This window comes from Zingiber officinale, chromosome 8A (assembly GCF_018446385.1).
Source record: "Zingiber officinale cultivar Zhangliang chromosome 8A, Zo_v1.1, whole genome shotgun sequence".
NCBI classification, from domain to species: domain Eukaryota; kingdom Viridiplantae; phylum Streptophyta; class Magnoliopsida; order Zingiberales; family Zingiberaceae; genus Zingiber; species Zingiber officinale.
The window spans coordinates 25,102,182-25,245,570 of record NC_056000.1 but is presented as its reverse complement, the minus strand read 5'-3'; the positions used below and the strand labels follow the sequence as shown (position 1 = coordinate 25,245,570).

At 41.0% G+C, this 143,389-nt stretch overlaps 9 protein-coding genes and 2 long non-coding RNA genes across 13 annotated transcripts in view; 4 read left to right on the top strand and 7 right to left on the bottom strand.

Moving 5' to 3' along the window:
• The first annotated feature begins 38,839 nt into the window (after positions 1-38,839).
• On the top strand, positions 38,840-45,795 carry LOC122011799 (exosome complex component RRP41 homolog). Its single transcript, XM_042568183.1, has 12 exons — positions 38,840-38,896; positions 38,978-39,024; positions 42,181-42,241; positions 42,394-42,432; positions 42,524-42,590; positions 42,943-43,010; positions 43,084-43,120; positions 43,250-43,366; positions 43,458-43,543; positions 44,668-44,757; positions 45,092-45,143; positions 45,660-45,795. Exons 1-11 carry the CDS (start codon positions 38,840-38,842, stop codon positions 45,137-45,139), a joined length of 717 nt encoding a protein of 238 aa, XP_042424117.1. The 3' UTR covers positions 45,140-45,143; positions 45,660-45,795.
• A 407-nt stretch (positions 45,796-46,202) lies between these two features.
• LOC122008071 (ribosomal RNA-processing protein 8-like) lies at positions 46,203-50,543 on the bottom strand. 2 transcript variants are annotated; one of them, XM_042563652.1, is made up of 8 exons: positions 50,228-50,543; positions 49,301-49,414; positions 48,826-48,940; positions 48,632-48,726; positions 47,063-47,169; positions 46,860-46,974; positions 46,667-46,711; positions 46,203-46,604 (listed from the first exon to the last, which is right to left on the bottom strand). In XM_042563652.1, exons 1-8 carry the CDS (start codon positions 50,417-50,419, stop codon positions 46,530-46,532), a joined length of 858 nt encoding a protein of 285 aa, XP_042419586.1. In that variant the 5' UTR covers positions 50,420-50,543; the 3' UTR covers positions 46,203-46,529. The 2 variants fall into 2 exon arrangements, with proteins under 2 accessions (XP_042419586.1, XP_042419587.1); XM_042563653.1 differs by having other exon boundaries at positions 46,203-46,572; positions 50,228-50,542.
• A 4,438-nt stretch (positions 50,544-54,981) lies between these two features.
• Positions 54,982-56,230, top strand: LOC122008070. Its single transcript, XR_006119181.1, has 3 exons — positions 54,982-55,593; positions 55,677-55,771; positions 56,000-56,230. It is a non-coding gene; the product is annotated as an uncharacterized LOC122008070 (long non-coding RNA).
• Positions 56,231-68,765: 12,535 nt separating this feature from the next.
• On the bottom strand, positions 68,766-69,917 carry LOC122010617 (putative ABC1 protein At2g40090). The gene is made up of 3 exons (XM_042567133.1): positions 69,914-69,917; positions 69,148-69,239; positions 68,766-69,067 (listed from the first exon to the last, which is right to left on the bottom strand). The coding sequence occupies exons 1-3, from the start codon at positions 69,915-69,917 to the stop codon at positions 68,828-68,830; spliced, it is 336 nt and encodes a 111-aa protein (XP_042423067.1). The 3' UTR covers positions 68,766-68,827.
• A 4,582-nt stretch (positions 69,918-74,499) lies between these two features.
• Positions 74,500-91,997, bottom strand: LOC122008744. The gene is made up of 3 exons (XR_006119360.1): positions 91,818-91,997; positions 75,893-75,956; positions 74,500-74,814 (listed from the first exon to the last, which is right to left on the bottom strand). It is a non-coding gene; the product is annotated as an uncharacterized LOC122008744 (long non-coding RNA).
• A 538-nt stretch (positions 91,998-92,535) lies between these two features.
• LOC122010616 lies at positions 92,536-96,783 on the bottom strand. Its single transcript, XM_042567132.1, has 4 exons — positions 96,726-96,783; positions 95,133-95,528; positions 93,963-94,003; positions 92,536-93,873 (listed from the first exon to the last, which is right to left on the bottom strand). Exons 1-4 carry the CDS (start codon positions 96,781-96,783, stop codon positions 92,959-92,961), a joined length of 1,410 nt encoding a protein of 469 aa, XP_042423066.1. The 3' UTR covers positions 92,536-92,958.
• Positions 96,784-96,919: 136 nt separating this feature from the next.
• On the bottom strand, positions 96,920-101,376 carry LOC122008065 (rhamnogalacturonan I rhamnosyltransferase 1-like). The gene is made up of 8 exons (XM_042563648.1): positions 100,940-101,376; positions 100,111-100,178; positions 99,947-100,035; positions 99,527-99,689; positions 99,035-99,321; positions 97,807-98,011; positions 97,502-97,659; positions 96,920-97,426 (listed from the first exon to the last, which is right to left on the bottom strand). Exons 1-8 carry the CDS (start codon positions 101,208-101,210, stop codon positions 97,159-97,161), a joined length of 1,509 nt encoding a protein of 502 aa, XP_042419582.1. The 5' UTR covers positions 101,211-101,376; the 3' UTR covers positions 96,920-97,158.
• A 1,283-nt stretch (positions 101,377-102,659) lies between these two features.
• Positions 102,660-106,356, top strand: LOC122008066 (translation initiation factor eIF-2B subunit alpha-like). Its single transcript, XM_042563649.1, has 5 exons — positions 102,660-103,134; positions 105,186-105,338; positions 105,415-105,556; positions 105,631-105,872; positions 105,972-106,356. The coding sequence occupies exons 1-5, from the start codon at positions 102,721-102,723 to the stop codon at positions 106,176-106,178; spliced, it is 1,158 nt and encodes a 385-aa protein (XP_042419583.1). The 5' UTR covers positions 102,660-102,720; the 3' UTR covers positions 106,179-106,356.
• Positions 106,357-106,735: 379 nt separating this feature from the next.
• LOC122008067 (20 kDa chaperonin, chloroplastic-like) lies at positions 106,736-121,140 on the bottom strand. Its single transcript, XM_042563650.1, has 6 exons — positions 121,016-121,140; positions 120,701-120,906; positions 119,603-119,782; positions 118,644-118,799; positions 107,186-107,263; positions 106,736-107,092 (listed from the first exon to the last, which is right to left on the bottom strand). The coding sequence occupies exons 2-6, from the start codon at positions 120,881-120,883 to the stop codon at positions 106,916-106,918; spliced, it is 774 nt and encodes a 257-aa protein (XP_042419584.1). The 5' UTR covers positions 120,884-120,906; positions 121,016-121,140; the 3' UTR covers positions 106,736-106,915.
• Positions 121,141-126,043: 4,903 nt separating this feature from the next.
• Positions 126,044-128,061, bottom strand: LOC122011650 (protein TIFY 10a-like). Of its 2 annotated transcripts, none has more exons than XM_042568026.1 (5): positions 127,852-128,061; positions 127,267-127,444; positions 126,886-127,109; positions 126,737-126,794; positions 126,044-126,638 (listed from the first exon to the last, which is right to left on the bottom strand). In XM_042568026.1, the coding sequence occupies exons 1-5, from the start codon at positions 127,976-127,978 to the stop codon at positions 126,494-126,496; spliced, it is 732 nt and encodes a 243-aa protein (XP_042423960.1). In that variant the 5' UTR covers positions 127,979-128,061; the 3' UTR covers positions 126,044-126,493. The 2 variants fall into 2 exon arrangements, with proteins under 2 accessions (XP_042423960.1, XP_042423961.1); XM_042568027.1 differs by having other exon boundaries at positions 126,513-126,638; positions 126,725-126,794.
• A 15,280-nt stretch (positions 128,062-143,341) lies between these two features.
• The window catches only part of LOC122008064 (proteasome subunit alpha type-6), a 5,070-nt gene continuing 5,022 nt past the window's right edge, over positions 143,342-143,389 (top strand). The window contains exon 1 of the mRNA XM_042563647.1: positions 143,342-143,389. This exon is cut by the window's right edge and continues 142 nt beyond it. The gene's annotated coding sequence lies outside the window, so the exon portion shown is untranslated.

Genomic DNA, 143,389 nt, shown 5'->3' with positions numbered 1-143,389 from the left:
AAGCTACAGATGTGCTTCACCAAAGAAGATGCAGTTATTCTTCGAGACTACGGAATATAAAAGGAGAATTGTTTAAGATGCAGGTGTTTTTGATGCAAGGAATGAACTTTGTTAGGTTGTGGATTGCCTTGCTAATGTCTACTTATGATTAATTAGTAAAACTCTGATATGTCCATTCTTATTGTTATATAAAGGAGCATAAGATTGTTTAATTCAACCAAGGAAAACAAAGGGAAAAAACAAGTTACATGGAAAATAATAAAGGTATGCATGTCTACTTATGATTAAATTATAAACAATTAAACATGTATATTAGACATTTACAATTTGTTTTTAACATGATATTAGACATTTACATATCATCTTTTGATTGTTTTTTACTAATCTAATCTATGTCTTTGTTCACAGTTCATCAAAACGCAGTACTCTAGAAAAGAAATTGATGAAGTGCGTTCCGAGTGGGCAGAATGCATACAAGACTATATTTATGACTAGGTATGTAAAGTTATATAATGACTAATACACATTTCAGTATTTATGACTAGGTATGTAAAGTTATAATGCTTACAAGGCAAACTCATTCTCATTTTAGTATTTCTTCTCTCTCTCTCTTTATATAGTTCTTCTTTTCAAACCGAAAAAAAATCACAATGTTTTTAGAGTCCATGAAATCCCAAACAATCTTCAAATCACAATATAAATCACAGTTTGTTCAATTTATGTCAAGCTTCTGTTCTCTGAATAGTGTGTCTAAGCTTAGCTTGATCCAACCCGAACTGTTTGATTCTCCTTATTGGTGTTCATTGTTAATATTATCAAAGATATAGATTTGCATCGAGTTTGATGGAGGAATAAGATCCATTCTGTCTGGAATTAACATGATGATGAGATCTAACTCAAGATATGCCACTTATTGCATTGGTGAAGCTATGTACCATTACCAATCTTCAAATCTGATTTCATCTCTTCCCTTCTCCAACTGCAGATATAGTCAAGTTGATTTCTTAAAGAAGAAATTCTACTTGTATAATTGCACCCTCATTTCAAGTCTTGTCTCAGTGAAGAGTTTCAGTAAAGAGTTTCAGTTTAGGTGGTAGTGATTATCAGTTTAGAAAATCATATTCTGGATTGCATAAAGTGATTAACAGTTTAGATGGTTTAATGGATTAGTTTGTTCTGGCTTTTTTATAGAAATAATGTTGAAACTAGTTTCGTATACTGCTTTGAGATTTTTTGTGGTTTTTATGCAAACTGTACATCCTCAAGCTTTGAGATCTTACTAGAGTATTGTTGCTGTAATGTTGAGACATAAGGTACATGACTTCGATCCTCTATGATTTCATCTTTCTGTTGCTGCTGTTAGCTATTCTAGCTGCTTTCACATAATACATGGTTCAAGATATAATGTCAAGTTTATATAATATTCATCAACTTTTTTCATTCTCACTTGCTTGACTACTCATGAAAATGTGAAGCGGCAACGTTTCTCGTGCTTATTTGACCATTCTTTTACTTTAACATTTCAGAAGGTCAAGATTTATGTACTTCACAATTTGGTTTCCACTGTGCAAAAGATGCAAAGTTGCAAGAAGTTTATAATTGTTTATACCTGTTGATAAGTTTTCTACTTTTGGGGTTTGTTTGTTTCAATTATCACTTTAGTTTGTAGTGGCTTATTAGATTATCCGTTTTAATTATCAGTTAACGTTTGCAATGATTATCAGTTTATACATGCATGTTTCTACTCTTTTTCTATGGCTTTAACTATATTTTATTTTCATAACAGGGAGAAATTGCTGGGTTTGCAAGCTGGTTATGCAGAAAAAGAACCAGTATATGAAGATTGTTGCACATCCGATCCTGACTTGATTTATTCAGAAAAAGGACAATTTAATTTACATGGTTGTGGTCTTATAAACTTAATTTTGTGGTTTCATCTTTTGTGGTTGTCATGATTGGATACTACTTGTGGTCATGTTTGGATAGCTTGTAGTAATTGTATAGAATTGTTTATAAACTTAAGTGAATGTACACATGTACCGATTTTTGGTTGAGACAAGATGTATATATAAATTAAAGACAACTGATCGAATGTATATATGTTGAAAACTATTTTTGTGAATGTATAAATGTTGTACCAGTTTGTGTGCAATAGCCATGGTTTTAACCGTTGTGAAAAGTACATATATATAGACATGCAACTGAATGTACAAAGACAACGATTTTTTAACCGTTGTGAAAAGTATTCTAAGACAATGGTTTTAAACTAAATTTTGAAGAAAGACAACAGTGTATATGTTGTTAAAAGTATATCTGCGATTAAATTTTTGCAAAACTGGCAATTACAACGGTTATATACTGTTGCAGAATTGTTGTCTTTGGTATTAAAAGGCAACACTTTAAATCCGTTGCATGACTGTTATCTAATGTGGTCAAAGACAACGGTTTTAAACCGTTGTCTTTTACCGCACATTTAACAACAGTGTCAGTTACAACGGGTTTGAAGGGCCTATGACAACGGTTTTTAACCGTTGTCTTTTAATGTTTTTGTTGTAGTGACCCTATTACATTCATCTTTAATATATTTTATTTGGCTAAGATCTCTTGTTTTTCTTTCTCTTACTTTAGCTATTCTATAAATGTCTCTTTCCCCTTCTTTTGTATCCAATTTTTGATATAACCGTTCAAAAGTTTCATTTTTTGCTTCACTCACTACTTTCTTAGCTATTGTATATTTTTTCAATTTTTCCTCATTTTTACAAATATATAATTCCTTATAAGTTATTCGTTCTTCCTTCACTTTTTCTTGTACTTTCTCATTCCACCACCAAGATTCTTTACTTAGTGGTGCATGTCCCTTTGACTCACCGAGTACACTCTTAGCTACTATTTTCAACTTTGATATCATTTTATCCCATGTTGTATTAGAGTCATCGTATATTTCACCTAATGCTTGTACTTCTACCTTCTCCTTAAATATATGTTGTTTCCTATCCTTTAACTTCCACCACTTAATTATAGGAATTGTATATATTTTCTTTGTATTGATACTATGTTTGAGACGTATATCCAACACTACTACCCTATGTTGGGTAGTTAAGCTTTCTCCAGGGATGACTTTGCAATCTTTACAAATCTTTCTATCCTTTTTCCTAACCATAAGAAAGTCAATTTGAGATTTATTATTTCCACTTTTGAATGTGACTAAGTGTTCTTCTCTTTTCTTAAAAAACGTATTAGCTAATATAAGGTCATATGATATCGCAAAATCTAATATAGTTTTCCCTTCCTCGTTCCAAATCTATAACTCCCATGTACTCTCTCATATTCCTCATTTTTCACTCCGACATGCTCATTTAGATCACCTCCTATTAAAATCATTTCATTTGGTGGAATATTTTATAATATTTCATCTAAGTCCTCCCAAAATCTTGATTTGGTAGCTTCATCTAATCCTACTTGTGGTGCATATACGCTAATTATGTTCATAGTTTCTTTTGCCACTATTATTTTAAGGGTTATAATTCTATCTCCTTTCTAACTACTCCTACAACTTCATCCTTTAACAAACTATCTACAATAATACTCACTTCATTTCTTGCTTTACTCTTTCCAGTGTATCATAACTTAAAACCCGAGTTCTCTATCATTTTTGTCTTCTCACCTGTCCATTTTGTCTCTTGTACACACAAAATACTAATTTTTCTCCTAATCATCATATATACAACCTCCATTGATTTACCAGTGAGAGTTCCTATGTTCCATGTTCCAAATCTTAGATTATTAGTTTTCCTATCATATTTGTTCTTATCTAACCTATGGTGTGAGAACTCTTGCCTATTTAACACTACATCCAAGTTCTCATGGAGATGTAGCGGTCCTTGCTGAGACGTTACAGTCAGATCCTGTAACACGAACTCTTGCATGTTTATCACTACACCCGAGTTCTGGAGATGTAGCTGTCCTTGCCGAGACGTTACAGTCGGACCCTGCAACGCGTTCCTTCCGGGGAGCAACCTAGCATTAGCACAATAATTTAATGGATTCATTCATTGAATATTTGTCATAGTTTGACGCTAGCTGACAACCTAATGTAACCCTCCTCCTTTATCCGAGTTTGAGATCGATCATGATCGATCATCATGGACGGAGTTCATTGAGGTCTTAAAATACTAAAATAAAATAAGTCAATGTAATTGTCAACTCAGGAACATTCCCAACCAAAGTACATAGTGAAGCTCCTGGTCATGCACCATATCTTACAATTCTAGAGTTACCTCTAACTAAAATATGCTCACAGATGAAGTTTAAAATGCTTGTGAAAGGGTAAATTAATTTCCCTGATGACAACACATAACAGAAAGGCCAAAATGCATCTTTAATCATTAACTGAGAGTACATGGTGAAGCTCGTGGTCATGTAGCCATACCTTGTAATTCTAGGGTTACATCTAACCAAAAGACGTGCACAAATGGAGTTTCAAATGTGAAATCTCTAGTAAAAGGTCAAAACAATTTAAATTTCCTTGATGACAGAACATATAATAAGAGAAAGGCCAAATCCGACACTTAATCCTTTTAGAAAATGTCAAACGATGGCCGCTTTGAAATTGAAAATAAAAGAGAACCAGGAAACTGACACCATTCCATCAAATCCATGTTAGTCCCAATAATCGGGATCAACTACATGGATCTTATGCCTCCATTGAATTATGTGCAATTAAAAATATAAAAATGCATGTTTTGATATCAGTATATAGATTATCCTAAGTGGGTAGACAAACTAGAATAGCTAAACGATAACATCTTCCATTGAGTTTCCTATAAAATGCCAATATGCTGTCTAATCAAGTGCATGTGATAGATAAGAACCAAATTTTTACAAGTAGACACCCATCAAATCCAAGCTTGACTATTTGTTCTTTTCAACTTTTAGCCAAGAATTTATCTTTAAAATGGGAATGATTGAACTCTCTGCATAATTCATAATGTCCCAAAGAATACAATATTGTTCCATTTGCACAAATATTGTTAATCAACATGCAAACCAAGTATATAAGCTGCAAATTTGAACTCTATGAAAATAACCATACAGACTTCCACACAGTCAGAGTTGACCTTTGTGAAGTCTAAAGAAATTTATTCATAAAATCATCGATTTCCAATATAAATGAAAGAGGAATCCAAGTTTCAGCTTACCTCTGATGTATTCCTCAATGCTGGCTCCTTGTGTAACTGGGGGTCTCAAATGATAGTTTTGGAAGCTATCAGAAGGGCTACTGGTGCATGAAAGAGCACCGTCAGAGACAGAGAACTGATGATTAGCAAATGATTCATTCCTTTCCCAACTCCTGTACCTTTTGTCATTCAACGAAATGGAAGATCCACAGTGCACAACTCCATACAAATCTCGGATTATTTTAGAAATAAGATTTATTACGATTCACGTAAATCTGGATTCTTTTAAAAAAAAACATAGTGATGTGAATAAGTCTTGGATTATTTAAATAATTAAATAATGATAATATGAAGATCAAAATATAAGGAAAAAGTATGTTGTCTTCTTATAAAAAATAGTCACTTCTAGCATCCAAGGTACATGCATATACATACATCTAAACTCTAATATTGTTCTTCTTCTTCATTTTCTAACTTGAGAGTCAGAGTAGTTGCGCCGAGAAACCCCGGGCTATCATTCAAACATTTTTCTTATTGTCTACCTTCACCCAGGCTTACAGAATCACATTATCATCTTCCTTTATATTTAGTGATTAACGATCAAGTTGGCATCAAAGTCAACTCACCGATGATTCACTCGTCAATATTTGCGGATAGAGTTGAGAGTTTAAGTATTTAGGATTTTTTTTTATAAAATGATAAAATGATTGAGAGAAATATCTCACATAGAATACAAGCAAAATGAAACAATTGGAGGAGGACATTAGATGTTATTTGTGATTGTAAAATATCTTTAAGACTTGAAAGAAAGTTTTATAAAACAATGATTGTACCTGTTGCGTTATATAGAGCCGAATATTGAATTATGACTTGATCACATAAGTAGAAGATGAGAGTTGCTAGAGATGAGTATATTAAAGTGGATGTGCGAATATACAAGCATGTGCATGATAAGGAATGAAAAACATTAGAGAGAAAGTCGGATTGCATCTATTGATGAAAAACTCCGAGAGATGTGTTTAAAATGATATCCTGTCCAAGAGTCGAGGCGATGGATGTTGGGGGACGTGGCGCTCCTGTTGACCGTTGGTGGACTCTGAGCTGGAGGATCCTGCAATCACAGCAGCGTCAGTGCCGAGCTAAGGAGGGGTTCCCCGGCGATGGCCCTCCGATGCTCAAGTCAGTCACCGGTGTGGAAGCAATAAAGCGGAGAAGGAAAGTAATAGTGTAGCTACAGTAAAGATACGCATACCTTCGTTGAAACTTGGGGCCCTTTATATAGGGCTCCAGGGGCGCGTGTGCACATTCCTCGAGGTGTGAACACTTCTCAAAGTTTTTCCTGAAAAGACATATCAGAAAAGTGTCCCTGACACCATACCTTAACGACCCAAGCATATCTCTGACGTGGCAGTGGAAGCTTCTGTCATACGATCCACTGCCTGATCATGTCGTCGACCATGCCGTTTGTCGGTAGCACGGGCTCCCAGGGGGATATTGCAGATCCTCCTTTTGTCCGTTACTGGGCCGAGAGGGTGAGTCGCTCGCCCGAGCGTCGGTCGCCCGGACGCTAGCATTCTCGGGTCGAGCGGGATGGACACTTGGCCAACCATCCACTGCCCGAGCTCCGCTTTGAATGTAATCTGCTCGATCGTAGCTCCGCTTGGCTGGTTCCGAGGTTTGATGTTAGTCCGAGTGGGGCAGGCCGCTAAGCGTGTGCTTCACCGGCACTTCTCTAAGCGTCAGAAGCTCGGTATGTGGCCTGTGGTGATGTTGGATCGAACCTTCCCCATCCCGGTCGGGCGAATAGGCCGCCCGACCGGCCGATGATACCGAGGAGTTGACCGCCCCGACTTTGACCTCTGACCTCCACCGTGGCAATGACCCTCCACTGGGTGGGCCCCTCATCAGGCATCACATGCCTCCCCCTCAAGTCTAGTCGAAGGAGGCTGCAAGCCCGACTGACTGGACAAGAAGTCTGGGGATCAGTTGGCCGATCAGTCTGGCCACTGATGGATCCTAGTCGGTCCGCCAAAGGGTATCGATCGGCCATGGGACCGATCCTCGAAGTCGATCGGTGCTTCGTGTAGGCGGTCAACATTGTCGTCACACGAATCTCTTGGGAATTCATGTAAATCACCGCCATTAAGGTCGAGCACGCGCGCATGCTTGTTAGTGGTGCTCATTAAAGGCGGACCAACGGGGAACTGCCATGTGTCGTCGTCGCAGTTGTCGCCTGTCTGAAGCGATAGGCACTGATGCGACGTTTAACGGTTTGAATTCTATGATCGGATCTACGCTCCGATTCCCGTGACCTAGATCGGACGGCTCCGGTCGACCGAGCCCATAGTTTATAAAGCCGCAGCGTCAGCTTCTCCTCTCACCTTGCGTCTTCTGCGAGAGCTTTAATGGCTATCTTTGTGCGTGTTTTGTGCTCCGGCGATCCCCTGTGTTTCATCGACGGCGATGTTTTCTTTCTGTAAGCTTTTTCCTAAACCCTCCCTTCAATTTTTTTGCTTCTTTTCGCTTCCTGGTACTGTCCGTGCTTGCTCTGTGTTTGTTGCTTGTCTTTCTTTCCCTGGGACTCTTTTCCCTTCGTGTTTTGGCCATGGTAAGCTCTTCACAGCCGTCGGACCCCACTTCCGGGCTTTGGTACACTACCATGGAGACTCGGTTCGACGCGGGCGACGCTAAGAGCCTCAAAAATGCCTTCGAGCTCCCCTCTAACCACGAAATCATTCTGGCTTCTCCATCCGATCGGCCCAACAACCCGCTGAATGGCACCATATGCCTATTCCGAGATCAGTTTGTGGTCGGTCTTCGATTCCCTATCCACCCCCTTTATCATCGAAGTCTGCAATTACCTCCACGTTCCCCTTCCATTGCTCATACCAAATTCTTTTTGCTTGTCATGCTGTTTCGACTACACGACATTTCCTTGACCCCTCAAGTCTTCCATTACTTTTACTATCTCAAACAGTCCGAACTAGGAACCTTCCTCTTTTAGTCTCGAGTCAGCCTAATGTTTTTTGACAAAATGTCAACCTCCAACAAACACTAGAAGGAGTACTTTTTCTTCATGCGACTCCCCGAACGACCTAGCTTCCGAACACGCTGGCAGGTCGGCCTACCACTACAACTTGATTTGAAGAAGTACAGGAGCCGCTCGAACTACCTGCATGCTACCTCCGTACTGGCTGGTCAAAAATATGATATCCACATGCTGCTGCTGGAAGGTGTTATGTAGATCTTCGATCTGAGCCCAATCCGCACCAAGCTCTCAAGCGGCTTAGATATGCCATTATTTGATCGTTTCTTTTGAGTCTAACTGATTTCCTTCTTGTCTCTTGCAGTCGAAGTCATGATGCAAGCATAGGTGGCCAGCCTCACAAAGCTTAAGGATGTCGAGGTTGAGGCGGCCGCTGCAAAGGAATTGGCGAGTCGAGGTTTGCCGCCGGTCGGCTCCCATGAAGGCACGCTTGCCGAGAACGAGGAGACCCACTGTGGGCGAGGGCACTACCGATCGGGCGCCTAATATCGAAGCTGCAGGAGAATTGCTCCCTACTCCTGATTTGCAGCCTGCTGCCCGAACGGAGGGCTTTGGGTCTTCTGGTGATGGCGAACCCCTTATTAGGCGCAAGAGGTGCCGAGTGGACCAGCCCTCCCGATCCGCCACCTCGACCGTGAGGATGGCTGATCGAGAAGGCACTGTCTCTCTCGCGGCAATCCCGGCAATGGTGGAGGCCACTTCCTCCGATCGGACGTCGTCCCTGGCAAAGCTACCGCCAGAGACCCTTGCTGCACAATCGGTCGCCTTTTTGCCCCCGACCCGACGGAGGGTTTTGCGCTCTAGTGTCCACCCGGTGTCCACGGCCCCGTCATCTGGTCTTGTGGCTTCTTCCTAGTCTGCCCCGAGTGGCCGGCGGTTCGTGACGGCGATCCTCCACCTGCCAATGGAGGATTATCTCGAGTCGAGCACCCAACCTCGCACTCCCGAGCACAAAATCCTTATCCGTGGGCCGCTCGCCGATATTTTGGAAGTAGCCAGGGCACGAGCTGCTATGATGCCTCCTGGGGCCCTCGGCAACAGTCACCTACAAATGTCCACCGGGGTATATATTTTACCATCCACTTAGGATTTACCTCTGATCAGCGTTAACATTTTTCCATTCGCCTGCAGTACTGGGTAGACAGTGTAGTCATGTGCCAACGGCTCGCTTTCATGGAGGATGAGCTGAAGAAACTTAAGATTTCGAGCGGTGCGTCCTCCTCCCAAGGGTCGCCTATTACTGAGGTCGCCAAACTGAAGGATGACCTAGAGAAAGCCAACAAGCTCCTCGAGGTCGAGCGGCAGAAGACGACCGACCAGGAAGTTATATTGGGTTGGCTCAACACACAGGTTAGCACTTTCAACAAGAAAATCGAGTCGACCACGGCAAAGAAGAACTGGGCTATCGCCGATCTGGAACTGAAAAACTAGGAGGCTCGGAATCTCGCCCAGAAGCTCAAGGAAGCAGAAGACTTTCTGGTTGCCGAGCGGATCTGCCGGTCGGCTGAAGAGGCTTCTCTTCAAGGGAAGCTCAAAGCTGCTGAGGATGCTTTAGAGGCCTCCCGCTCGGCCCTGGGGATATATCAAGAAGGTGAATCGGGCAGGTTCGAAGCACTGAAGCAGGCTTACCTTCGTTCATACCAATTCACGGATAAGGTTGTCCAGCTGATCGTCCGGATCTTCGAATTGGCTATTGACGGGATGCTTCAGCAGCTTAAGGCGGACAACCATCTTCCCACAGTGCTGACGGACAGCGTCATCAATCGTAGCAAATTGAACGACTCGCTGTCTGATGACGTTTTTGATTACCTAGAGTGAGGTTGAGCATCCGACTGTAAAAGATTTTTCCTTTTAAATGTAAGCTTGCCTGTTCGGCAGTGTACTATCTTTTTTACAATGAATGTTCGCCTGTTCGGCGGAAATTTTTTTTTTAAAATTCTCCTTGTATGACTCCTTTTAATCTTTTGCACATGTCATCCCAAACGAGCATCATCTTCAAGGACGCTTGCCTGAACAACGTTTCTGTAGCTGGCCATTCGGCCCTACGAGTGCCATTGGAGGAATTGAAGGTTTATACCTTCTCCCTGGTATGTCCTCACCGCTCTCCCAACAATGAAGACCCGTGTTTAGCGTCGCCGCTCGACGATTTGATGAAGTAGTATGTTTAAGGTCGCCGCTCGACCGTTGATGGAGACATAGGTTTAACATCGCCGCTCGACGATTTGACAAAGTCATGAGTTTAAGGTCGTCGCTTGACCGTTGATGGAGACATGGGTTTAACATTGCCGCTCGACGATTTGACGAAGTCATGGGTTTAAGGTCGCCGCTCGACCATCGATGGAGACATGAGTTTAACGTCGCCACTCGACGATTTGACGAAATCATGGGTTTAATGTCGCCACTCGACCGTCAATGGAGACATGGGTTTAACGTTGTCGCTCGACAATTTGACGAAGTCATGGGTTTAAGGTTGCCACTCAACCGTTGATGGAGACATGGGTTTAACATCGTTGCTCGACGATTTGACGAAGTCATGGGTTTAAGGTCGTTGCTCGACCGTCGATGGAGACATGGGTTTAACGTCGCCATTTGACGATTTGATGTGTCGTTCGGCACAGAGCTATGAAACCTTCCTCTATTTTTTACTTCTGCCCTGTATACAAAAAGTATAGGGATGCAAAGACATCAACTATTACAAGACGCACCTCTCACTCGGCTTGATAAGGTTGGAGATGGTTTGCGCTCCACAACCGCTCTAGTCGTTGTCCGTCGTCATCCTTCAAGTAGCAGGAGCCCGACCGGAGTTTCTCCACGACCTTGAAGGGTCCAGCCCACGGGGACTCCATCTTGGTGACGTCGCCAACCGGTTTCACTTTCTTCCATACCAAGTCGTCAACCTGGAACGACCTTGGGATCACTCTCCGATTGTAGCTCTGCTTTATCCTCTATCGGTATGTCATCAACCGGACAACGACTTTGGCGCACGATTCATCTACCAAGTCTAGCTCTAGAAGCCTCCGCTCGGTGTTGTCCTCGCTATAGTGTTGTATCCTATCGGATTCAACTCCTACTTCGACGGGGACGACCGCTTCACCGCCATACACCAGGTGGAAAGGAATTACCCCGGTCCCTTTCTTAGGAGTCATGCAGAGCACCCACGGCACGCTAGGGAGCTCATCGACCCAGCTGCCTCCCATGTGGTCGAGCCGAGTGCGCAAGACTCGGGGGATTTCCCGATTGGTGACCTCTGCTTGCCCATTGCTCTATGGATAGGCTACGGAGGTGAACGCTTGATGGATGTCATACCCTCTACACCATTCTTTGAGCTTCTGACCGGCGAATTGCCTTCCGTTATCTGAGACGAGCCGACGGGGGATGCCGAATCGGTAGATGATGTGCTGCTAGATGAACTTCATGACCATATGCTTGGTTATTCTTGTCAGAACCTCAGCTTCAACCCACTTGGAGAAATAATCCACTGCGACGAGCAGGAACTTCCGCTGACCTATTGGCATGGGGAATGACCCAACAATGTCCATGTCCCATTGGTCGAACGGGCAAGAGACCGTGGACGTCTTCATCTCCTCGGTCGATCAGTGTGAGAGGCTATGATATTTTTGGCAAGACAGACAGGTAGCCATCGTCCAGGTGGCATCCTCTCGGAGGGTCGGCCAGAAGTATCCGGCCAGCAGGATCTTCCTTGCTAGTGAGCGGCCGCCCGGGTGTCCTCTGCAGAATCCTTGATATACCTCCCGTGGTATGTAGTCGGTGTCTTCCGACCCGACACATTTAAGTAGAGGCCTAGAGAAGACCTTCTTGTAGAGCTGATCCCCAATTAGGGTGAACCGACCAACCCTTCTCCTTAACAAGCGAGCCTCCTCCTGATCGGATGGTGTAGCTCCCGACCGTAAAAACTCCGTCAATGTCGACCTCCAATCATTTGGAAAGGTAAGCCCCTTCATCCGGTCAATATGAGCCACGAAGGATACCTGCCCAATCGGCTGTGCTATGACGATTGGCGATAACGAGCTGGCTAATTTGGTCAGCTCGTCAGTTGCCTGGTTGTCCGACCGGGGAATCTTTTGTATTACGACTTCCCGAAAGTTAACCTTTAATTTTCGAAGGCTTCGGAGTAGAGCTTGAGTCATGTGTTACTTATCTTGAATGTCCTGGTCAGCTGCTGAGCGGCCAATTGAGAGTCCGAGTGGATGAGGACCTTGATGGCTCTAACTGTTGGTGCAGTTAGCACTAACGGTCGAACTCAAGTTTTGATGAATGACAAAATAGGTTAAGTTAGTTTTGTTGTTATCTAACACTCTGACCGAGTGTGCAGGAAAAGCCCAGACAGGTCGACGGGCTGACCTGATATCTGGCACGAAGCCCAACTAGGTCAACGGGCCGACGGGATAGGTGGCACGAAGTCTAAACGGGTCGATGGGCTGACGGAACGTTTGGCACGAAGTCCAGCTAGGTCGACGGGCTGACCAGATAGTTGGCACGAAGTCCAGATGGGTCGAAGGACTAACCGGACGGCTGGCAGGTAAGTGAAGGTAAGTTACTGGAGGGGAGTGACTGTGAGGACGCGTTCTCGGGAAAGGAACATTAGGCGTCGATCTGACTTAGACCCATTTTGGATATCTAAGTCGAGATCGTGACTAGATTCTGGTCTCAAGGAGATGGAATCTAATTACTATTTCTGCTTATCTATAAAATTGTGTAAACACTCTGTTTTGCAGGATATATCGTATGTTTGCCTCCGGACTAACATTTTCTTGCAGGAAGGAAGTTGTTGGAAAACCAGGGTCCAAGTGCCACTTCGCCACATGGAGATCACTGGTTGGCTCAGCTACGTCATATTCAGGGCGCCCGAAGGGATCCAGGCGCCCCGAACCTCCTATATAAGGAGGGTAAAGGCTGGAGTCAAAACACAACAACTCACGATCTGCTCTCCTGTGCTCCTGCGACGTTGTGAAGGCTCTCCGACAAAGTGCTAATTTGTTTGTTCTTTTTCTTATTGTCGGTTGTTTTTCTTAGTAAGTCCTGTACTTCTTTTGTAATCAATATTTCGAATTATTAGTGATTGTTCAACGAAAACACTCAACGAGTGAGGACCTTGGAGTAGGAGTCGACACAGTTTCCGAACCAAGTAAAAACTACTTTTGTCATTCTTTCTGCTTTCCATTTTTCCACTACGTACTTCTGTTAAAATTTTAATCGATATTCACCCCCCATCTATCGAATTCACGATCCAACAAGTAGTATCAGAGCAAGTACCGCTCTGATTTGGTGCAACCACCAATCAAGCAAAGGGGGATCTTTTTAAAGAAAAATTAGATATCATTTGTTCTTAAAATATATTCTTACGCCTTTCATTTTTTCCATCCAAAAATATCTTTGAAAAGTTCATTTTCATTTTTTCACCGTTGGTTAATATTAATAAAATATCGCATTTATCAAAATTTGAAATAATATTTTTTATTAATATTTTATTATTTTTTAAAAAAAAAATCTTTTTGGTGAAATATTATATTTTTTTCTCCAGCACTGCTAATCCAAGACTAAGTCTTGGGATCTTTCTTTTGTTTTCTTGTGTGCAAGACCAATGTCTCTTCTAGAAGGACGGAGCATCAACGAACCACCTCCATATGAGATGTACGAGAGACATGAATGCAATTTGTGGAGGATGCAGATAGAAAGCTTCATTTTCATGAACGACTTTGATAGTGGCTTGGCACTGAGAAAATCAACACAAAACTCAGAAGTAAATCAAAAGGTAATAAAGTTAGTTTTAGATTTATTACCTAACAAAGTTAATTGCATGATAGGAAAAGTCAAGGATGCCCACGAGTTTTGGACTTGTCTGACCAAGCTTCATGAGGAGCCGTTGGAGTTAGACGATCAAGTCAAAATTGAATCCAGACCCGAGTAAGATCCAACAAAAAAACCTACTGAATTAGGGGTTGCACTCAAGGTTAGTAATATTTATCAAAATACCATTGCTAATAGTAGTTTAAATAATATGCATGTTAATTTGGATATTTTTTAAAATTTATGTGAAAATAGTATAGCTGACAATTCTTACAAAAATAACCCTAGGATATTTTTGATAAAACAAATCTAATTAATTTAGAAAATATAGAAAATCTGAAAATAATTAATAAACCTAAACAAATCTGAAAATTCAAATGATAAAGATATTGACCTTATATTGATCTAGATAAAATTAATAAATTTCTTAATAAATTATTTAATAATAGACAATATCAATCTAGAAAATCCTATCCAAATCCAAGATATTTAATTAACAAAAAATTAAATTTTAATGATAAGGTTAAGCTAATAAATTCCACTAATCATATAAACTTAAAAGGCAAAGAAAATATAAGGATAAAATCAAAACTAAATTTAGCAAACTTAAAATTAAATGTTAAAAATAACATATTAAACAAAGATAATCTAGAAAATTTAAAATTAACAATTAATAAAAGGATAAAAGATAAATCTTTAAAGAAATATAATTCAAACAATTTAATTAATTCAAATTTAAAACTCAGAAGCCCACTGAATTAGGATGGAAACTTTTATTTTCATGAACGACTTCGATGGTGGCATATAAATCTCGGAAGCAAACCAAAAGGTAATAAAGTTAGTTTTAGATTTATTACCTAACAAAGTTACTTACATGATAGGAAAGGTCAAGGATGCCCACGAGTTTTGGACCTGCCTGACCATGCTTCACGAGGAGCCATTGGAGTTAAACGATCAAGTCAAAATCGAATCCGAGCTCGAGCCAGATCTAACGGAGAAGCCCACTGAATTAGGGATTACTTACCAAAATACCCCTACTAGTAGTAGTTTAAAAAATATGCATGTTAATTTGGATATTTCTGAAAATATATGTGAAAATATTTTACTTGACAATACATGCAAAAATAACCCTAGGATATTATCTGATAACACAAATCTAATTAATTTAAAAAATTCAAAAAATCTGAAAATAATTAATAACCCTATTATTTAATAATCTATACAATATCAATCTAGAAAATTTTATCCAAATAATTTAATTAACAAAAAATTAAATGTTAAAGATAACATATTAAACAAAGATAATCTAGAAAATTCAAAATAAACAATTAATAAAAGGTTAAAAGATAAACCTTTAAAGAAATATAATTCAAACAATTTAATCAATTCGAATCTAAAAACTAATAAAAACTTGAACAATAATCTATTGAAAAAAAAGACAATTCAATTAACTTAATAAAGTCAAAATTGAAAGAAAATTTAAATATTAAATAAATTCTTTTAAAGAAGGACAATTTGACCAATCGAATCAAATTAAAATTAAATTAAATTAAAGTAAATTAAATTCAATTCAATTCAATTCAATTAAATTTAAAATTAAATTAAATTAAATTTAATTTAACTTAAAATTAAATTAAATTAAATTAAACTAAATCAAATTTAATTTAATTTCAAACTAAATTAAAAATTCAATTTCAAATTATTTTTTAAGAAAATATTTTAACTTAAAAAATTATTTTAAAAATATTTTAAATTTAAAAATTATTTTAACTTAAAATTTTAATTTATAAAAAAATATTTTAAAAATTATTTTAACTTTAAAAAAATTATTTTAAAGATTAATTTAACTTAAAAACTACTTTAAAAAATATTTTAACTTTTAAAAAATAATTTAACTTAAAATTATTTTACCTTAAATAATTATTTTACAAAAAAAGATTTTATTTTTAAAAACTATTTTGACTTAAAAATTATTTTAACTTAAAAATTTTCTTAGAAATTATTTTAACTTAAAAATTTTCATAAAAATTATTTTAAAATAAAAATTATTTTAGCTTTTAAAAATTATTTTAAATTTAAAAAATTATTCAATAAAAATTATTTTAAACTAAAAAAGTATTTTAAAAATTATTTTAACCTAAAAAATTATTTAAACTTAAAAATTATTTTAAAATTAACTTAAAAATCAATTTTAAAAATTATTTTAAAATTAACTTAAAAATCTATTTTAATATTTATTTTAAAAATTAACTTTAAAATCTATTTTAAAAATTATTTTAAAAATTAGTTTAACTTAAAAACTATCTTAAAAATTATTTTAAACTAACTTAATCAAAACTAAAACTAAAATTTAAAATCAAATTTAAAATTAATTTAACTAAAAATTAAATTAAATTTAATTTAAATTTAATTAAATTAATTAAATTAAATTAAACTAATTAAATTATGTTAAATTTAAAACTTAAAAATAAAACTTAAAACTTAAATTAAGTTAAAAATTAAACTTTATACTTAAAATTTAAACTTAAAATAAAACTTAAATTTAAAATTAAATTAGGTTAAACCTAAAAACTTAAAATTAAAATTAAAATTAATTCTAATCTATGATACTTACTTAAATTTCAACTTAATTTAACAACTTAAAATTAACAACTTATTTAATCTAAATCTACTTAATTCTTAACCTTAATTAAAATAAAATTAATCTAACCTACTTATCTCCTGACTTAGTTAGCAGATTAATTAATCGATTAATACTCTCAATCAATTTTTTAAAAAATTTTGTTTCTTTTAAATATTTTAAAATCCTTAAAGGTTATTTTAAAACTCTATTAAAAATTATTTTAAAATCATTTTAAAAGTTAGACACTTAACTTTAAACTTAAATCTTCATTAAATTAATTCAATTAGACTTTACACTTAATAATTAATAAAAACTAATTGTTCAGTCTAACTTTATTTAAGAACTAAGATTGACTTAATTAGTATCTTGATTTAACCTAATTAACTTTACTCTAAATCATTTTAAATTAAACTTGATTTTACATTAAAACATTATTAAAATTTGAACTACTTTATCTTAATTAAAACACCTCAAAATTACTTAACTTGGTTTAATAACTTTAACTCTAAATAAATACTTAAATTAAATCTAAAAAAAAGTGAAATAAATAAAAAAATATATTATAACTAAGACTTTCATTAATTAACTCAATCAATTAATATAAAATTTAAATTTGTGTTAATCAAATAATTATTAAATTGAGTTACTTATTATTGAGTTAGTAACAAATCAATTCTTAACTTAATTCTAGAATAATTGATTATTGATTAAATTAGATAACCTTATTTAAACTTATATAAAGAAGTATATAGAAATTCTTATGTAAATAATACACTTGATGAACATAAGTGTTACTAATATTAAAATCCCCTAAAAACATTTAGGTATAAAAATGTGCCAAATGCCTCAAGGGGAGTATTGACCTCAGGGGCAGTGTTAACTTCAAGGGGAGTAATTAATTCAGGGGGAGAATTACTATTCAACATATTTTGCAAAATTATGTTTAAATTTTTAACCTTTTCAAAAGTTCTTTTAAAATTAAAACAATAAGTTTTAAAAATAGCTTTAAAACATCAATTTTTTTTAGATTTCAAAATCTTACTTGAAGTTTTACCATTCAATTTTTGAAAACTTTCCTTTATATCTTTTTCAAAATTCATCTTCGAAAAGGTTTCTAAAATTCTTTGAAAATTTATACTTCAAAATATTATCATCTTATTTTTGAAAACTTAAATTTTTGAAAAGACATTTTTAAAACATCTCCTATATCTTTTTCAATGTTTTTCAAAATATTTTTGAAAGTTAGATTCAATTTTCAAAATGTTTTCCAAACTTTTTATTTTGAAAATGTTGTTTCTTTAATCTTCTAACTCTGCTCTAGCATTTTCAAAATTTTGGAAATCTAATGAAAAATAGTAAATTATGTGAAATTAGTAGACTTTGAAAATTATTTCTAACGTCTTTATGGAAAATCTTTACTTCTGGACAAGTTATTAACTTTTTTTTTTAAATTTCCCCCGTTACCAAATGTTATTGTTGGTGCAAAGTTTAATTAATAAAGAGTAACCTTTAAGCTCATATCATTTTGATGTGTTCCAAAGGAGGAGAGTAATCTTAAGTTAGAAAAACTTTGAGATTTAATCCTTAAAGACCCAAGCCTAACTTAAGAAAATTGTCAAACATCAAAAAGGGGGAGATTGTTGGTGCAATCGACTTCTAGGGTTTCGATGTTTGACAATATACCTACGTCTGGTCAGTTTGACCAAGGGTTGATGTGTTGGAGTGTATACTGAAAGTCTAAGCTTTGTAAACATTCATTATGAATAAAGAATCACATTTGGTCTAATTATCTACATTTGTTTGTAGTTGTTCATTTAATTTATATTGTAGATTACATAGTATGTGGTGTCACATACAGAAGATGATGTTATCAGTACCTTATAAATTATAAACAGTAGCTCACGACCAGAATGGAAAGGAACAAACCATTAGAAGGTCGTAGTGTAATTAGGTATTAGTTTATCTTGACTATATAATTACACTAGTACACTCAGAGTGTATTGAGTAGGACCATTTGAGGTCGTTCCTTTTATACTGACTTTATAAAGGAACAAAGACCTCAGTTATTATGGAAGTGTGTGCTCTTAATCCTAATATAATAACAAGCGCATATGTTTGATATTTATTTCTTTAATTTATCAATGGGTGAGATTTAGTTCGATGAATCAATAAACCCGATAAATTGGGAAATGGTATCACTCATAGTGTGTGTTGTTGATTATAGAAGGAAACTGTGTCCTAGTGATACTAGGTTGATAATGTCTTCAAGAGGAGCTCATAAAAATTGTCATGTTAAACCCTGCAGGTGGACTTAGTCCGACATGATAATAAGGTTGAGTGGTACTACTCTTGGACTTAGATATTAATTAAATGAGTTATCAGTAACTCACTTAATTAGTGGACATTCGATATCTTAAACACAGGGAGACTAACACACTCATAATAAGAAGGAGCCCAAAAATGTAATTTGGGATTGGTGCGGTAGTTCAATGATAGTTCTCTAGTGGAATGAATTATCATTGATAAAATTAAGTTGTGTGTTCGGGGCGAACATGGGATGCTTAATTTTATCGGGAGACCAAAACCAATTCCTCCTCTCGGTCCCTATCGTAGCCTCTTATTTATAGAGTACTATATCCACATATACCCACCTTCTATACCCACCTAAAGGGGGCCGGCCAAGCTAGCTTGGGAACCAAGCTAGGGCCGGCCTAGGTTTTGTGGCGGCCCTAGCTTGAACCCAAGCTAGTAGGGCCGGCCATAATTAATTAAAAAGAAAATTTAATTTTAATGTTTATTATTATGTGGAAGATTTAATTTAAAGAGAATTAAAAATATCTCTCTTGTAAAAGATTTACAAAAGATTAAAGAAAGAGATTAGATCTCTTTCCTTATTTGTAGATTGGAGAGATGTTTTATTTTCTCTTTTAAAATTATTCACATGTTAATAAAATTAAAATTATAGATATTTCCTTTTATTAACCATGAAGAGATTTTAAAGAGAAATTTTATTTTTTAAATTTCCGGAAACAAATAAGGAAAGTTTTAATTGTTGATTGAAACTTGTCCAATTTGCTTCCTATTGATTTGGCCGGCCATCATTGTTTAATTGGGAAATATTATTTTATTTTTCTCAATTAAATCATGTCAAGGAAATTAAGGAAAATTTATTGTAATTAAATTTCCTAATTTACCTAGGCCAAGGAATATAAAAGAAGGGGTGAGGTGCCTTCAAGAGACACAACATCTATTATTCTCTCCTCTTTTGTTCCTTGGTGTGGCCGGCCATCATCTCCTTCTCTTCCTCTTGTGGTGGCCGAACCTCCCTCTCCCTTGGAGTTCTTGTGGTGGCGGATACTACTCGGAGAAGAAGAAGAAGAAGGAGAGAAAGCTAGCATCTCTTGGAGCTTGGTTAGTATTTTGGTTTTCTCCTTGGTAAAGCTTTTCTTTGTGGCCGAACCTTGCTTGGAGGAGAAGAAGGTGGTTGGTGGTTTCTCAGCTTGGAAGATCGTTGCCCACACAACGTCCGAGGTTAGAAGAGGAATACGGTAGAAGATCAAGAGGTTTTTCTACAAGGTATAACTAGTAATTTCTATTTCCGCATCATGCTAGTTATTTATGGAAATAATACCAAATACAAGAGGCTTACGTTCTAGTATTTCAAATATGTTTTTCAAGTTGTGTTCTTTTGTTTCTTTCTTTTCCTTGTGATTTGATTGTTCTCTTTGGTTAACCTAAAGTTATTTTAGGAAATTAAATATTAGCTTTCTATTAAAGGTTTTGTCTAGTCGGTGGTGGTTGCTCCCATATCCAAGAAGGTCATGTGCCTCGCCACGTCAGTACTGGGAACCTTTTATGGAAATTAATATTTAATGGAATTAATAACTTAAGGAGACTTGGGTCGAACGTGTTAAGTTCCGCAGGAGATCCAAGTCAAAACCTAAAAGAACAAATAGATTAAGTTTTGGATCAAACGTGTTAAGTTCCGCAGGCGATCCAAAATTTAATTTAAAAGAACACATGGTAGCTAGGAAAAGGTTCAGACCTTTGTACAAAATTTTTGTACAGTGGAACCTATAGGTTTTCCGAGTAGCAACCAACATGATGATCCAAACAAGACTTGATGTTTGGAAGAGAGAAGTCTAGTTAGGACTAGATGACTAGCAAATGTAAGTACTAACCAAAGGATAGGCAGATGAGAAGTCTACTAAGTGACTAGTCCTAACTATAGGTTAGGCAAGGTGGAAGTCCTGGTGAGTGCAGTCATGCCCTAGTGAGTGAAGCTAGGTGGTGGAAGTCCTGGTCAGTGAAGTCGGACCCTAGTGAGTGAAGTCATGTCCTAGTGAGTGAAGCTAGGTGGTGGAAGTCCTGGTGAGTGAAGTCGGACCCTAGTGAGTGAAGCTAGGTGGAGGAAGTCCTGATGAGTGAAGCAAGACAATGGAAGTCCTAGTGAGTGAAGTCAAACAAACCTAGGGGGAGATAACCCTAGGTTATACTTGAATTCTATTAACATTATTTTGTCTTATCTATTGTGCTAGCTTAGTGTTGTAGGAGAGTTCATCTAGGTCGACGGACTGACTTGATAGCTGGCACGAAGTCCAGAAAGGTCGACGGGCTGACTGGATGTCTGACACATAGTCTAGCTAGGTTGACGGGCTGACCTGATAGCTGCCCAAAGTCCAAACAGGTCGACGGGCTGACTGGATGTTTGGCAGGTAAGTTAAGGTAAGTCAATGGAGGGGAGTGACTTGTGAGGATGCATTCCCAATTAGGGAACTTAAGCGTCGATCCAACTTAAAATCATTTCGGGAATCTAAGTTGAGATCGTGACTAGATACTAGTCTCGGTGAAATAGGATCTAATTATTACTCTGTTGTACTATGTTTGTGCTAAATTTTATTTTGCAGGGTAATATAACCTTTATTTTGCATTGGACTAACATTTTCTTATAGGAAAAGGAATTTCTAGAAAATGGTGGTCCGGGCACCCGGAAGGCAAAACTCATCTTGTCGTAGATATGGAGCGCGCTGATTGGCTGGACCTACGTCACGGTCCGGGTGCCCGGAGCATGCCTATAAAAGAAAGCCTCCACGGAGCATCAATATAACAACTTCTTCTACAACTGCTCTGTTACGCCATGCTCCTGCGACGCTGCGACGCTGCGAAGCTACTCCGACAACTTGCGGTTCAAGTTTTTTTATTATTGTTGTCAGTATTTCATTTTAATAGTTCTTGTGTAAAATACCGAAAAGGATGAATTATCATAAGGGAATTTTTAGAAATTTTTAGAAATTTTTAGGAATTTTTCGGAGCTCACGAATTTAAGGGGATAAAATTTTAGGTTAAATGGAAGTCTATTTGAAATACCCAAAAATAAGAATTGATTGAGAAACCAACTTAAAATTTAATTAAATTAAACCTAAGTTTATTAACCTTTCTCTTTTAATCCCCTATCCCATCTCCTCCCCTTGATCCCTCTCCTCCTCCCCTCTCGCGACGCCGATTCTTCTTCTCTTCCCCAACAGATGCGTCGTCGCCGCCGCAAACCGTCGCCGCCACGCGACACCTCCTCTCCCGCGCGTACAAAACCGCTGGCCAAGCCCTTCTCCTCCTCTTCGCGTCACACAACACCCGACGCCATTGCGGCTCTCCCTTCTTCCCTCTACGCCGCTGCCGACCACCATGGACCCACGACCGGTCGTCGCAGCATGAAGCCGACCACCATTCAGTGCCGAGCCTTCCTCTCCCGAAGCTCTCAGTTTCTTTTCGCCTCACATTGCTGATCTGTGCCCTAGCTCGCCGAGGCACCATCTCTGCACAGGTTTAGTCTTCGGCCAGGAGCAAGGATTCAAGCCCTAATTTCTTCCCCGTGCCCTAGATCTGATCCCTGTGCTCCACCGCCCTTGTCGACGCCATGTTGTCGTTGAGCCTTAGCCTCGTATCTCTTCCGATCTAGTCTTCTCCTCTCCACTGTTGCCAGCAGCTAGCCGCCACTGACATCCAGTCCTGATCAGTGCTACTCCGGATACAGTAAACCACCAGAGAGGAAGGAGGTCAGCGTTTGATTTGGGTAACGAATTTCATTCGTTAGACTTGATTTAGTGATGCCATATTTTTGTTCATATCTTCTTAGAATCATAACCTTGAAGACGTTTGGAGTATTGCCTGGGAGGGTTTCATTCCACCATAAGTTGTGGTTGGAGAAGGAGAACAAGCAGCGTTTGGGTAAGTTTGGAGTTGATTCATAATGATTATTTACTGAGGGATTGGTTTATTTAGTTGTACGACTTCTACGATCCAACATGATTTACCATGGAAGGTATATAAAGAGTCCTGTTCTTTGTAAGATTCTTGTAAATTGTAGAACCAAAAGAATATAAGTTATAAAGGAAAAAGATGCTCAAATCTAAATTTAACAAATTCTAAAACAAATAGACATAAAAGTGAACTAAAATGAGACATGTGGAACAAAAATAAGTAAATAAAGAGTTTATAATTTGTTCATACATCTAACTATAAATATTGTTTAGTTTCTAGTTCGAGTCCATTGTATGCTTTAGCTAATCAAACTAAAATACTATTTAAACACAAGTTTAATTGAAGGATATTAATTTATTAAGAGAAAGTCGAGCTTTCGTCTTAGTATGTTTGACTTTGATACAAGATATGTGAATTGCTACACTGTGTTACCACCTTTGTACCTGTAAAAGAGAGAGACCATATATTTCTTCACCCAATAATCCGCTTATATGTAGATATTTATATACATAAGGGAAAGTGTTAGGGTTGATTTTGTTGAGGTTGCAAGGTTGCAAACATAGTCCCACATTGAAAACACATGGAAAATATCATGGATTTATAAGAGAAAGATATCTCTATTGGCATGAGGCCTTTTGGGAAGAGCCCAAGAGCAAAACCATGAGGGCTTAGGCCCAAAGTGGACAATATCATGTAATTGTGGAGATATCTAAATTCTTTTCGATCCTACAATTGGTATCAAAGTCCAGACTGTCAGAAGGTTTAACCGCCGGCTGTGCACAAGAGCTATGGTCTGATTGAGCCATGTGGGTACAATATTGACCTCGAACAAAGAAAATGGAGGCTCCTATGTTCAGATTAAGAAGACCAGACATCAGGCAGGAAGTCCTAGTTGCGGCTAGGTAAGAAAGACCTAGTAGGTCGGGTTGACCGAGGGGCAGGAAGTCCTGGTGGGTCGAGGATCGGACGTGGGAAGCTTGTGGTCCTTTGTTTGAGGGGGGCATTGTTGGGGTTGCAAGGTTGCAAACATAGTCCCACATTGAAAACACATGGAAAAGATCATGGATTTATAAGAGAAAGATATCTCCATTGGCATGAGGCCTTTTGGGAAGAGCCCAAGAGTAAAACCATGAGGGCTTAGGCCCAAAGTGGACAATATCATGTAATTGTGGAGATATATAAATTATTTTCGATCCTACAATTGGTATCAGAGCAAAACTAACCTTAATTAAGTTTAACTTAAATAATTAACTAAATTACTCCAAAACGTTGGCTTTCCTAGAATTTTTCAAAATTCATATTTTCAAAACTTATTTGTTAAATATTTCTTTTAGACTTATGGATTTTAAAATATATTTCAAAATTCTCTTTCTAAAATATTTCAAAAATTATACACTTATTTTCCTAAAAAGTATAAATGTTCTTAATTATAAAATTTTGCTAGCCTTTCAAAACTTAACTTTTGCATCAAACTTTCTTCTTCAAAATTTTGACTTAGGATTTTTTTTAAAAAAAAAACTCTAAAAACTAATTTCAAAACTTAGTTCACTATTTTCTCTTAGAAAATTTTCTAACTTCAATAATTTTCCTTAGAAAATTTTTCTAATAAATCGTAAAATTTACGCTTTCTTAACGCACACTTATTCATGGGAATTTTTAAGTTGTTCTAAATATATTTTTTAAAAAAAATTAACTGAATTATATTAAAATGCTTAGATATTTTATGTTTTTTTTCAATCACATAACCTCTAACTTATACTCAAATAACCTTGATTTTAAAAAAAAAAATCAAATGATTTTTCTAACTCAAACTCTTAATTTTTCTCTTGAACTGCTTTAAATATGTTGGTTGGTATTACCCCTATTTTTGATGTGTGTTAAAGGGGGAGAGATAGTAAATTTAAGAGGAGTTATTGAACTCGGGGGGAGAGTTAAAAATTTTTTTACTTAACTCTGCATATTTTAAACTTAACTATGAACCTTAGTTGCCAAACATCAAAAAGGAGGATGATCCGGCGGTAAGAATGGGGGACCCACAGATGGGGTCCCGTCCGAGCGGAACCAGAGATTACCCAGCCAAAGGTTTGGGTTTCCGACGCCAAAGCAGAAGAACCGGAGCATGGCCAAGCGGAGGTGTCCGCTCGGCCGGAATCGTGGCGAGGGAACAGTGGTTAGCCGAGCGGCCTATTCGATCGGCTTGGGATATGATATGTCAGCAAAGGCATGATGATTAGACTGTACGCAAGATAGCACTATTAAAGGCCCCACCATCACGTCACAGACAGGTTGATACAGTAGCAGTATGGTCTTATGGATGCCCTTCTGATAGGCCCACACCTAGGCATGGTCGAAAGCAGGTGATCGCTTCGATTGGTGTGCCCAGGCTCCTTCGAGAGGTCTATATAAGGCCTCCATTTCTTCAACCGGAGGTACACACAAGTCTACATTTTCTAAACCACTTTCTTATTCCTTCGCCTAACTTGAGCGTCGGAGGGCCGTCGCCGGGACACCCCCCCCCCCCGGCTCGGTTTTGTTGCAGGTTCGCCGGAGCACTCGAGGATACAGCAGGGAGCGCCACATCCCCAGCGTCCATTAATCCTGGTTCGGACAGGATCAGAGGAGACTGTTGGTGCAAGGTGCACCAGAATCAAACCTGAGTTTTGATGTTGTCAAAGGTTCAAGTTAAGTCTTGTTATGATCTGATGATTTGGCTAAGTGTGCAGGCTATTTACTCAATCGAGAAAGTCCTAGCCATGACCAGACAGTAAAGTCCAAACATGTCTGGAAGAGCCAACGTTTGGCAGGTATGTTGAGGTAAATAATTGGAGGAGCGACAGTGAGGTCGGGTTCCTAAAGGGAACAACCTAAGGTCGCTGATCCAACTGAAGAAACCAGGAAGGTTTCCAAGTTGAGATCATGACAGTCCTAACTGTTATACTCATGCATATTTCTACTCATGTATTATAAGTGTGCTAACTTTGTTTTGCAGGAATATTATTGTTATATCGAACTAACTTTGTGTTGCAGAATCATATGACCCCTTGAACTTCAAATGGTCATAACTTTTGACTCAGAACTCAGAATCAGGCTCTGTCAGCGGCCATGCGACCAGCACTCAGAAAGATTCATTTGACTAAGGGTTTGGTCAACTGAACAGGAGGTTCAGTCAACCGAAAAAGGCATTTTATCAGTCGACCGAACAAAGGTTTGATCGACCGAACAGGCAAAAATGGCAAAACAAATCAGGCTCGCAAATATGGTATCACAGCATGATCGGTCGACCGAAAATGAGGTTCGGTCGACCGAACAGTAAAAACATTAATGGAGCATTAAGTGCGAATCTCGGCGAGAAGAGAAATTCACCGTTCGGTCGACCGAACAAGGTTATCGGTCGACCGAACCATTAAAGATCAGTTAATGCTCGAAGATCAGATCTCAGCGAATCTCAACACAGAAGGAATGGAGCGGGTTCGGTCGACCGAACCCAGGGATCGGTCGACTGAACGTCGAAGGTTCTTATAAATGAGAGCTCAAGGTCCAGGGCTGAACAAGACTATTCGGGTTCGAAGTCAATCTCTGTGCTAGCTGCTATAGTTCGTGCTACTGCTCTACAACTCTTCTACACACAAGCAAGTGCCGACCGAGCTTCAACTTTCACATACTGTCGGTATACTTTACTTTGTATTGCACTTAAACTCATATAAGATAGTAGGCTTGTTACTATCTTATATTATTGTATTTTGTACGCATTACTTCTTTCCGAGGTTTTTGGGAAGAAGAATCTTAGTGGATTGCTCATCGGTGCAGTCAAGGACTGCGAGCCTTCGAGTAGGAGTCGAGCTAGGCTCCGAACGAAGTAAACGAACTTGTCTCTTTATATTTTCCGCTGTTTACTCGAATTGTTTTGAAATACGAAAAGAAAAGTTTTTAAAAGAGCGCGATATTCACCCCCCCCCCTCTATCGTACTTTATCGATCTATCAATTTGTATCAGAGCCTGGTAGCTCTGAAATTACAACCATTTTTCGAGCAACTTTAAAAACTTTTTATTTTGCTTTAAAAGTGTTTTATTTAATTCTTAAGTTTTTTTCTTTCTTTATCTCGCATTGCTAATCCCAAGACAAAAGTCTTGGAAATTCTTTTTGTTTCTCAATTTTTGGTGCAAGAACAAATGGCGCAATCCGAGGGATATTCGACCGTGCATCCTCCGCTATTCGATAGAAGTGATTTCTCATACTGGAAAAAGAGGATGGAAGTTTTTCTCAAAACAGACATTGATCAATGGCTTATTATCCGATGCGGCTACACATCACCAGTCAACAATCCAGAGGAATGGATAGAAGAAATAAAGAAAGTACAAATTGATTCAAGGGCACTCAACACTCTACAATGTGGATTATCAAAAGAAGAATTCAAACGAGTCGGCCCCTTCGACAATGCAAAAGATTTGTGGGATAAGTTAAGTAAACTACATGAAGGGACAAATGATACAAAGGTAATAAAGCGTGATCTTTTATTAAATTCATTACTAAATATTAAAATGCAAGATGGTGAGTCGGCAAGCCAACTACACATGAGGATTAAAGACATCCTAAATGGACTGCATATCATCGGCCATCAACTTGAGAATCGTGATATCATCAGGTATACACCTAACTCATTCCCTCGAAACACCTTATGGGCATCTATTATATATGCCTATAAAGTTGCGAAGGATCTTTCCATTATTAAATTAGACGAACTATTTTGTGAATTAACATTACATGAGCAGACTAACTTGAGTCAAGCCAAGAAAGGGTTAGCTTTGTATGCAGGAACAAACAAGGAAGCTAAGCCCCGAACAAAACCAGAACCAAAGCACTTGATGTTGGTGCAACCTTAGGTCAAGGTTGACCTAGTTGACTAGACTTGAGTTGACTGGACTCGAGTTGTGTTTTGATGTTTGACGAGTTATGTTTGACAATGGTTGTATCTTGATGTTTGACAAGGATACAAGCTTGGGAGATTGTGGGTGCAACCTGTGGTCAAGGTTGACCTGGTTGACCCGAGGTGAGTTGACCTGACTCGGAAAAGTCCAAGCAGGGAGCTTGGCACGGGAAAAGTCCAAGCAGGGAGCTTGGCATGGGAAAAGTCCAAGCAAGGAGCTTGGCACGGGAAAAGTCCAAGTATGGAAGCTTGGCACATGGGAAGTCGGAGAGGGCTCGGTAGCTCGTTCTCTGGACCGGATGTGGAAAAGTCCTGGTGAGTGAAGCCAGGCAGACGGGAAAGTCCTGGTGAGTGAAGCCAGGCAGTTAGAAAGTCCTGGTGAGTGAAGCCAGGCAGTTGGAAAAGTCCTGGTGAGTGAAGCCAGGCAGTTGGGAAATCCTGGTGAGTGAAGCCAGGCAGATTGGAAATCCTGGTGAGTGAAGCCAGGTGAAAACCCTAGTGAGTGAAGCTAGGTGAAAGTCCTGGTGAGTGAAGCCGGGCAAGGGAAAATCCAGATGGATCAAGGGTGATCGGACATCTGGTGATGGGAAGTCCAAGTAGGTCAAAGGATTGACCGGATACTTGTACGGAGAGAAAAGTCTAAGTGGGTCAAAGGATTGACCGACACTTGGCGGAGTCCTAGCAGTCAAGGGAGTGACCGGATGCTAGGCGCATGTACCAACAGTCAAGATTGACCGGATGTTGGTTTGGACTTGGTTTGGGCGAAATCACCTGGATCGATCGGTGATCGATCCGGATATCATGAATATTCGATCGGTCGGTGACCGATCGAATACATCGATAGCATATTGTGTGATAACCGATCGGTCCGGTGACCGATCGGGCGTGCTAAAAGGCAGAGCGACAGTTGTCGGAAATGGACCGATCAAAGCCTGATCGGTCCCGGACCGATCAGAGGTCGATCGGTCTGTGGACCGATCAGGGCACTAGCTGTTGCGACGCAACGGCTATATTTCTTCTGTGCTTCTTTCTCCGCAGGTATAAAAGGAGGCTGAGAGCTTCTACATTTTATTCTTCTTCTTCTTCTTCTTCCTTGGATTGAAGCTTCTGCTCCTGTGCTCTGAGGTTCTGAGCTTTGTTGAGCTCGCTTCCGAAGCTTCGCGTGAGCTTCCAGTCGTCGATCAGCTGCTGCAGTTGGGTTGTGAAGTTGCTGCTTCATCGCCTCCGGTCGACAGAGAAGGCAAGCGAGTGTTGCATTCATATTGTTGTTTGTATTTGCTTCTTGCTTTCCTTGTACTCCTTTCTTGTTGTTACAAGTATTGTGGCGAGGTTTCTCCACCCACAAGGAGCATCTATTAGCCGGTTCTCCGGGGACTCATCCACCGACGGATTGATAGGCTTCGTCCACCTTACGGACACGTCGAGGAGTAGGAGTTTATCTTCGAACCTCGTTACATCGGTTTGTTTGAGGTTTGTCTTCTTTCCCTTTCGTTTCTGTGTTTATTTTCAGCTGCGCTAACACGTTTTGTAGAAAGAAACGACGATTTGGGGTCGGCTATTCACACCCTCCTCTCTAGCCTCCGTACGAAGGATCCTAACAAGTGGTATCAGAGCGAGGTTGCTCTTCGTCGGATTAACACCCGGGGGAGCACAAGCTAGAGAATGGATCGACTCGGAGAAGACATCACGTTTCCACCATTCTACGAGTGCTGCGACTTCGCGTATTGGAAGGTAAGAATGAGGTATTTTCTTATGACTAACCTTGAAAATTGGAGTTGTGTTCAATTAGGTTTCAAGTCTCCGATGGACAAGAAAGAAGAAACCCTAGAGAAGAAGGAGTAGACCAAGGAGCAAATCCACCAATCAACCATCAATGATGAGGTAACGAAAATCATTGAATTTTCTTTACCTAATGACATTTTGTGTAGAATAGGTGGTTACAACAACGTCAAGGAGTTGTGGAATAACTTGGCCAAGTTTCATGAGGAGAGCTCCATTTCAAGCCATGAAGAGGAGTCAAGTGAGCCAAGTAGCTCACATCATGGAGGGAGCGAATTAGAAGTTGAGAGTCACTCAACGTCTAAGGAAGAAGAGGAGGAGGTCTCTTCTTCAAGATCGGAGCAAGAAGAAGCATCTACCTCCGGAAGGGATGAGGAAGAGAGCCTTCATCCATCCTCAACCCTAGGTAACTCAAGCATCGTAATTTCAAATAAGTTACATATAATATACTTTGAGTGTAGGGAATTTGGGCACTACAAGAGTAAGTGTCCAAGGAGAGTTAGGAAGACTCCACCGGCACCAAAGGTCAAGGGAGCCGGAGTCCCGACACGCAAAGGCAAGGGGCACGTGGTATGCTTCCAATGCAAGCGAAGGGGACATTATCGGAGTCAATGTCCAAGGGGGAGGCAACCTCACAAGGACAAGGGATGCACATCGATAGGGGGAGCTAAGGCATACCCTAAGGTACCTTTTAAGGCACATTATTGCAATTCAAATAAGAAACATGCTAGTAGTTTTATTGCTATTGCAAATAATGATGAGCATGTTAACAATAGAAAACCATATGTGTGCTTAGGTGCTAAACATGTTAGCTTAGATAAGGATAATACTAGAAATGTCAACCCTAGGATTAACTCATCTAAGGCTAAGGAGAACCTAGGTAGAAACCCCAAGACAACTAGACATATGCCTAGGAACACCTCAAGAAAGAATGATAAATTAAAATTTGAGGTTTTAGAGAAAGAAAATCAAGTCTTGAGGTCAAGACTTGACACTCTAGAAAAGGCCCTAAAGAATTTAGAGAAGTCAACTCTAGGGTCTAAGGGTCAAATTTCAAAGCCCAAGGACAAGAAAGGTTTGGGTCACAAACCTAAGTCCCAAGTGGTCAAGCCCACTTATCACAATGTTCCATTCGATTATGGAACAAGACCTAGGGCTAGAAAGACCATCACCAAGGTCACAAGGGGAGTCACCCCTAGAGTGGATCTTGATGAGTCCCAAATGACCAAGGCTTCAAAGCCTAGGAGGGTCATTAGAAGGGTTGCTAGGGAAGTCATCCCTAGTGAATACTTAGTGAACCCAATGAGCTCCAATAGGTATTGGGTTCCTAGGAGCGTGATTTCATCACGCTAGATGAGTTAGGGTGTGCCAACCTTACTTGAATAGGTAGTTAACCTAATCATGGCAAAAGGTGGCACTTTAGGAATTTTCAAGGTGCAATCAAGCCTTGAAAATGAAATTGAAAATTATTCCTAAGGTGATTAGGATGTGCCAATCACATTTGAGGAGTTCTCTTAGGTCAATTTAATTGGCACATAGTGATCTAAACATCCTTGGTATGTGATTTTAGGTCTATTACACTTAGGAATATAGAACCTATGGCGAAATGATCAAAACTATCAAAAATGGCAACTAAGGCTAGAATTAGGTATTTTCTATACCTTTATGTGCTATTTGCCATATATTGTTTGCCATATGTCATGTCATGACATCATATTTATTTTATGATCATTTGAAATGTCATGATAATGCTTAGGTTAGTTATATGTCATGCTTTATTTAAGTTTCATACTTTATGCCATGACATCATGACATTGGCACATGTTTTCATTTATGATATCATTTTATGTCATGTCATCATTTCTTGCATTTATAATCAATGAAATTGATCTAAGGATAAACAACACAATATGATATGGAGATCAAGTTGTTGTTTTAGAAAATGCATGAAAACTTAGCCTAAGATAACCTAAACTCATATCTCACATCAAAATTGACTTGGATGTGTTTGATACACCTTAGATGTGTGTGAGATATTAGGATGATGAGTTAGGATCAAGGTGCATAGCTCTTGTACCTAGATGAACCTAATTCAAAATTGGGGATCATAGGGAAAGCTTATGTACAAGTCATGTACATATAGCCCAAAGATTGTGGTCCCAAATTAAAGGGTTTAAAATCATTTCAAAATTGATTTGAAAAACCTTGATGAAGCTTTTCTAGTGATAGTATTCATCATTGAGCAAATTGATACAAAGTTGAGGTAAACTTGAACTATTTCAAAGTTTTTGAACTTTGTATCAAGATTTGAAAATGGAAGTTATTTTCATATAAAACTATTTTTCATTGATAGTATATGTTATGAGGAATGTATCCTCAAAATTTCACAATTTTTGGAATTTTCTGTAATTTTCTAGAGGTTTTTGAATTTCGGAAGAAGAAATCAGAAATCAGAATTGTGGACCGATCAGAGGGGATTCTGATCGGTCCAGAGTTGCCTGGATCGGTCACCGTGACCGATCCAGGGAATCCCTGATCGGTCTGGTGACCGATCAGGGCGTGTCAATCTGCTGAATTTCGACTGTTTGTCTGAAATTGCAGCTCGGGAAGTGGTGTTTTAGGTTTCTAAAGGTTTGAAACTCTCCAAGACATTGTTGGTGCAATGGTCAAGGGGGAGTTGACCTTTAGGGAGAGTTTTACCTATTAGTCAAGGAGGAGTTGATTTTTAGGGGGAGTTTTTACTCGTCGAAATTTTTGAGGATGAGTGATATGGGATTATCACTAAGTTAATTGTTGACTCTAGTGTCAAGGGGGAAATTAAGAGTTTCAATGAAAGGTATGGGACTTTCATTAGGAAGAAACCCTTGACCTTGATTCACTCTTTTTGATGTGTGTCAAAAAGGGGGAGAGTAGAAAGGAGAATGGAGAATGTCTAGAGAATGTTCAGGGAAGAACATTGGAAAACCTAAGTTAGGTTATCAAGTTAACCTAACTTGACTATGGGTTTGATTATGGATTTTGTCAATGGGTTTTGTCAAACATCAAAAAGGGGGAGATTGTTGGTGCAACCTTCGGTCAAGGTTGACCTGGTTGACTAGACTTGAGTTGACTGGACTCGAGTTGTGTTTTGATGTTTGACGAGTTATGTTTGACAATGGTTGTATCTTGATGTTTGACAAGGATACAAGCTTGGGAGATTGTGGGTGCAACCTGTGGTCAAGGTTGACCCGAGGTGAGTTGACCTGACTCGGAAAAGTCCAAGTAGGGAGCTTGGCACGGGAAAAGTCCAAGCAGGGAGCTTGGCATGGGAAAAGTCCAAGCAAGGAGCTTGGCACGGGAAAAGTCCAAGTATGGAAGCTTGGCACATGGGAAGTCGGAGAGGGCTCGGTAGCTCGTTCTCTGGACCGGATGTGGAAAAGTCCTGGTGAGTGAAGCCAGGCAGACGGGAAAGTCCTGGTGAGTGAAGCCAGGCAGTTAGAAAGTCCTGGTGAGTGAAGCCAGGCAGTTGGAAAAGTCCTGGTAAGTGAAGCCAGGCAGTTGGGAAATCCTGGTGAGTGAAGCCAGGCAGATTGGAAATCCTGGTGAGTGAAGCCAGGTGAAAACCCTAGTGAGTGAAGCTAGGTGAAAGTCCTGGTGAGTGAAGCCGGGCAAGGGAAAATCCAGATGGATCAAGGGTGATCGGACATCTGGTGATGGGAAGTCCAAGTAGGTCATAGGATTGACCGGATACTTGGTACGGAGAGAAAAGTCTAAGTGGGTCAAAGGGATTGACCTGACACTTAGCGGGGAGTCCTAGCAGGTCAAGGGAGTGACTGGATGCTAGGCGCAATGTACCAACAGGTCAAGATTGACCGGATGTTGGTTTGGACTTGGTTTGGGCGAAAACCATGAGCTGGATCGATCTGGTGATCGATCCAGTGATACCGCGAATATTCTGATCGGTGTCCTGATCGGTCGTGGAGACCGATCAGGGAGCCTCCTGATCGGTCCCCGGACCGATCAGAGTTGGATCAACGTGCCAAGCCTCCTGATCGGTCGTGGAGACTGATCAGGGAAGCTCCTGATCGGTCCCCGGACCGATCAGAAGTCGACCAGTAACTGATAATACGTGCCAAACCACTGATCGGTCTGCAGACCTCCGCAGGTATAAAAGGAGGCTGAGAGCTTCTACATTGGTTTCTTCTTCTTCTTCCTTGGATTGAAGCTTCTGCTTCCGTGCTCTGAGGTTCTGAGCTTTGTTGAGCTCGCTTCCGAAGCTTCGCGTGAGCTTCAAGTCGTCGATCAGCTGCTGCAGTTGGGTTGTGAAGTTGCTGCTTCATCGCCTCCGGTCGACAGAGAAGGCAAGCGAGTGTTGCATTCATATTGTTGTTTGTATTTGCTTCTTGCTTTCCTTGTACTCCTTTCTTGTTGTTACAAGTATTGTGGCGAGATTTCTCCACCCACAAGGAGCATCTATTAGCCGGTTCTCCGGGGACTCATCCACCGACGGATTGATAGGCTTCGTCCACCTTACGGACATGCCGAGGAGTAGGAGTTTATCTCCGAACCTCGTTACATCGGTTTGTTTGAGGTTTGTCTTCTTTCCCTTTCGTTTCTGTGTTTATTTTCAGCTGCGCTAACACGTTTTGTAGAAAGAAACGACGATTTGGGGTCGGCTATTCACACCCCCCCTCTCTAGCCTCCGTACGAAGGATCCTAACACTTGAGTCATATAGCATTTATGGCAAAGACTGAAGAGTCTGAATCCGAGTCTGAAGATGAGTATGAGTCAGAGTCTGACGACGAGTCTGAGATAAGCCATGGATTTGCATCAGTTTCAAAAGGACACGATAAGGTAACTTTTTATTCGAAGTCTGAAATGTTGAAAGTAATTAAATGCTTGTTTAAAAAATTAACAAAATCCGAAAAACAAAATAACTTGCTGCTTAAGGAAATAGACCACCTTAAGGAAAAAGTTAACTTGAGTAACTCGACTAATCAAGTTCAAGTTGGAACTTCGACTCAAGTTACAAAACTTGAGGAAGAAAATTCCAACTTGAAAAGACAAGTCGAGCAACTCAAGGAAATGTTGGAAAAGTTCGAACTGGGATCCAAATGTCTAAATATGGTACTTGGGTCGCAACGAGCCGTGTACAACAAATCAGGACTTGGCTACAACCCTAAACAAACAAACAAATCATATTTGTCTTTAATTAGTCAAAAGTTATGACCATTTGAAGTTCAAGGGGTCATATGATTCTGCAACACAAAGTTAGTTCGATATAACAATAATATTCCTGCAAAACAAAGTTAGCACACTTATAATACATGAGTAGTAATATGCATGAGTATAACAGTTAGGACTGTCATGATCTCAACTTGGAAACCTTCCCGGTTTCTTCAGTTGGATCAGCGACCTTAGGTTGTTCCCTTTAGGAACCCGACCTCTCTGTCGCTCCTCCAATTATTTACCTCAACCTAGCTGCCAAACGTTGGCTCTTCCAGACCTGTTTGGACTTTACTATTTGGTCATGACTAGGACTTTCTCGATTGAGTAAATAGCCTGCACACTTAGCCAAATCATCAGATCATAACAAGACTTAACTTGAACCTTTAACAACATCAAAACTCATGTTTGATTCTGGTGCACCTTGCACCAACAGATTTGTGCTAGAGGAGGGGGGGTGAATAGCTCGTTGTCTTGCTTCGTGATGATGTTGTTGCAATGGAATCAACTCGAAGCAAATTTACAACGCTAACATAAAGGATTTACTTAGTATACACCTCAAGAAGAGGTGACTAATACAAGGATCCGAACGTGACACACTCCACTATGAAAAACACTCCTTTTCGGTAATTACCGAAGGCGGAGAAGCCTTGCACAAACTCTTAGTACAAGAAGAAAGAAAAGGGAAGCAAATACAAGTAAAATCTTACAAGATTTACAACATGAAACCCTAACCCTAGCTTCTTCTTCTTGTGGAACGCCTCTTGACCTTGGAAAATGCAACAACACTTGACTCCAAGACGCTTCAAGAACTGGTGGCGAAAACTTGTGAGAGTCGTGAGAAAACAGTGGAGAAGAGTTGTTGGAATCGCTATGAGGAAGATGACTTTAAACTCGATGTTCCCTTCGCAGCTTGAATCGATCAGTTGATCGATTCAGAGTGCCTCTATGCTCGCTGGAAAAGGCTTGAATCGATCATTCGATCGATTCAGCCTCTATCACGACTTGACGCAATTTCCAGCTCCCTAATCGATCGGCCGATCAATTGGCGGTGCTCAATCGATCGGTTGATCGATTAGGTAAGCTTCTGTGTGCGTGATTTTACTTTCCAATCGATCGATCGATCGATTGGGCCAACCTTCGATCACGCACACAACCAATCGATCGACTGATCGATTGGAGTACAACCCAATCGATTGGTTGATCGATTGACCTCCCTTGGACTTGCTTAATTCAAGTCCAAGGTTCCAAATTCCAACATCCAGTCAACCGTGACCTGTTGGAACTCCTCATGCCTAGCATCCGGTCAACCTTGACCTGCTGGGACTTCTTCACCAAGTATCCGGTCAATCCTTAGACCCACTTGACTTTTCTCCTCGTGCCAAGTGTCCGATCCTCCATGACTCACTTGGACTTCCTTCAACCAGATGTCTGGTCATCTTTGACCCATCTAGATTTCCTTGTGCCAAGTATCCGGCAACCCTTTGACCTACTTGGACTTCCCAACACCGGGTATCCGATCAACCTTGACCCATCTGGATTTCCATGTGCCAAGTATCTGGTCAACCCTTTGACCTACTTGGACTTTTCAACACTAGGTGTCCGGTCAACCTTGACCCACTTGGATTTTCATGTGCCTAGCTTCACTTACCAGGTCTTTCCACTGGTCAGCTTCACTCACAGGGACTTCCACCTGCCTGGCTTCACTCACCAGGACTTTCACCTGGCTTCATTCACCATGATTTTTCAACTGCCTAGCTTCACTCACTAGGTCTTTTACAACTATCTAGCTTCACTGATTAGGTCTTTCAATCTGCCTGACTTCACTCACCAGGACTTTCGATCTGCCTGGCTTCACTCACCAGGGCTTTCTAGTCAAGTATCCAGTTAACCTTGACTTACTTGACTCTTCTTCACATCAACTTGGTCAAATCTTGACCAAAGGGGAATTGCTCCAACAATCTCCCCAATCAGACGATTGTACCTGCAATCTCCATGTATTGTCAAACATCAAAACTCAAACATTAGGACTCAAGCTTAATTAACTCAAGCTTAGTCAAACTGGTCAACTTTGACCCAGGGGATATTGCACCAACAAAAAGATGATCCTATAATTATGGTATGTCTATCAATCATTAATTACAATCAATCACAATCTCTATAATCAAGCTAATCTAAATCAATCATAATCCCTACAAGTAAAGGAGTCTTCGAAAGTATTCAACACTTCCGCTCAAGTTGGAGCATATATGTCAATCATATCCAGCTTGTCACAAAGTTTCGAGAATTGTTTTTTCTGTCCTAGCTTCGCTGTGGACCTTTGAGGAGAGTCTAGCGAGCGGCGTTATGAAGAGAAAAGGAAATTATGCGAGGCCATGTAAACCTTGACAACAGGGCAGTCATGCACAGACGCATTTTTCAAGTCCCGTAGCATATCACCTTTATGTGTGTGTGTGTACACACACACACACATCGACCCTCACTGCGATGCCACTTCACAGCAATCCCTCACCACACCCTGCCCTCTCTCGCCACACCCTTCTGCGAATCTAGATTTTCTAGCCCTTTCCATGCCCTGCCCTCTCTCACCGTGATTTCGATCATGGGCGCCGAGCCTCCCTCCCTTGCCACGACGAAGCTAGGTTTTCCCTATACTGCAACGAAGCTAATTTTTCCCATGCGTCCCTCACTTTCCGCGACAAAGCTAGGTTTTCCCTCGCTGGATGATCCATCTCCTACTGATAAGCTAGTTAGGAGAGTAATTAAGCTTCAAATATCTATCTTGACAGTCTCCCTCGTCACCGCATTAAGTTTTGTGAGTTATACACTCTATCAAGTTCTTTCTCATTTGATGTATACATCTCAAAATCATCAAGTATATTATATACATTTACCATGAATGTATTTTTTTTTCCTTCCGAATTTGCTATAATGTAGATTGAGAAATAGAGATCAATGCTTGCTAACTTGTATTTACTATATTGTTGCATGTAAATCTACTAGTATGTGGTTGGATATTCTAATAACATCGAAATCTTTTTTTCATGAACTTTGTTGATATCTTTAGGCATATTATCCATGCTATTTAAAAAATTTAGAATCTCGGATATGTTCTCTTTGAGAATCATCATATGAATAATTTATTGTCTATACCTATTATATGTTGAGACTTATTGTACATTGAGATTTACTGTGCTAGTAATATATATATATATATATGAAAATTTTAGATTTTATACCTGACATGTTAATTTTAATAGATTTTTATTAATTGAAATATTTACTCTAACGTGATTTATAACAATTTTATCCATTAAAAAAACTTATTATCAATATAAAAATTTAATTAGTAAAATAAATAAATTTTTTATAAAAATCTATTTTAAAATTAATATTATTTTTAAATTTTTAAAAATTTATAAATCGACCTAGCTGGAAAAGAGTAAGGATGAATATTTATTTTTTAAAAAAATATTGAAAATATAAAATTATTTTTTCTTGGGCCTGAGACATAATTAACCCTTAGGTATTCAGCAACATCTTTTCCTTCTTGTCACTTCTCCCGCGAAACTAAGCCTCTGTTTGGATGGAGTGAGGTAAGGTTCATTAATGGAAGGGGATGGAAGGGGAAGGGAGGGAAAGGAAGGGAAAGTAATATATTTATCTTGTCCTTGTTTGGAAGGGAGGGAAAGTTTATGTGAGAGGAAAGAGATGGAATGAAGGTTAAATATACAAATTTACAAAAATATCCTCTTATTTTTTTAATAAATCTGCATGTAAAAAAATAAATAAATATATAATTGTAATAATTTCTCCTTAGCCTTCCTTACACCCCAATTTGGGGTGTAAGGAATTTCGCTTATTCCCGAGCATGCAAGGGGAAGTTTTACCCTTCTCTCCCCTTCCCCTTCATAGCTCACTCTCTCCCAAACAAGGGTAAAAATTCATTTTACCATGTTTACCTTTCCTTCCCCTTTACTCACCTCCTCCCAAACAGAGGGTAAAGTGTCGTTGGAAATGGAGTACGTGGATTCGCTCACCGGATTCCGTTTAGACGGTCGTCGTCCGAATGATGTGCATCTTTCTTCACTTATTCTACTCTTTCAATTTATTTATCTATTTTCTTGAAACTTCCATTGGTTTCTCCCTTTGCAGATAAGGCAAATACGTGCAGAAATTGGGGTTGTCGCAAAAGCTGATGGGTATACAATCTTATTTTCTTCTTAATTTCTTTGTCGCCAGTTTTCTAAACAAAGAAAGGAACTCGTTTCCTTCTTCAATATGCTCACTAGCTTATTTGTTCCACTTAATATCTTTAGGAATAGGTTAGCAGTGAAGTAAATGAAAGGGAAGAAATCATAGTTATAATTCACTTATAAAATCAATTCTATTCAATACCATATAGATCTTATTTTATATAATCCTAAAAATTAGAAATAAAATAAATTAAAAGTCAAATATAACCAACTAAAAGTAAATATAACCCATTAAGAAATTGATTAAACCTAATATACTAGAAATTAAATCTAAATCATTGTAAAAAAAGAAGAATTTTATATTATGCAATAGAGACATAAAGGAGGAAGAAAGCCAAATATCAAATCCGATGATGGAATAAATAGAATTTTTAATCTCCCTTAACAATGAATGAGGAGAACAAGTCTTACTTAAAATATCAATGAGGAGGGAAGCGATGGTGGCTTATAAATATTGTAATAGCAAAGTCATCTTCCATTTCTAGATGAAATTTCTTTCAAAAGCATTTGGCAACAATTTTCTATTGACGTTTCATTTCTATGCAGTGAAATAAATAACAATTTGTACAGTATCATGAATTTAAGATGAGAATCTGCATATTTTGTTATGATCAAATTCAGCTTCTGCCTGTATTATTATGCTATTTAAGGGAATATTCCATTATTTTACATATTTTTGGATGTCACAACTATTCCAAACATATATTATTTTTTAAAACATATTTTTAGTTTTTTATCTAGACTTTATGATTCATAACTCATAAGTTGATGCACATCATGATTTGCAAGTTTGCCAAAATAATTCATGATATAAAGCTCATTTCGACAACCATGGAATTCCTTGACTAAAAAGATCCAGAAAGTTCAAACAATATCTTATTTTGATGCTTTCTAACAAAATAGATAATTCTTGCTTTATGCTTAGTATAGTATTTACCTGCAAAATTGTTGGGATTTTCGGGCCGTAAAAATCGCTTTTTGTGTTGCGGAAACCCCGAATCCCATGCCACCGGATCCGTGCGAAGTTATAAAATTTCGTAAAAACTTCGTGTACATGTTTTCTAGCCTAGATCTACACTAGATCTACAAGGAAGAGACTTATACCTTTGTAGCGAAGCCCTTCGCGTATCCCGCTCGTCCAAGGTTCGCCGGATCTCAAGGTTGTCAAGTGTACAACCCTCTATGTGTATCCACACGAACAAATCGATGGAGAGAACCTCTAAAGATGTGCTAGCAACCTTAGAGGATCAGCAATGGTGGAGGAGAGGGAGAGAAGAAAGGTAGAGAGGAAGAAGAAGGAGGTTACACACACAAAATGAAACTCCCACAATGACATAAAGTGGTCGACCACATTGAAATGAGGTTATATACCTCCATGGGATATCAAGAGTCACAACTCTTGATCTCCCTCATGATGTGGCACACACATAAGCCAACCTTGATGATGTGAAACATCATCATTGGCCCACTTAATGCCAACTCACAAATGAGGTGGCAATGGTCAAGTCAAACTTGACCTTTCATCTTCCTCTCAAGTCAAGTCAAACTTGACCACTTCTCTCTCATGGCTGATCAAATCTAACCATTGGTTCAAGTCAATTTTAATTTAATGAATCTCTATTCATTGAATTAAATTGGCTCAATGAGTCTAAGTCCAAATTAAACTCATTTAACACATGAACCAAATTGAGTCCAACTCAATTAGTTTACTTTGGATTACTCTTAATCTAATTTGGTTCATCGCATGAACCTAATCCTCTTGGTTCATCAAATGAACCTAATCTCCATCTAATTTCCCTTTGTTTATGACCCTATAGGTTCTTGTAACGTTGGCAATGCTCCTAAACCCTTTTAGAAGTATAAGTAATGAGCGGTATCTAGCAACACATCATTACTACCCAAGTTACAAGAATGTTGAGATCCAACATCACCTTGTGACTACTAATTGTGACTCTTCACAATATATGACAAGTGTCCTTCTATCCTTGACATCTAGATTGATCAATATGAGGTATAGACCGTGTCATCCTCTAATCAATCTAAATCTTGAATCCCAAGTAAACTCACTCAATCAAATGAGCTCAACATCTCATATTGACTCATTTGGGCATGGTCATGCACTTAGTGGTCTCACTCTATCAAGAATAATGATGTCACTCCCATCATACAGGAGGGATAGATCCAATCTACATCACTCACATCCCTCCGCATAATTTGTTGCATATCCAGTAATCGCCTTTATAGTCCACCCAGTTACGGGTGACGTTTGACGAAGCCAAAGTATGTAACTCCTTATGTAGGGAACCATGATGACTTCAGGTCCAAGGACTAATAGTCATACTAATAGCCACATGAGAAAGTATATGACACTCATATAACGATCCATGATACTTTCTCATGGCGGGTCATTCAGTATACATTCTCCAATGTATACCCATGTGTCAACTTGATATCTCCATATCCATGACTTGTGAGATCAAGTCATCGAGTTGACCTACATGCTAGTCTCGTCGTATTGACATTGTCCCTGAATGTTAATACTTGACTAGGAATGATTAAGAGTAGTGTTCCCTATATCATCTCACTATCGATTCAACCAATCGATTGATATAGGTAAGAACCTTCTACTCAAGGACGCTATTATACTTAGTTATTTGGCACCAATACAAGTAAGCATAATAACCATAAACAAATGCCTTTATATACATAAGAAATATGATATAATGAGTCCATACAACAATCATCAAATGATTGGCTCTAGGACTCTAACTAACAAAAATTTCATGTGCTGCTCAGCCATGCCGTCCATGAAGCTAGAGATTCATTTATTCCGTGTGCCTTATAGTAAACATTAGTGAAAAGGTTAGTGCTTATGAAGTGAGAATGAAGAGAATGGTGATTATGAGGAACCTAATGATGTTTATGATTATGGGTGATATTAATCAGTTAACCACTACATATTGTGCCTAATATCTAGTGAAGAAATTTAGCTCTGATTTTAATTATGACCTGTTAGGCACTTGCATACCACAAATATACCTTGTGGCATATCACTTGAATACCGAATACGTTTTCTACTATTTTTTATTTGATTTGTCTCAGATCTGCCCTTTTTGAGATGGGAAACACCAAAGTCATTGCTGCTGTTTATCGGCCAACAGAGGTTAGATATTTATATTTACTTGTTCAGGTTGTTACTATATTCTCTTTGTTAAAATAGTTTTTTGGGCTCCAGTGACATTTTAGCTTCTTTGCTGATATTATTTCCAATGTCAAGACTCAAGACTTAATTTTGTATTCTGTAACATGATTTAGGTCCAAAATAAGGGCCAACAGATTAATAACCAAGCATTAGTGAGTTTACTGTCTCTTTCTGTTCTGTTGTTGCAACAATGTTTTACTAGTATATTTTCTTACATCTTATGTTTCCTCGGGATATTTTTAGGTGCGCTGTGAGTATAGCATGGCTAATTTCAGCACAAGGGATCTACAAGAAGACCAAAGGGGGACAGGTAATTTTACCAACTCACTCGAGTGTTCCTTGCCTTTTACATTGAAAAATTGCTTTTATTTGCATGGTTACAAGAAAGATATTTTGTGCCTTGACTGCCTTCCAAGGCTATGGAATAATGACCTTTGACAGTGTTCATGTTCAAAGTCTTGCTTGTTTAAGAATTTTAATTTGAGTTTCAGCATAACCAATTATGGACTTATCTCTTTTTTCGCTTATTAAATTGGATGAGATGGCAATAATATCTTGCTTATTTTTAATTCTCATATTGAAACTTGTTGGAACTACTACAATTTTTTTGCTTTGTGCTAAATAAAAACATTTCAAATCTTTTAAGGACAGACGCTGTACAGAAATATCTTTAGTAATTTGCCAGACAATGGAAGCATGTATTCTAGTACATTTGATGCCATGCTCCCAGGTTAACATTTGGAGTTCCATTTGCATATTCTTGGTTTCTTTAATTAATGTTTCCTTCAATTTTCTTATTGCAGATTGATATTTTTGTACAAGTTCTTCAAGCAGATGGAGGTAGCATCTCTTTCAATCATGTACTTAAATGCATTTATGAGTATTTTAAATTGTACCTTTCTTTCTAATATGTATTCACCTTTTCATCTTTAACTTGCCCATTATTTTCAATGTTCCATGATACTTTAGAAACTCGATCAGCTTGTATCAATGCTGCAACTTTAACACTTGCTGATGCTTGCTTTCCTATGCGTGATATTGTCACCTCCTGCAGTGCTGGATATCTTTCTTCCACACCCTTGCTGCGTGCCACAATTTTCTTTGCTTCTGAACAACTTCCTTTTCCTCTTTGAAGTTTTATATTCTAGTCTCACTATCAATTTATTATTGTTGGCAGATCTAAACTATGTAGAGGATAGTGCAAGAGGTCCAGATGTCACTGTAGGGATTCTAGCAAAGATGGATAAAGTAACTCTTCTTCAAGTATCGTCACAAATAGAGCATTTCTAGATACAAGTTGCTGAACATGCCATATTATCTCTGTTGTTTCTCAGTTATATTAATCTTAGGAAATATTTATCTCATCTATTGAACAATTTGTATTAGCATTTCATGTTGAAAAGTAAATAAAACCATAGGTAACACATATAAGGTCCCATGTGAACATTAGATTTGTGAACAATAGGAAAAAAAATCAGATTCTGTAAGAAATGTTTAGGCCTCACTCAACACAATCGATTCGACATGTCAAAGAACTCGAAGAGTTTGAGCTTTTGTCCAGCTCTACGACTGAGCTCTAACATAATAACATCAACAGCAACAAGCCATGTTAGTTTCCGGATACTGTTTTATCCCAACATTTGACTTATGCAATGATTATCACTAATAATGTTTAGATCATTTAAGGTACTTTTGTTTATATGATAACTTGAGTTTTATTTTTCATCTCCTTGATTCCCTTGAACCCCCACATCCTTTAAAACTAGATGTTTTAATTTGTGTGACTATAGCATCTATTATCATCTTTGAATATGCCTATATCTATAGCTATGCTCAGTCTTGATACTGACCACAAAACTCTTGCTAATCTTAACTATAGCTATGCTCATACCCGTAAATAGCTCAAAACGCGCCCAATAAAATTAGGTTCTTGTGCAAGTTTACTGAACAAATACCAATGATTTTAGGGGTAAAAAAAGATTTAAGAGCTGGTTATGAGTTTGCTTAGTATTTACTTATACTATAATGCTCATAAAAATCCTTAAAGTGTATATTGAAGAAGCATAATTTTCTTTTTAATCTAACAAAGTCGAAACAAGCATATGCATTATTTACAAGGGAGTTATGTTCAAAGTTCTAACTACTTATGAAGCAGTGTTCAAGTTAATTATGAATAATGTTTGCATTTTTCTTTTGATGAGGTTCCTAGAAGGGTAGAACCTTAATGAGAATTTACCTATGTTTGTATTTGGCTTATTTGAGTTTAGTCATTCCCAGTTGTTTGATTGGTACGCCTATCCAAAATGAAGAGTAATGCTTTACATTTGTTCTATACTTTTTTTTTCAGTTTTTATATTTGGCTAATTCTCATTTTGGGAAAATTTCAGATGGGTTCAAAACTACCTATCGACATTTTTGAAAATGTTATGCAACTTGCAATAGAAGGATGCAAAGCGATAGCTCAGTACATACGGGAAGTAAGAAATGATTCGATCAATTAGATGATTTCATGCATTCAAGATTTAGCTTCTAGTAATTACTCACTGTTCATGCAATTTTATGTTGGTTTTTTTTTAATGTTTTAGAAGATTCCTCGTAGAGTTTATTCATCTGGGTATTATTAATGCTTTAGGTAATACATGTAGCTTGGTGAGTTTTAAATTCCCAAAGCATGAGAATTGTTGGCTATGTTGTAAAATTTATGTTCCCCGCCCCTTAACTTCTAGTTAATGTTGTATGTCAATCATTCCTTATGTTTTATTCAATTTATGTTTAATGTGTGCACCTTTTTTATGGGTTGCTTGGTTGCAGGTTTTATTAGAGAATACAAAGCTATTGGAGAGTCGCAAAGGTCTATGAGGAGGTACCGTCAGTCAAAAGATTAATTTCCCCCTCTTTTCTTTCTCAGTTACAATTAATTATGGGGATTTCCCACGAGGCACCTCTTTCAATTATTCTCATAGGACACCCACACTTTGTTTCTGACCAAAGGGCACTCCTTTTCTTATATCTTTTTGTTTCTCCCCTAAATGATTTAATTTTTTGATGGACAAAATAAACTCCCAATGAGAAATTTTCTTTCTTGAAAGGATGAGGAATTCAAATTTAAATCTCAATTTGCCTTTGTGTTCATCTGGTCCAAATCTGAGTTCCTTCAGGCGTCCATGCCAATTTCCCTTGTTCTTGTAAAAGAGAATGAAGTAGTTTAATCTGCCTCAAACAGCTCTTTGAGCACTAGTGTAGGATGACCTTTTTACTCTTTTTTCCACCCAGTTGTTTGTACGTAATTCGTTGTACATTGCAACAGCCTCCATTCATCATTCTAAACTTTTATGCTGAGTAAGTACTGAAGTTGTTTGTTGGCAATTTCTATTACCAGATTATCGTTGGCGAGCTCTCCCTTCTACGACGTATGGTCAAGCTGCAATTTGATTTACTAGACGCGCAATGTGCTTCCAACTGTAAAAGGGTTTTACATTTCAAACACTGTAATTTTGAGCGAAAAACTGAATTTGTAGCAAGTCCCTCCCATTGTGAATTAGTTATCCACATGATTTGAATGGGGTGGGAAAAACTACAAAACTATGTTTTTCCATACTTGAAACCTTTGAAGTAACAATTGATTCTTCCTCGATGCACAAACGATCATCTTTTTAGTTGGTATTACATTTGGTTATACCCATAGAAAAGTGAATAAGCATCTTTAAGTTGATTTCTTGCTATCGCTCCCCTCTCCCGAATTTATGTGCTAAGTGTTACCTGGTATATGCTGCGCCATACTTCGTAGTTCATATGCTACTGAAAGCGATGCAGACCCTGGTATATGTTGTGTCATACTTCATAGTTCATATGTCATCGTTTAACCATAAAAGAAAAAACAAGTCGCTATAGGCAAAAGAAACTAGAAGACAAGCCATCATAATGAATCCGATAACAAGAAAATAAACGATCATCTTTCATAAATACCATTAACTTGCCTATAAGCATATAGCTTCAAATGCAGTGAGAAAACAAGAACAAAGGAAAAACTTTCTCATAATTGCTGATAAATGAGCTACATGGCCAGCGTAGAGATACCTACTATTGACTATTCTATTTTTCATTTCAGGACCCACTACTATCCTTAGAGATTGTAGATTATCAACAATCCCATACATGGCCATCATCTCACTACGATAAAGCTTGTATCCATCCAATGTTTGTGGCCCTTGCCGTCACCAAATTCATCGCTTCTTATATATGCAAGGTTTCAATTCAGGCCATTCAATGCTTTTGACTTTGGTACTTTTTTCCTGTAAAACAATATTGGCAACTCCAGCCAAACCTATTATGAAATATGTAAATTCTTGGATACCTGACTAAAGCAACTGTGAGATGAAATCTTACCGTTTTCTTGAAGTAGAACATAACAAACATCTTATTAGAAAAATCCTGAAAACCAATTAATTTAGCATTAGCAACATAGCAAAAAGCAGGTTTCTCTCACTCATGAGAGCATTGGCAAGGATAACCATTCAGTTTGTCTAGTTAGATTGTGCTCGCTGCAAATAGAGAGTTTTAGATGGCTGAATGAACTAACCTTTGAAAGCAAAGACAAACCAAGTTGTTCAATGGCTTCGCAAAACTCATCAGGATTAGCTCCACCATTGTTAGGATCAAACCTACTCCGCACTTCAGCTATTAGAAGCCAGCCACTGCACCATGGCATGAGTAGCTAATCTATTAAAATACATTTAGAAAAGAACATGAACGTTGAATTAAGAACAAAATTGAATGGCTAACCTGGGCTTTAGAACTCGTTTAGCTTCCAGCAAATAGTTATGATAGTTGGTTCCCATCAAAGACAAACAGAAAACTGCTACATCTATGGAGGTTGACTCCAGTGGTGTCTACCCATAAAAATGCCCACAGTTACATGTTAGCCATGTTAATATCAGGTATGAATATTTACTATGGGTCATAATTGTGTTAAAAGTAATGCATGTGATCAAGAGCATCTAGAAGTCCGGGTGTCAACATTGATATTGGGAGCATGGACCAAAGGGTGCAACTGCATATCTAGCTTGTACTCACAGAAGTTTGATGATGATTTTATACATTAAATGAAAAAAATATAGTAGAATGCATTGCAACTCATCTGTCTGACATTAAGAGGGGTGGCAATTACAGTCAGTATTTTACATGTCAACTTCAAAGGAAATAATTAAACGATCAACTGTACAACTATCAATGCAGAATAAACAAAGCAACAGAAATGATCTTGTGTATCCTTTGTAAATTTCCTCTGTTATTTGAAAAAGGCATAAAATGCATATGTTGACTGTGTGATATCTACTTAGGTCATGTTATTCATTAGTATGATGCTTGTGGATATTTTCTAACGCATTGTCACCATGTAGGGCACCGCCTGGTACATGGAAGATCACCCTCGTGACATTTGTCCACGAACATATGAACATATTGAGTCATTGACCCCCACTGCAGACTGCCACCATCTTAAGAGTTTGGAATAAATAGAAAGTTGGAGACAATAGTATAGATTGAAAATTTCATTACCTCTTCCCTATTCCTCACCCAAATAATCAAGGTTTTATCCCTTATTGCTCCTCCTCTCCCTCCTTTTCACCCTCTCCTTTCTCTTCAATCTCCCTCTCTCCAAGACTCCAAGTAAACATAGCCTAAGTCACAATAACAGAAGCATAAATCTCAAATCACCGTAACAGAACCATGAATCTCTAGTCTGAATTCAGCCAACATTTTCAATCCCTTATTAGTCAGTGCTTACTTCACCAAGGAAGAGGTTCACACCATTAACTGATACAAATGAAAATATAAACAAAAATAATTAGAAAATAGCAATCTGGGTGGGAGCTGGCAAGTGGCAACTGATCCTCATGTATAGGCGAGCAGGTTTAAATAGTTCATGATAGAATTTTTCTTTACCAAAATTCCTTTTCTTTTGTTTTTTTTTTAAATAAAGGCTGAACTAGATCTGACCAGGGACTCATTTTGGGTAGAAACAAAAGAAACTAGTGATTTGATTTTGAAACACTGATTGTCGCTACTTTCATTTGAATTTGGAGTACTAGGAAGTAATTAAACATCAAGACAAGTCATTTTAACATTATGCAACAGAAGCCAGTAATATATGAATATAGTTAATTAGAACTTATCAAGAACAATGGATCTGGTGTTTAAAGGACATATCAGAAGAAGAATAGCTAGAAAGAAATCAAAGTTTAGATCTTTATAAACATAGACAAAAACAAAGAAAAATAAGTAAAATGCAATATCATGTTAAGGAAAATAATCAATAATGAAATCATTACAAAGAAAAGAGGTAGTGCATACGTGAGCCATATCACAGGCAATTACTGATGGGTCATTGGAAACAAGGTCAATGGAGAAGACCTTATTCTTCACATTTCTTGCTAGTGTTGCATTCCCTAGAGTATGATTTAAATGATTAATGCAAATAAGGTTAATGTTGTCACTTGAATATAGAAATAATATTCAACCCAAAGTGAATTTCAAAGTATCCTCACCACAACCAAAATCAGCAACTGTCAAAGAAGAACTATGACTCTTTAGCCATTTAATGATCGTGTTAACTGGTTGTTGTGGCCAATGCAACATTTGCTCTTGGTATCCTGCATGATACTAACGAGTGAAGCATAAGTCACAACAGAATATGTGATACTTCATGTCATAATCTAGTCCTGAAACGAATTTTTTGCTTGCTGATGTAATATAAAAGGGTAAATTGGATATGGAAGGAAAATAAAGATAAAGGAGGTAAAGCATGCTCTCAAATCAACTAGGTTTATACTAAGGCTTCTTCCATACTCTGCTCATTAGTTAACTTTCTATTTCAAAACATCAGACAAATTTCCTCAACATTACTGGTTATGATAATGGGCATCGAAAATGCAGCAGTTTATAAGCAGCCTCAGCAAGTCTAATCAGACAGTCTTGGAGAGAAAAAAAAAACAAGACATACAAATGAAAAAGTAGAATTACCACATTAAATAGTTGTGGATCATCCTTGAATAAGTTGAATGCCTCGGTACCATTGCAAGTGTATAATTTCTCATTTAGCATTCTGAAATGGCCTCCTGATAACCTCATTCTCATCTACAGATCAGTTAGAACATTGTGGCTGTGAGGAAAAACAAATATGTAACGACTTGAAATATAGAAACGAGAAGGCAAAGAGTCCGAAGGTTAAGAAAAAAAGACCCTATTCCCAATCCCCGCCCCGCCTCTGATAAGAAAGTTGCCAGATCTCCGACACCGGAGCCAGGCTTAGATTCAGAACTGGTTCTTGGCAGCTTAGTAAGTGCAGGCCAGGCAGGAGAACTCTTACAACTCAACAGAGGCGCGAATCCATTAAATTAAGATAAGATCTGTTTAGCTGAGAAAGCCTTATCTGTTCAAGACCAAACGTGAGGTTCTGAGAAGAACGAATGCTCTTCCACCACCTTCAATATCGAGGAGCTAATCCGTGAGGCCTTGAGGGAGTGTCTTCCCCGTCCTACCTCTGCTACGCTATCGCTTGCTCCCACTCCTCGCCACTAACTCCTTCTTGCTCTATCCTTATATATAATCTATCCTTAAAATTCTTTCTCTTATAATAAAATAAAGAAGGCTCTGAAAGAGTGAAGAGAAGGAGCGAACGTGTGCGACAACTATATGTAGCAGTCGCAGTGCCCCAGAGAGAATGTTGATCAGGGACGGGGGACGATGCCTCAAGCGTCTGATCAGATCGCCTATCGCACTCATTTGCCTCGCGACATGGACTCTCCCCTCTCACAAGGCCAAAAAAAGAATCTTGTGAAAAGAAAACACAGACCACGAAATGAAGAAAAGGGATCAAGGAACAAAGGTGCGATTTTTTGAAATCCTACACAAAATTCCTCGGTGCCAGAGAGTGATGCGCCTAATTACCTTCTCAAGGAAACCAGGTTGCGACTTGGAGTTGGATGAAGGTTCAACCTTTCTCCTCTTAGGATGGGGCGACGGCGAGGAAGACTCCGCCTTGCCACGCTGCGCCTTTAGGGTTGGCAACTCCGAGCTCTTGCGGGTTTGGGGCCTTCGCCCCTTCCGCTTCTTCCGGGATGCATGGGGTCTAGCATCCATCGTCTTCGAGGTGCAAATTACCACCAATAAAGACGATGGAAAATAGCCGCAGGACGAATCAGGAAGCTAGACGGCATCTCACCATAAACCCTACCCTAATGGATGAACTTTGTGCAATTTAGCCAAGAAATTCCTTATTTTTCTTTTAAAGTCCCTTGGACAAAAATACTCTAACCACAGCACCCAGCACCCATGAAGACAACGATTCCTAAATCCTTAACTTTAATTTTAAAACCATCAGTTCATTCATGGTTCCTGATTCGAAAATATTATATTTAAAAAAATAAAATTATAAATTCATATAATTATTTATGATTATTAAAAATAATCATATAGCAAAAAATTTATTTATTATTTATTAAATAATCAATTAAAAATTATACATATGATAATTTTAATATTTAATTATATTCTCACTAAAATATAATAAAATGGTAAGACGAAAATAATAATGTGAATTATTTATCCAATGATGGTCACAAATGGAACAATGCATATCAAGTGCGTAGAGATTTAGCGGAAAGTGCACGTAGAGCTCATGACTCTGAAATAATTGAGTTGAGATGTAATTAACTTAAACATTAAATTGATTTGATGGAAGCAGGTTTCTAATAATAATAGTAAAAGGTAAAATTTATCAAACATAGTGATTCTACATAGTCAATTTCACAATCATCTATGAAGAGATAAATTAGAAAACTATAATTGACTAGCACAAAAGAGGATTTTTTTTCTCAACTTTACAAAGATAGAACGAAAGTTTCTAACAAGGTGGATCAAAAGGTGGTCGGTTAATAATGTTACTAAAGATCCAAGAATTTAGAAATTCTTAGCCTAGTATACTTTAGCGTTGTTGCAAACTTGAAAATAAAAATCTTTTAGTAAAATTTTCAAAAGTTTAGTTGATGTTAGGTCATTATTTTTTTCGATAAATTTTATTCAATTAAATCTAGAAAAAAATTATGTACATTAATACAACTTAACTATTAGATTTTAGAGAGATGGGCTAATGATAATCTCTTGCAGAACAAAATGCAACAAATATATAAATATTAGCTAGATAAAAAGAGTAATTACTAAGATATATAAAAAAATTAAATTTTCAATAGAGAAACAGAACTATTGGGTTGGATTTAATAAGAAGTTCAGATAAATTAATTATGATCAAACTTGTCTTCAACTATTATGAGTATTTTTATCAATCTCACACAACAATTAAAGCATGGCCAAAATACTTTGAAACAACTTCACAACTTGAATGTAAAGATTAAGGCCAAAAACATCAAAGGCAAGAAGTGCCACCAAGCCACCTCTCAATAGCCACCAGTGCCTCATGGGGCATGTACTCAGTCACAATGTGGTTGCCACCCTGTTCATGACAAGGATTAAAACATTATTCATATTTCTTATTTATTTTAATTTGCATGTTCATGGAAAAATCTCAAAGAGATCAAGATTTCTCACCCTGAATGTAGCGAAGCAAAGGTTGTTTTCAAATTCTACAACATACCTATTCCAAGAACAAAATGAGAACAAGATGAACAAGTTATTGAAATTGATTTTGGTTTATTAAAGAAAACTGACTGGCTTACCCAGCAATGCTGCCATCAACCATCCAAGGATGTCATTTGTTGATAACAGAGTAGTTGAATGATTTCTGCCATTGGAGTTGTCCAGTATATGGAAGCACCAGGTCATGATCTCCACTGAAAAGGATAAAAACAAAGAACAACCTCTTTAAATCACCAAAATTATTCATCTCAAGTGATTCAAGTTTATGATGTGATTATTTGTAAATGAACCCTTTGTATCCTTTCTTTATTAGGTTCAAATGATACTCCATGGTACTCGAGAATTTTCATTGATTAAGAATTTGACTTTTAAATTAAACGAACAAGAGAGTGAGAAGATTACTTTTTCTGTGGTTTGAGATGCTATTTGTTTGAAATATGCCTAGAGTTTAGAATTACATGAGATTTACATGTAGCCCATCCATTATTCAAATTGGACTACTTTACTATTGAAGAGTTTGTTGAGCTTAGCAACATTCAACATCAAACTCAACTTTCGAATTGTTTGGCCTCTCCCTATCCATCTTCCTCAGTTGCCTCTACCCACCCATCACTTCCATCCCCTTTATTGGTCAGCTCCAACCTTCACAAATCCATTGAATCTACCAGCTTACCGCATAGAGGAGAGCTAAATCGAACAAGCAAATTCTAGATCCTATCCTCTTTTCTCACTATTGGCTTTGTTCATCCCTTAGCGGAGACACAACCCACTTACCACCTTCACACTCCCATTCAAACCATATCATCTTCCATTGTTGTCCCAAAGCAAAGCTGATTTCTTGTAACATTTTGCAAGAAATCTAATAACAGAGGCAAAATCAAATATAAGGAAACTGAGCTACAAATTCAAAATGAAAAACAAGGAAATGTTAATATAAATTACTCACAAGATAGTTGAGTAATATTGTCACAAGACATAAATGATACATCCATCATTCCCCAAACATGATAACTGAAAGGGTGATGAAATTCTTTCATCCCCAAACAACAAAAATAAGAGACATATACTGAAAATGAAAAGAGCTGTACCACTCCAAATGAGTTTGTTTCTTTCTTACAGAAAAAGTTACTTTTATTGTTGTTGAAAACAACGTCAATACATTCATTGATGTAATTAATCAATTAATATTTAATTCCAATTGAAACATTGCATGCAATTTTTAATATAAATATTTTATTGATAAATCAACACAAAATTTTTGAAAGAAAAAAAAAGATGCTGGACAGGAACAAATAAGTTGCTCTCTGGCCAAAATGTGATCAGTGACTATCAATAGCTTTTTCAAGCTGTAGAAGATGCATTGCAATTTTCAGGCATAGAAATCGGACTTCAACCAAAATCATTTCCAGCCAAAAGCTTAGCATCCCAAAAGCTGATCCTTCGCATGTTATTCTCTTGGAATCTGTGAATGCTTCCGATGCAACTTTGCTGATGATGAAATATGTTTCTAGGGAGGATCCTTGAAGCTGGCCAAAAAAAATATCCATGTAAAAGGATTGTTAATGAATCATGTGGGAAACAGAGAACAAAGAGGCATGCATGGAAGCTATTGATGAAAACTATCAAGGGAAGTTGTCCATCAGATCTACTGACAACACTCTCAGCTATCATCAGAGCATCCTGACTGATACTCAGTGATATGCTTACAACATTTTCGGGGACCAATGTGAGAACAAGGAAAGAAGTAACAACTACGAGATATTCAAGGTGATAATAGAAAAAATAAATTTAGCAGGTGAAAAATAAAGAGTACAAAAAAAAACATCAAGTGACATGCCTGATTGCTGAATATAATCTTAATACAACTTTTCTTTGAATGTGACTAAGCTTGAAACAAATGCATGATATACGATGAGGTCGATATATAACTTATCAGGGTACGATTGACAGATCTTAAACAGTCATTAGTCTTCAATATTAGTAAAATTACACGTGGTAGTCTCCTAAGCAGCTCTGATATTTGAGGAAAATACTGAGCAACATACATCTGGATAAGAAATAAAGAAAATAAGTTAGGGCACATATTTTGTAAAGCTTCTTACATCGTGTAACCAACAAAAATCCCATTTTTTGACTGTCACCAAAAAAATAACACACAACCTTAATTCTACAAGATACTTAAGCTTAGACAGAGTAGAAACATTCTGAGACAAGAGAAACGGACTACACAACAATGATCAGAGATAACGTGTCTGAATATGGAACACAAGTTTAAATAACAACACACTAATTTCGAACACCACCACTAATCAATCTCTCACCACCACCTATCATGCTGCTAACACTAAACTACATGATTCAATTTCACCTAGGAAGTTGACACTACTACAACACCACTGGTCAAAAAAGTTGCTAGCAGTACTTGAAAAAGAGTTGATAATACTGTGCAATTGAATTAATTCACAAGTTCAAGAACTTCCATAAATAAATTTAAAAACAGACTTCTTCATATTAGACACCTCACTACCTCAGGTCACTAGCTCATGTTAAAACCACATCAGACTCGGGCAAGTAGAAAAGAAAAATAAATGTTTGTCTTATTTCTCCTCCAGTTCTAGTTACTTTCTCATTTTAAATTCCATTCCCTTTATTTGATTTTGTCGTTTTCCCTTCTCTCTTGTATGCTCATTTTACTAATTTTAGATGAAATTATAATCAAAGGTCTAAAGTCTAATTCTGAGTTGGGGTATCAGTATCCAGTTTGGAACTAGCCACATTGATGTCATGTTGGTCATGTCAATCCCAGTTTTGATCCCTATACGGTAAAATACGATACCTAAATAATAATAATTAAATAATAAGGTTATTTGAGAAAATAATCTTACTGGAATTTTTAAAAAATTTTTGAAAATTTTTCGAAACTCGTATGACATATATTAATAGGATTAATTATTGGATTAAGGGAAAGCTTGTTTAAGTTATCATATTTGAACAAGGAAATATTTAATTTCTTTAAATATTTCTTTTCTTTTTCTTTTTCTTTCCCCGTGCCCTAACCCATTCCCACACCGATTTCTTTCCCTTCCTCCCCTCGCCGTTTCTCTTCCTCTGCAGGTTCTTCTTCCCCGAGCCACTTCGTCTTCCCCAAACCAACGGCGCCAACCCGACGCGACTCTTCTTCTCCTCGCTAATAAAGCCATCGGCCAAGGGAAGCCCCGAAGCCCTAGCGTCATCTCCCTTCTCACCCGATCCCCGCTGACCTCCTCTCCGACTCCACAGCTTGACGCCACAAGGGGATCATGTCGGCCCCGTTCAACCCACCGCCAACCAGGTCATCCTTTGCCACGATCGCCTGATTCTTCTCGGTGGTTGCCTTTATTCCCCCACTTCTCCTCCTTTCCTGTCCGAGTCATCTCTCGCACAGGGGAGTCAACAGCCGAGGGCAAGGGGGGCCTCGATTAGCCACCGTTGCTACTATCGCCACGGACCAACCCTTCATCGCCACCCTATCGCTATCACCGGTCGTTGCCCTTTTCTATCTTCGATCCACTGCTGCTTATCGTCGGAGGCGCTGCCACCGGCTGTTGTGGGAGACGCCATCACACACTCACCCTCTCCACCGGTCACAAGGTGTGCTCTGCTGCCTTGCTGCCATATTAGAGGTAATCACTAACCTTCGCAACTGATTTTAAGTGTTTAAGTTGTTAGATATCTGATTTGGGGCATCTGTTTGGGTGGTCATCAGCGTCATCCAGCTCCGATCACCAGTTTCTAGCAAGTATAGTTGTGTTCTATGGAGTTGGAGTTGTTAACAGTGTTAGCAAGAACTGTTATATTGAGGTAAATACATTGAATTAAGTATGGATTCGATTACATGGTTAAAGGATAGATTCATATTTGGGTGAGTTTAGGTTGATTTATGTATAGACTTAAATCTAATTGAATAGTGGAATAATTAGAGTTAATGGAGCTAACCCTAGTTGATCAATGGATTAGATTTAGTTGGGAATTTGATTTAGCTAATTAATTTATATGTAATTAGCTAAATCTGTATATCATGTATTACAGGATTTTTATTCGAGATGACATCTCGATGTGAGATCTATTTCGGATACGTTCTCCATTTTTGAGACGGGTACCTTTGACTTATCTTTTTGATATTGTCATTCTGATATGCTTAGTGAGTTATAACTAGTAGTAATAGTTATGCTTATATCTGCTTGGTATGTCACTACTTGATACCGTAGTTTATCATATTGTTGTCTGTGATACATTTATGCTTATGCCCTTTTAATTCTTGCATTGTGTACTTATGTAGTGACATACAATGCATATCAGATACAAGTTTAGCTACTAGATATATTTGACATGTGTACCTAATTTATTACCTGGCATGTGTACATATGTTTATTACTTGGCATGTGTACCTAGATCATTGATATGGACTTGATTTTCCTTTTGGTACACATTATGAGGAGGTTTATATTTTCAGGAGTTACATGCTTAGTGTCCTGCATCATTTTGCATGATTGCATGCTGAGCGATTGTCGACTCCATTATTGTTGAGCACATCGCCAGTTAGTCAGTTACATGATCTGCACACACAACCACTCATGGGTTAATAGTATATCAGGCAGGGTGTGTGTAGTTTGCTCTGTCAAGGCTCCGCTGGTCCGCTCATGGGTAGTGTGACTACAACGTGGTAGCGGGTAGGGATCCCTCCTCTTGACTATGCCACAGGGAGATGAGAGCTTTGGCTCCTCCACTCTGTTTGGGGTAGGAGGATAGGTGTACTCCGACAGCATTCTGTCCACTCAGGAGTAGTGATGGCAGAGTACACAGTTGTCATAGTCCTACCCAATCGGTCTCACCATCGCGAGTGAGATAGTTGACTAGCATCAGGGGTGACCATGTCATTTGCATCATATGCATGGATTTCATTTATTGCTTGTGATTGTTGCATATTGGATGCTCCATTTTTTTTTGTAGTTGCATATGATTGACATGCATATAGGAGACATGCGATATTTTGTCTGACAACCCTATATCCGGATAGGAAGTCCTGGTGAGTACAGCTTCTTTGTTTGTTCAGTTCTTCATATTTCCTGTTATTGATCAGGAGACTGTACTCCATGATTATTACTGATAACTATATCTTGTTATGCATGTCAACTTAATACCCGCTGAGTTCATTGAACTCACCCCGTTGTTTTATTTTCCTATTTTAGGTTGAAACTGTCAGGAGGTTTCAGTCGTGATCCGGTAGTAAGAGTGGCCCCCCCCCCTTTTTCTTGCAAAGTCAACGCCAAGTGGAAGTCACCGGAACAGCCGCCCACCCAGAGGAGAGTGTGGTCCGACCGGACGGACGGCCGTAGACGGCCGGTCCGATTGGACTGCCGGCCGGCCGATGGAATCGAGTACCCGGAAGGGTCCGGTCGACTCGCACTTATAGTTGGGAGGCACCCTGTCAAATCGGGGTTCCGACGCTCAGTTAAAAAGGTCATGGACCGAGCTGACCTTTTGACCGACCGCAGTCATAAAGCACCCCTGTTTGTTAGTCTCCACAAAGCATCAGTAAACCACTGCGGATGTCCGGTCGGATGTTTAGGTATCTGTCCGCTCGGACTACAAGTTTGGAGCAAAGGAAAAGGCCAGAGGATTTCTTTCTTTGACAACCTGTAGGTTTCACGTGTGTGCCATGCTCCAAATCTTGTGACAGGGGATTCTGCTGTCCCATCGAGGGCATGCTTTGACTGTAGCGATATGGGTGTAAACTTTCCGACCCACGTACCTAGGAAAGGACAGGTAAGCTTTCGAGCGATACCTAGGATAGGACGGAGGACACTTATACACCTTGATGCGCGTGCCCAAACCTTTCATGACTCTATATAAAGAACCTCGGGTTTCACCGAGCGGAGGATTACAGTGCGTACTCGAGACTTTGGGAGCCACCTTGTTCATCGTAATTTACGACTTGGCGTCGGAGGGTCGTCGCCGGGAACTCCCTTCCCGACTTCTGTGTAGGTTAGCCGGAGCATCGCGCCAGATCGGAGATATACATCGGCGAGCAGGGCGCCATGTGCCCCGTCTGATTTACGGTTCGAGCAGGATCAAATGGCGCCGTGGGAACGCACTGCATTCGAACAAGAGCAATGGGCGGTGGGACGACAACACACGGTGGCGCTTTCAAGAGAAGAACTCAAGCTCGGTCGAGATGAGGGTTGCCAAACTAGTGGAGCAAAGACAAAAAACATCAGCCGAGCGGCCGGAGCAACAAGCAACATCTGGGTCTGGCGGCCGAGCACCTCCACCACCGCCGCATTCCATCGGGCCTTATTTCGCACCCCCACTAGCTCGAAGAGATAGAGGCTCTTCTTGACGAAATTCAAGGCGGGATGACGAAAAGGAACCTCGAACGGACTCATCTCCCGGGCGGATCAATCGCCAATTCTGGAGGCTATTCTACGAGACCCTCTACCAAGCACTACGTGCCTCGACGATCGGCGAGTACAATGGAGCAACGGACCCGGATGATCATCAGGTAAGTTTGATAACACAGCCACGTTCTATCAATACACCGATGGGTGAAGTGCCGAGTCTTTCTTACCACTCTCTCGGGATCCGCTCAACGGTGGTTCCGGAGTTGCCGGACGGATCCATCACTAGCTTCAAGGAAACGGCCTTTCTCCACCACTCGCCAAAGGTGGTCGGCGTTATCAAAGACAAGTGTCACTTATTCGCCATCAAGCAAGGCCGAGAGAATCGCCGAGGTTATATTGATTCAACCAAGTGGCGATGGATATCCCCAGCCACATCGGAGGCGATGATGAATGCCTTCACGCAAGGCCTTGTGGATGGGGACTTCTTCCGGTCATCCGAAAGCCGCCCGAGATTATGATCACATGCTACATCGGGCCAACGAATATATAAACGTGGAAGAAGCGCAAGCCGCTCAAAAGGAAACTCCGGTAGCGCGACTGTTCATGCCGGAAGACGCCGCCGACCACCTAGAGGACCGAGGGCAAGCAATTCGATCCCGCATGCGGATCGCACGTCAAGAAGTGGTCGCCGCTACCAAAGCCAAAGAAGAGGTGGACCCTATGTTGCACCTTCCACCGACGGATCGCGCACAACACGAGGATTGCGAAGTCTTCCCTTGTGTCCAATCTGTTCCCGGGAAAGTCGAGCGACTGCGCCTCCCATCGGCGAGGCGTGGGACTCATGGTGGACGGACCCGCACCGAGGCGACATCACAGACACTGATCGGCACCGATCTCCGAGGCGTGAGAATCGCCGGGCCCGAGAACGGTCACGACCGTCCGCTCGGGAGGAGGAAAATAGGAGCAATACTTCCCGGGGCGAGATCAACGTTATTGCTGGTGGGCCGACCGGAGGAGATTCCAACCGAGCCAGAAAGGCGGGCGTCCGGCAGCTGCAGATCCACGCGGTCGGCTGTAGCCAAGAGCGGGCAAGTGGACCGGAAATCACTTTCGGACCCGGGGACTTAGAGGGAGTAGAAGTGCCCCACGACGACGCGCTGCTCATTAAAGCGGTAATAGCAAATTACACCATTCACCGTATATTTGTTGACACAGGGAGCTCGGTCAACATCATATTCAAGAAGGCGTTTGATCAGCTGCAAATTGATCGAGCCGAGCTGCTGCCCATGACGACCCCGCTCTACGGGTTTACGGGCAACGAAGTTCAGCCGGTCGGACAGATCCGGCTGGCTACCTCGCTGGGAGAGGAGCCGCTCAGGAGGACCAGGACAATAAACTTCGTGGTGGTCGACTCTCCCTCGTCCTACAACGTCATTTTGGGACGACCGGCGCTCGGCGAATTCCGAGCGGTTGTCTCAACCTTCCACCAGAAGATAAAATTCCCCGTGGAGGATAAAGTAGGAGAAGTACGTGGAGATCAGCTAGCAGCTCGGCGGTGCTATATAGAGATGATCCGAGCAGAAGCTTGTTCCGCTCGGAAGGCGCCCCGAATCGAGGTACACGCCATAACCGAGAAACCTCCTGCTTTAATTTATGATGAAAAGGAGGAAGTTCAGATCCATCCGACCCGATCGGAGGCCACGACTTTTATCGCCTCTGATCTGGAGGAAGAACAGAAGGAGAAGCTGATCCAATGCCTCCAACGAAATCATGATGTCTTCGTCTGGACGACACATGAGTTGCCCGGAATTTCGCCGAGCCTAACGCAGCATGAGTTGCATGTCCGACCAGACGCTCGGCCAGTGAAGCAGAGGAAAAGAGATTTCAGTGCCGAGCAGAATGCTATCATCCGGGCGGAAGTAGAGAAACTTCTGGAGGCCGGCCACATACGCGAGGTGCAGTTCCCATGCCCCGGATAGATCAGCTGGTGGACTCTACGACCGGCTGCGAATTAATTTGTATGCTCAACGCCTACCAAGGCTATCATCAAGTGCTGCTCGCCCGTGAAGATCAAGAAAAAGTTAGCTTCGTGACTGCCGACGAGACATATTGCTACAATGTGATGCCGTTCGGATTGAAGAATGTCGGGGCCACCTATCAACGCTTGATGAACAAAGTGTTCAGGGAGCATAGGCGGAATCTGGAAGTTTATGTGACGACATTCTTATCAAATCCTTCCGGCGGCCGATCTCTTCAAGGACATGGAAGAAACCTTTCAAACGCTACGGATATGGAGTCAAGCTTAATCCCGAAATGCTTGTCTAGAAAAGGCGGTTCTTGGGATATATAGTGACCGAGCAATTGAAGCCAATCCTAGCAAGGTGAAAGCTCTGCAAGACATCGCCTCCCGAAATACAAGGAAGTGCAGCAGTTAAGGCTTCGGATAATGCTTTGTCGATTCATCTCCAAAACCGCCGACCGAGCCTACCATTCTTCAAGATCTTGCGGCTACAGTTCAGTGGGATGAGGAATGTGGCAAGCGTTCGGAGAATTGAAAACATATCTTTTCTGCCTATACTTGCCAAGCCGATCGGGGTGAGTCACTTTATCTTTATCTATCGTCACTGAGCATCTGTAGGCTCGACACTTGTGAGTGCGAGCGCAGCAGGTGTATTTTCTAAGCCACATTTAAAATATGCTGCGTTACACCAGACTCGAGAAGTTGGCCTTTGCTTTGATTCTAGCCGCTGCCGACCATATTTCTTGGCTCACACCATCATCGTCCGCACAAACAGTCCACTAGGAAGAGTGTTAAATCCAGAGCGTCCGGACGGCTCATCAAGTGGACCGAACTAAGTGAATTTGACATCCAATACCAGCCCCGCTCGGCAATCAAAGCGCAATCCTTGGCTGATTTTGTGACCGAAGCCATAGCCGGAAGCTCTGTGGAGGATATATGTGGATGGGTCTTCCACTCGACTCGGAAGTGGGATTGGAATATTGCTGATCTCACCTCAAGAAGAAAAGATGCACCTATCCGTCCGGCTGGACTACAAAGCCACCAACAATGAAGCAGAGTATGAGGCCCTCATAGCCGGATTCGGGTGACTCTCTATTCGGATTCACAGTTGGCCGCTCAGCAACTTTCTGGTACCTTTGAAATCAACAGCGTTCGGCTTAAGCTCTACGCTGAAGCCTTTGAAAAACTCAAAGCTACTTTCCGAGAGGTCCTTATTCAAAAGATTCCCCGAACGGAGAACCAGGCAGTCGATGAGTTAGCCAAACTAGCAAGTTCTATAACGCCGAGCGTCATTCAGCAACCAATTGAAAAAGTACTACTGGTGGCGCACGTCGACCGGATGGAAGGCCTCACATTTCCAAGCGACTGGAGGACACCCATCATAGAGTTCCTCCGCTCGGGAGCCACACCGGTCGGTCGGGATGAAGCCCAGCTGCTCAGGAGCGGTTCACCCTCATCGGCGATCAGCTCTACAAGAAGGCTTTCTCTCACCCGCTGTTGAAGTGTGTGAGCTCGGAAGACTCGGCTTACATGCTCCAAGAGGTACATCAAGGATCGTGCGGAGGACATCCGGGCGGAAGATCACTAGCCAAGAAGATTTTGCTAGCTGGATACTTTTGGCCGACCTTACAAATAGACGCCGCCCGGACAGTATCTACTTGCCTTTCATGCCAGAAGTATCACAACGTCTCCCACCGACCGGCAGAGGAGATGAAGACATCAACCGTCTCATGTCCGTTCGATCAATGGGGAATGGATATTGTGGGTCCATTTCTTATGGCGACCGGGCAGAGGAAATTTTTGCTAGTGGCGGTCGATTATTTCTCCAAGTGGGTGGAGGCCGAGCCACTAGCCAGGATCACCGAGCAGATGGTCAAGAAATTCATCTGGCAACATATCATCTGTAGGTTCGGTATCCCTCGCCAATTGGTTTCAGACAAGGCGGCAATCAGGGAAGGTGTTGGAAGATTGGTGCAAAAGCTACGATCGAGCAACACTTCACGTCGTGGCTTACCCCAAAGCAGCGGTCGAGCCAAGTAGCCAAGGAAATTCTCCAGCGCTCGGCTCGACCACGTGGGAGGAAGTTGGCGGATGAAGTGGGCGTTTATGGGTCATCCGACGACGCCAAAAGAAGGGAGAGTCACGGTTCCATTTGGTATCTGGTGGTAGGTCATTCGGTCAAGTCGGCGTCGAGTCATGAATCCGATGTTATGATGAAGGCAACGCCGAGCAAATGGAGCTGGATTTGGTCGACGAAGAGCGTGCCAAGGCATCCGTTCGGCTGAAGGCCTATCGTCAACGAATGAAGTAAAACTACAACCGACGCGTCATTCCCAGATCATTCCAGGTAGGCGACCTGGTCTGGAAGAAAGTCAAGCCGGTCGGCGACGTCGGCAAGCTTGAAGCTCCGTGGGCAGGTCCCTTCAAAATCATCGAAAAGCTCCGCTCGGGCGCGTATTATTTGGAGGATGAGGACGGTAGGGAGCTAGATAGGCCGTGGAGCGCGAACCACCTCCAGCCTTACCGGGCGGGGTGAAAGGTGTGCCTATGTAAATCATCCTGTGTACATTTTTCGATTGATTACTGGAAATGCAGAAATGAAAAGTCAAAAGAGCGAATATAAGGCATTATCATCGAAGAACGAAGGCCCCGCGCCGCTCGGCCGGAGGTAAATGGGTCGAGCCAAGCGCTCGAGGAACGAAGGCCCCGTGCCGTTCGGACGGAGGCAACTTATTCGAGCCAAAATGCCCGACGAAGTAGACCCTGAGCCGTTCGGCCATGAATACGTTCTCCAAGTTGGGTGAAAGGTGCGCTAAATATAAACTTATATACTTTTGGGTCGCCTATGTACTTGCGATGCAGGAAGTAGAAAGATGAAAGCACAGGGTATCCTCTGCTGAAAGGAAGGCCAAGGTCGCTCGACCTGGTAAGGAGTTAGCCTTGAAGGTCGTCTAGCCCAGACGTTAAACCGTAGAGCCGCGCCGTCCGGCTATAAATATCCGCGCCGACGAGCTCCGTCGTTAAAAATCGAGAGACGAGCCGGCGTCTATAAATAATCCGAGCGGACGAACCGACGAGCTCCGTCGTTAAAAATCGAGCGCCGTCCGGCTATAAATATCCGTACCGACGCTCCGCCGTTAAAATCGAGAGGCGAGCCGGCGTCTATAAATAATCCGAGCCGAAGACCAGTCGTTAAAGATCGAGAGCCGTCCCAATCGAGCGGAAGACCCACGAGCTCCGTCGTTAAAAATTGAGAGGCGAGCCGACGCCTATAAATAATCCGAGCGGAGCCGACGAGCTCGTCGTTAAAGATCGAGAGCCACCGGCTATAAATATCCGCGACGAGCTCAGTCGTTAAAGATCGAGCGCCGTCCGGCTATAAATATCCGTGACGAGCTCAGTCGTTAAAATCGAGACGAGGCGTCATAAATAATCCGGCGGACGAAGACGAGCCCGTCGTTAAAGATCAAGAGCCGCGTCGGCTATAAATATCCGCTAGCGAGCTCGTCGTTAAAAATCGAGAGACGAGCCGCGTCTATAAATAATCCGAGCGACGAACCGACGAGCTCGTCGTTAAAGATCGAGAGCGCGCCGTCGGCTATAAATATCCGCGCCGACGAGCTCCGTCGTTAAAGATCGAGAGCCGCGCTGTCCGACTATAAATGCCCAAGGTATGATGTGATAGAAGACGAGCGGACAGTACAAGTGTTAGCAAGGGAACAGTGCAAAAAGATAGAGTACACGAAAGGAAAGCATTTCATTAAAATTAAAACCTTAGGCCGAGTGGCCATGTTCAGCCGAGCGGCGAAATTACAAGAATTACTCGATGTAGTCGTAGAGGTCCCTCGGAATGTTGCTCAGGAGCTCCACCTGATCGCCGACTGGAATATTGGTGGACTCCGGAAGAAGGCCCTTCGACTTCAGATAGGTCATAGTGGCCGTAATGGCCAAGTCGAAAGCCGAGTACATCCGCTCGCAAATTTTCTCCGAGAACTTGGGCGATCGGATGTGGCTTTATCGGAGAGCGGCGACTCGGCTCGGCTCGGCATCCTGGTATTCTTTGAAGGTTGCCTGGGAGCTTGTGAGGGCGTCATTCAGACGTTCAATCTTCTCCGCATCGGCCGAGCGGCCTGCCTTCTCTCGGTCGAGCTGCTCCGTCAGCTCCTTTATCTTCAGCTCCAGGCCCCGGGCCTCCACGTTTTTCTTCTCCAGATCGGAGATGGCTGTGTTCTTCCGAGTGGTGGCCAGAGTTATCTTTGTGTCAAGCGACTTGACCTGTCGCTCGGACTCGGCTAGGGCGTGGGCCTGGTCAGCTGTTTTCTTCTGCTCAGCAGCTAGTAGAGTTTGAGCCCTCTTCAGCTCTTTTTGCAGCTCGGAGTAGGATGGGCCTTGGGAGCCGCTCGGACCGCCTGCCGCCCGCAGTTGTCTTATCTCCTCGTCAGGCGGCTGGAAACTGCTATCTCTTCCACCCATCTCTGAAGCAAGAAGGCCCGGTTGTTAAAAGCCGAGCTGAAATATTTAGGCAAAACTTGAAAAAACAACAAACTTACCCCCGTAGCCGCTTGCATGTGGTTGTTGGCTAAGTTTCGGAGGGGGATCACTGCCACGCGCGCCGTCGGCCTCCGTTGGCAAGGGAGGCCCTTCGTAATAGAGTGTCGGCCTCTCGGAGCCGTGTGAGGAGGCCACTGTGCCAGAAGCCGGTAAGATCCCGGGCCGTTGGACTGCTACGGGCTTCGATGGTGGCAATATGAAGGTCACGGGCGATGCAACCACGACAGTTGAGGGCAGCTCGGCCATGGGAGGCGTCCGGTCGGACGAAGAAGCCTCCACAGTTTCAACAAGCGTGGTCAGAGTCAAGGTTTCGACCCTCTCGGATGGTTACGCCCCTGAGGTAGCAGAACGCGGAGATGGCTTTGCTCGGCGCCTCTTGTGCCTGGTCAAAGGCTCCTCGAAGGAGGCCTTCCCCGGAGGTTGTTCAACAGGGATTACAGGTCGTCGCTCCGTCTGGAGCTGTGAGCTCGGAGCATCCCCTTTGCTCGGCGCGTGGCTGGCTGCACCTTCGCCTACTTGCGCCGCTGCCTTCCTCTTCAGAACGCCGGCCATCACCGAGTCCATGACGATGTCAGCTGCATGAAGAGAAGAAGAAATCAGTTAGCAATTAAAGCAAGTGCCCAAGCAAAATTCTTACCGAAGCCGGTCGGAAGTGGGGTCCGTATAGGACTCAGCCCAAAAATGTACATCACTCCCTCGTGAAGAAGTTTGTTGATGTCGAGCCGCAGACCGGCTAGTACATTTGCGGCGTGAAGATAATCCGGTCGGGTCTTGAATTTCTTCAACTCAGGAGTAGGAGGTAGACTGACTTGCCACTGGGTCGGAAAGTTTGGCTGACTGGGCATGCGGATATAGAAATAATAGTCCTTCCAATGTTTATTGGAAGTGGGTAGTTTATTGAAGAAGACCAAACCGGGCCAAGCTTGGAACATAAAGGTGCCCGGCTCGGCTTGCTTAGGATAATAGAAATAAAAGAAGACCTCCGGTCGAGGGAATGTTGTGAATCTTAAACAAAGCGACAACGCCAGAGGAGACGAAAGGTGTTTGGTACTAAACTTCCGAGCGGCACGCAAAATAATTGCAGGCGTGCGCTATAAAAGGATGGACGAGGAACCGCAGACCGTGATAAATTGGTCGCGAAGACACGAAACCACCGCTGTGGCCGGCGGCGAGACCGACCAGCGAACCCGATATCCTCGGGATTTCAAATTGTCGACCAATATATCAAAATCCGTTGTTGAAGCGGATCGCGTAATAGTATACCATGGGCCTAGGGATTGTTCTTGAGAGGAGAGGCGGCCATGATCCGGACAGGATAAATCAAAAGGAAGTTCGAGGCGAAGGAATGGAATTTCAAAGACTCGAGCTAGGGAAGAAATGCGGATTAGATCTAGGAAAGGAAGGAGGAGATCTAAAACCTTCGAGGGGAGATGAATCGGCGAAAGGCGTCGGAGGCGTCGAAGCGACAACAAGATCGGAGCTCCACAGTAGAGCAATAGTAGAGGTAGCAGGCGTGTGAAGGCGAGAAGGAAACGAAGAATTTATAGGGTGAGGGCCGGTCGGCCTCCACCGTCGGATCCAGGTCACGGGAATCAATGCATACATCTAGCCGTTTATTTCGAATTGCTTCGGTCACATCCAAATATCATGCAACCGCCTCCGTACTCTGATGGCATTGCTCCACGTGGCAGTCAATCATTCGGAGCATTTAATGAAGGTATGATCGACATTGATGTCGAAGATTGGCGTAGAACGCGAGGAGATCCGGCGAAAGCCATCATTGATTCATTCAAGGATATCTCTGTCGCTGGCCGGGCGGAGAGTATTAGCATGGAAGAGCCGTTCGGCTAGACTCACAGTCCAGTCAGTCGGACTATGCGCCTCCTTCGACTAGACTTGAAGGGAAGGCAAGTGATCCGGTAGTAAGAGTGGGCCCCCCCTTTTTCTTGCAAAGTCAACGCCAAGTGGAAGTCACCGGAACAGCCGCCCACCCAGAGGAGAGTGTGGTCCGACCGGACGGACGGCCGTAGACGGCCGGTCCGATTGGACTGCCGGCCGGTCGATTACCCGGAAGGGTCCGGCCGGCTCGCACTTATAGTTGGGAGGCACCCTGTCAAATCGGGGTTCCGACGCTCAGTTAAAAAGGTCATGGACCGAGCTAATCTTTTGACCGACCGCAGTCATAAAGCACCCCTGTTTGTTAGTCTCCACAAAGCATCAGTAAACCACTGCGGATGTCCGGTCGGATGTTTAGGTATCTGTCCGCTCGGACTACAAGTTTGGAGCAAAGGAAAAGGCCAGAGGATTTCTTTCTTTGACAACCTGTAGGTTTCACGTGTGTGTCATGCTCCAGGGGATTCTGCTGTCCCATCGAGGGCATGCTTTGACTGTAGCGATATGGGTCAGGTAAACTTTCTGACAGCCGCGTACCTAGGAAAGGACAGGTAAGCTTTCTGACAGACGCATACCTAGGATAGGACAGAGGACACTTATGCACCTTGGTACGCGTGCCCAAACCTTTCATAGCTCTATATAAAGAACCTCAGGTTTCACCGACGGAGGATTCTGGGTACGTACTCTGAGACTTTGGGAGCCACCTTGTTCATCGTAATTTACCTGACTTGAGCGTCGGAGGGTCGTCGCCGGGAACTCCCTTCCCGGCCCGACTTCTGTGCAGGTTAGCCGGAGCATCGTGCCACCAGTCGGAGATCTACATCAGCGAGCCAGGGAGCGCCACGTGCCCAGCGTCTGTTGATTTCTGGTTCGAACAGGATCAAGTTGCTAGTCCCCACTCCGTGTTATGACGGTTTTATGTTTTCAATTTTTGTTTTCTTGTTATGTATATACATACTAGTGATGCATGTGTCTTGCACTTGTGGATTTTATATCGTGATTCAGGTATGATGCCCATGTTTTCCGCTGCGATAGTTTTTACATTGTGGGTTGTGTTTTCCTCGTTGTAGTGGAGTAGGTTTTTATTAAACTGTGTGGTTGTGATTGTCAGCCGAAGGCTGTACTATATAAATTGCGTGGATTGTTTATTTAATTATGGCATATGTTCCGACCGTGTTGACCAAGGATTGAGAGGCCCTGAGGGTTGTGTAGTTAGGCTCCAGATTGTCACCCGTACAGAGAAGATGTTGTCAAAATTTCACCGACAAGGACTCCCCCAGGACGTTGCAGAGACTTAAAAACAGCAAGGGAGGTAAAAAAAAAAAAGAATGGACCAAAGGTCTTGTTCCAAGCCCTAACAGAAGAGGAGGAAATATCAGAGGAAAAGAAGACTTGTTTCATCAATGGAGGAACTTGCAAGTGTCATGTTCATCAGAACTGGAGTAAGTCCCCCCTTGTGTCGTTTCATCAAAGAAGGTCAACTCCTCGGGTTGCGAGGAGACGAGGTTCCATCAGCGCTAGAGAAGAAACACTTATGTCGCTTCTTATGGATGGTGAAGAAGGTCATTTCAAGTTGGAGAAAGAAGGTGCTTTTGTCACAATCTGGTGGATAATTGGACTCAAAGAAGATGCATTGAGTAGAGAACAATTACAAGAAGATGCCAACCTGTGCTCTCTCGTGCCACCAGCATGCAATGATTTTTGAAACATGATTACAGTGGTAGGTAGGACCCAAGAAGCAATTTACTTGTACATGGCATGTCACTCATGTGTAAACAAAAATACTGCAAAAAAAGACTAATTATCACACATCTATCATCTCTTTGCTTGCTTTTGACAACCTGCCTAGACACAGCAGCAACAAGAGCAATTTTGGGAATGCAATCCAAGGGGCTGCGGTTAAACAGTTCTACCAATAGAAAGCATTTATAGCTTGATTTCGTCCAATCACTTTCTAGATAGTTCAGTGAAATTTTCACTTGGTCAACCAATTCAACACTTGTTAATTACATAGAGAATCCAAGAGTAAAACCCACCCAATAAATCCTATTTTCATGATTTTTTTTTTAAAGTTTCAGAGGCAGTATTGACTAATACAAATAGGCTCAATACCTGTAGTTCTGCACGGTCATCCTGATTTCCCTTGATAACTAAGTGGTCTGCTGATGGATCCACAACCTTTTGCCAAGGCCTCATAGTGAGTACTCCGGCAAATAGAACATAAAGATCTTCACCAGCACCAAGTTTTATACTATTGTCCTTGATGGCCTTAACATCAGCAAAAACTAGACCCTGGATGCACAAGATGAACCCAATGGAAATAAATCATAAGTGTAGATATCAAAGAGTACGTAAACAAAGATTAGATGTACCTTCCAAAGTGCAGCATAGTTTATTCTAGTAGAAAAATTGAGCTCTCTGTAAAGACCATGATCAAGCAGTATCAATTGTGGTTTCTTTTTCCCTGTGTCAAAAAAGAAGTTGTTAGAGAAACATGTCTACATTTTTTTCTCCCAAATTTACTTTCTTCAGTGTCAAATAAAATGCTCTTTATTACAATAATAAAAAAAAGGAATGATATCAGTCATTTAAAGCAATATAGGAAGGTCATCAAATAATAAGCAATAAAATTTATAATAGTAATAATAATAATAAAAAAAAAAAGGCAGTGCATGAAGCTCCCGTTATGCGGGGTCCTAAGGAAGGATCCATTGTATACAGTCTTATCCTGTTTTTTACAAGAAGCTGTTTCCAGGATTCGAACCCGTGACCTTTATTAAAAATATTTAGTTTACTTATTATTGTTATTGTTATAGAAGCAACATGAGATTATTTTGTCCTACTTGCAGATATGCTACATTTAGGCTGTTGGTTAAGTTGTAGTTTGAGCTATTATATGAGAGCATGTATTTAAATTCGGCATAGTTTAGTCTTTGGACTTGATCATCTCCTCTATAATATTAGTTGAAACATAGAGACATAAGATAGTCCCAATGTGACTGATATGGTAGAATCCCTCCACGTGTTCCGTGTGGTCAAAAGTCGTGTTCAGTCAAAGTTAAGATGGGTCAGACGTAACTCAAAGGGTATCAGACAGCCTAGAAGGGGCTCGAGTCTAATCAAACATATTCAATACACCCATCCCGCATAATAGGGTTTACACAGGGATAAGTCAGCTATTGCGACTCGGCCTTAGTTATCGGCATCGCCCTGGCTCGACCTCAGCCATCAACATCATCCCTGTCTCAGCCTTAATCGGCAATATCATCCCTGGTTCGACTTTAGTCGCCGACATCATCCCACCTTGGCCTTAGTCACCAGTATCATCTCTGCCTCAGCCTCAGTCGCCGACATCTTTCATGATTTAGCCTCAGTCGCCGATTTCATCTACGCCTTGGCCTCAGTCGCTGACCATCTTCCATAACTCGATCTCAGTCACCAACTTTGTCTATCCTCAAGTCCACTCAACATCAACCTCAGATCGGGCTCACACCTTATGTGGCCCTCTAAAAACATTGGGAGGTGTGTGGATAGGGGGCGACATAACTGCCTCATTAATAAGACCGTTTCTCCCGGAAGATGTGGACAACAACAACGAGCATTTCGGAAGATGTGGACAACGACAGTGAGCATCCTAGAAGACATGGACAACGATAGCGAATATTCTGGAGAACGTGCACATTTACAGCTCTTTAAAAGATCGCCTACTCCTACAGGCGCAGGTATGCACATACAGAATCCAACTTGTCCTTACGCCTTCTCCCTTAAGCAAACCTTAACTTGAGCATCGAAGTGACTTGTCGAGACTCCTCCCTAATGTCATTCTAACCCTCTTTTGGAGTGTATTTTTGGTTCTTTCATCTCCTTCACCGATGATCTCTGAGGAGCATGCACATTATCCGTTCGTTGACCGGTGGCTTGACCGTCCACTATATTTGGTCGGAACAGTGACGAAGACAATTTTAAAAATTCAATGCACTAGCTTAGCAAAGTTATAAATTCAGACTTCAAGATGAGCATATAATATTAAACAAAATGAACAAAGTAAATTTCAAGAGTGCAAGTAGATTTTTTTTTTGCCTTTGTAAGAACAGTTGGTAGCTCATTAGAATAAAGTGTTAAAATCTCTCACGTAACTTGATAAGGACTAAGAAAGAATGGTGTAGTGGCATCATAGAGAGGAGCAGGAGATGAACTGGGTGAGATACAAAACCCATTATTGTTTCAAATGCCGATCAGTATCCAATCGATGATAACGATCAGCATGACAGAAACCTATTAATATTGTGCCATCATTGATAGATAAGTCAGTGTGCAGCCCGTGCTGACACATTTTCAGCAACTGAGGTAGGAAGCTGATTCTTTGCTCGTAACTCATTCTTTGATTCTTTCAATTAATCATAGGGAGTAAATAGACACTATAAAATGAGAGGACAAGAAAGGAAGCACCTATCCAGTAACAAAGAGGAATGATGTAGGAGTTTGAGAAACAAACTGAGATCCATTTATATATATCCTAATTGAGAAGGTGCAAAACTAACACCAGGTGTTATCTTAGGTATTTTGAACGACATTTAGAGAATCGATTCAATATCAAATGTCTTATGAACATTATATAGTTTATGAATCGGCAAATTAGGGTTAAGATTCTACAAGAATCAATGCTTGCTTGCATCTGATGCACAATACACATTTTTGTATCAGTATAGTTAGTATATAAGGCAACTGTTTCAAGTTCTCTAAATTATAAGGCCTAAGTGACAAGATATTCACTCAAATGTTGATAAGAGCATTCATAAGCACAAATCAAGCTAACATAAGTGTAATTCATAAGCACAAATCAGAAATCATATGTGTAATAGCTAATTAATTAGAAATAGACATGATTAACAAAGTGAAAAAGGAATCTTCGACACGGATTTTCCTGTATTGACCCAGCTTTAAACTGATCTAACTAACAAAGCACATATTGTTAGAACCTATAATAATAAAGACAGTTATTAATTTTAATATCTCAATCAATCAACCACTAACTTTAAATTAAACTTTGATAGTACTTGCCTGCTATAGATGTCAATTCTTCTTCATATGTGTCATCATCGTTGTTATTATGATTATCCAAAGTTGATCTGACAATCAACACATCGTTGTATTTACACAATTTATTTAAATACAAATGGAGAATTAAAGTTGATTTGTAAATAAAATTATCATACAAATGGAGAATTAATCAACACATAACCTTACTGTAAAATTGGACAATTGCGCTTGTCATGTGACACGCCTCGATGCTCACGTCCACGACATAACCGAGACTTTAAGGTTGACTTCTCCTTTGATGATTTCAATTTCTTTCCGCATCCCTTTATTCTTACTAAAGAAGGATCCATAATATTAAGGGACTCATCCATAGATTTCTTCCTTTGACCTTATTGGTGCGGTTAGCACTGACGGTCTAACTTAGATTTTAATGAATGACAAAATACGTTAAGTTAGTTTCATAGTGATCTAACACTTTGAGGAAGTGTGCAGGAGAAGCTTGGCTAGATCGACGGGCCGACCGGATAGCTGACACGAAGCCCAGCAAGGTCGACGGGTCGATCGAATAGCTGGCACGAAGCTCAGCTAGGTCGATGGGCTGACCTGATAGTTGGCACGAAGTCCAGATTGGTCGACGGGTTGACCGGATATCTGGCACGAAGTCCAGCTAGGTCGACGGGCTGACCTGATAGCTGGCACGAAGTCCAGACTGGTCAACGGGCTGACCGGATGTCTGGCATGAAGTCCAGCTAGGTCGACGGGCTGACCTGATAGCTGACACGAAGTCCAAACGGGTCGACGGGCTGACCGGACATCTGGCAGGTAAGTTAAGGTAAGTCACTCGAGGTGAGTGACTTGGTGAGCACGCGTTCCTCATTCGAGGGAACAGTAGGCGTCGATCCAACTTAAAACCATTTCGGGAATCTAAGTTGAGATCGCGACTAGACTTCGGTCTCGGTGAGACGGAATCTAATTACTACTCTTTTACTATAATTGTGATAACTTCTGTTTTGCAGGGTAGTTTAGCTTTTATTTTGCTTCAGACTAACACTTTCTTGCAGGAAAAGGACTTTCTGGAGAAAGGTGGTCCGGGCGCCGAAATCGGTCCGAGCGCCTGGAAGGCAAAAATTATCCTGACAACTTAGCGAGCGCTGATTGGACGGCCGACGTCACGGTCTAGGCGCCTGGAAGGGATCCGGACACCTGGAGCATGCCTATAAAAGAAGGTCTCCACGGAGCCTCAGAACAACGTCTTCCAACGACTGTTCTACTATGTTGTGCTTCTGCGACACTACGACTCTACGAAGCTTCTCCGACAACCAGCGACTCAAGTTTTTTTTATATTGTTGTCGGTATTTTATCTCTAAAGTTCTTGTACTTACATTTGTAATCTGATTTTGTGAACTATTAGTAATTGTCCAACGAAAGCACTCGACGAGTGCGGACCTTGAAGTAGGAGTCGACGAAGGCTCCGAACCAAGTAAAATCGGTTCGTGTTATCATTGTTTTGCTCTTATTTTTCCACTGTTTACTCTAACTCGATGACGAATTTTAAATCGCTATTCACTCCCTTCTAGCGAGCTCTATGATCTAACAAGTGGTATCAGAGCAGGTACTGCTCTGAATTGGTACAACCGCCTTTCATTTTTTTCCCTCCAAAAATATTTTAAAAAATTTATTTTCATTTTTTCACTGTTGGCTAGTATTGACAAAATATCACGTTTAATAAAATTTGTAATAATATTTTTTTATTAATATTTTTATTTTATTAATATTTATGATTTTTTTAAAAAAAATCATGCATATTTCTTTATCTCCCACATTGCTTATCCCAAGACAAAGTCTTGGAAATTGTTTCTTATCTATTTTTTTTACAAATATATCAATGTCTATTCAAGAATGACGGAGCATCCACGAACCACCACCATACGATCAAGAAGATTTCAACTACTGGAGGCAAGAAATGGAATGGTTCTTAGGAAGTCTAAATTTTGATAATTTGCTAATATTGAGAAAACCTTCTCGGGACTCAGAACTGAATAAAAATGTAAGTAAACTTATTTGTAATATTTTACCTAACAATATTTTATGCAGACTAAAAAAGTACAAGAATAAACATGAGCTTTGGACCCAGTTGATCAAGCTACACGAGGAGTCGTTAGAGCTAGAGGATCAAGTCAAAATCAAAACTGGACTTAAGTCAAATCCAATAAAAAAGTCCACTGAATTATGGGATGCGGTTAATGTTAGTATAATTTACCAAAATACACCTATCAGTAGTAGTTTAAATAATATGCATGATAATTTAGATAAGTATGAAATTATCCCAAATATGGTACATGATAATCTAAATTTACATGATTCAAGTTCAAAACCACAAAATAATCTAGATTCTGATCAAGTCAATCAAGACTTTAATTAAATCAACGTCAACTGTGACTTAGTCAAACAAAACATTGACCAAATCAATTCAGACACATTAATTAATTCAGAAATAATTAATTCAAACATTAAAATAATGTCACGCCCCCGAGGAGTCTCTATCGAAAAATTTCAACAACATCTCCCCTGTATATGTGACAATCTGAGACATACATACATACAAAATACATCAGCTACATACGACTGGAATATATACACCACCACACAGTTATATAATCAGCCCACTCGGCTAGAACAAAAATAAACACAACCACGCAGTTATATATATATTAAACAGCACACACGGCTGAAAATAAAACATAGCGGAAATCACAAATAACGATCACAAAATCACAATACAACCAACTACGAGCCGGCTCGGCTTGACACGACAACCACCACATCAAACCAAATACTAGATACTACAAAGCCAAACTCCATATAAAAGATATAAGTACACGAATAATTACAAAACCAAAATAAAACATATAGAAGCACTAATGGTACGGGAAGCTCGGTGTGACATGAGACTGTCGGATAGGATCTCCAGGCGACTCCATAAATCCTTTACCTACTACCTGGTGAAATAACCAGTTTACGGAGTGATGAGTATAAAGACTCAACGGGTAATAGACAGATAGTGCATGAGTATAGTAAAGAACTAGAGATACAAAGGTATACAGTCTCGTAGTGAATATAGTAGATACTGTGATATCATAATAAGTGTCCATACCTGTAACCATATCCTAAGCTAGGAAGGTCGGGAATAGTTCAGACCTGCTACAATACTGCTTATAGCTACAAGGGTATCATGTGAGGTATACTACCAATAAGTAAACTAACGTCTAAACACATATCTCAGGTATATATCTCAACCTATGTGAGGATATCAACATAAGAAAGCAACAGCAACATAAGTAAACAATAGCAGCATGAGTAAGCAATCAGCAGATATAATAATAACAGCGTATGCACGGATGGTCACTCCCGCTCATCCCTCTGCACCATGACCCCTGTATGGTCGAGAGACCGGGTCAGTGACAGACTGTACACCACTCCAGCTACCACTACTCTCGAGTAGCCGAGGGGACAGTTGCATAGTAGTTGAATAGCTACGTCTGGGATGGGGGTCCATGCTGCTCGCGACTCCAGCTATCACTACCCATGAGTGTGTGAGTGGGGGGGGGGGGCACAATAGGATAAGCGGCATGCTCCAGCTACCACTACCCATGAGTGGTTGAGCGTGCGACCCTGGCTAACGACCCTCTCAACCACAAGGGAGGCATGGTCGTCGGCATGCATGCAATGACATGATGCGTAGAATGCAACAGTCATCATATATATATAAACAAAAACAGGTATGCTACATGAAGCCAGCATGCTCAGTAAGAAACATGAATAAATAGCAGTCAAAGCAAGAAAACATGGTATCTGGTATCTATATATCCAGTATCTAGTATCTGGTGTCTGGTATCTGCTAAATATCATAGATAGCAATGAGAGACTGTATAAATACAGAAACGAGTAGCTCAATGATTGAGTGGAAGTATCAAACGTAGGAAAAATACAAATGGAGTCAAGATAAATACAAGAACTATCCGAAGGTATAGCTCATGCACTAAGAACAATGTCCTAAATAGATAAAGCAAGAAGTACCCGCTTTTATACGTAGATCGTGTCAAGTACTCCCACGTCGAGACGCTCGTCCCGAACCCGAGTCCTGCAATCACAATATGTATAATATAACTAGTCAAGTAGGAACCAGTTAGCTAAATCCATCATAAACCAATTAGCTAACTTAACCCGAATCTGATTAGGAATCTATACATTGTTTCGCTTTACTAATCGAACACTTCTTTCACACTAATCCCCTTATGATTTAATCCAACTCATTTAGTTAACCTTTCTTGTTAATATGTTTCAATTATCCATCATGATATAAATTAACAATCCAACTACTATAATCAATCATGTATCAATTAATCCTCAATTAACACATCATTTAATCCATGTCTTAAATCAACTAGACATCATGAATCAATCATATTAATCACTAATTATCCAAGCAACAACAGATTACAAAATGTCCAACACAATAGAATACATATCCATATCCACCCAAGCAACAGATCACATCTAAATATAATTAGAACTCCTAACCATTCCACAACTATAATTAAATTTATACATGCATATCTCCAAAACTCACCCAATTTCATACTCATTCAAATGATCACTCATATCTAATCATTTAATCCCTTGATCTAACTACTAGCCATCATAAATCAAACCAAACTCACCCAAATCCGGAAGATCAGTCGGTGATCCACATCCGAAGATGTGCTTGCTGCTGGAACTAAAATTGGATCTACAATAGTTGATCCAGCACTGCACACATTCCAAACCAATTAACATAATCTTAATCACTTCATAACCATCACAACTTACTCTAATTTTACTCCACGGTCACTTGGTTAAAGGCTTCCGTTGCAGCAGCGTGGATAAAGGAGTTCCCCACTCGGAACTAGTAGCGATCGAGGCAGCCCTCGAGTGCAAGAAGAAGTAACGACGAGGTAGAACTGTTTCGGCGGCACTGAAACAACATTTCTTGCACTCATGTAGCCGGAGATGGGAGAGGATCGCCCTGCCAGTTGTGGCTCGACTCTACTCCGATCATCTAGTACCCTAGTAGAGAAGGCAATGGACCTCCCTGGTACAAGATCCAGTGAAGAAGAGGTGGTGTACCTTTCTGATGCAAGAACTGCAGCACCTTTCCGATTCCACATGATTTGAATGGTGGGAAAAACTACAAAACTATGTTTTTCCATACTTGAAAGCTTTGAAGTAACAGTCGATTATTCCTCGATGCACAAATTATCATCTTTTTAGTTGGTATTACATTTTGTTATACCAATAGAAAAGTAAATAAGCATCTTGAAGTTGATTTCTTGCTATCACTCTCCTCTCCCGAATATATATGTTGTGTTACCTGATATATACTTGTGCCATACTTCATAGTTCATATGACCCTGCCAAACTCAACTAACATGAATCCCCTCGATTTCGATATGGATCCATTTGACTATTATAGAGCCATCGTTTAATCATAAAAGAAAAAACAAGAACGAGCCATCATAATGAATTCAATAACTTGCATATAAGCATATAGCTCCAAATGCAATAAAAAAAACAAGAACAAAGGAAAAAATTCCTCAGAATTGCTGACAAATGAGCTACATAGTCAGCGTAGAGATACCTACTATTGACTATTCTATTTTTCATTTCAGGATCCACTACTATCCTTAGACATTGTAGATGATCAGCAATTCCATACATGGCCATCATCTCACTACGATAAAGTTTATATCCATACATGGCAAGCAATTAATTAAATTTTTGATTAGGTCATGACCCTATTACGATCTTCTCAAGCCAATGAGAAGATCGGACAGTCAATCTAGGGTCAACAACTTTTTCAAGCTCCTCCCTTTGATCGTCATGTGTTGCTCGCACCCTCCTCGTAACTCCGTCTCGAGTGGACCTTCCACCGCTTCATTTTTGTACATTACAAATTTGAAACTCGAGTTACATTCAAGTCTAAAATCTATTTACAACAAGAATTAAATTAGAAAGGCACGACGTGCAGGTCGCGTATCAAATACAACACGCACAATCACACAAAAAATGGCACACAGACTATATTATGAATTACAACACATATTTCCAATCAAATTGAGTTCTTTGGGTCATGACCATCACAAAATTATACATAATTCTAAATTATGTAATTTCCATAAATTTCTATAATTTTATTATTATTTTTATAATTTTATGAGTTGCAACTTCCCGGCGTTCCCGTTTAGCTGTTTTCGGACGCGATTGCGAGGCAATGCCCCTTACGGGGTTAGGGGCAGCACCCTTCTCGTGAAATGAGTCTCACGAGTGTCCCATGACGATCTAACAGCGCCTTAAGCCGCTGTCCCAAAACATTTTGGACGAGACCTTGCCGTTTCGAAAGGTGTTTCTCGGTAGTCGAAGCCTACAAGTGTCCAAACACTCGTTGCTTCGCCTTTACGAGAAAAATACCCATAAAATCCATAAAAATAATAGGTGTCAAACGAGAGTGTCAAACGTACACTCCTCTATGTGTATCCACACGAACAATAGGTGGAGAAAAACACAACTAAGAGTGTGCTAGCACCCTTAGAAGGTCACGACAATGGAGGAAGAGAGGGAGAGAGGAGAGGAAGAGATGAGGAAGAAGAAGGAGTGAATGAGCACACAATTGCATTCACTTGCAATCAAGTGGCCGGCCACTTCATGGAGAGGTTATAAACCTCAATGGGATACCAAGAGTCATGGCTCTTGGTCTCCCTCATGAAGTGGCACACACATAAGCCAACCTTGATGATGTGGAACTTCATCATTGGCCCACCTTATGCCAACACACAAATGATGTGGCATTGGTCAAGTCAAACTTGACCTTTCATCTTCCATCTCAAGTCAAGTCAAACTTGACCTCTTATCTCCCATGGTTGATCAAATCTAACCATTGGTTCAAGTCAATTTGATTTAATGAATCTCTATTCATTGAATTAAATTGACTCAATGAGTCCAAGTCTAAATTAGACTCATTTAACATATGAATCAAATTGAGTCTAACTCAATTAGTTTAATTTGGATTACTCTTAATCCAACTTGGTTCATCACATGAACCTAATCCTCTTGGTTCATCAAATGAACCTAATCTCCATATAATTGCCCTTTGTGTGTGACCCTATAGGTTCTTGTAACGTTGGCAATGCTCCTAAACCCATTTAGAAGCATAAGTAATGAGCGGTATCTAACAACACATCATTACTACCCAAGTTACAAGAATGTTGAGATCCAACATCACCTTTGTGACTACTAATTGTGACTCTCACAATATGTGACAATGTCCTTCTATCCTTGACATCTAAATTGATCAATGTGAGGCATAGTCCATGTCATCCTCTAATCAATCTAAATCTTGAACTCCAAGTAGACTCGCTCTAATCAAATGAGCTCAATATCTCATATTGACTCATTTGGGTATGGTCATACACTTAGTGGTCTCACTCTATCAAGAATAATGATGTCACTCCCGTCATATAAGAGGGATAGATCTCATCTACATCACTCACTATAGGTGCAGCGGAGGCCGGCAAGAGGGGGGTGAATTGCTGAAAACAAAAAATAAACTATACCTTCCTCGTACTTTCAACTCAATTAGTGTAATAGTAAACAGAAAAGAAATAGTAAAGTAATAAAGCAGTAAACAGAAAAGAAACAGGAATTTAACCTGGTTACAACCAAGAAGGTTGTTAATCCAGGGCAATGAGAAGCGCACTAAAAAGAATCTCTTTTACTGAAGGCGGAGAAGTCTTTACACTTTGGAAGCTTAGAACTGTTGGTGCAATATCCCTCAGGTCAAGGCTGACCTGGTTGACCAAGCTTGAGTCTTGGTTTGTGTTTCGATGTTTGACAATACAAGACTTCGATGATATGGACAAGTGAAGGTGCAGTTGTTCATTTGGGGAGATTGTTTGGTGCAATTCCCCTTTGATCAGGGTCTGATCAGTTTGGTTGGAGAAGAGTCAAGTAGGTCAAGGTTGACCAGATACTTGACTGGGAAGTCCTAACTGGGATGTTAGGCAGGTGGAAATCCTGGTGAGTGAAGCCAGGTAAAAGACCTAGTGAGTGAAGCTAGGCAGTTTGAAAGTCCTGGTGAGTGAAGCCAGGCAAAAGGAAATCCTGGTGAGTGAAGCAGGTGAAAGACCTAGTGAGTGAAGCTAGGCAGAGAGAAAATCCTAGTGAATGAAGCTAGGTGAAAGTCCTGGTGAGTGAAGCCAGGTGAAAGACCTAGTGAGTGAAGCTAGGCAGTTTGAAAGTCCTGGTGAGTGAAGCCAGGCAGAAGGAAACCCTGGTGAGTGAAGCTAGGTGAAAGACCTAGTGAGTGAAGCTAGGCAGAGAGAAAGTCCTGGTTAGTGAAGCCAGGTGAAAGACCTAGTGAGTGAAGCTAGGCAGTTTGAAAGTCCTGGTGAGTGAAGCCAAGCAGAAGGAAATCCTGGTGAGTGAAGCCAGGTGAAAAACCTAGTGAGTGAAGCTAGGCAAAGAGAAAATCCTGGTAAGTGAAGCCAGGTGAAAGTCCTAGTGAGTGAAGCTAGGCAGTTGGAAGTCCTGGTGAGTGAAGCCAAGCATGGGGAAAGTCCAGATGGGTCAAGGTTGACCAGACATCTGGTGAAAATCCAAGTAGGTCAAGGGAGTGACCGGATACTTGGCATGATGAGGAAAAGTCCAAGTGGATCAAAGGAATTGACCGGATGCTAGGCATGATGAACCAATAGGTCAAGGTTGACCGGATGTTGGTTTGGGGGCTTGGGACTTGGTTTTGGGCAAAAACCAGCAGCTGGATCGATCAGCCGATCGATTGGCTGGAGCCCAATCGATCGGCCGATCGATTGGCTGGAGCCCAATCGATCGGCCGATCGATTGGGGTGTCCCCGCGAGAAGCCTTCGTCCCGATCGATCAGTGGATCGATTGGGAGGCAATCGCGAGCGCACAGTAGCCTGCTGGATCGATCAATCGATCGATCCAAAGGGCCCAATCGATCAGTGGATCGATTGGGAAGTTGCGATTTGTCGCGATAAGCCCTGGATCGATCCGTTGATCGATCCAGGCATTTTCCGAGAGCACAGAGGCGCTCTGGATCGATCAGTGGATCGATCCAAAGCCTCCCCGATCGATTGGGAGCAATCCAATCGATCGGGATCTGACCGTTGGCGTCGTTTATAGCTGCAGGCGTTCGAGAACTTCAGCAGTGCTTACACGATTCATCTCCGATCTTCACCAGCAACTCTACAACGCTCTCCAAGCTCCAGATCGCCAGTTCTTGAAGATTCTTAGAGGCTCTTCCAAGTCAAGAGGCGGATTAAAAGCAAGAAGAAGAAGTTAGGGTTAGGGTTTTTATTGTACATCTTGTAAGATTTTGCTTATCTTGTATTTTCCTTTCTTCTTCTTGTATTGAGAGTGTTGTAGGGCTTCTCCGCCTTTGGTAGTTACTATAAAGGAGAGTTATTCATAGTGGAGGGTGCGTGAGTAGGTGTGGATCCTTGGACTAGTCACCTCTTGTGAGGTGGATACCAAGTAAATCATCCTTGTTAGCATTGTGTAGTTTGTTTCTGTATTTTCCGCTGTGCATTTCTGAAGAAATAAGCCACAACAAGCACCTAGCACGCGACGAGCTATTCCCCCCCCCCCCCCCTCTAGCTACATTTCAGTCCCAACAAGAACTATTGCTAGGAATGGCTACACAATTGATTGCTTGAGTTGTCAATTATTTCCTAGCTCCAGGAGCCTTTATATAGGTCCTGGAAATCCAATCCCGAGGGTCAAAGGCGCCTCCAGCTCAGTCAACGGATAAAATTTTATCCGCTGCGCAAACGGTCTGTTCGACCAGGCTTAAGGCGCCTTCATCAGCTTTGAAGGCGCCTTCAAGGCAGCTTAAAGGCGCCTTGAGCTGTTTATCCAGCACAGCTTCTTTTCCAGCTCTTTTGCGTTGACTTCCGATGCTCCGATCTTTTGGGTGATTGCGGCCAACCGGAATAGGGCTCACCCGAACCCAATTCCCGACCTTCTCCTCGAGCAGCCTAACGTCCCGGCTTAACATCCCTCGAATGCCACGCACGCTCTTCACGCCCACCGGAGTACTCTTCCGCAGCTCTCTCGTCCTTCGGACGCACCGAGCCCGTCGACTCCTTTCCCATGTCGTCCTTCTCGCTAGCTACGTCTTCCGCTCGACTTTCTGTGCTCCTAAGTTCCTGCACACTCAGACACAGGGATCAAACACAACGCAGGACCTAACCAACTTAGTTGATCACATCAAAACTACCACGGGGTCCAACAATCTCCCCCTTTTTGATGTGCATCAACTCAAGTTCAAATTAGGGTTAAAATAGACATAAATAGTAATTTTAAAGGAAATTACTAAACTAACATAATTAAGCATAAATTTGTAATAAATAAAATTGCAACACACTTTAGTAAAAAAAAAATTAATTTTTAATTTTCCTAACTTCCCCTAAACTTGTACCTTTCTCTCCCCCTTTGATCACAGCAAAAAATAGGGTAGCAATAAGAGAATATTAAGCAAATTATTAAGGTAGAAAAAATTCTAAGCAAAAATGAATTTTTAGAAAAAATTTCTAAGTTAAATTGAATTTTCAGAAAAATTTTCTAAGCAAAAATAAATTAAAAAAAATAAATTTTTTAATGTTCCCAAAAAAAAAATTTCTAAGCCAAATGAAGTTTTTTTTTGGAATTTCTCCAGGAAAAAATTTCTAACTAAAATGAAAAAAAAAATTTAAGTTAGAATTTTCAAGAAAAATTTCTAAGTAAAAGAAATTTTTTGTTTATTTTATTTCAATATTTCAGCTTCCAGATCGTGGCGAGGCACTATGCCTTCTTGGTTATTGGAGCAATAACCACTTCCTTAGACAAAGCCTTCATAAAGAAAATATTTAATTTTCTCTCTTTAAAGCTTTTAACTTAAAAGAAATTAATTTAGCACAGATTTTGGAACCCAATAGAGGTTCCCTCCTACTGGATTAATCAGATATTTAGGGGGTATATTAATTTTGGGCATTTTTCTAAGTTGACCCTGATAGTTTCTAATGTACCAGTTCAATTTTCCATAAATTCTTAATTTTGAGTTTGAAAATTTATTTAAGCATGCATCATGTTTCAAACTTTCAATTTCATTTTTCAACTTTGCATTTTCTAATTTTAAATGCTCATTTTCTTTTTCTAATTGATCTAACTCTTTAGAAAGTGGTTTAATAAAGCGAAAAGACTGAGTTGGGGTTAGATTGCGTACCTTACTTACCTGACTCGGTGATGCTCCCCCTTCACAGCTTTCCTCTTCTGATGAACCTCCCCCTTCATCCATGCTCATGTCTGAGCTTGAGTCTTCTTCCGGTTGATGGTTCGCCATTAGTGCTAACCCCGAGAATTCTTCGATGTCTGACTCAGAGGATGACGAATCTGACCAAGTAGCCGTCAGGTTCTTGTGCTTGGAGGGTTTTGGTTTCTTGTATTTTGACTTTTCCTTTTCTTTCTCCTTTCTCTTTAGTTTTGGGCAGTCATCTTTGATGTGCCCCTCTTCGTTGCAGTTGTAGCAACGAACCGTCCTCTTCTTTCGATGATGCCTCTGCGATTTAAATTTATTAGTACTGAAAAACTTATTGAAGCGTCTTACCAGTAGCGCCGCTTCGAATTCGTCGACCGAGGCTTCGGAGTCAGAACCGTTTACTTTTGCCTTTAGGGCAATGTTCTGACTGATTTTCTCTACTCCAGTAGGCTCTGCAACTCGAGATTCGTGAAGTTCAAAAGTCGAAAACAATTGTTCTAAGGTACTTATCTCGAAAGTCTTAGAGATGTAGTACGCATCTACTAAGGAAGCCCAATCGGGAGTTCTCGGAAAGGCGTTGAGCGCGTACCGGATCGAGTCCCGGTTCGTTACTTCTTCTCCAAGGTTGTTGAGTTGAGTTATCAGCTCTTTGATCCTCACTTGGAGTCGCGCTACCTTCTCGCCTTGGTTCATCCGGAGGTTCGTCAACTGGGTCCGGAGGATGTCGCGCCTCGCTAGCTTTGCTTCGGAGGTACCTTCGTGAAGCTCTAGGAATTTTTCCCAGAGATCTTTCGTGGAGTCGTAGCTTCCGATCCGATTTACCTCCTGAGGCGGCAGAACGCTGAGTAGGTGGAACTCAGTCTTTCCGTTGGCGACGAAATCTGCTTGTTCCTTTTTTGTCCAAGTGTTTTCCTCCTTATCTTTCGGAACTGCATAGTCATATTTCATTATTAAAAGAATGTCAAATTCAGTTTTAAAAAATACCTCCATTTTGCGCTTCCATGTGGCGAAGTCTCCGTCGAACTTCGGGGGATGGATGTTCGCTCCGGCCATCGTCTTGATCGTAGTGCTTCAGTTGGCGGTTAATCCTTCTGAGGCGATCAGGCTGTGATACCAATTGTAGGTGCAACGGAGGCCGGCAAGAGGGGGGTGAATTGCTGAAAACAAAAAATAAACTATACCTTCCTCGTACTTTCAACTCAATTAGTGCAATAGTAAACAGAAAAGAAACAGTAAAGTAATAAAGCAGTAAACAGAAAAAAAAAATAAGAATTTAACCTGGTTACAACCAAGGAGGTTGTTAATCCAGGGCAATGAGAAGCGCACTAAAAAGAATCTCCTTTACTGAAGGCGGAGAAGCCTTTACACTTTGGAAGCTTAGAACTATTGCTAGGAATGGCTACACAATTGATTGCTTGAGTTGTCAATTATTTCCTAGCTCCAGGAGCCTTTATATAGGTCCTGGAAATCCTATCCCGAGGGTCCAAGGCGCCTTCAACAAGGTTTAAGGTGCCTCCAGCTCAGTCAGCGGATAAAACTTTATTCGCTGCGCAAACGGTCTGTTCGACCAGGCTTAAGGCGCCTTCATCAGCCTTGAAGGCGCCTTCAAGGCAGCTTGAAGGCGCCTTGAGCTGTTTATCCAGCACAGCTTCTTTTCCAGCTCTTTTGCGTTGGCTTCCGATGCTCCGATCTTTTGGTTGATTGCGGCCAACCGGAATAGGGCTCACCCGAACCCAATTCCCGGCCTTCTCCTCGAGCAGCCTTCCGTCCCAGCTTAACCTCCCTCGAACGCCGTGCACGCTCTTCACGCCCACCGGAGTACTCTTCCGCAGCTCTCTCGTCCTTCGGACGCACCGAGCCCGTCGACTCCTTTCCCGTGTCGTCCTTCTCGCTAGCTGCGTCTTCCGCTCGACTTCCTGTGCTCCTAAGTTCCTGCACACTCAGACACAGGGATCAAACACAACGTAGGATCTAACCAACTTGGTTGATCACATCAAAACTACCACGGGGTCCAACACTCACGTCCCTCCGCATAATTTGTTACATACCCAGTAATCGCCTTTATGGTCCACCCAGTTACGGGTGACGTTTGACGAAGCCAAAGTATGCAACTCCTTATGTAAGGAATCATGGTGACTTCAGGTCCAAGGACTAATAGTCATACTAATAGCCACATGAGAAAGTATATGACACTCATATAACGATCCATGATACTTTCTCATGGCGGGTCATTGAGTATACATTCTCCAATGCATACTCATTTGTCAACTTGATATCTCTATATCCATGACTTATGAGATCAAGTCATCGAGTTGACCTACATGCTAGTCTCATCGCATTAACATTGTCCCTGAATGTTAATACTCGATTAGAAATGATTAAGAGTAATGTTCTCTATATCATCTCACTATCGATTCAACCAATCGATTGATATAGATAAGAACCTTCTACTCAAAGACGCTATTATACTTAGTTATTTGGCACCAATACAAGTAAGTATAATAACCATAAAAGAAATGTCTTTATAAACATATAGGAAAATGATACATCGAGTTCATACAACAATCATCATATAATTGGCTCTAGGGCTCTAACTAACACCTGGTACCTCGATGCTCGAGGCGGGTCCCACGAATATGTAAGCAACCAGACAATAATATAATAGTGAAATAAATACAAGATAGGTACAATGGCGTACCCTGGCCCCCGGGGGGGGCGCCCTCGGATGGATCAGTGAGCTGACCGCGGTACTGATCAAGTCGCCACGGCATGGACGAGTGGATGAGTGTGAGTCCACCGAGGAGCCGGACCTGAAAGTGGCGACAGGGAATCCAGTGCAGCAAGGATCCAAGAAGACAGCATGCAGGCCGGATACGACAGCGGCTCATAGGCCAGTACACGGCACGCAGGCCCGATAACACTAGTAACGCACAAATATAATAACGGTGCAAATAACGGAGCACAACGGCTCGATGGACGGAACTGCATCGGCTCACCGGCCAAACGCCCTCCAGGCTCAACAACCGGCGTAGACAAACAGTACGAGCGGCGTCAGCCGCTAGAGGGGGATGACCGCTGCCGAAGGCAGCTGCCCACTACCGGAGGCAACGACAGTGGCTGCAAGAGGCGGAGGCGACGCCCACTGGGGGCGGCAGCAGCACTCGCTAGAGGGGGCATCAGCGAACCCTGGGGGCGATGGCGCTTGCCGGCGGCGAAGCCCGCTGGTCGTAGTGTGTAGGGGCGGCTGCGACTCGTGGAGGCGGCAGCAACTGGCGAAGGCGGCGACGACGGATGCTGGAGGAAGCATCGGGGGCGTCCAGAGGGTCGGAGGCGGCAGGGCAACAGAGGTATGCATCAGCGAGAAGAGGGGGAGTGACGGCTGGAGTCCCCGTGAGGATGGCATTGGTACGCATGGCAGAGGTGTCGACTGGAGGCTTCTGCCGGGAGGAGATCTCCCGTCTGCGGAGCTGGTGGCGGCAAAAGGACGCCCTCCCCTTCCTTGTGACGACACTAGAGTGACGAGGTTAAAGGGAAGAGGGCAGAGGAGAAGGGGAAGGAAGCGCCGGCGGCTTCGTCGTCATCGGCGCAGGGCGTCAAAAGGAGGAGAGTCCTCCTTGGCAGGCGGCGGAGAAAAAACCTCCCCTTCCTCCCGTGCATAGTGCCCCCTTTTAAAACCGAAGCTCTAGAAACTTGAAATGACCCCAATGCCCTCCCTTCTACTGCCCTTATCTCATCACCACATCACAAGTCTCTCCTTCAAGTCTAGTCGAAGGAGGCGTTAGTCTGACTGACTGGACAGTCTATTACCAAAACTGAATCACTCTCGATATCCAAATCCAATCCCTGAATTCCTCGTACAATGTTACACGAGCAATCGCTGTATAGTGCCTCATGAGGAATGGAGACAATGCCGAGCGGACTGCGAGAATGTCTAGTAAGTGACAAGTAAAACGATTGTCGACCGAGCGACCAGCGAGGTGTCGAGTAGACCGGGCGAACAGGTGATGTCGAGTGGACTACGAGAAATAGTACTAAGTCGATAATCGGCCAGATGCCGAGCGAGATACCGTGCAAATGTCGAAGGAGCAACGAAAACATCTTTGTGAGCAATGACTATACCGGGTGCACGACGAAAATAATGTCGAATGAGTGACAAGTAAAATGATAGTAGACCGAGCGACCAGCGAGGTGCTGAGTAGACCGGGCGAACAGGTGATGTCGAGCGGACTATGAGAAATAGTACTAAGTCGATAATCGGACAGATACCGAGCGAGATGCCGTGCAAATGTCGAAGGAGCAACGAAAACATCTTTGTGAGTGATGACTATACCGGGTGCACGACGAAAATAATGTCGAATGAGTGACAAGTAAAATGATAGTAGACCGAGCGGCCCGTGGGATAACCAGCGGGCCGAGCGAACGAGTAGGCGATGTCGAACGGGCGACTGAGAAAATGTCAACCAAAGGATTGTAAAATGCTAACCGAACCATCTAGCGAATGTCGAGCGTTCGACCAAGTAGTTCAAGTGTCTGGCCGAACGGGCGACTAAGCGATACCGGTCGGATGACTATGAGAGTGCTGAATGAGTGGCCTAGAGAATGCCGACTGGGTAATCATAAAATGACGATCGCATTGCCGTAAAATGCGACTAAGAGACCAAAGCGTCGACCGAGCGACAAAAGATAGGGCCGAGCTGCTACCAGGCAAACTATCGGGCGAACGTCAAGTGCGCGCAAGGAAAAATACCGAGCAAGAGGTGAAGCAGCGCTGGGCAGGAGAGGAGCCCGAAAATCGAACGGGAGCATAGCTCGTGAAATCGAATGCGCAGAGACGGAAGTCATGAGTCGAACCAGCGCATCGCACGTAAACTGAACTGGAGCGTAGCCCGTGAATCGAAGGCGCATGAAAGCGAAAGTCGTGAGCCGGACGAGCACATCGCACGTGGACTGAACTGGGGTGTAGCCCGTGAATTGAAGGTGCATGGAAGCGAAAGTCGTGAGCCAGACGAGCACATCGCACGTGGACTGAACTGGGGTGTAGCCCGTGAATCGAAGGCGCATGGAAGCGAAAGTCTTTAGCCGAGCGGACCTAGAGCCCGTGAGATATCCTAGTCCAAAACCAGTGGGCACTCTTGTCCGTGATCATTAAAGATGGCTCGACCCCGAACGGAGGAGTTAAGTGCTTGTGAGAACTGCTCGACCCCGAACGGGGGAGATAGATGCTCGTGAAGGCTGCTCGATCCCGAACGAGAGAGATAGAAGATATGATGTGCTCATCCACGACTGGTGAAGGTTGCTCAACCCCGAACAAGGGAGATAGATGCTCTGATAAACTGGTTCGAGACCAATGATAATCACTCGACCCCGAACGGGGGAGATGTAATATCTGATAGTGACGACTGCTCGACCTCGAACGGGGAAGATGAAATAACTGAAGCTGGTCTGAGACCAGTGGAGACCGCTAGACCCCAAGGGGGGAGAAAGAATATCCGATAAACTAGTTCGTGAAGACGGGGGTTTAACGTCACCGTTCGACGGGTTTCAGGCCGGGGGGTTTATAGTCGCCAGTTCGACTCTAGAATTTAACGTCGCCGCTCGACGGTCTTCATGTCGGGGGGTTTATAGTCGTCGGTTCGACTCTAGAGTTTAACGTTGCCGCTTGACGGTCTTCAGGCCGAGGGGTTTAAAGTCGCCGGTTCGACTCTAGAGTTTAACGTCGCCGCTCGACGGTCTTCAGGCCGGGGGGTTTATAATCGTCGGTTCGACTCTAGAATTTAACGTCGCCGCTCGACGGTCTTCAGGTCGGGGGGTTTATAGTCGTTGGTTCGACTCTAGAGTTTAACGTCGCCGCTTGCCGGTCTTCTAATATAACTCAAACCCGGCCAATCGGCGCGGGAGTCCCTGACAAAGCTCGGAGCTCGGATAATATATACCCGGCCGATTGGTGTGGGGTCTTCGTCAACGAGCTCGGGGTTTGGATAATATACATCCGGCCGATCGGCGCGGGGTCTTCCTCAACGAGCTCGTGGCTCGGATAATATACACCCGGTCAATCGGCGCGAGGTCTTCGTCAACGAGCTCGGGGCTCGACTAATATACACCCGGCCGATCGGCGCAGGGTCTTCATCAACGAGCTCGGGGCTCGGCTAATATACACCCGCCGATCAACGTGGGGTCTTCGTCAATGAGCTCGGGGCTCGGCTAATATACACCCGGCCGATCGGCGCGGGGTCTTCGTCAACGAGCTCGGGGCTCGGCTAATATACACTCGGCCGATCGACGTAGGGTCTTCATCAACGAGCTCGGGGCTCGGATAATATACACCTGGCTGATCGACGCGGGGTCTTCGTCAACGAGCTCGAGGCTCGGATATTATACACCCGATCGATCGGCGCGGGGTCTTCGTCAACGAGCTCGAAGCTCGGATAATATACACCCGACCGATCAGCGCGGGGTCTTCGTCAACAAGCTCGGGGCTCGGCTAATATACACCCGCCCGATAGGCGCGGGGGTCCTCGATCGAGGAACTAGGGCAGATCATATAACTGAAAGAGGAAAGATAACGCAAAAACTGACCGAGATCATGAGGATGGTAGAATTTTCCGGCGTCGTCCATCTTCACGTTCCCGACCAGCTGCGTTCCCACAGACGGCGCCAAATTGATCCTGTCGGGAGGCGAAAAGACGAACATGCCGGTGTATCGTGTCTAGAAGCTTGACCGCGCCTCCATAACCTGGATGGTGAGCTATATTCTGTGTTGACCAAGTCGTCAGAAGTTCTCCTCTGGTCAACCGTTCTTGTATCTAGCGACCGGGTTACCGCGGTCCCTGGTACCTCGATGCTCGAGGCGGGTCCCACGAATATGTAAGCAACCAGACAATAATAGAATAGTGAAATAAATGCAAGATAGGTATAATGACGTACCCTGGCCCTGGGGGCGCCCTCGGATGGATCGGTGAGCTGACCGTGGTACTGATCAAGTCGCCACGGCATGGACGAGTGGATGAGTGTGAGTCCACTTAGGAGCCGGACCTGAAAGCGGCGACAGGGAATCCAGTGCAACAAGGATCCAAGAAGACGGCACGCAGGCTGGATACGACAGCAGCTCGCAGGCCAGTACACGGCATGTAGGCTAGATAACACTAGTAACGCACAAATATAATAACGGTGCAAATAACGGAGCACAACGGCCCGACAGACGGAACTGCATCGGCTCACCGACCAAAGACCCTCCAGGCTCGACGACCGACGTAGACAAATAGTACAAGCGGCGTCATCCGGTGGAGGGGGCTAACCGCTGTCAGAGGCAGCTGCCCACTACCGGAGGCAACGACAATGGCTGCAAGAGGCGGAGGCGACGCCCACTGGGGGCGGCAGCACTCGCTGGAGGGGGCATCAGCGAACCCTGGGGGCGATGGTGCTTGCCGACGGCGAAGCCCGCTGGTCGCAGTGTGTAGGGGCGACTGCGGCGCATGGAGGCGGCGGCAACCGGCGAAGGCGACGACGACACATGCTGGAGGAAGCATCGGGGCGTCCAGAGGGCTGGAGGCAGCAGGGCAGCGGAGGTATGCGTCGACGAGAAGAGGGGGAGTGACGGCTGGAGTCCCCGTGAGGATGGCATTGATACGCATGGCAGAGGTGTCGGCTGGAGGCTTTTGCCGGGAGGAGATCTCCCGTCTGCGGAGCTGGCGGCGGCAAAAGGACGCCCTCCCCTTCCTTGTGGCGACACTGGAGTGACGAGGTTAAAGGTAAGAGGGCAGAGGAGAAGGGGAAGGAAGTGTCAGCAGCTTCGTCATCGCCGGCGCAGGGCGTCAAAAGGAGGAGAGTCCTCCTTGGCAGACGGCGGAGAAAAAACCTCCCCTTCCTCCCGTGCACAGTGCCCCCTTTTAAAACCGAAGCCCTAGAAACTTGAAATAACCCCAATGCCCTCCCTTCTACTGCCCTTATCTCATCACCACATCATTCTAATTATCTATAAAGAAAGACTAGCGTAACATTCATTAATTTAGGAATGGATGTCAGGGCAAAACGATTCAAACGGTGGTAATATTTTCCATACGCGTGTATCTATCAGAATAGTCTGTATCGGCCTCTTGTTGAATATCATGAACACTTTGTACTCGAAACAATCTGAGGCAAAGCTATATAAGATCATGAACATTAAGGAATTGGTCCCCTCGGATGGGTCTAGTGGCTAGCGCATGAGGTGTTGCCACAATGAGGTCTGAGATTCGAATCTCGACAAACCCGAGGTAAATACCTCCCTTATGGGCTAGTCACTATTCCAAAGGCTAGTAGCCGCCCCTGATTTACCTCCTTCGTGTTGGCCTTCAGACGAGTTGACGGGAGCACTGAGAGCAAGCGTATTCACTTTTTGCCACAATGAACATTAAGGAATTGAACAAAAGGAAAAGTTCATTATTTGATTTGATGGCATAAATCAAGGAACTTCCATCAATGTCATCGGCGAGAACTTGCAAATGCATGGACGAAACAACTAGCTAACCTAGTACAGTCGACTATTCCAACACAAAGAGACAATATAATCGTAAGTATACTGAGTGAAGAAAAAGAAGATTGTGGTTAAGATCAAGATCTGCCCACTGTCCCTAACAACATGAAAAATTGCAAGCGAGGAGGGAAAACGGAACCTGGAAGACGACGCGAGTGGTTCCGAGAGCAGGATCAAGGAAGGCGGAGGCTGGATCGACGATGGAGAAGGAGAGGTAGAATAGCAGGAGAAGCGATGGGAAGCATCGGTTCTCCATCTCGTCGCCGCGGTATCTTCCAATTCCGAAGATTTTCCAAATTCGTTTTTTTCTAATCTCCAGTTAATTAATTGCTCATTTATTAATCAATTTGGCCCCTACAAAATAGAGATTATCATTTATAGCCTCAAAAAAAAACACAGAGCATGCATTCGGCGTGATAATAAAAACATTAGAAAAAGGTCTTCTGGAAATTTATTTTTTTCTATTTATATATGTTACTACTATTACTAAAACACTATTGTCCAGTCCCCGTGTATAAAAAAACCAATCGATCATGTTTGATGTATTTATTTATGTTCATTCATATAAAATTAATTAAATAAATAAAAATGAACAACGAGTTTAAACACATATATTCAATTTATTAACATTCATAATCAAGGATGATTGTGAAATATGTTCATTAATATGATAAATGAATAAATAATAACTTTGAAAATGAATATACAAACTTATATTATCAAATTTATTAAACAAACTTATTACACACAAACTTAAACTGAGAAGTCAATAACATTTCAGTTTATTAACATATAAATAAATCAACTTAAACCAAACTTAAACTTGTAAAAATCAAATCAAATCAAACTTAGCAATCTTTCATTTTAACGATTTAATTCAATTTAGACTCGATTAGCTTGAGTTTATCTTATCAAATAAGTTTAACCGCCACCAAACTTACTTGTTTACAACCCTTACAGACAACGTAGAAATGGTCAAAACACTTAACATGGTCTACAAGTGATATGCATACAAATAAACGGCCCGTGGCTAATCCATTAACTTAACTTGCTCTTTATGCAGACAACAGAAATACAATTCAGGTGAGCACACACTCACACTAGACAAGCTCACCTGCACCAAGATCTCGAGGATGCAAATTTAAGAGCAAAACTACAAAGCCGTCACTGAACAGAGAGCTTTTGCAGTAATTATGACTCTAAGCACTTCAACGAAACAACTTAGCTTCAGCATCTTATAAACCTGAGTTAGAACGTGTGGATGATGATGACAATGATAGTTATGACAATGATGATGATGAGCACCCAACGGCTCCTTGTGCCTCTGATATTCTGCCGCGGGAAACAACTTGGATCCCATTTCTCTTCGGATCCTCGCTTTGTTTCTTGGTCAAATTTCCTTTCATAGATAGCTGCGTCTTGATATGGCTTTTACTCAATAAAACCATCCCACCATGTTTTGGCGGATGTAAAGCGCCTTCCACACAATCACCCGCTTGCGCACAGCTCCAAATTCTAGAAGGCCCTTCCCCAGGTGATTTCAACCTTCGAAATCCATTTTTCATTCGACAACCAGCCCAGTTATCAGAAATATTTTCATGCAACTTTGAACAAAGTGGGCACGGGGGATCATGTTTGGATATCTTAGGGGTGGTTCGCTCTAAACATTCAGAATGATACACATGCCAGCATGACAGAACACTTGCAGTTGGCAAATCTCCACTGCAAACAATCCGGCGGGAGGACCATGGTGATCTCTGCGACAACCACCTCTCACATAGTCCACATTTGGATAACTCATGCAAAGAATTATGAGAACTAGATTTGGGTTCCAATAGTTCACAGATGTCCATGAAGTCAACATTGCCAGAGTTATCCCAATGCACTGGCTCCTTCTGGAGGACACCACTAGTCTCTGATAAACCAAAAGCATGAAGTTCAACCAGTGGTCTGATAAATCTATGATCAGTATGTAGACTGTTTCCAGAGATTGTCGAGAAAACATTACTGTTTCGTTCTTCACCTCCAGCAATGTGGTCTGGAACTGATAGAGGATGAATGGCCTTTGGCATGAAAAAGCGATGACTCGAGAAGCTGCAACCAGCAGAACCATGAGATTTTGATATAGCATCATATTCACTGCCATCTGAACGCGAGGAAAAGGAACCATTAAAGGATGGAAGCCCCAGTTTTCCCTGTAGATCAAAGGTAAGTCAATCCAGATCATTACATAAGAATCTTAGTTGCAATATATTCTTTGTATTCATAAGTGCGATCGAGATACCTCCACAAACCGTGGGATGACCAGTGGTCCAGATACTGGATCTGTTATATCAATGAAACAACTTTTGCTTGAGAATTCATTACCCACATTTGAGTTAAATTGTAATCAAACAGTGTAAAGATATGCTCATTGAGGCCTTAAAATGCTAAAATAAAATAAGTCAATGTAATTGTCAACTCAGGAACATTCCCAACCAAAGTACATAGTGAAGCTCCTGGTCATGCACCATATCTTGCAATTCTAGAGTTGCCTCTAACTAAAATATGCTCACAGATGAAGTTTAAAATGCCTGTGAAAGGGTAAATTAATTTCGCTGATGACAACACATAACAGAAAGGCCAAAATGCATCTTTAATCACTAACTGAGAGTACATGGTGAAACTCGTGGTCATGTAGCCATACCTTGTAATTCTAGGGTTACATCTAACCAAAAGACGTGCACAAATGGAGTTTCAAATGTGAAATCTCTAGTAAAAGGTCAAAACAATTTAAATTTCCTTGATGACAGAACATATAATAAGAGAAAGGCCAAATCCGACACTTAATCCTTTAGAAAATGTCAAACGATGGCCGCTTTGAAATTGAAAATAAAAGAGAACCAGGAAACTGACACCATTCCATCAAATCCATGTTAGTCCCAATAATCGGGATCAACTACATGGATCTTATGCCTCCATTGAATTATGTGCAATTAAAAATATAAAAATGCATGTTTTGATATCAGTATATAGATTATCCTAAGTGGGTAGACAAACTAGAATAGCTAAACGATAACATCTTCCATTGAGTTTCCTATAAAATGCCAATATGCTGTCTAATCAAGTGCATGTGATAGATAAGAACCAAATTTTTACAAGTAGACACCCATCAAATCCAAGCTTGACTATTTGTTCTTTTCAACTTTTAGCCAAGAATTTATCTTTAAAATGGGAATGATTGAACTCTCTGCATAATTCATAATGTCCCAAAGAATACAATATTGTTCCATTCGCACAAATATTGTTAATCAACATGCAAACCAAGTATATAAGCTGCAAATTTGAACTCTATGAAAATAACCATACAGACTTCCACACAGTCAGAGTTGACCTTTGTGAAGTCTAAAGAAATTTATTCATAAAATCATCGATTTCCAATATAAATGAAAGAGGAATCCAAGTTTCAGCTTACCTCTGATGTATTCCTCAATGCTGGCTCCTTGTGTAACTGGGGGTCTCAAATGATAGTTTTGGAAGCTATCAGAAGGGCTACTGGTGCATGAAAGAGCACCGTCAGAGACAGAGAACTGATGATTAGCAAATGACTCATTCCTTTCCCAACTCCTGGAACTTTTGTCATTCAACGAAATGGAAGATCCACAGTGCACAACTCTATCATCACCTTGTGAGCCAAAAGAAAACCCCTCTGCACGAAAGCGATAGTCCCACCTTGTTGACAAGGGCGGCGAGAAACTTGAGCTTGTTGGCCAAAATGGTTCATTGCATCCCACCGACCACTCCCTACTTGTAGCCCGAGAACCGTGTGGCCTAGCGGCCACACAACAAAGCGCCCCTATCTTAGCTACAACTTAAAAACCCCTACTCTCAACTTACAACCAATTAAAACCAAAAATCACTGCAAGCGCACCGTACCTGCATGTTCTATCAAGAACAATCTACAAAAATATGTGATTAAAAAAAAAAATCAAAGCCCTTGTGTTTCTCGAAGTACCAACTCCGACCCTGAAGTAGTGGTTCCTGACCTTTGCGGTTGTTCAGAACTTTAAATCACGAAGAGCAGGGGGCGAATCGCCCAAATTCACCACCTAAAGCGAAAAAAAACGATCTTTACAACGAGAGAATCTTTAAAAAGCCCAGAGGAAACAACCGGAAGAAGCACAGGTAGACAAACTAAAAAAACCCGATAAAAACTTTTATGCAGATGATGATTCATCGAGTTTCTATGAACAGCAACCGAATCTTACAAGTCAAGAAAACACTAAAAAAAAAAACAAATTTCCCCCCTAGTGATTCCAAGAGAGTAACTTACAGAGATTTAGCCCCAACAAATGGTGCATCACTGGGAAGAAAGAATGGACGGGAGCGGATTCGCAGTCGGAGAGGGTACAAAAGCCCTAACGTGGGTTTCCGGTGTGAGGAGGAGAAAGGGATTGTCGGACTCATAGCGATGAGGATCTGTCGGGCTCGTAACCATGAGAGAGTGAAGTAAATAATTTTCCACTAATACCCTCGGGCCTCCGGGTAATTATAGCTTAAAGAATTTATTTTTTCGGCCGTTATTTTTCTTTTATTTTATTTTTTAAAATGTTTCGCTGAATTTTTTTTAATATATATATACACACACATAAATTTTAATTTGAAAAATAAAATTATCTCAAGTTAATTCCCGAATATGACATTTTAAATTTATTTATGTTAATAGAGAAACATTTTATTTGTTGATTGATCCGTCTAAGTCAATTTCTTAAACAATTTAACTCACCAATTGATTAACTAAACCCGATCTATGATTATTCTATGAATAAGTCTGGCTTAAGTTTCTCAACGCACATAACTTATATATATTAGATTTTATCTTCCTCAATTTAACTTGTCAACCAAATAATATGCTGCGAGACGTTTCACCTACACAGTTTGCTTCTTCTAGCTGTTGTCAGTATTGAACTAACTTCATCACGCCAAATCAAACTCCACAAGCTGCTGTAACACCGCCTCAATGCTAATGTTTCAGATATCTTATGGGCCTTCTCCGTTCTTCATTGACCCTCCAAGTTATCATCAACACTAGCACCTTGCAGAGTTACAAACTCTCCAAACTCCATGTATATCTTATGAAATTTCTTGCACAACTTAACACAAACAAAACCTAAGTTTCCGAGAACGATTTAACTTATTTTGAAAAAACATGCCTTGATTATGGGTAAAAGATTTTTAAAATATAATCCTTAGACCTTCGAATGAGAATAAATTTAAAACACTCAATAACCTTAATTTTTAAATAACCAAGTAGCTTACAGTGTAACAAGAAAGAATGTGGCAGTACAAATTAACTAATGAACAAAAGAACAAAGGCTATTAAACAAAGAAACAATAACAACAGAACATCTATGGTAGGCCTATAAAGGCCTACAAAGGCATGAAGGGAATGGCTAAACTTTTCTTTAAGAGAAGGCTAATAAGTCGCAGGGTATCTGTTTTCATCTCGAAGAGTTTGACTGGTAAGGTACATTAAGGCACTCCTTTGCATTGGTTAGGCATTCGTGCGGGTTAGCATAGAAGTAATCTTCCTCTTTAGGTTTGTTGATGAGAACTTTTCGACAGATTGGCTGTCCAAGACTCCCATTAACAACTTGTTTCACTGAAGATGCAAACTCATCCCATGGAAGTGTTTTGTTGTTATGCATATCAAGAAGCTTAACCAATTTTCTGCGGTCCAGCAAGATAGTTTTCTGAAACCCAAGGTACCTACCAATGCCAAAATCCGGGCAATGAAACTAATTGACAACACAGAGAAAAAATGGAAAAGGAGAAAAGTGTCACCTTCGATGCCCCTCAACAACTTTGGCCATATTTCCATCATATGTTGGGATGAAAGTGTCGCTCGCCAACGAAACCATATAATCAAGTGCAGCCATTTTGGATGAGTGATTTTGGAACTGCTGCAGATCTTTTGAATTAAGCAACATCTCCTTTTTAACCTGCAGATTGGGTGTATCATAGAGCTTCAAAGTTCTGGACTACGAGAATTAAGTAGAACAGAGATCATAGATCGGTATCATGCCTCAACCTGAATTTGGTAGCTAAAGAAAAAGTGAAGCAGCATTGTAAACGGAAAATGGTCTTACGAGATTGGGAAATTCTGCACGCAAAACTGATAGCCTCTTTTCCCCACCGTAAATCTCACCAGAGGCGATGTATATTACAGTGTCTTTGTCAAAGCCCAATGCTTTGAGAATAAGGGTGGTTTCCTCAGGTGTAAGTGGGCACAAGCCTTGCAGTCTCTTGGCTGTGGAATTTATCTCTTTTTCTCGCCACCAAGGATAGGCATACCTGAAAAGTGTAGAAGTTAGTTTCAAGTGTGTACAACTATATAATGCTGTTTACAAGAATAAAATGAATCTGCTGTACCTGACGACAGAAACCTTATCATGAAATATCAAAATTTCAAAAACCTTCTGTCATTAAGAACAACAGTTTGGCAATGCCATCATAGATGAAATCATTGTTTCATCTATGATTGGGTACAAGTATAGTTTAGGTTTAATAGAGATGAGAATAATGAGATTCAGTGTGGGGTTATTGGGAAATACAAATAAAAAATGTTACCATGGGAGGAGTAATTAGTGTAACTCTAACAGAGTATGAAATACAGTCAAATGAGCTAAACTTCAAATATGTTTACCATTCTATAGTCTAATTATTGAAATCATGAAATGATAGGAGTTGAGAGTGTGAAGGAATAGATGGAAACTAAAAACTTCAGTTAATGTAATTAAATTTAAAAGTGATTTAAGAGATTCAAATATTACAATGATACAGTTTTACAAAATGTTTAATGGAAGGATACGAATGATAGGGGCTATCCCGATAATTGTTGAGAACAGTAGAGTTTACCCAAATTATTGATATACAATAAGTATATAGGTAATTCCACAAAATAGAGCATAGCTTCAGTAGTAGATAAGTGTTGCTAGAATATACAAATGAAAAAGGTGAATCCACAAAATGGTAGCACTGGTCTTCTTGAATTCTCCAATTGTAAGTTATGTAACATACCCTGAATTAGTACAAAATTTTTGAAGACCTTTGTTTTTTTTTTCTTTTTTCCTTTCCTTATTCTCTGTGAGAAGAAAGAACTATATATAAAAAGAAAGTTAACTTTTGCAATTTACCAGTTATTTGTTAAATATCATAATTTGATTTACAACAGTATGCTAACTTGTAATGAAAAAACCCAAAATGCCAAAGGAAGGCATAACAACATATTTTACAAAGCCTAAAACTTCAGCGGTGAAGAATCAACAAAATGTGAATTAGTTACAAGAAGATCAAAGAGGTTTTATTGTTGTGTACCTTAATCTTTTAAGCTCTTCAGCTTCTTTCTCAGAACAATCACGAGTGCAACCAGAAAAGGCCAGCATGTCCATTTCATATCTCAAATGTAAGGTAACAAAGGATCCCTTCCCTCGAAGAATCTGAACCAACTTGTTTCCCAATGTCATGATCTGAGGAGAAAATTTCAGCGCATGATAGTTTACACGGCATCTAAGCTTCTGGAGCTCAAAAGCAAGATTGTTTGCTAATCGTGCATCCGTTTTATTAAAATGAATCACATTAAACTTGTTGAACAGTGGCAAAATCTGCAGCATAAGAACAAACAAGAGACAACACAAGAATAATAAATTCCCACATAACAGCCGAGTAATTTGCAAGAACACAGACAAGAGACAAGAAACACAGAGCCCTAGTTCCTTACTCTGGCAAAAATGATCAAGTCATTCATGTTAGCATTTCAAGTAACAGAACAAAATGTCAATATAATAAACTAAGAAAAGATGTCCGCACCTGTTGTATGTAGTATTTCTCATCTGACCAACTCACTGGGCGCATCATAAAAAACTGGCTTGAAACATTTCTATTTATGCTATTTGGCAGCTTTTTAATTATTCGCACTTCGTCTTTCAGTGATTTGATGAAATACCTCACATCAAAGATATCATCAAAATTACTGAAATTAGACGACAGGAATATATTAGGACCACAAATAAGAAAAAGGATGATAAGAAACAACAACAGGATAATCTATAAGTTATACAGAGCACTGGACAAGTATATAAGTTAGTGCCAATGTATGAAGAAATGAATATTTGATATCCTGGTGTCTCCACTTTTCAATTAATTGACACTAAACGGCAAGCTCAGCGGTTGGTTCTTGTAGTTCTGAATTAGCATGCACTTTGGATGTGAAATAGGGATGAACAAGACCTTGGGTCAGCCCAAAATGAATTCTTGTCCAGTTCCGGGACCACTAGTGTTAGGTTCAGTAAGCGAGCCACCATCACCATGTCACATATCTGAAAACCAAATACCATAATTTCAATACTTGCCCTTGGCAGATGTCCACAACTTTGAGAAGGAATTATACCAACCGCTGCACGCATTTGGTTCAAGCCGCCATTGCATGATAGTTTTAGATAGCCGTTGCTTGTATAATTTCCTGAAAGTGGTTAGATTTTGCAGACATCACACTCTAGAAGATAGACAAGTTAAAATGCCAATTTATTTAACTTCGGTTCTAAAATAATGGGTTATTATTATACTCGGTCTGTTTTAAAACCAAATATAGTTTGTAAATAATTTGTGCTTGAATGGCATGGAAAATCATGTTCAACCATCAAGCACCTGTGTTTATAAATCTAAGCCTATCTGATGCCATTCATATTCAAGCAAAACTAAAATACTACGGAGGAAGCATTAAAACATCTTCTGTGGATCAAGAACTATGATTAAAATAAGGAACAGTCAAACACAAGGGAATCATCCCTGCAGACCAAAATCTTCCAAGCAATCAGAACAGGAGGGAAAAAAAATCAACTGCATGAAAAAATATTCTTTGCGTTGGTATTAGCAGCTCCAAAACTCAAGCTATTGGATATATGTATTGTCTACCATGCGAAGCAGAAGATCAAAAGGCAAAGATTGAGAGTATGCCAAAATAGATAGTACATCTCATCTACTTGTTCTAGGTATTATTTCATTATCCGTCTAGTGTCCGCTTACAAGTGCATTCATCGTCAGCAAAATAGTTTCTTTATTCGCGAATCTTTTTTGTACCACTCATTAGGGGATAAAAGAATGGTGAAATCTATTATCTTTTTCTCCTAAGACACCTACCCCGCAACAGTCCAAAAGGAAAAAAAAAAAATATTTGTATGGTTTGCCGAAATAACATTGCACAAAAAAGATAGGGCTACATACTCGACTGTAGCCCTGGTGATGGAGGTGTGAGCGGCGGAGGAGCTGAACTCGATCCAACACCGGCGACGTCGTCCCTGAGGACAAGGAAAAACCGCGCGGGATTCCAACTCTGCCAGAGACGCCCGTAGGCAAGGAGCTGGATCAGGCACGTCCAGAGGAGGACGCAACCGCACGCGGTCACGAACCACGCCTGCCGTCGCACCCGCGCCGTCATCGCGGCTCTCGCCTGAGGCAGCCCGCTGACCTCAACCGCGATGGTGCCCTCCGACATCGCGCCGCCACCTCATTAGAATCGGAAGGCACGAACCCTAAATCGCAATATCCATCTCCAAGTCTCGATCTTTTCAGGTTTCAGGATCGAAATAAAAGGGAAGAGAAGAGATTCCCACCAAAGGAAATAAAATTACCTATTAGGCATAACGAGGAAGAAGACGGAAATTTTGCCATTTTGAAATTTAATTTTATAATACATATGAGTTCTTAGAATAATAATTTAGTACATTTTATTTATTTTTTAATTAAGAACATTATATTATTTACTGTGTGTTTTGTTATATTTGTTAATATTCTAAAATGGCATTAAATAATAAAAATACAAAAAAGAAGAATGGAGGAAAGTTGAAGATGTGGCGCTCACGTTAACTTCCTATGGATTTTGCACGGAACTATAATATAAACTACGTCAGTGCCGAGACAGGGAAGGGGTCCCCGACGTTGGCTCTCCGACGCTCAAGTCAATCATCGACGATGAGGAATGAAGTGGAGTAACAAGAAGACTATAGCACAAATAGTAAATATCGCATACCTCCATTGATACTTGGACCCTCTTTTATATAGGGCTCTCGTAGAGCGCGCACGCTTCCCAAAGTGAGCGCACTTATCAAAGTTTTCTCTAAAAAGACTTGTCTCAGTAAAGTGTCTCTAACACAGTATCTTAACGGGCCGAGCATATCTCTAAAGTGACAGTGGAAACTTTCGTCGTACGATCTTCTGGCAGCCCATGCCCGGTATCGATGACACAAATTCCCAAAAGGATATCACTAGATATCATCAGGAGTGTACTTCTAGGCCGAGCAGATTGACCGCTCGGCCTGAATTCTGCCACTCTGGTGTCCCATTCGGTCTGTGAGAGCCTCGTTGTTCTTAATGTGTGTTTGCTCGACCGAAGGTTCATTTTGCTATTGTCGAATCCTGATGCTAGGCCGAGCGAGGTAGCTGCTCGGGTAAATCATGTTGCCAGCCCGAGCGAGATAGCCGCTCGGTCGAAGTCAAACTCTGCACATCGATCCATGTTGTCTTGCCGAGCGGGGTGGCCGCTCGGCTTCTACTTATGCATACTCTCCCTTGAGCATCGATTGTTTGATTGCTCCCGGCGTCGAAGACGCGGGTCAGAGCCTTCTCTCCGGTCGAGACATACTTCGTCCGACCAACCGATGTCATCTATATTTTGACCGTCTTGAATTTAATCTCCACCGTGATAACGGGGGTGGGGGCCTTTATCATCACCGCATCAGAGGAAAAAACAAAATGAAAATGTGTGTGTGATACATCTGAAAAAGAAACTTAAAAATATAAATAAATAAATATCCCTTAAACTAATTCTAAAAAAAGCTAAATAAGTTTTTTTTAAAAAAAAAACTAATAAATTATAAAAATTGATGATGCGTTATTAAAAAAAAACAAAGAGGGAAGAAGAAGAAGAATATAAGAACTTAAAACCATAATCGAATAGAATCAGATGCGGATTGAAAGCTAAAAAGGGTAGAAAGCAGGGGAGCAAAATGTGGGGGCGAACGGCTTCCTTCATCCTCGACAAGAACAATCTCAGCCAGTTTCCTTCCCCCTATTCCTCGCCCCCGGAATCCTCCTCCATGGATCGCTCTAACCCTAGGCCCGGCATCTCCGCCTACTACCAGACCCGCGCGGAGCACCACGTCACCAGTGACTGGCTCGCTCAGGCCCATGCTGCGCTCCTGAAGGAGGAGGAGGAGAAGGGGGATCTGCCACCATCTGCCCCTGGATCCATCGTGAAGCCCTTCAGCGTCATCGACGAATTTAACCACTGGCGGAAGAAGCCCGACCTCGCCGAGGCCGTCGCCGCCATCATGGCCCTCGCCGCCGTCATCCGATCCAGTGAGGCGACCACCATGATGGAGCTTGAGATCGAGCTCAAGAAAGCTTCCGATACTCTAAAGGTAGGATCTTGGTTGCACGACCTCTTTTTCCAGTACATTAAACAGCGTTCTATGATTCTATTGGTTCCTACTCTCTAGGGTTTTGCTTGCACGTTTGGAAAGATGTTAATCTTTATGTTATTGCTGACATTTTATCTCACAGCCCAGAAGAATTACTAATTCCTTACACAGTTCACTTTCGAACCGATCTCTAACGATCTTTCTTTCTTTGATAAGTTTGGACTGGACAATCTCTTTTTTTTTTTTCAGTTTCAAAAGCATTTCTGTCTTCCTTCCTTTAGCGGCTTCCTTAAAAGATTTTTGTAGAATCCCTACTAATGAGTGAATCACATCTTTGCATACTAGTTGATTTAGCTCAGTTTATTTTGGGTGACTATTTTTTGGGCTAGGTTTATTCACATTGATTATATTAATGCAAAATTATCATCTTTTTTCTCTAAGCTGTATAGGTATTTTTGTTCAACCTCTGTAGTGTTTATGCATTTTTTTTCCAAATTGGATCACTCCCGTATGTTTTTCTTTTTATAAATAGTTCTCACTCATTTTTTCAATCTTCATACTGATTACAAACTTCTTGGCATAGCATCATTTAGTTGACAAAGCTGCTCGTCACTTAAGTTAGGATATTTAATTGACAAAGTTGCTCGTCACTTAGTGAAGTTAGGATATTTAGTTGACGAAGTTGCTGGTGCAAAATAATCAATATCAATTTCTTAATTAGCAAAAGTAGGCTTAATTGCAGTGATGTAAGACAATCAATAAAAGCATAAGCTATAATTAAGAATATTCAGTAGGATAAACAAAGAAATAGTTTAGAGTATACAACCCGGTTACCCGGGCTTGATCCGACCCTCGCCCTCTAAGTATACAACCTGTGATGCCTCTATTACTGATTCGACTACACAATAAGGTCTATCGTGCACCCTTTCAATGTTGAGCCTCGTCTGAGTATATATGATTTAAAAATTGAAACGAAAGAAGAACGAATGGGAAAAAAAAGGCATTAGAGTTCTTGAGGAAGAGATTTTAAGCCTTGGGAGTGACCTTTCTTTTTAGAGGGCAATTGCTTTGAGGTGCACATTGACAAAGGTTGTCGCTTCTAGAGATGCACCCTTTTAATAATAAAAATTCAAAAGACAATATAAAAAAATTCAAATATAATTTTAGCTCTTATAGCATTGATAGTTTAAAGATTACCAAGTTAGGTTACTTTTTTCTGATGGCTTGATCCTCTCTCTCTCTCTCTCTCTCTTCTTGACCATAAGGTGATCCTGCACGGCCGCACCCCATTGGATGTGACGTCACATGGAATGTGAAACTATTCTCCATTTTAGGACGGGAGTAAAAGGTTATCTCCTCCCAACAATGTTGTTAATGTTGTTATATGGATCTGAATTCCCACACATTGGTGATGAGTCCTTTGGTTTTGTTTTCCTTTTTATAAATAATTCTCCTTGAATTTCTTAGCCTTTAGTCAAACTACAAACTTCTAGGTGTAGCATCAGTTTCTGAACTTACGATATTTAGGTGATGAAGCTGTTTGTGCAAAACATAAACAATCAAATAAAATTATTCAACAGGATAAACAAAAAAAAATAGTTTAGAGAAATATAACCTAGAGGCAAGCTGAAGCTCACAATCCTAAGGTGTCATTCTGGTTTCATCCAGTGTTCTCGCCTTAAGAATACTACCATCAACTGGTGATGCCCCTATTGTCAACATGCCAGCACATTGAGACATGTCACGGACTCTTAAAGTGTCGTGCAACGTCTAAGTATATATATGTGTGTCGCTTTAATAATAAAAAATTAGGATTAAATGATAATAAAAATATTATTGAAATATTGTTTTTGAGTTTTTATAAATAAAGACATTAATAAAAGCAGCTTCAATAGTTTAACATTACTACATTTTGTGATGGCCTAATCGATGGAATCAATTTTATTTTTCAGTCTGATCTAATGTTGCAGACAAAGAGACCTTATAATTGTTGTTCCCATTGCTGGATTACTTGCTTGAAATTATAACTAACAGATATGCCGGTATCTCAGTCTTGGGATGCAACTTCCATTTCACTATCAGCTGGTTGTGATCTCTTTATGCGATATGTTACCCGAACTTCCGCCCTTGAATATGAGGACTTTCATGCTGCAAAGCTTCGCTTGATTGAACGAGGGGAAAAATTTGGTGAGATTTCCATGAAGGTAGGTGATTGCCCGTGTTTCTTTTGTGATTTTACCCGTATGTCATAAAAACTAAGTTCGACTTTAAATATGCAAGGCACGCCGCACAATTGCCCTGCTTAGCCAAGATTTTATATTGGATGGCTGCACAATATTAGTTCATGGCTTTTCAAGAGTGATATTAGAAGTTTTGAAGCTGGCAGTTTCGAATAGAAAAGTATTCACAGTCTTCTGCACAGGTCCTTTATAAAACATTTCATAACTGCGATCTTGGGACACTTAAACAAAAACTCATGTGTTCCTTATGTTTCAGAGGGTAGACCTGATGGAACTGGATTGAAGTTATCCAAAGAACTCGCTGCACTAGGCATTCCTGTTAAACTTCTTATTGATTCTGCCGTCGCATATGTAATGGATGAGGTTGACATGGTATTAGTTGGAGCTGATGGAGTTGTTGAGAGTGGAGGCATTATTAACATGATGGGAACATATCAAATTGCGATAGTGGCGCATAGTATGGATAAACCTGTTTATGTGGCCGCTGAAAGTTACAAGGTATACAAACATAGAACTTCAACTCGTTTGCAAGGCAGAATAACCATTGAACTCAAAAAGCTTTTACAACAATACTATTTTTATTGTGATGATCTGCAGTTTGCACGGCTGTATCCATTGGATCAGAAGGACATGGAGCCCGCACTTCGTCCGATCAACTTTGGCGTCCCTGTTCCACCAGATGTAGAAGTCGAAACATCTGCTAGGGATTACACCCCGCCTCAGTACCTCACACTGCTCTTCACTGACCTTGGCATTCTTACTCCGTCTGTTGTGAGTGATGAGCTTATTCAGCTCTACCTTTAAGCGCCATGACAATTATAACTTGCTCTGAGGTAATGCTATAAGCTTGTCAAATAAAAAGGGGAAATCTGTGCTAATTCCCTTTCGTTCTTTCGTTTTTTTCCTCCTTCCAAAAATTGACTCTTCCTTGAGAAATTTTGTGCATCGACTACTTGTATATGGATAAAAGCCAGTTTGTTCATCTCCCTAGCATTCTCGATAACAGAACTATTCACTGCTTGATTGTAACTCCTTTGTAATACGAAGTCATAGATGTCAAACATCATGCAAAGGCGGGTATCGTTGGCGTCGAGTTGAAGAACACATGATCTAGACTGGGTCAGAAATAACTGATCATAAAAGAACGAAGGATGATGTTCGGCTAGTTGATATTATTGATTTTTATTTTTTCCTTCTCTACATGGAACACCAAAGTTAAATTTTTAAAGATAATAATAGTAAGATTAAGTTTGCCAAAAGTGCACGTAACAAATTGAGCAAAACAAGTTAGGAGTAAACATGGCTCTTCGATAAATTCCAAATATAACACATCCTAAAAGTTCAGTAAAATTTGATGCTCCTTTGCAAAATGCTAATAGAACTTCAGATTGCTTCAAAATGTTCCCAGCAATTTTAAAGAAATGATGGGTTGTATACAAATTAGTTTTAACTAAATAATATAAATCTTAAAGCCATGGTTGGAGAATAATCTCAGAATAGGATATTAGATTCAATAAAATTAATGTTGGCGCAAGACTAGCCTACGAAGAGAGGGATGCCATCACGTCTGATGCTCTCAGAACAATGAATTCTGCACCGTCGCTGCTTTTGAACTCACTTCCAGCATACTTGGAAAACATGACGTTGCTCCCAGCTTCGAGTTTCAATGGTGTTCTATTGCCTTCTGGATCTAAATTGCCAGGGCCCACGGCAATCACCTGCTCGATGAGGATGACTTTAGGCTTTAACATTCTGGCTAAATCAATGTAAACTTATCATTAAGTTCTGTTTCTTAAGATTGACAATCTCACCGTCCCCACCGAAGGCTTCTCCTTTGTGGCCTGAGTTAGCAGTAAACCACCAGCAGTTTTCTCTTCCGCTTCTGCCACCTACGGAAAGGAAATAGCTAAATGGTATGGCTTGCTTGCAACAATTGATGCTTCTTAGGAAACATGAAAATATCGTAAGCTCCACCAACGGAATAGCGAGAATGAAAACACTTATTTGCAGCATATTATGAATCTTGATTATCTAAAAGGAATCAACTTTTAAATCTGATGGTATACCTACTAAAGAGGATATACTAGCCCTATCAAAACTTAACACTAAAAGTTCGGATACAGAATCCAAAACTGTTTTAGCACAATCTACTGAACTCATTGTCAGTAACAAAATACAACTTTATGAAAAATTAGACTCTCTTCATAAAATACTCGAGGAAATCAAGTAAATGAACAAACTTAAATTTGAAAACACTCAATACTAATAAGCTTTAGAATATGCCAAACAATTTTCTATGACAAAAGAAGACGGTTTGACTGACAATCAAATAGCACTTGCATATCAATTCCAGAAAATTCTTTGTTAGAAACTAGGTTACTCTCCCTAGAAAAACAAAATTCAGGAAATAGTCAAAACACCAAATGAACTTAACAAGAACGGAGCCTTTTACTGGCTCTTCACAAACAGTCAGAGAGAGGCCAACAGAATCAAACACAACTTCTTGACTAGATAATCTTCCAACAAGAAGAAATAATTTTTCTGATACTAGTCCCCACATATTAGAAGTAATGATATTGAAAGAGATCTAAACATTTTCTCAAATGAGTAGTTAAATGAATTAAATCCTAGGTGATTATATAGCCTAGAAATACTAAGGTTTGGTATGTAAATTTTCTATTTTCATTTCCTAAGGGAAAAAAAAAACATTGTTTGGTTGTCAATTTCCTCATTTGTTTTCTAAAAAATGAGATCATTTTATGAGAAAATAGAAAATGTCTAAAAGTCATTTTCTAAAAAAGGGATAAACGCATGTTTTTTAGAAAATAAAAATAGAAACCAAACGCACTCTAATAAGCTTCTCAACTGCTGTGTTAGACAAGAAGCTCTTCATCTCCCACAGATGAAGTAAAACTTAATTTAATGACTGAAATATCAACTAGAACTTTATACAATCATCGACACAAACATCCATTTAGGATTAATTGAATATAAACTTAGAGGACTTACAAGATCCAGACTAGGAGGGAAAGTGCTATATGACTCTCGATTAGAAATCAATCATAGGACTTGTAGAAGTTGATATGAATAATATCATTATTAAAAACTTTGGCAGACATTAAAGTACATATACAAGCAAAAGGATATGGTCAGTTCCAAGATGACAATCTTCAGTTAGATATCATCTATTTGGGTAAAACAATGAATCATATTCATAATCATTTTAAAATTATGGTTACTGATATGATTGAAACACTTATACAAAAGAAATATGCTTTCTAAAACCTGGAGAACATAACTCAGAGGTTTTAGAATGGAACATAAATCTAAATAATCCTGATACAACATTAAAACCCACGACTTTGATCATGAATAAAAACAGAAATGAGAAACTTTCTATTAGATTTTCAGGATTGATGCCTTCTACTTCTCAAATTGAAGAAAATATAGAAGATGATAATTTAAATCTAATGTTTCTACAAGATGAAGATCCTTTCAGTATTCTTAGAAATTTGGGAAAAAGACTTAGTAGTAAGTCGGTCAGAGAGTTTAAGTGTGAATTGTCTGTGTGTAGACATTGAGTGTGAGCTTTGATTCTAACATAACTATGATTATTTTGATCTAAAGTAATGATTGTTCTAGGTTGTAAAGCTAAGTTTAAGTAATATAACTTTCTAATTTCGTGTGGAGTGTTAGAAAGCATATACTAAGTGTCCCAAAGTTGTAATGGGCTCTGATACCAAAATTTTTATGAGTTGGATGATCCAAAATATTTAGAGTGACTATTCCAAATACTAGTGGAGTTAAGTGGTACTCCTATGGAGTTATAGAAAGGTTGCTTCTGGAAATACAAAAGTATGTTTATGTGTTGAGAGGGTTTTAGAGAGTTATAGACTTGATTGAGAGAGTTTTAGATAGTTATAGACGGGAGTTATAGACTTGATTGAGAGAGTTTTAGATTGGATCTAGGCACTTTAGAAGGTAAGTTTCTTTTCTGCTGCTTCTCACTAGTGAACCTCACCCTATTAGAGAACAACAAGAAGCAACGTTGTATTTTTCAAACCTTACCCTGGCGTCTTCAGGTCTTACAACAAGCTACTCAGATTTTATTGCCTTACTTAGCCAACAAGGGATTTACAGGGTGGAAGAAATACAACAGTTCTATCCTCTCCCATAGATAGTTATCTTTCTAAAGCATTTATACTCGGATAAGGACTAGGAATTCTTGAAACAGGAGAAAGAAAATCATAGCCTTCCTCTTAGGCTTAAATAAGATTATTAAGCTGCCATAAATATAAGGTTTGCACAGAAAGATAAACACACAGAAGTACAAACAAGATTCACAAGAAGGAATTATAAGGAAATTGCAGAAACTTAAAGACTCACAAACTTGCTTCTTGCTTACAAGCTTGGGGTTTCTTCGATAATGAGACTCGCAGGCCTCAAGAGGGATTTATAGAGAAGGAAGAGAAGAGAAGAGAGGTCTACCATCTTCTAGAGAAAAGCAATCCACTAGGTGAGTCACCGAGCATGTGTTACAGTGCTGAGTCACATTGCTAGAAATATCGTTTGGGTGAGCTTTATAATTGTATGTTGAGTCATGGCAATAAGAAAGTAGTATCTTTGAGTGTGCTTCATAACTGTATGTTGAATCATGGCGATAAGAAAGTATCGTTGAGTTCGCTTCATTGTTTGTTGAGTCAAATAATCATGCTAAGCGATAAACAAAAGAAACAAACTTGTTAGTGCTCTCAAAAATTAGCTTTAGGTTAAAGCTACATCGTGTTAATTAGATTCGTCTCTTCTACCAAGTTCATAGAGGGTGGTAAGGGTGAAGTTGACTACCCTTGTGAGACAGCTAAGTTGCCTTTATTTTTATCATACCATTTTTATTTTTCTTCTGGTAAAAATGGCAAAGCGTTTTATGTTGCGTAGAATATTTGAATGGAAAGAAATCAATTCCCATTTCCTTTGGCCATAAATTTTTTCACGAAATATTTTTCCGGCCGATGTGTATTCTTATGGGTCTAGGTAGGGATCCCATAGCCAAGAACTTCCTTTGAGATAAGCCCGCTAATGCTTTAGCTGGACTTCTAGAAGTTTCGTAGATGTCCATTCTATATCAAGATTTGAAGGACAATCTTCAAAAAGTGAGAAGTTGCACATTAACTCCTTGTATATCAAATTTAATAATATGTCTTGCTGGTTCAATTTCTAGATGGAGCCATTATGGGAGAGAACTGTAAACGAGCATAATATGAAAGTTTCTCTTTCTTCCAGAGCATTTTGTAGAATTATGCCAAGTCTATAAGGGAAGTGTTGTATGAGGTTCAAGTCATGGATCCATAGTTGTTACAAAAGGCCAAAGTTCATCAAGGTGAAAGGAGTGATCAGTCTTCCTCTATAGTTTTTATGTTCAAAATTTTCACAGTGAATATTTGATCTTCGAAAAGAATAAAGTAATTGACACTTGCAGCCTAAGGCTAATGTATTTTGGTTAGTACATTGGGGAAATGCCTTCAAGGACTTGATTTTGTAATTATATTTTTGATTATATACTATGGCAATACCGGTGATTAGATTCTGATGAAGACAATTCAGAGCTTCCCCTAGTTCGATAAATGGTTGGAAAGTAGAAGTGTTTCACAAAGTCCTAATATATGTAAGAATATCTTCAGGTAGATTATTTTCCTGCCAAGAAAATATATTATCTGAAAATTTTCCCAGTCTTGGACTGAAGAATATCTAGAGATTTGTAGTTCATAGGCCTTTGAGGTCTATATGATAGAGATAGTAAGTCACTGTCTTTTTGTTGTGAAGTTTCAGTATTAATAGTTCGCAATAAGTCTAAGTTATCAAGAGGAGCTTGTCCTTCAGTTCATAATGAGAGACTAATAAAGTAGTTTGGGCTTACTTGAGCTCCGAATAAAGGCAACAGCTTCTTCCATAGAGTAAAAGCCTTTATACAATGGCTTATTGCAATCTGTAATAACAATTTTTACCTTATCCCAAGTCGAGTAAAGTCCTATTTGATTACTTAAAAAGATAGCATAGCAAGAATATTTTTTTCGACTGTTGTTATGAAGTAATTAGAGAGTGCATTGATTTCTGCAATCTTGTGATTAGCAATTCTTAGTGCAGTAGCAATGTTTCAAATATTATCTATAAGGCACTGTTATATTGAATCAGGCTTTGATCTTTGATCAGATTAGAAAGTACCATCTTTTCGTGTATACTGCTAAAGTTCTTGATTTCCAAACTTTATAGTTTGTAGCCATAAGTTGTGACCTTTTGTTTATCCATTTTCCTGGAAAATAATAAGAAGTTTAATGTAGCAATCTCGATAGAGTATCAGCTAGAGAATTATTGGTTCCTTTTATATGTTTCCAATTTATTCTTAATCCTTTACTGATTATAGTGTTAGTGAATTTAATCCATCTCTTTGAGCCTAATCCTTTTCTAATTCCTTTTGTTTGCTGGCTATACCAGGCTATAGCTTCACAATCTGTTCTAATTGTAATTTCTGACTTACTACAAATAAATAACAGAAAGGAAACTAGGAGTAGATAACTGCTAAAATTTCATAGTGAAGTAAGATGCCATTTTTCATTATATTTTCCTGATGCATATCTGCATAAGGATTCAAAAGTTTTCGAATCATATTTAGACAATTTTCTAAATAAGGCTCCACCCTATCATGTTTCACAGCCCGCGGTTTCTATCACTAGATAATCTGAATCTAAAGGTAAAAGTAAGAATTGAAAGTTGTTAAACCATAATCTTAATCTGTTTGTTTGACGATTAATATCCTGATTAGAATACCTTTGTCCTGTTAGTGATGTTTTATTATACAAGGACACTTTTCAAATGTCCTTCAGTTATGGGTGAGCATAATTTAAAATTCCAAGAAAAGATCGAAGAGTTTTAATTTCTTCCATCTTATCTAGAAAGCCCAAAATCTTAGGTGCTATATGAGCTTGGAGGGAAATTTTTCCTTAACCAATCTCACTTCCCAAAAAGTCTATATGATTTGTGGTTATTTTCATTTTCTTTCAGGAAACTATTAACCTATATTTTTCAAATAAGTTGAAAATCATATGCAAGTGTGCATAGTATTCTTTTTTAATTTTGGAGAAGATAAGTACATCATCTATATAGACACAGGTACAAGAAGAGACTTCTCAAAAGACATTATCCATTTTTTTCTGAAAGATTTGAGGAGCTAGTCCAAACAACATTACTAGTCATTCAAAATGTTTCAAGAAAAGAAAATGCAGCCCATTGTATGGAGTCTTGGTGCATTTTACTTGCCAAAATTCGAGTTTCATATCGAATTTGGAATACTATTTAGAATTTTGAATTTTATTAAGTAGCTAGCTTTTGTCTGGTATTTTATAACTATTTTCATGACAATTGTCGTTGAGACGTTTATAATTAAACACCATTCTAGACTATCCTCTTTTCTCTTTCGCGTCTTTATTTACAATGAAGGCTGGACTTCTGTGCCTGGATTCAAACCGTTGTGTAGCTCTGACAGTAAGTAATTGAGAGGTATGATTTTTCCATTCTTCTTTTTCTCAGTTAGTATACTTTAAGTCTTGTGCCTTAATAGTAAGATCAGAATTAATAATGTTTAAGGAGTCTAAGTTGTCTTGGGTCTTGATCAAAGTTAAAAATAAGTAGGACTAACAAAATCTTGCGGGTAAAAGTGTTCCAGATCAAGATTTAAAAAGTAACTTGCAACTGGATCTGCCAATTCTGGGCTAGTCTCGCCAAGTAATATTAGTTTTCCTGCTGAGTAATGTCCTTTGTTTTGCAAGACCCTTTAATAGGCCAAAGGATAGATGGCTAGTGTAGGGGTTTCGGTAGTAGGATTATAAGTTTCAGCTACTGGGAGTGTCACCATGCTTTCGGGTGCTAACCTCGGAGGGGTAAGTAGAAAGGATAGGAGCAATGACAGGTGCGGAGAGAGACAGCAGTCATTGGTGAGTAAAAGAATTTGATTAAGAGCAAGGCCGAAGTTTACGCCAAGGATTAACTGAATGTTTTTATGAAAGGTCTGACCCATAACTAATTAAGGGTGGCAGGATTACTAAAAATGCCATAATTGGTGTAAAAACGAAATTGTAAATTCCTTACAAATTTATGACAAGAGAGTGTTTGTCCATCAAATTGTGTGCTGACTAAGGGAGTATTTGTCTGGTTAATAAAGATAGTAGGTAATTCAGACAATAAAAGGGTTTCATCAATAGTGGAGGTAGTAGCACCACTGTCAAGGAATGCATGTAAAGTAAGTTCATGCCCTTGTATATTTAAGGTACATTGAACCCGTTTGTCTACTGAATGACCAGAGTTACAAATGCTAGGTATTTTGATAAACACTAGATTTGTATCTTCTGATTCTTCAGAAATTAGTGTACCTTTCCCTCTATACAAAGGATTTGTCATTGTCTGGTCTTTAAGGTTTCTTATTTCAACCTCTAGTAAGTTTAGTCTAGTTTCTAAAACTGAGACTCGAATTTCAAAGAGTACATTTCTTGTACTTCCACGGACAGTATGAACTTGTGGAATGATAATTTGAAATATTGTTTCTAGACATAAGCTGTAGCATTGGTTTTTACAAAATTTACAGGTTCCTCTTTTTATGACAGAAGGATAGAATCTACATATAAAGCAAGGAATACTATCTGTTCCTTCTTTTAATATCCATTCATGCGTGCAAGTTCTTTGGTCAGATCTTACATCTGTTAAGTTTGTGGAATAAATTAATGGGACATTAAGTCAAAATCCTCTAAGAGATTTAGGGATTCGTCAAAGTCAACTGATTCTTCCTGACTAAAAGGTTTAGGCAGCTCATATTTTACAGCTATTCCATAAGGAGGCTGTAAAAATGAGTTAATCAAAGTACAATCGGAGGAAAAAGGTATTTCTTCCATTTCATTAACAGAGACAGTTGAATAGATAGAAGAGATACTTCTATTAAGTACAGATTAGTATATCCTACTAATCTTGCTTCTCTACTATACAGATTTTTCCTACTTGGGCATGGCGACGAGAGATGTCCGGGCGTCCGGGCTCATTACATGCAAAGCATGTTATTGTATTAGTTTAAGTTTTCTTTAATTTGAATTTGCATACATATTTTTTCTTATTCAGATAAGGTTTCTTTTCCTTGCTCTTTCTAAGGTAGTATGTTCTCTTGAACTTAGGTTTAGGTTTGGCCGTTATCATAGGTTTTGATTTTCTTCATCCATATTGTTGTTGATGTGTTGATCCATATTGTTGGGAAGTGTATACCTTGCTACGAAACCCATACTATTGATTCTTAAGTTGTTTTTGTATCTGAATATAAGTACATTTTTCATTAAGTTTGGCAAGAATATGTTGTACCCTTACTCTAATGTTATCATAGTGTTGGTATCTTCTGGTCCATTACAATAATTTCTTGATACTGCTATTAGTACCAAAAAGTCGTTGCAAAAGGGTTTAATGTAATTCCAACTGAAAAATTGAACTTGCTCAAAATCTCTCATTACTTCTTTTTATCGTATGTCTAATCTTGTATTTGTATCCCTAGCTGTAAATAATCTAAGGATGGCATAACAAAAGTTAAGTATATTATTGCCTTGTAAGGCAATCCGTGTCACTTCCATTGCTCTAAGTGTCATATAATTGAGATCACATTCAGTAATTGATATGGGAAATAGTGGATGACCCCGTGTGATAGGACAGAAATGATAGTCAAGAACGTGGCAATCAAAAGTTAGGAGAAGGAGGTGGTGGTCAAGGTCAGGAACTACGAGTTCGGGCAATTCACTTCTCTTATCCAGGCCAGTTTTTACATCGGTCAGATATTCATGGCTCAAACCCCTCACTTCTCCCAGACTTATGCCCGGTCGACTTCTTAGCCGGTCGGACCTTCAGGCTCAGTTCCCTCACTTCCCCTGGGCACCGTCCTACCGATCGGACCTTCAGGGCTCAATTCCCTCACTTCTCCTGGGCACCGTCCCAACCTTACGCCCGGTTGGCTTCTTAGCCAGTCGGATCTTCAAGACTCAGCACCCGCCTCCTAGGCACCGTCCCAACCTACTCCCGATCGGCTTATAGAACGGTCGGATTATCCCTGGGCAACTCCTCGCCAGGGGACAACGTTGTCAAGGAATCTCAACAATCTGTCAAAGTGACGGCTAGTCGTCAGGGAATATTCCGATGCTTACCCAAGGGGAGTTCATCGTGCACCTTCTATCATTCAATATTTCCTAACACCCAATATTCTCTTAGGCCTAATGATTGCGGAGATTATAAAAGGTAGTATAAAAAGGAAGATCCTCTCCGTTGGCTAGGAATGCTCACACGCTCATACACTCGCATCTACTGTTCGTCTTCTTCATTCCGCACTTCCTTTCCACTTAGAAATTGTTCTAACTTGAGCGTCGGAGAGTCTGTGCTAGGAACCTCTTCCTTGATTTTTAGGCTCTAATGCTCCTGTGTGATCGATCTGTGTGCACAAGTTCGTGATACCCCCGGAGGACGGTCTTTCCTCTGCCCTGTGTGGAGGTTCGAGGAAGTCGACGCACCTACGAGTCCTAATCTCAAAATCCTCTCCCAACCACATCACCGGCCCTCCATCCGACTCAGCTCCTGGAGAGGAGCCATGATGTTTAGAAATACGGCATCTTTTCCAAAGAAGGTTACCTCTGAAGGTCTTCTTTTTCCTATAATCCTGACTTGTGGATTGTTATTTATGTACAGGGCTATCCTTGTTTGAGGGGATGTTCTTGCACGTAGTCCATAGTTCCCATAGTACATTCAGACATTCTAACTTCATATGATGGTCTAGAAGTAGCCATGATTCATTAAATCTTTTGCTGATGCTGGATCGGCACTAGGGGAGCCGCTAAGGTAGCGGATCTGATGCTGGAAGCCTGATAATATCATCTTTAAATTTTGAGCTATAATATTTTGATTTTCATCAAAATATAATATCCAAGTAGGCTTAAGCTTTTGATGGTGTTTCTCAGAGGCTTCTAATTCTTCCAAGTCTTTTTCAGTTAAGTGGATATCTACTTCAGAAGGCATGTATACATACTCATCTAAGTCACCAAAAAGACTCGCACATCTTCTGATTCGTTCATTAAGTTAAAGTTTTCTACTAATGTACTGGTTTGTCTTATTTTTTATTTTTGTACCAAGTGTAGATGTCTTTTCAGCAAGTTTCTAAGAATATTGAAAGGATCTTCATCTTGTAGAAACATAAATCTAAATTATCTTAATACATTAAAACCCAGACTTCGATATAAAGACAGATTTTCAGGATATCAGCCTTCTATTTCTCAAACGGAAGAGAATATATAATAGCTACAACTTATAATCCTATTAATGAAACCCCTCAACTAGCCACCTGTCGTTGCCCTATTAAAGGGTCTTGCAAAACAAAGGACATTATACTTAGCGAGACTACCACAAAATTAGAAGACCCGGTTACAAACTACTTTTCCCTCGTGTAAATCTTGTTTATACTTCTGTGTGTTTATCTTTTGGTACAAACCTTGTACTTATGGCAGCTTAATAAACTTATTTAGGCCTAAGGAAGGCTCTAATTTTCTCTCCATGTTTCAAAAATCCTCAGTCCTTATCTGAGTATACATGTTGTAGAAAGGTAACTATCTAAGGGTAGTGTTCTAGATTTCAGACTAGGTGGCCGCCAACCACACCGAAAAGTGTTAGGCGGCCAACCTAGATGGAAGTGTGCTTCATCTGTGAGTCACCGCGACAACGTCGATCACAAGACGCCTCTGGTGCTGCCGAAAGCGTCATGGGATACTTTTAGCGCCACCTTGTGGGACCGGCATGCACAACACATGTTGCGTTCATGTCCACCACATATCACAAACAAGTATCTTTCTCCCACCTAATGGGGCAAGAATGAATGTTTGAATGTGTGAGAACAAGGAAAAGGTGATAGCCCAAAACATGAGAATAAACAAGGAACATTTCAAGATTTTATCATGCACAACTAAACCATGAGAACATTTAACAACAACAAGAGAAACTAAGATTTTATCCCACTAAATAGAGTTGGCAGCATGAAAAATTTCTTGATATAAAATTAAATCCTACAATAGATGTGCACCAAGGCTAATATTTAGATTATAAATCAGAATTTGAGGTAAATTGATCAGATTAACCAATTACTCGAGAAAATCTTATTTAAATAATTAAAAAATCCTACAAACTGTGTGTTAGCCAGATTAAAGCATTATGTAATCACAGCCTAGATAGGTCAATTGATCAGAAACAGAATGTAAACAAAACCCAGGGTTAATAAACTAAACCATAACAGAAAATTGGTAAATGTCATCAATCAGAACCTAGAAACAGAATCAACCAAATATTAACAAAACCAAAGCTTTATCCATCAAAAGCTACATATACAATAATCATATGCAAACAGAACAAAGATAAATGCTATCACTCTGTACCTGGATACACAGTTAATCAAATACCAACTGAACCAAAGCAAATATTATTAATCAGGACATAAATAGAGAATCAACCAAATGGTAACAGAACCCAGCTAAAAGTAATTAATCAGAACATACATCCAGAATTAGTAAAATACTAACAGAACCAAGGTATAAGTGAATAATCAGAATCTAGATCCCGAATAAATCAAATGTTGACAGGACTAAGATAGATGTTTTTAATTAGGACATAGCCACATAATTAATCAAATTCTAACATAACCAAGGCATATATTGTTACTTAGAATCGAGATAGAGAATTAATAAAACACTAATAGAACCAAGAAAATAATTTGTAATAATAACCTAGAAACAAAATTAATCAAACACTAACAGAACTAAGGTAAATATTATTAACCAGAACCTAGTACCTAGAATAATCTGGCTACAAACGTCGAGTTAAGGATATACATTGTGATGATTTTTAACTTTTTCCCAAGATAAAATATTCCTTAGAAATCACGATCAACAAATTATGCACCAGTAAAAGGTTGATTGGAAAACCCTTCCATAAAAGTTTGATTCCTCTTTGATGGTGACGGAAAAGGTAGGTTTTATATTAACCCCACCGTGTAGATTATATGTAAATGGTACAGGCTTTATATTATTAGCATAGAATGGCATGACTTCATGCATTTTGCTTTCCTTACTTTAATCACTATTTAGTTGTTTAACCAACTATACAAAATAGCCAAGAAATTGGAAAAACAACGTAACTAAATGAACAGCAAGTCTTAAAACAAACCTTGATTAGAACTCGATCATTGAGTGGCTTGAGGTCCTTGATATCGTCCGTTTCAAGAATACCAATGAGGTCATCTTCTTTCAACAATAGATGATTCGATCCATGGAATTCAAGTTCTGTTCCAGCATACTTTGAGTAGACGACTTGTTTACCAGCCTACAACCAGATATTGCATATTGTCAAACTCAAGATACACAACTGTTTGGACACTAACTGATCTGAAAAAAAATAAAGCATATTCACTGTTTAACCAACAAGGTAATAATAACATTAGATTGAACTTCTATTCCAAAATCTGGAGTTGAGGACCTGCTTACCACTGCACGACCAGATATTGCATATAATCAAACTTGAGCAACTGACGATAGGCTCAAGATACAATTGTTGGTCCATAACCAGTAAAACGCACACACTACTCGACCAATAAAACATCTAGGTAACAGGTTCAGGTTCAAGAATTGAACTGCCTTAAATACTGCCCCCAAGAATGGAACGGCTAGGAGCAAGAAATGAATATATGAATAATGCAATTATAAAGTTTGATCTTCACACTCCAATCAAGGATTCTTTATTTCCCTCATTAACATGAGGTCCAAAATAGTCCAAAATGGGGACTTTCAGTTAAGTAAAGACATTAAAGCTTGAGAAGTTGAAGCATAGCTCATCAAGATTGATGCTAGAATCACTCCTCAATTAAGGATTCTTTATTTCCATCATTAAACATCAGGTCTAAAATTGTTCAAAATGGGAGATATTGATTAAATGAAAGGATCAAAGTTAAACAAGTTGAAGCATCATTCCTCAAAATTGATGAAAGAAATCTCATTGTATCAATTTTTAATATAAAAAAAAAATCATAATGCTTAAATCAAACTATTTCCTTTATATTGTTCAGAAGCCACAGAAATCTATACTAGCCCAAATTAAATTAACATAAAAAACATCAAGAGAAGGCATACCTCAATTCCAATTTTTATTTCAATTTTCCCAATTGTTCTACCTTCTCCAACAGCAACAACCTCACCACTTTGAGGTTTTGTCTGAGCAGTAGTAGGCAGAAGTATTCCTCCACTGGTTTGCTCCTCAGAAGACTTGATCTTAACTAAGACTCTATCACCCACAGGCTGGATAGATGTGTACTGTGAAAATCAAAGAGAGATTTAAAATGAATAAGATGTGATTATTTTTAGGGTAGACTGTTCTAGATATATTTGTGCAACTAACAATTCAAAGACATAAATCAGTAAGGTCCAAGCATTAATCAAGACATAAGATGCTACCCATAATGAATCATGAGAAGCATAAGAGGTGTTGGTTATGGAGAATCATAAACACGAGCTGCATAAAATGCATATCAACTTGATGGTGTCGAACTATCTGTAATCTGGATAATTAACACAGCATAAAAGGCATATACCCATTGATGGAGCATGAGAAGCATATGAGATCTTGGTTATTGAGAATCATAACCAAGATATATGGAACTCAAGTTGAAAATATTAAGAGAATGATGAAGCTATTAATACAGCTTAACATCCAAATACAGAAGCTTCTGTAATCTATAAATTATATTGAAGGATGATCCAATAACAAAATCTACTTGCATGCAAAGACCAATAAAGAAACCTGGAACTCAAATATCCATCTACAAAGGCGATACTCTAAATTTTATCTAAAGCAGCTCTGTGCACAAGCGCGCTAAACAAGCAAATTAAATCCCAGAAGTAGAAAGATAGTATATATTTCTGAAACATTCCAGCAAGATCACAGACTTTCTCAGTAGCATTTTTTTCCTTTCTTGGAAACCTTTTAGAGGAGCTGTATGACCTAGATTAGAGGAAAAAAAATCTATTATCAATGTTAGGGTCTGTGAGAAGGGAAACAAAAGGGAAACTCAATCACAGTCCAACGTAGAGGTTGCCTTTCCATCAGCGCAGACTCAGTTATTATCTTTGCTACCCAATAAGATGTCCAAGTTTCCCACACAGAAAATATAAGCACAAGAGATAGTAAACTCGACAACTATCCTAGCAAAGCACGTTTTTAATTTCTTATACCTTGGGAGCGATAACTGTAGCAGCCTTGACGACAAGTCCAGAAAAACTCCTTTTTAGCGCCATCCCTCGTGCTCCAGCACAGGAAGAGGTGCGAGCGGCGGTTGGGGCAAGACGGAGACCTTCGAACAAAGGAAAACTCCGCGCTCCGACCACTCCGCATGAAAACGGTTGCAGGGCTGCCATCGGTCCAAGGAAAAATCCTACCTCTGATCAAATCGAATCATCAAAGCAATATCAAGATCGAAGATTTCCAGTTTCGCACGATAGCGAGCTAGATAAATGCAAAGACAGAAGAACCGATGTAGACGGGCATACCGATCAAGGGGAGCAGACACAAAACCCTAGCGATGGGTAATTGGCACTTCCTGCTGGGCTTGCAGTCGAAACGAGACGGCGTAGGTATTATCCGAGAAGCTTCTGTTGCCCCGCGGAACACGCTTAGCAAGGCAGTCCCGTTAGGGGTTTCGAGTGACCAACTGTGAGCCGGTTCGAGAATGTTCCAGGAATTAGGAAAAAAACAAAAAAAAAAACTATTAAAGCATCGTAACAATTCAGGTTGGTTATTAGCCGGTAATTATCTCATATTGATGAATGTTATTAGGTGGGGATTGATATTTTAATGAATAAAATTCAAATATTGGCTTGTGGAAAAGTGCTAGGGGTGTAAATGAATCAAGTCGCTCGCGAGCTATTCGAAGTTCGATTCGATAAAAGTTCGTTTGAGCTCGTTTAATGAGGCTCATTAAGATAAACAAACCAAGCTCAAGCTTCACAATATTCGACTCGTTAGCTCGTAAACACGTTCGTTAAGCTCATTAAACAAGTTTTAAATAATAATAATAATTATTTTGATATTAAATTTATAGATTTTACACTCTACTTATGAAAAATATAAACAAATATATTAAATTTATTTATTAGAATAAAATTATAAATTTTAATAATAATATTATAATTTTCTCTAGATATATAATTTAGTTTTTAATGAATATTTAAATTTATGATTTATATTTATTAAGTTCGTTTAGACTCGATAAAAGTTCGAATAAGCTCGAGTCATGAATATATTCATTAAATAAAACTCGAGATCGACTCGATTATAAATGAGTCAAGCTCAAATATTCAAGAGTTACACCCCTAAAAAGCGCCATTTATAAAATTTATCATTGTAAGACATTCTGGTCGAAATCTTAAGATCAAGCTAGATGACTTGAATCTCGTGGATTGTATTCTATAATGCATCGTTGATCTTGTAGAGATTGTGTACAAGTTAGTCCTATTGTACGTATTGAGAATAATTAGATGTTCTATACCGTTGATTATGATGTCTTACTCTCTAGAGGTTTTATTCTCGAATAGTCAAAGTCATATTAAATAAATGCACTATGTTACGAACCGAGAAAACTATAAGTATTCCACATACTAGGCAATCAAAATAGTGCAAAATCAAATGGACATACAAATAATTAAGTAGATGAACTAGATGAGTTGCATAACTTGAATAGACCAATTGAATTGACACGACTAAATGAAACTGATAAACATAGAAAAGTTAGATCGCACAGACTTATAAATCCAAAGGATGGCCTTCACTAATCAGAAAGAAAAAAAAACAACAAGAACAAAAAAAAAGTATGAAAGAGCAAAATAAAATTTAAATGGGTGCAAATGACTTTTAATTTGTCTACTTGAACAGTACTCATATGCTTTTGGGATGATGCTTGCAAATTTTACAGTGTGACCTGGAGGTTAAAGATTCAAGTTGTAGAAATAGTTTCTTGTAGGGTAAAATAAGATTGTATAGAATAGATCTTTTGTTAGGACTATGTTGACAAGAGTTTTATACCTCGGATTTCTTTTTATTGATTTTATTGTAAAAAAAAATAGAAAAGCATTGCCCGTGAAGTTTATTAATTTTCTCCAAAACTTAAAGTTTTCATTTCCCTTTCTTTTTTCTGATTAATTAATCGCGGTGTTCTTTATATAACCACCATGTTCTTAGTGATCTCAATCAGCTAAGAGATCCAGTTGAGTTTCTCGTGCATGTAGGAAGATGCATTCGTGCATGGTGCTCGCAGAAAGCTCTTCTTGGCTGCATGCACCCCAAGTTTGTGGCTTCTGTCCACGACAACACCAGCACCAATCCTAAAGTACTTACCCATCACCACCCCTTCACTTGCAGAAGAAGCAACAAACCTCGAAATCCTACTGATCATATCCGAGCTCTGAGTCGACGAACGCTGGAGATGTGACGCTCTTCGCTATCCTTTGGTGTTGAGGTGGACCTCCGGCGAACCTACAAAGAAGTCGAACCGGGAGGAATTTCCCAGCGACGACCCTCCGACGCTCAATCAGGCAACGGAGAAGCAGAGTAATGTTACTATGGCTACAGTGATTCAGATTGCATACCTTCGTCAAAGTCTGGGGTCCTTATATAGGACCTCGGGGAGGCGCAGGTACGCTTCTTGATACGTGCACGCTTCCCCAAACATACCTCAGTAGGGTTGTGTCAGGAAAGCATGTTTGACGTCATTCCGCAATCGTCCGAGCATATCCCGGATGTGAGGGTGGAAACTTCCACTGTACGATACTCTGTCCGCTCTGGCCGCCGACCATGCTGTTTGTCGGCGGCAGGTGTCTCGAGGATGAAGTTATCAGCTGTCCTTTTTGTCTCCTAGCGTTTTCACCTGTTTCCGGGCCGAGCGGACCAGCCGCTCGACGCTCTTGGTTTCCGGGAATGCGCCTACCTTGGCCTGAGCGGTGAAGCTCTGCTTCTGTGCTTGGATGGAATTGCGCCTTATTGTCATGCGGCTCGCCCGAGCGTTCCGCTCTTGGTTTTCAGGAATGCGCCTACCTTGGCCTGGGCGGTGAAGCCCTGTTTCTGTGCTCGGATGGAATTGCGCCTTATTGTGATGCGGCTCGCCCGAGCGTTCCGCTCGGCCCATAGACTCTACTTGAGCGTCGGAAACCCGACCCCTGGTCGGGCTGTCTTTCGTCCGGTCCGGGAGACCCTTGGTCGGATATCCGCTCGGTATGACCTCTATCCGTTCAGCACGACCTTGGGGTTGACTTCCTTGACCGTTGACCTCCACGTGTCGTTGACCTCCCGGCAATGAAGGTTCCCCGTCCTTACCACCAAATCACATGGCTCCCCCTCAGACGGCGCCAATTTGATCCTGTCCGAGCTTTGAGTCGACGGACGCTGGGAATGTGGCGCTCTCCGTTGTCCTTTGGTGTTGAGGTGGACCACCGGCGAACTTGCAAAGAAGACGAGCCGGGAGGGGTTTCCCGGCGACGACCCTCCGACGCTCAAGTCAAGCAACAGAGAAGTAGAGTAACGTTACTGTGGCTACAGTGATCCAAATTGCATACCTTCGTCGAAGTCTGGGGTACTTATATAGGACCCCGAGGAGGCGTGGGCACGCTTCCCCAAACATACCTCAGTAGGGTTGTGTCAGGAAAGCATGTCTGACGTCATTCCGCAATCGTCCGAGCATATCCCGGATGTGACGGTGGAAACTTCCACTGTACGATACTCTGTCCGCTCTGGCCGCCGACCATACTGTTTGTCGGCGGTAGGTGTCTCGAGGATGAAGTTATCAGCTGTCCTTTTTGTCTCCTAGCGTTTTCACCTGTTTCCGGGCCGAGCGGACCAGCCGCTCGACGCTCTTGGTTTCCGGGAATGCGCCTACCTTGGCCTGGGCGGTGAAGCTCTGCTTCTGTGCTTGGATGGAATTGCGCTTTATTGTCATGCGACTCGCCCGAGCGTTCCGCTCTTGGTTTTCAGGAATGCGCCTACCTTGGCCTGGGCGGTGAAGCCCTGCTTCTGTGCTCGGATGGAATTGCGTCTTATTGTCATGCGGCTCGCCCGAGCGTTCCGCTCGGCCCATAGACTCTACTTGAGCATCAGAAACCCGACCCCTGGTCGGGCTGTCTTTCGTCCGGTCCGAGAGACCCTTGGTCGGATGTCCGCTCGGTATGACCTCTGTCCGTTCGGCACGACCTTGAAGTTGACTTCCTTGACCGTTGACATCCATGTGTCGTTGACCTCCCGCCAATGAGGATTCTCTGTCTTTATCATCGGATCACCTATCATTACAATGATCAAGTGAGTTCTTAAATCCATTCTTTTTTGTTTAAAAAAAAAATTAAGAGCGTATTTTTTATATTAGAATCATTAAAAAAATCCTTGTTAAGGGTTATTGTAGTAATTACCGGATCATAACTAGTACAGATATTTCAATTTTGATCAATACTAATAATACTTTATTGTAATCCTTTCAAGGGTTGACACACAAATAGTACTTACATATGATGTTGCATGGGATCGATTCTAACTATAAGTAATCAGATAATCAAAATAGACCAAGTGCAATCCCAAATGGACATACAAGGTAAGTAGATGAACTAGATACAAACTTTTTAATCCAAAGGATGACCTTCACTAATGAGAAAGAGAAGTAAAGAAACAAAACAAAGGAAGAGCAAGAGAATCCATCCATCCAAAATGGGGTGCAAATGACTTTTAGTTTGTCTACTTATAGCTTTTAAGATGGGTGCTTGCAAATTCTATCGCGTGACCTAGAGGTCACGTATTCAAATTATGGAATAGTCTTTTGTAATGTAAGGTAAGATTGTTCGACAAAATCTATATTAATGGAGCTTCGTACACCGGACTATCTTTTTTATTTTTATTTTTTTTGCAAATTTTGTTGTATCTGCTCATAATATACTTTTAAAAATGACATGGTGTGTGGGAACAAAGTTAGAGTACTTCACACTCAATTTGCTTTCATGGTGACGCCTGCAATTCTACAAAGTTGACTAATAATAAGTATACTTAGAAAATTAAGTGTGGGTGTGTATGTGCCTGCCTGAAAAATGAGTGTGCGTGGCCTAATTGCAGTAAAACCTTGTTTAGGATTACTTGGTGTTGGTTTTAATATTATGGGCGAACATTTTACAGAGAATAAACTGTTTTTCTTATATTATCAAACTGACCAAAGTCATCGTGGAAGAACTATGTCTCAATCTATATATTTTTTCATACTGTAGAAGATTTGAAGAAACTATCCCCCTACCATTATTTAAGCAAGCTGCACATGTCGAGAACTAATTTGATTCCCCCAGAAAATGGGCATTCAGTAGAAATAGCAGGCCACCAAACTTTGACTCAGTTGAGCTTCTGCAAGAAGGCAAGACTAGTTCGGTGTTGCATTCAATCCCCATTAAACACATGCAGGTTTTTGGATATGCAGCTCCAGTCAGTTGATCCTAAAGTATTGTGATATCAGCTCGTTGCTCAGGTCAAAGAGGAAGGTTTGAAGTCAGTGTCAGACATGGTTTTGAGCCTTAGAAGAAGCAATTACGAAGCAGAGTAAAAAGCCTTAGAAAAGTAGATTTAAGGTGCTTGAAGTTGACTGAGATTAGTCATCAGTATGGCTTTCGCAACGCACAGCAAAGATGAAGTTTGAAAGGTTCGATGAAATAGTCATTTATGTAGAGAATAACTGTTTGTGGAAAAAATCAAATAGCTGAATCCAGAGTTTTACACATAAAACAACTTCACTCTGCGGTAAGATCAGACAGTAGCTGATACATATGTAATGGTAACTAGATTTCTGATATGCTGCATGAGCTACAGCTTTAAAAACAAGAACACAGAAAATCTAAATCGATGCAACTTGTTGGAAAAGGAAGACAAGTTCCTCAAAAAAAGAAGCAATCGAAGATTTTCTGAGCACTTTGCTTCAAGGTGAGAAGCATGTGAAACTGAACTCGACACGAGCAGGCCTATCTGCTATACTTAGAGCTCAGACTGAGACTGGGAGTGAAGAGGTTAGTGCCCAAGCCAAGCCATGCTTTGCGGTTCTCCTGGTTAACAGAAGTGGCCATTCGAGGAGATGGAATCATTTGGTACGGTGCTCTCGCATTGATCCTGAAATTTTTTTTGTTTAACCGATTTGAATTAGAACAGCTGAAACAATCAGCACTCGTTGATCTTTAGCATAAGAAAAGGATTACCGGATTGCCTACCGGTAGTTTCTCTTCTGCAGGAATCGTTGCAGTGAAACTTTTCTAGCAATAGGAAGATCTGTAGTTCAGCAAAACACTATCAACGTCAGTAGCTTGCATGGAGGTTCAAACATGATATGAATTTTGTTTTACATGTACTAATCTACTACCTGAGAGATTTGGCTCTGCTGATCTTGGCTGATTGACCAAGGTCGAGCTTTGACGAGAGAGGGAACTTGAGGCTGTCACAGGAGGAACGTAGCTAAAGTTTTGAGCAGCGGAATTCCCTTCGCTTGCTATCCGGATCAGATCCCTGGCTTTCTCGGCTGGGAAATTGTCAAACACCAGCACGTTTCCACCGTAGAAAATTGAAAGTTGGGATTTTTCTTCCCCCCTGCAAAATAAGCAGCCATAAAAACTGGTTAGAACACCTCTAGGGGTTTTATCAGATTCCTTTCTTGTTCTTTGATATCAACCTTTTATTTCTTTCTTGTTCTTAGACATCAAGCTTTTATTTCGAATTTGTTCTGTGGTTGTAAGAGAGGTGAGACCTTGAATCCTGTGATACGGAGGGAATGAATCCGGCACGCCGGGGAAAGAGCTCCATCGGGTTCTCATGGGAAGCTACTTCCCCTTGGCTTTCCTTCTCGCAGTCCTCTCCACCAGAGATGTCCGCTCCGGGCAACAAACAAATGGTGGCCGGCGGCGGCCGAAACGACTGGGAGTTGCCTGGAAGAATAGATGGGAGTGATCAAGACAAGCTTATGCGAAAAAAGGACCAAATTCAGAGAAATCCATAAAATCTTCGAACGGAAGAACGAAACTAGTCAAAAGAAATATCAATTTTCGCCAAGAACACGAATTGAAAATTCAATAAAGATAAATCAAAGACCTAGTGCGAACAAAATCGATCAATGTTCTGAAATACATATCTAACCAAACAAATATTCGCCGTAATAATCCGAAAAGACAAATTTTTGAAAACAAACTAGTAGAAAACGCTGACCGATGGCATTCCTGCACGAAATCACCGAGAATCCCAACAAAACATTAGCAAGAAAAGAATACAAGATCGGGATCATCCGATGCAAAAAATCCGTCCAAAAATCTCAAATGCACAGCCAAAAAAAGCTCACCCTTAGTGGGGTCCTGGGCGATCCCGAGCCCTAGGTCGGCGACGCTGCCCTTCTCCTTGATGTACTGGCTCAGGAAGCTACAGGCGAGCTCGAAGTTGGTGAAGCCTTGCTTCCGCCCCTCGGCCATCTCTCGATCCCCAAATTTTTGGAAAGCGAGCACGAAAATCCACTGGGAAGGATGCAACTCGTTGCACTCGGAAACCGCGGTTTCTTCCCTCCCCTGGCCTTTGCCTTTCCTATTTATAGACGGCTTTCCATTTCAAATTCTCGAGTTGGGTACAGTAGAGAGAAATTCTCGATCATAACTTTATTTGCCATATAAAATTTTATTTACTTCTAACTCTCAATTATAAAAAAATTAGTTAATGAGTGTCTAATCATAATTTGAATATTTTACTGTTGGATGATAACACCGGGATACTAACTCCCTTGTATAAATATCATTATTTAATTGTCTTTAAGTACAAAATATTTAAAAATAAATATAATTTCTATTAAAATCAGTACTTTATATTAAAATTGAGTATATTTTCTATTAAAATTGTCCTCATACTTTTTTTAAAATACAAAAGTATGAATAAATTAGAATTAAATATATTTTCTATTAAATTGAGCATAATTTTTTCCTACTTAATATAATTATTTTTAAATTCAGTATCATTTAAAGAAAATCTAATATATTTTCTATCCAATTAAGTACCATTTAAAAAAAATCTAATATATTCTCCATCCAATTGAGATAGAAAAAGAATCGTGCTCAATTTGATAGAAAATATACTAGATTATATTTTAATATATTGAATTTAAACAAAATTATATTTACTTTTGGATTTTTTTATATTTAAAAATATCAGATACAATTAGATATATATGATTGACTAGAAAATGAAAATAAAGATTTTTATGAAAGAGAACTATATGCAAAGTTTTGATTGTCACTGAACTGTATACAAATTTTTCCTCTCGAGTTCGTGCAGCTACAGAAAATTAATTAAATAATAAATGACATTTGCCACTAAATTCAACATTATTTCAATTTAGTCCAAAATTTCGCATCTGAATAAACTTAACCAGAATAATGAAAATCGGATTAACTTAAATATGACAATTTATGATTCTCCATGAAATATATGGACCAACTTGTGTCATAAAAATTACAAAATGAAAATATATTATAGATTAATTTTTGAATTAGTCTATTTATTTAGAGAAAAAATATTTAACAAACTTAATAAGTCAATTTATAAATTAATTTGCATTGTATAAAAGGAGTTCTAAAAGGGGTTTACAAATTATTTTGTGATATTTTGATAAAATAAGATTTAAAATTTTTAAATAGGACAATAAATTTGATAAATTTTATTTATGTCCATTTAATTATCAAATATATAAAATAAATAAATTTATTTTTTAAAAAATAAATAATTTATGAATAAATATGATAACTTACATAAATTTAATTATGTTTTTGTAATTTAAATACATAAAAGCAATTAATATAAAGTTTTACATTTTCAAATCATTTATAATATATTTAAAATAAAAATAATATAAATCTTATCATTTTAAAAAATCTAGATATATGTATTTTTTAACTTACTAACGTTAGATGTGATTATTTGGCCTGAAATTTTTTATTGATCATCAAAATAGATCCAAAAATACAAACAATTCCTTATCTAGCCATTGATATCTTAGATTTTATATCCTACTAGAGAAAAATCCTTTTAATACATCACAGCAGGGAATCAAATAACAAATGTTTACAAATTACTACAATATCTTTGCATCATAGAACAGGGATAATATATATCTTATCATTGGCTATAGTCAAATTTGAATAAGTTTTGCTTGACTCATATATATATATATATATATTACATTTCTATTTTCAAACGCATGGAAAGCTAAAAAAATTTTAACTTATAGGGCTTTTTAAAATTTTCAATGCAGCCGGCAACATTAAAAAAATAATACAGACTCACATGGGTAAAAATCAAAGTTTTTTTTTTTAATTTTTTGTCTTTTTTTAAATCATGGTGCTCCTCCGGCCATATAAAAATTACATAACTACTCTCATGTATCACGTCGGATTGATTTTGAGTTTTTGACAAGTCTGATTTTAAATTTAAATTTTGAATTAGTCGAGCTAGTAATATACAATTCGTATAATAATAATAATTATAAAAACATAACGATTTAATATTTATGTTATAATAATTATAAAATTATAATTACTATAATCTAAATTTATTTTATTTAACAATATTTATATTGTAACAATTATTAAATGTCAGCAGTACTATAACATAATTTTTTTCATGTTCAAGCAACTGACAGACCGATTCATGATTAAAATTTAAATTTTACCTATCTAATAGTCAACATCAACCGAAAACTATACGTGTAATTTTAGGACTGATAAGATGGGATATCATTTGAATAAAAAAAATAAAAATCAAATGGAACAGTCTTTAAAAAAAAAGAAGACAGTCTGATACACAAAATTCTTATTATACGGAGTCTCGAAGAATGATCTATTATATAGAGTCTTACTCTGTTTTTTACAAAAGACTATTTCCAATATTCGAACCTGTAATCTTTTGATCACATGATAATAATTTTATTGTTGCACCATAACTCTCTTTCACGAAATAATCTTGTCTGACGATTCTAATAAAATAAAATGATCATGTTCGAGAGCGAGTAGACGGACACTAGGTAGACGACACTCACGTTGACTGGATGTCGAGCGAAGATGTCGTGAACCTCCGACGAGCTGAGCCTGCAACCACAAGTCGTTAGTGCCTAGCCAAGGAAAGGTTCCCCGGTGATGACCCTCCGACGCTCAAGTCAATCACAGACAGTAGAAGAATGAACTAGAGAAGAAAGGAGTAGCGTGACTATAGCTATAGTGATTGAAGCATACCTCCGACGAAGTCTGGGGGTCCTTATATAGGGCTCCTGAGAGGCGTGTGCACGTTTCCCGAGGCGTGCACGCTTCTCAAATCGTACATGGAAAGGATGTGTCAGAAAAACGTGTATGACGTCATACCTTAACAACCCGGGCATATCCCTGACGTGACAGTGGAAACTTCCAACGTATGATTCTCTATCCGACCCTGCCGCCGACCACACCGCCTGTCAATGACACTGATCCCCAGGAAGATATTACCAACTGCTCCCTTTGTCGGTTATTGGGTCGAGCGGGAGAGCCGCTCGGCCAGTCGACTGTCTGTACGATACAACGACCGGGCCGAGCGTCCGCTCGCCCGATGGGCTACTACCAGCTACACCCCGTCGGGCGAAGGAGTCCCGCCTATCGAGTAAGGCTGCATCCACTGTTTGCCGAGCGGGATGGCCGCTCGACCTTCGTGCCTCCCTGGTTGAGCTTTATGTGCGTCGGAAGCTCGGTGTCTGATCGAACTGTCGAAGTGTTGGACCAGCTACCCTACCTGCTGACCTGGAAGGTAGTTCGCCTGATTGGGCGTCCGCCTAACGTTGACCACTTTGACCACCTACCGAACGGGCCATACCTTACCACTAGATCACGTGTCTCCCCCTTAAGTCTAGTCGAAGGAGGCTGCAAGTCCGACTGACTGGACAAGTAGTTTGATGACCAATTGGCTGATCAACCAATGAGCCGGTTGGATCCCGATCTACCCGTGTAGGGCTGGTCTTTCTCAGCCGATCGACGCTTTGAGCCTTTGCACTTGGATTTTTTCTCATCACCCCCGGAGGGGCGCGAGCCGTGTCTCCCTCTCTCAAGTCTAGTCGAAAGAGGCTGCAAGTCCGACTGACTGGACAAGTAGTTTGATGACCAATTGGCTGATCAACCAATGAGCCGGTTGGATCCCGATCTACCCGTGTAGGGCTGGTCTTTCTCAGCCGATCGGCGCTTTGAGCCTTTACACTTGGATTTTTTTCTCATCACCCCCGGAGGGGCGCGAGCCGGGCGGTCAATGCTGACACCGCCCAAATCTCCTCGAAACATGCGCAAATCATCCCCATTAAGGCCGAGCACGCGCCTATGCCCATTAAATGCTGCCCTGTGGGGAGGACGCCACGTGTCGTCGGAGCAGGCGCCACACGTCCGAGGTGACAGCTGCTGATGTGACGTTTGACTGTTCGAATACAACAGCTGGATGTGCACTCTTAGTCTCGTGCCCTAGATCGGACGACTCCGGTCGGTCGTGCCGATCTTTATAAAGCCTTAGCGTCGCCATTTCTTCCTCTACGTTCTCTTTATGCTCTTCGACAGTTTGCTCCGACGATTTTGCTTGCTTCCAGCGTTCCGACGATTCTCAGCTTCCTCCTTCAGCGACCTTTCTCTTTGTAAGCCTTTCGACCTTTCCCAATCTCTCCGTTTGTGCGTAGTTTTCATAGCTTTCCTATTTCCCGTGTCCGCTAGGTTTTTCTCTATCATCTTCTCTGTCGAACTTTCTACCTTTTCATTTCCCAACAATGGCGAGCTCCTCGCAGCTGTCCGACCCTGCTCCCGATCTCTGGTACACTACCATAGAGACTCGGTTCGACGCGGGCGACGCCGCGAGTCTCATAAACGTCTACAACATCCCCTCTGACCACAAAATAATTTTAGCCTCCCCGTCCGATCGGCCAATGACCCCGCCGATCGGCACAGTTTGTTTCTTTTGAGATCAGTTCATGGTCGGTCTTCGGTTTCCCATCCACCCCTTTATAACCAAGGTCTGTAACTACTTTCGCATCCCGCTCGTCCCTAACTCCTTCCGCCTGCTGTGCGGCGTGGTAGTGTTGTTTCGAGTGCACAACATTCCACTGACCCCTCATGTCTTTCACTACTTTTACTATCCCAAGCAGTCTGAGCTGGGCGCGTACCTTTTCCAATCTCGGATCGGTCTAGTCTTCTTCGACAAAATGTTTACCTCCAACAAGCACTGGAAAGATTACTTCTTCTTCCCGAGACTCCCCGAGCGGCCCTTCTTCCGGACTAAGTGGCAGGTCGGCCTCCCTACTCAACCTGATCTGAAGAGATACAAGACCCGGTTAGACTACCTCCATGCTGCTAATATGCTGGCCGCCCTGAAGTTCGACATTCATAAGTTGTTGCCAGAGGGTGTGATGTACGCATTCGGGCTAAGTCCGATCCGAACGAAGCTCCCGATCAACCTAGGTATGAAATTTCTCAACCTTCTTCCTTTGAGTCTAACTGATTCTGTTCTTCTTTTGTAGCTGACATCATGATGCGCGCTCGAGCAGCCGGGATAATGAAGGTCAAGCAGGCCGAGATTGAAGCAACCACGACCAAAGAGATGGAACGACTCGGCTTGACCCCTGTCGGCTCACAGGAGGGCACAGTTGGTGAAACCACGACTGTGAGCGATGGGGCCGCCAAGCGGACACCCAGTGTAGGAGGGGCGGCCGACCCAGAACCGGTTCGATGAAAGCCACCCGTCATCCCTGCTAGGGGTGTCAATTTGGGTGGGTCGGGTCGGGTCGGGTTGAGTTTTTTTTTTAACCCAACCCGAACCCGACCCGAACCCGAGTTCAACCCAAAACACCTAAACCCGAACTCGAACCCGACCAACCCGAACCCGACCCATATAACCCGAAAATCCAATTCAAAACGACTTTTTTGGGCTATTTTCCCTATAATTCTTCACTTTTATCTTAATACTCCATCATTATCATACAAATATACATAAAAACATCTAAATGTTTAAAATAAAATTTGATTTAACCCCCAAAAACCCAAAAACCCTATATTTAAGTCAACCCGGGTCAACCCGAACCCGACCCGACCCAACCCGAAAATTTTTTACTCTCCAACCCTCCAACCCGAACCCGACCCGAACCTGAAAATGCCCAACCCGAATTTGATTTTTTTCGGGTCGACTCGGGTTGGGTCGTCGGGTCAGGTTCATTTTTGACACCCCTAATCCCTGCTGAGAGTTCGGGGTCCTCGGCCGATGAAGTACCACTCTCCCGCAAGAGACGTCGAACGGGCGCGCCTTCCCATTCCGCCACCTCGGTCATCCAAGCCTTTGCCCGAGGGGGGGGGGCACCCCGTCTCCAGCTACTCCTGTAATAGTGGAGGCCACTTCCTCCGAGCGGACTCCCTCTTTAGCTGAGCTGTCGGAGTCGCTCGTCGTTCAACCGATCACTTCCTTGCCGCCAGCTAGGCGTAAGGTGACATGGTCCGCTATTCTGTTGGTCCCTCCTGCTCAAGCTTCCGGCCCATCGGCCTCCACTCAATTGGCGCCGAGCGGGCGACGATCCATCACTGCTACTCTCCGCCTGCCGACAGAGGACCTTATGACGCCAGACGACTAGCCGAGCTCTCCCCAGCATCAAGTCTACATTCGTGGTCGGCTTGCCCGCGTCTGGGAGGATGCAAGGGCTCGAACGACAGTGAAGCCTCCTGGCACGCTGGCCGATAGTCACCTAGAGATGTCCACCGGGGTTGGTATTTTCAACTTATCAACTCATGATTTACCTCCGATCGGCGCTAATGCTTGTTTATAGTTTTGGGTAGAGAATATCGCCATGTGCCAACGATTGACTCAGGTGGAGGATGAGCTGAAGAAGCTCAAGATTTTCGGAGCTTCGTCCTCCCACGGGTTGCCGGCTGTCCGCTTGCAAGCCGACCTGAAAAAGGCCCAATAACTTCTTGCGGAGGAGCAGCAGAAGTCGGCCGAACATGCTAGTAGGATGGGCCAGATCGAGGTGCAATTGAAGACCTACGATCATAAACTCGAGCTGACTTTCAAAAGAAAACAACGAGCCATCGCCGATCTGGAGCAGAAAAACCAGGATGCTCGGCAGTTGATCGAGAAGCTGAAGAACGCGGAGGGCCTGCTGACTGCCGAGCGAGAGAACTGCTCGGCTAAAGAGGCTGACCTCAAAGACCAAGTGAAGTGCCTCGAGGATGACCTGGCGGCCTCCCGTGCTGCTCTGACTGCCTATTAGGAGGTCGACCTGGGTCGCTTCGCGGTCCTGAAGCAATAATACCTTTGCTCAGACCAATTTCTGGAGAAGGCGACCGATCGGATAGTCCGATCGTTTGAGCTGGCGATCGATGCGACGCTTAGCCAACTGAAGGCGAACGATCATGTCTCCGAGGCTCTGTCTGATAAAAACGTGAACCGCGTCCAGGTCCTTGAGTTCATTCCCGACGAGGTCTTTGAATATATCGAGTGAGCGAGGGGTCGGTAGAGAATGTTTTTTGCAAGTTTTGAATGTCCTCCTGTCGTTCGACAGTGACCAATTATCAATGAAATCCTTTTGGGCTCTTTCTTCATATGTCATCTGTTTGCTAAGTATTCGGCTGTATAGTTCAGATTGGCTGCTATGATCGTACTTTCATTATTGAAATATTCGCTAGGCTTGTACCTCCGGGGTTTATAGTCGCCGCTCGACTCTGGGTTTTAACGTCTCCGCTAGATGATTTTCTAAGACAGGAGTTTAAGGTCATCGCTCGACCGTCGATGGAGACATGAGTTTAACGTCGTCGCTTGACGATTTGGTGAAGATCGGGATTTAAGGTCCTCGCTTAACCCACAACTCGGTACGGCTGGAGGTGGTTCGCGCTCCAAGGACGTTCTAGTTGTCGTCCGTCTTTATCTTCTAGGTAGTAAGCGCCCGAGCGAAGCTTCTCCACAACTTTAAATGGTCCGGCCCACTGAGCTTCTAGTTTAGTGACATCGTCGACCGACTTCACCTTCTTCCACACGAGGTCGCCGACCTGGAATGACCTCGGGATCACTCGTCGATTGTAGTTCTGCCTCATCCTCTGCCTATAAGCCATCAGCTGAACAACTGCTTTGTCACACGTCTCATCCACGAAGTCCAGCTCTAGAAGCCTCTGCTCGGCGTTGTCTTTGCCATAGTGCTGTATTCGATTGGACTCGCTCCCACCTCGACTGGGACGACCGCCTTATCGTCGTATACGAGGTGGAACGGGGTTACACCCGTGCCTTCCTTAGGGTCGTTTAGATTGCCCATAACACGCCGAGGATCTCGTCCACCCAGCTTCCTCCGATGTGGTCGAGCCGAACTTGCAAAATTCGCAAGAACTCCCAATTGGCGACTTCAGCTTGCCCATTGCTCTGAGGGTACGCTACGGAGGTGAAGCCCTACTGGATGTCATACTCCTCACACCACTATCTGAGTTTCCGTGCGACGAACTGTCTACCATTGTCTGAGACGAGTCGACGCAGGATGCCAAACCGACAGATGATATGCTGCCAGATGAACTTTTGGACCATCTGTTCGATTATCTTGGCTAGTGGCTCGACTTCGATCCACTTGGAGAAATAGTCCACCACAACGAGTAAGAACTTTCGTTGCCCGTTTGCCATGGGGAAAGATCCCACAATATCCATGCTCCATTGGTCGAACGGGCACGACACAATGGAAGCCTTCATTTCTTCGGTCGACCGGTGGGAAAGGTGGTGATACTTCTGGCAGGATAGACAGTTGGCTACTATCTGAGTGACATCTTCCTGTAGAGTCAGCCAAAAGTACCCCCCCCCAGCAGGATCTTCCTTGCTAGCGCTCGACCGCCCGGATGTCCTCCACAAGAGCCTTGGTGTACTTCTTGCAGTATACAGTCTGCATCCTTTGATCCGATGCATTTAAGCAATGGCCTGGAGAAGGCCTTCTTGTAGAGCTAGTCCCCGACTAAGGTGAAGCGACTGACCCTTCTTCTCAATAAGCGAGCTTCCTCCCGATCGGAAGGCGTAGCTCTCGATCGTGGAAACTCTATTATGGTCATTCTCTAATCGCTGGGGAAAGTGAGCTCTTCCATCTGATCGACGTGCATCACCAAGGATACTTGCTCGATTGGTTGAGTAATGACGATCGGCGAGAGTGAGCTCGCCAATTTGGCCAGCTCGTCCGCTGCTTGGTTCTTCGCTCAGGGGATTTTCTGGATGATTACCTCCTGAAAGCTTGCCTTCAGCTTTTCGAAGGCTTGTTATTTGCTCGGTATTCTAACCGAACGGACAACTGCACCCGCTCTTCTTGTGGGGAGATAAGCAGTATACCGATCCCACTACCTTACCGGGTGGACGACCCATCCACATATATTTTCCATACTGAGTCGGCCTCAGGGTTTTGCACCTCCGTGACAAAGTCGGTCAAGGTCCTGCACTTTAATGGTCGTTCGGGGATGATATTGGATATCAAACTCGTTGAGTTCCGTTGTCATTTGATCAACCGGCCGGATGCCTCTGGGTTAAGCAGGACTCTTTCTAGAGGGTTGTTGGCCATCACCATGATAGTGTGAGCGAGGAAATAAGGGCGAAGCCTCCGAGCGGCGAGTACCAAGGCAAATGCGAGCTTCTCAAGACCGGTGTAGAGAGATTCAACATGCTTTAATATATGACTTAAGAAGTACACTAGCTGTTCATCGCTGTTCTACCGAACCAGAGCCGAGCCGATAGCGTGCTCGTCGAAGATAGATAAATCCGAAGTGGTTCACTGGCAGTAGGCTTAGCTACTATAGGTAGTGAATTCAGATATACTTTGAGTTCCTCGAAGGCCCGGTCACACTCCTCGTCCCATTGAAACTTGGTGGCTCGGCGTAGAATTTTGAAGAAGGGAAGACTCCGATCGGATGACTTGGAGATGAATCGTGACAACGCTGTTATCCGCCCGGTAAGGCGTTGCGCTTTCTTCAAGTTTCTCGGTGGTGACATATCTTGGAGTGTTTTTACCTTGTTGGGGTTTGCCTCAATGCCCCATTCGGTGACGATATATCCTAGTAAGCGCCCGCTTTTAACGCCGAACAAGTACTTTTGAGGATTTAACTTTATTCTGTACGCCCGAAGGATCTGGCAGGTCTCCTTGATGTCTGTACAGAGATCGACGGCTCGGAGGAACTTAATTAATATGTCGTCGACATATATCTCCATGTTGCGGTCAATTTGCCGCCTGAAGACTTTGTTCATCAGCCGCTGGTAGGTGGCTCCCGCATTCTTCAAGCCGAATGACATTACGTTGTAGCAGTACGTACCATCGGCAGTGATGAAGCTGACTTTCTCTTGGTCTTCACAGGTGAGCGACACTTGATGATACCCCTGATATGCGTCCAGCATGCATATCAGCTCGCACCCGACCGTGGAGTCTACCATTTGATCGATCCTAGGCAAGGGATAGAAGTGCTTCAGGCATGCCTTGTTAAGATCCCGAAAGTCGATACAGACCCTCCACTTGTTGCCCCGCTTGGAGACCAGCACCACATTGGCGAGCCAGCTCGGAAACTAAACCTCGCGTATATGGCCGGTCTCCAGCAGCTTCTCAATCTCCACCCCGATGATCAGATCCTGTTCAGCACTGAAGTCTCTCTTCCTCTGCTTCACCGGCCGAGCGTTTGGTCAGACGTGAAGCTCATGTTGCATGACGCTCGGGGAAATGTCGAGCAGCTCATGTGTAGACCAGGCGAACACGTCATGGTTCTGCTGGAGACAACTGATCAGCTTGGCCTTCTGCCCGGCCTCTAGGTCAAACGCTATGAAGGTCGTCGCCTCCGCTCGGCCTGGATGTATCTGCACCTCTTCTTTCTCTTCATAAACCAAAGTAGGGGGTTTCTCGGTCATGGTGTTTACCTCCACCTGGGGTGTCTTCCAAGCGGTCTTGGCCTCGGTCTTGACCATCTCGACATAGCATCTTCGAGCAGCCAGCTGATCCCCCCTTTACTTCTCCAACTTGATCTTCTACCGGGAACTTAATCTTTTGGTAGAAGGTTGAAACGACTGCTCAAAATTCATTGAGGGTCGGACGCCCCAAAATGACATTGTAGACTGAGGGATTATCTACTAGAGTTGGTGACCCTTGTCCTCCAGAGTGGTTCCTCCCCGAGCGAGATAGCCATCTTGATCTGGCCGATCAGCAAGACTTCATTGCGGGTGAACCCGTATAGAGGGGTCGTCATTGGCAACCGTTCGCCTCTGTCAATTTGGAGCTGGTCGAACGCCTTCTTGAAAATGATGTTGACCGAGCTGCCTATGTTAACGGATATACGATGAATAGTGTAATTGGCGATTATCGCTCGAATAATGAGTGTGTCGTCGTGTGGTACTTCGACTCCCTCGAGATCATGGGGACCGAAGCTAATCTCGGGTCCAACGACCTGTTCCCGGCTATAGGCCACTTCATGGATTTCTAACCGCCGGACGTGTGACTTTGGGGCTTGGTTGGAATCTCCGCCGGTCGTCCCGCCAACTATGATGTTGATCTCGCCTCGAGCAGCATTACTTCGGTTTTCCTCCTCTCGAGCGGACGGCCTGCTTCGCTCGCGCCCGTCTCTTGTCGGCTCCGCGCTTCTCTGATGAGGGCGCCTTGGTGATCGCCTTGCTTCTTCTCATCGATCGACCCGATGATACTCGTGTCATCGATCAGAAGAAGGGGATCAGCGCCGATAACTCTTAGGCGCCGGTTGGGCGACCGGATCGAACCTGCGACAGTCGCGGGTGTTGTGAGATGCAGACTGATGGAATGAGCATAACAAAGGGGTCTATAGGGGTGTCAATTCAGGTGGGTCGGGTCGGGTTGGGTCGGGTTGAGTTTTTTTTTTTAACCCAACCCGAACCCGACCCGAACCGGAGTTCAACCCAAAACACCTAAACCCGAACCCAAACCCGACCAACCCGATCAACCCGAACCCGACCCATATAACCCGAAAATCTGATTCAAGACATCTTTTTTGGGCTATTTTCCCTATAATTCTTCACTTTTATCTCAATACTCCATCATTATCATTCAAATATACATAAAAACATCTAAATTTTTAAAATAAAATTTGCTTTAACCCCAAAAAACCCACAAAACCCTATATTTAAGTCAACCCGGGTCAACCCGAACCCGACCCGACCCAACCCGAAAATTTTTTACCCTCCAACCCGAACCCGACCCGAACCCGAAAATGCCCAACCCGAACCTGATTTTTTTCGAATCTACTCGGGTTGGGTCGTTGGGTCGGGTTCATTTTTGACACCCCTAGGGGTCTATACCTTCCCCTTGTGATTCGACCGTTCTACAGCAACATGCTGGACGGCATGTGGCCTTGCTTCCTGGTGTGGGCATACTCCCTCAGCTCGGGGCCCTCTTGGAGGTTGATGCCTGGACGACGATCGTCGTTCAGTCGGCGCCGATGGTTAGGATAGAGCCTCCTTCCTTCGGGCCGCCTGGGCTTCTTCTACGTTTATGTACTCATTGACCTTGTTTCAGCATGTGGTCGTAGACGCGAGGCGGTTTCCTGACGAGCGATCGGAAGAAGTCCCCATCTACGAGCCATTGCGTGAACGCGTTCATCATGGTCTCGGACGAGACTGAGGAGATATCCATCGCTACCTGGTTGAAGCGATTGATGTAGGCTCGTAGAGTTTCCCTCTGGCCCTGCTTAATGGAAAACAGGCTGACACTTGTTTTTCTGATAGTGCCTGTTGCTCGCGAAGTGGTATAGGAAAGCCGTTCGGAATTCTTTGAAGCTTCGGATAGACCCGTCCGACAACCTTCTAAACCACCGTTTGGCCGAGCCGAAGAGCATAGTGAGGAAGACTCGACACTTGACTCCATCAGTGTACTGATGAAGGGTAGCAGCATTATCGAACTTACCCAGATGGTCATCCGGGTCGGTCGACCCGTTATACTCTTCGATCGCTAAGGGAGCATAGTGTTTCGGTAGCAGATCCTGCAGAATGACCTCTAAAAATTGTCGATTGATCCGCTCGGGTGATGAATCGGCTCGGGGCGCTGTGCCTTTTCTTTCGTCCTGAGCGGGGGCCTCTTCTGAGGAACCCCTATCCTGGTTGGCCTGAGCAATATCTGAGGGCGTCTGAAATAACGCCCGGTGAAATGGAATGGGCGCTGGCGGAACTTCTCCAAGAGTGCCAGTCAACATCTTGTTCTGTCCCCATATGGAGAGTTGCTCCGGCCGGTCTTCATGCGCCGCTCGCCTTCCCGAGGGCGATGTTGCTTGCTATGCCAGCCGATCGGCCAACACCTTTTGTTGCTGCTGCTCGACTAATTTCGCCGTTTGTACTTGAATGAACGCATTGACCTCTTATGGAGTGAGTGTCACGGTGTGGAGACATCCAGCTTCCTCAATCTTCTCCGCTCGGATTCAGGTGCGTTCCCACAAACGGTGCCAAATTTGATCCTGTCCGAGAGCGAGTAGACGGGCGCTGGGTAGACGACGCTCACGTTGACTAGATGTCGACCGAAGATGTCGTGAACCTCCGACGAGCTGAGCCTGCAACCACAAGTCGTTAGTGCCGAGCCAGGGAGGAATTCCTTGGGGATGACCCTCTGACGCTTAAGTCAATCACCGACAGTAGAAGAATGAACTAGAGAAGAAAGGAGCAACGTGACTGTAGCTACAGTGATCGAAGCATACCTCCGACAAAATCTGGGGGTCCTTATATAGGGCTCCTGAGAGGCGCGTGCACACTTCCCGAGGCATGCGCGCTTCTCAAATCGTACATGGAAAGGATGTGTCAGAAAAGCGTGTCGGACGTCATTCCTTAACAGCCCGGGCATATCCTTGACGTGACAGTGGAAGCTTCCACCGTATGATTCTCTATCTGATCCTGCCGCCGACCACGCCGCTTGTCAATGACACTGATTCCCAGGAAGATATTACCAACTGCTCCCTTTGTCTGTTATTGGGTCGAGCGGGAGAGCTGCTCGGCCAGTCGGCCGTCTGGATGATGCAACGGTCGGCCCGAGCGTCTGCTAGCCCGATGGGCTGCTGCCGGCTTCACCCTGTCGGCCGAAGGAGTCCTGCCTATCGAGTAAGGTTGCATCCACTGTTTGCCGAGCGAGATGACCGCTCGGCCTTCGTGCCTCCCTGGTTGAGCTTTATGAGCATCGGAAGTTCGGTGTCTGACCGAGTTGTCGAAGTGTTGGACCAGTTATCCTACTTGCTGATCGAGAAGGTAATTCATCCGATCGAATGCCCCGTCTAACGTTGATTACTTTGACCACATATGGGACGAACCCTATCTTACCATCAGATAATAAAAGAAAGGTATTTTGACTTTTGCCCGACTAATGGGGCAAAAACATATTAAATCCTAAAAATAAACGTTGCCTCATTAATGTGGGATGGGAAATTTAATTTAAGCACGAGATTTGGATGGCCTTGTTCGAATCCACCGGCAAAATAAATATTGAATATTATTATTATTATTAATGACCTAATTGTGCCGTGTACGAGGTGACGAAATAATGGAGAGCAAATTTAATGATTATTTTCTTTCTTTCCAAATGGAGGCAAATAAAACGTGGAAATGGAAGCAAATAAAACTTGGGAAATTAAGAAAAATGAGGGCATATCATCAAAGGAGAGGAAGAGGATTGGGTTGGCAGGCGTCCATATCTTGCGCGATTCTCTTACACTTACACTTACACTTACACTTACACTTAGCGTAGGTGACGGCTTATCTCTTCATAAACTGTCAAGCAAGTTGCTAACAATGACGGTAGCGAGTTGCAATTCTATCTCTTGACGAAGAGCTTTGGACATTTTGAATTGTGAGTTAATGAGACATCTTATAAATTTAGAGAGATATTTCGATTAACTATTAAAAATAGGCATCATGAATATAAATGCACTTTGTGAGATACCAATAATTTTGTTTATTTAGTTTAAATCTATAAAGCAACTAGTCTTCAAGTTGTATTACGGAAAAGTAGTTGTTAGAAGCTTAATACTTTAGACAATGCCTTCCCTTTTGTACTGGACTAATCAAGCACGGAACCATATTGGTGACTACTCGGGCTGTAGCCTGAGGCCTAATAGGGATGAGAACGAGATTTACATGTGAGAAAAGGAAAAAAAATGTCAGGGGATGAGAAGGTTAGCCCGGATGATAACATCAACGTCGGTAAAAAGAGGAGGCTAGTCGGACGATGTTAGCATCGATGCTCAAGGACCACAATCCGCATATATCATCTCAGTTGACTCCACCGTTAAAACTAATATGTATCTTAGCACTGGTTACAAGCCGTTAGACTCCGACTACTTTAGTCCCTAATTAAAAATTATAAATAGGAAAAAATATTGAAGGTCAAAAAAAAAACTAAGTTCTGTCATTTACAAAATAAAAATCATCTCCTTCTCCTGTAGTAAGAGAGATAATAATTTTCTCGTATTATGTACTAATAGTGACCTAACCCAACCCATGCCTTATTTTAAAATTAATAGGAAATTAGAAAATATTTTTTAAAATTTATTAAAAATATTTTGCTTTTATAGTTTTTTATTTAAAAATAAGTCCGGCGAGGCTAGTCATGCACGACAAAAAATTGGGCTAATTAATTTCGGGCCTTATGGCCCATGTCTGACCCGTAAGCCCGTATTGACACCGTAGCCAGTATACCAAATTGACATGTCACCACTAAAATAAATAAAAATTGTCAGGTCTTCCTCTCCTCCTCAGTTCTCACTAGAAAAGGGTAATATTTGCAGTTTAATTAATCGAGAAGGGTCTAATTGCAAAAGAACATATTTCTTGGAGCTGAAGCAGCAGGGTGCGAGCCTTCTGCCCCTTTC

Coding starts and splice junctions, on each gene's coding strand:
- LOC122011799 (XM_042568183.1), top strand. CDS start 38,840: ATGGAGTACGTGGATTCGCTCACCGGATTCCGTTTAGACGGTCGTCGT. Junction 42,591..42,942: donor AGAAGACCAAAGGGGGACAG/GTAATTTTACCA, acceptor GACGCTGTACAG/AAATATCTTTAGTAATTTGC. Junction 43,011..43,083: donor ATTTGATGCCATGCTCCCAG/GTTAACATTTGG, acceptor TTCTTATTGCAG/ATTGATATTTTTGTACAAGT.
- LOC122010616 (XM_042567132.1), bottom strand. CDS start 96,783: ATGGAGTTTGGAGAGTTTGTAACTCTGCAAGGTGCTAGTGTTGATGAT. Junction 95,529..96,725: donor TGTTGATGATAACTTGGAGG/GTCAATGAAGAA, acceptor GGGGTTTTTAAG/TTGTAGCTAAGATAGGGGCG. Junction 93,874..93,962: donor TCATCCCACGGTTTGTGGAG/GTATCTCGATCG, acceptor TTTGATCTACAG/GGAAAACTGGGGCTTCCATC.
- LOC122008065 (XM_042563648.1), bottom strand. CDS start 101,210: ATGTCGGAGGGCACCATCGCGGTTGAGGTCAGCGGGCTGCCTCAGGCG. Junction 99,690..99,946: donor TCATTTTGGGCTGACCCAAG/GTCTTGTTCATC, acceptor GTCTAATTTCAG/TAATTTTGATGATATCTTTG. Junction 97,427..97,501: donor GTTGTTGAGGGGCATCGAAG/GTGACACTTTTC, acceptor TGGCATTGGTAG/GTACCTTGGGTTTCAGAAAA.
- LOC122010617 (XM_042567133.1), bottom strand. Junction 69,068..69,147: donor ACTATGCTGCACTTTGGAAG/GTACATCTAATC, acceptor TTGTGCATCCAG/GGTCTAGTTTTTGCTGATGT.
- LOC122008071 (XM_042563652.1), bottom strand. CDS start 50,419: ATGGATGCTAGACCCCATGCATCCCGGAAGAAGCGGAAGGGGCGAAGG. Junction 46,712..46,859: donor GTTTGTCTTTGCTTTCAAAG/GTTAGTTCATTC, acceptor ATTGGTTTTCAG/GATTTTTCTAATAAGATGTT. Junction 46,605..46,666: donor TGTTCTACTTCAAGAAAACG/GTAAGATTTCAT, acceptor ATTTCATAATAG/GTTTGGCTGGAGTTGCCAAT.
- LOC122008067 (XM_042563650.1), bottom strand. CDS start 120,883: ATGGCAGCCCTGCAACCGTTTTCATGCGGAGTGGTCGGAGCGCGGAGT. Junction 119,783..120,700: donor CTACAGTTATCGCTCCCAAG/GTATAAGAAATT, acceptor TGATTTTCACAG/TACACATCTATCCAGCCTGT. Junction 107,264..118,643: donor ATGATCGAGTTCTAATCAAG/GTTTGTTTTAAG, acceptor TCCTTTCCGTAG/GTGGCAGAAGCGGAAGAGAA.
- LOC122011650 (XM_042568026.1), bottom strand. CDS start 127,978: ATGGCCGAGGGGCGGAAGCAAGGCTTCACCAACTTCGAGCTCGCCTGT. Junction 127,110..127,266: donor TCCGTATCACAGGATTCAAG/GTCTCACCTCTC, acceptor CTTATTTTGCAG/GGGGGAAGAAAAATCCCAAC. Junction 126,795..126,885: donor AGCAGAGCCAAATCTCTCAG/GTAGTAGATTAG, acceptor GCTGAACTACAG/ATCTTCCTATTGCTAGAAAA.
- LOC122008066 (XM_042563649.1), top strand. CDS start 102,721: ATGTGGGGGCGAACGGCTTCCTTCATCCTCGACAAGAACAATCTCAGC. Junction 105,557..105,630: donor ATTCACAGTCTTCTGCACAG/GTCCTTTATAAA, acceptor CTTATGTTTCAG/AGGGTAGACCTGATGGAACT. Junction 105,873..105,971: donor TGGCCGCTGAAAGTTACAAG/GTATACAAACAT, acceptor GATGATCTGCAG/TTTGCACGGCTGTATCCATT.